Genomic DNA, 137,818 nt, shown 5'->3' on the forward strand with positions numbered 1-137,818 from the left:
AGTGCTGGCACATCTCCTGCTGACCTCCCAGGAACATTGCAGAGCTTAATTAGCTGCTTCCCTAATGGCTCGGAGAGATCTGTCCTTGTCAACAAGTGTGGGCCCACACAGCAAAAATGCAGAGGTCTGGCCATGGCACAGGGGCCTCTCCTGGCTATTTTCCATTGCCACAACCCTGGTTCATCCAGGAGGAATGCTCAGCCCTCCCAGCCACCATCCCCTGGGCTCAGGAACAAAGTGCTCCTCGACTTCTGCATCACTGCACTATGGAGCAACATGTTTATCCTCATCACATCCATCCTGGCCAACACCCACTGTCTTCCACCCTTTCCACCACAGCCTCAGCACCGAGCCAGGGCCCAGGACCCCTGCACAGCTGCTCCTCTCCCTGCCCTGAGCTGTGCTCTGCATCAGCAATCCCCGGGAGATGGGGGCCGGGCCGTGCAGCACAGCAGCTGTGCCCCGCTCCCAGGGGACAGCATCCATCAACCACCGGCACATTCACCCCTCTCCTGACCCGGGGATGGCCATTCCAGGCCGGGCCCGAGCCCAGGCAACCCGGCTGTCAGCTCAAGAGTTGGCTGGGAGGGTGGAGGGAGGCAGGGGGAGAGTGGCATGCAGCAGGGAAGCAGAGGAGCCAGGCACGGTCTGGATGGAAGGTGCTCAGGATCAGCTCAGGGTACCCACAGACATGGTGGGTGATTTCAAGGTGTGCCTCTGTTCCTCTGTGGGCAAATTTATAAATCATGAGTCAAAAAGGCATTTGATTCATTTAAACAGAAAGGACGTGATCAGGACTGTGAGACTTCAGAGAAGATCAAAGGTTTAAAAACGGTCCCCAGGAGAAACGAGAATTATTTAGGCAGGAAATAATGAGATGAAATTAAGAAGGTATTTAGGCTGCACATGAGGAAGAAAAAAGGAAGCGAAGCAAAGCCCCTCTGCCCCGCACATTGCTGCACGGGTGGCAGGGGCTTCCTGGGGGCAGCCAGAGATCAGGAGCATCCCACCAGCACCCCCCTGCCTGGCAGGAGAGGCAGGATGTGAGCCCCTGCCCTGGCTGGGCATCACCCACCCACCTGAGCACATCCAGAGATGCCCCAGTCACCAACAGCACCGACACCAATTCCCCACGAAACTGCCACCACGGGGTGGATCTGGGCCTCCAGAGGGAAGGAAACCTCTCATCTTCCCCTGGCAAGGAATATTCTGCACCAGAGCCTTTCCACTCCACATCCTTCCCTGCGTTTGCAGGAATCCACGCCATGCTCTGAAAGGGGCTGTCCCCATGGGGGATGGTTGGGATGAGGGACTCGTGTTAGAGCCAGCCTGAGAAACAACAAAAGGCGGGAGGGGGAAGGGAGAGAAGGGCAGAAAATAGAGAACAAAGTGCCTGCGGGCGGTTTAAAGGCTCCTTCGAGTTCCTGCTTCCAAGGACATCATCTCCCCCACGGAGAATGTCTCGCAAAGCCCCTGTCCCCTCGGGCGGGACATGCCCAGCTCCTCCCGCTCGGCCGCAGCCCGCCCTTGCAGGATGGCAACCCGCAGCACTCACAGCTTGCTCCGTCTCTCACCACCCTCCCTTTGAGCCACGAACAAAGACGGAGCTGCGCGGCAGAACGGCCGGACCAGCTGGGTAGGGTTTAAGCATCGTGGCCCATATGTGCTGAAATACCCAGACATATTGGGGTTGTGTTTAAAGGAACAGTCCCAGCTTTCACGCTGAAAGCCGGCGCTTTTCCAAGGCGAGCGTGAAGTTTTTTACCTTGGGCCTTTTGCAAAAAGGTGGGGTGTGGTTCTAGCAAAATCTCAAAAAGACATAATATTTAAAGCTAGAGGACTAGAAGCTCGGTTTTCAAATACTTAATATCTGACAAAGAAGGTTTTGTCCATATTCCTAGCTAAGGCCAGAGCAGGGAGAGCAACTGGAGAAAGCATCTCATTATTTTATCAGCCTGTGTACAAAGCATCTTCACTACACAGTGACTGAAGCACAGCATGGATTGGAGATGAGAGCTTGCCTTGGACTGACCATGGACAACTTCCCTGGATCTCCATGCCTTGAAAGCCAGAACCCCAGTTTGGGTTAGGAAAATGGCTTTCTTGTCAGCCCCTTTCTCTGAGGAAGTTAACATGAAAGCTGCAGCTACACTTGATTAATTCCAGGCATTTGGTAACTGGAGACAAATCTCAGCAGTGCAAAGGGAACTTACACTCCCTCCCAAATGTGTGAATCAAGCCACCACTTCAGTGCAAGCTGTGTTTTTTGTGTAACAAACTACATTTCCTTTGTGCAAGGTGTAGTGTTAGACACAGGTACAAAAGAAGCATGAATGATAATGCAACAACAATCTGAGACAGCCTGGGAAACCCCAACACAGGGTGACCTGGGAATGAACAGAAAAACAAAAGGTGTGCAGGACTGCTGTATTTCCAGGTGTGGATACTAAACACACCAGTTTGAAAAGATAAAAGAATGGATATCACATACCTCAGAGGAAAAGCAGCAGCATTTTGGACTGAAAAAAGAGGAAGAGGCCCAGGTGCCCAGGCTGGGTGCTGTGCCAGGCTGCCATCCCTGAGGGAGCTCCCTGTCCCACAGGGAAGCACCCAGCAGACCCTATGCAGCTTTCTCTCCTCAGGTGGTGTTCCTGTGTGCTTAGGGAATCTCCTCAGGCACCTGAGAGAGTCCTGTGACAACATCAAACAGCTGTTTATTTGTAAAGAGGTTCAATTTAATGAGCCAGGGTTATGATACAACACTTAAGGGACACAGAAAGCAAACAACCATTCTCCCTGACAGACAGCAGCCACCACCCAGCCATGCTCTCCCAGATTTAGGACATGCTCTTTGTGTCCCCAGGTAGCATTTCTAGGGCTAAGCACAGGGTAGGTAACACAGGCTGTGCCAGGGCAGGAGCTCAGCCTGCCTAGGCTCTCCCTGGACAGAATGTATCACTCCTTCCTTAGGGATACACTTTCCATACATGGTTGGGATAGCTGTTTTCAGAGATCAGTGCCACCTTCTCTGTATTAATGTACAGTGGGCCAACTGAGGCACAGTGAGGCTGAAGGGACTTGCCTGACATCAGCCTGCACATGACAGAACCAAAGTGATCCCGACTCTGCTGTCCCCTTGGCCTGGCAAGGATCCCTGAGGATTAGATCTCTCCTCTGGACACCTAACAGGGCACAACCCACTGCAGAATAACACAGATTGCAAAGCAAGTCACCAACCCTCATACTACAGCAGAGCTGTGTGTGTGGATGCTTTCTAGTACCCCCTTAGGAGATCTCCCTTTTAAAATTGCACCTGAAGACTTCCATTAAAATTGCCATGCAGGTCCTTGAGGTGTGGGTGGCACACCATGTACCAGCCACTCTGGAATGGCACCCATTCCTTAAAACACCCCAGAGTGAGGATCAACAAACAGCTGCTCCAAGGAGCTCAGTCTTCTGAGCAGGCCCTTCTGTGCAATGTCTGCAAAGAAACAAGGACATCCAAGGCTCAGCCCAAGGTTCCTCAGGTCAGGAATGTACTGCTAAAAGACAAAACAGGAATCTTCTTCAATTCCTGCAGCTTTCAAGTATCTACTCATATCTTCATTGAATGCAGAAGAGCCACAAATTAATACAAATGGCTTTCTTCGACAGGAATTCACTATTGTCTTCATCAAGTCCTCATTGAGATGACCAGTGTACGTGTTTTCCTGGTAGCTCCAAGGAAGTTTTTCCAGCGAAGTTTCCTGGAAAGGTAAAAGGTTTGCTGTGTGTGACACTAAAAAAGACAACATTCCCTAGAGCTCAATCTCTCTCCTCCCCTCAGAGTGGGGCACAGGATGATTTTCACCTTTGTGACACCATGTGGGTGACACTGACCCTTCTGTGAGCTGCATTCCTCTTCCCAAGCCCAGATGAAATACTTCCCTGCCATTTACTCTGAGGGGACTGAACAAAACCAGAGTGTAACTATCACAAATAAATGCTGCAGAAATTTTTCCACTGAGAACCATCTCCCAGGGCACCTTTCCTATTCCCAAATCCCAAGTCTATTTCTCTCCACTGCCTCTCCCATTCCCAAGCCTCTTTCAGTCCCATCTCCCTTGACCAAAACTGAAAGAAGGCAGCTCTGCTCCAAAGCCAGCTCTGATCCCATGAGAAGTGCCAGCTCCTGTGGTGCTGGATCCAGCAGGGACTCCCCTGCTGCAATTAATCAGGAGCAGAAGGTGCTCAGATGTGGTGGTGACAGGCAGCACAATGAAATACAGACAGATACATAATCCCAAGAGGGAGGATGCACGAGCCAGCCTTGGACTACCACAGACCTGCTAAGAGAGGAGGAAAAAGGGAGAGAGGAGGGGCAGACAGTGTTGACAGGGGTCAGGTGGGCTGCGTGCCCTTCGCTGATTGAATTTCAAGACCTCCTCATGCTCTTGAGGCAGCAGTCAGAGAGTTTAAACACCCTGAAAAGGGTATTTAAGCCATGTCACCAGAGACAATTATGGTTATGCTCCCACAGAGCAGCTGAGGGGGTGCCCAAGTCACCAGCACTTTTCCCTCTACCAAATCTCATCCTGCCGAGGCCACGTGTGGAACAGAATGTATGAGGCAGTTCCACTGTGAGAGATACAAGAAATGATTCATCTGAGGAACTAAAAATGCAATGGGATTCATTCCCTTAGCATGAATAATTCTTTCTATATCCTCCCAGCAATGAATCCTTATTTCTGATGGAAATAATTTTTAACCACCAAATCCATGCAGAACACAGGCAACTTTGGGACCAAATGGAAATGAAAAAGACTGTTCAAAATGTAAGACCACTGAGAGGTATGCCCTCATCCCATGCATGTGGCAGAAAAGTAATTTTACAGAGAGGGAGACAACTTTTAGAAGTTTAAAAATGGGTCAGCAAGGAAAAATAACTGCTGGGAAGTTGGTGCTAGCACACCAGAGGAGAGCTCTAGCCACGAGCCAAGAATGGAAGATAAGGACAGATTAAGGCACTGGTATCAGGAAGAAAGAAACAGCTTATTTGCTGTTTAGGTGCAACAACAACTGTCTGAAATGGGGAGGAATAAACAACAGTGACTATGAAACAGCAGGTCCATGCCAACAGAACAGGGAGCAGAGAAGAACAGTGATGGCCACTTCCCCAAAATTCTCCAGATGAGTAGCAGTGAGTACATGCAGCAGATTTAAGAACAGCAGCTACTGGATCATAAATTAGGCTGGATGACTGGGAAAGAATTAAGATCATGCTTATGGAAAAGTGGAGGAGGCAGAGGCTCATCCAGCACACAGAACCCTGACACAAACATGCTTCATATCCATTTAATTACCTGGCTTAGGACATAAAATATTCTAATATTCCAGTACCGAGCCAAATCCTGCAGAAGAGGTTTTAAATAAATTTTGTCAAAGGTAGGGAAGCAGCCAACAAGAGTTACAAAGGTTTCATCCTCTTCATCATCTGTTATGGACTGGAGGATGGGAATCATTGGTGCAAGGCCAGTGCCAGAGGCCAGCATGAGGAGCTCTCCATGCTAAGAACAAAACAGAGAATTTGGAGTGAGCTGTGGTGGCTAGCAATGGGTGTGCTCATGGTCAGTTCCTCTTGCTGCCACCCTGGTAAAGAATCTCTTGAGAAACAACATACCAGAAGGTCATGAACTGGTAAATTCAGATCCCAAAATGTATTTTTCTGCAAAGGATTACAGATAGCACTTAAAGAGTTTACATATCAAATCTAACAAAACTGGATTTTTCCCAAATATAATAATTTATCCTAACTTTAGCCTTGATTTCAATTATTCATGTTTCAGTTTCAATTCTGCAGTACGCTTTGCTGACCCACTGTGGGCTTTCTTCCACTGGAAATGCTCCCTGGGTTCCTCTTGGTTGTTGCAAAGTAAAATCCTGAATGTCCTCTGGAGGGAATGAGTGTGTCAGGAAGCAGGACACAATTGCTCTGCATAGAGCTTGGCCACTCAGATGTTAGTTATTTTTGTTGGGGGAAACAAATAAAAAACAACAAAAACAAATTCACAAAAAAAAAAAACCAAAAGACTTTGGAATCTTAATGACCAGTGTTTCAAATTTGCTCCTCATTTGAAAGGTCAGAATTAAGTGACTGAGTTAGTGTGTGTGAGAAGCCTCCCCCTGAAACCAGATCTGCCTTTCCCTGCAGCCAGCCTGGTATTGGCAGGTGGGATCAGCGTTTGGGGAGCGACCTGACACCTCAACAGCCCAGGGAATACCCGGGAGAGGAGAGGATTAGCACCTCCCCTCCACCCCTACTCACTCACAACACAGAGATGGGGGTCAAATCAGGCAAAAACCCATCCACACTCATTGCTGGTGCAAAGAAAGCTCCCTTTGTTAGGCACATCAGGAACTCTAATGAAAGTGATGAACACAGAGCCTTGCTAATATTCTCCTGTCTCCCATCCACCTCCTCTTCCCTGTTAAATATTCTGCATTTCAAGAAAGTGCTCCGACTGACTGCTAATGCTGTCACACTGTACAGTAACCCAGGAACTCTCTAAAATAATCATGAAAACAGTAATCAAATTGATGTCTTCCCTTCAGAGTATTGAACAAAGCTTGCTGCCACAGGCTGAAGCATCCTATGGCTCTCAGGAACTAACCTTGTTAGGCTGATATGGGAACCCTCCAAACGGCCCACGCCAAAAGACCACGTCTCCTCTTTTCCATGTTTTTATGTATTGTGACATTAGCCCAGCTTCATAGCACTAATAAAAAACATTGCACAAAAGAAAAGAATAATTATACTCCGTTGGAAAGTTTCCCAGCTTCAAGTCGATTATAAAGTTATCTACATTTAAACGAAAAGGGGACAAAAAACCATTTTGTGTATTTAAAAAAGAAAGAATGATCTGTTTGAAAAATAACTCAAAGTTATACCCAAAACAAAGACATTTAAATTAAATCATATTGGAACCACTCCAGCTTGACTATAATGTAAACACAACCCCCCTCTGACGCAGCCTGAATTTCCAAAACTGGAGAAAGCTTATCAGAGTTCTTGCTTACAAAGCACACAGAGAAGAGTGTCTTGAATGCAAAGCACAGTGCAGGCCTTCAAGTGTTCTCCAAATCTCAGGGTATGGGGGTCTGGAAATGCCCTCTGGGTACTGTTAGTTATACAAACACTGCATAGCTCTTGCTTTGTTTCAGTCTCTCAGATGCTGCACTGATACAATTAGTGACCCAAAGTCGAGCTTCTCATTTGTAAAACTCTTTGTTTTCAGACCAGATCATCTGGATGCTGAGGGATGCCTCCACAGTTCCAAAAGAATATGTTAATGTTGGCCCAATGGAAGAAAAACACGGGCAAAAAACCTGCCTCACTTTCCACCAGGCACAAACAACATTATCCAGGCTTTGCCTGCAGGAATGCTGCTCTCATTCAAGACTGAGGAGAAGGGCTCAGTGCTTACTGGAAACTCAGAAGGGATGAGAAGCTGGAAAATGAAGGGCTTGTCCCAGCAGTCATGTTGCCATCCATGCCCTAAATGTGTGACCACTGGATGTTTTCAGAGGGAAATGTGAGCAAAAGAGCATCCACAGTCTGGGATGTGGCTGGAGAACCAGGAGTGGCCCAAGGAGCAGGAGCTGAAAAGCCCAAAGCTGCAGCACACAGTGGGTCTCACAAGGATAAGCCTGGGGAAGAGCAACACAAGCAGGGGTCAGAAGATGGGATGTGACACAAGCCCACACAAAAGAAGTGTATTTGGGGGTATTTCCTGCACAGGCATTGGAGAGAAGCCTGGCTCCACACCCCAGTGCCTTGGCTGGCCACCAAGCTGCACTGCAGGCAAACAAAATTGGTGAACCACAAAGCAGCTCAGAAAAAGGCAGTGAGGGAGCCCGTGCTTGTGCTTGCAAGCAGTGTTAGCTAAGAAAGAACACAGATGCTCCTCCCCTCCCAGCCTCTCTCTGAAACCTGAAATATTAACAAGTATTAGCACCAGTTGTTACATTCAAAAGGTAAATCACACACATGTCCAGGCTCTGAGTTATTGTCAGAATTGTTTTATGTTCAGAGGGCTCTGGGCAGGTGCTAAGTCTGGTGCAAAGAGTGTGCACTTGCTTCAGAGAAGCAAATTTTATACCTCCCTTCTTCAAACACATCCAGAAACCCAAGGCAAGAGAACAGAAAAGTTCACTTACTGCCTATTCCCAAAGGACAGGGGTAATGGAAACTAAAACAATCCTTCTTTCACCAAAATTATTTAAAAAAAATTGAAGTGAAAAGTGATTGAGTGGGTTTAAAATGAGTTTTTCTAAATAAAAAGGAAAAAAAAAAATCTCCTGGGGGAAAAACTTCCACACCCCATTTTACATGGAGAGAAACCCTAACATTATAAAATCACTCAAAAAGAGGGTTATGCTCTGTAAATGGCAACTCCCTCACTCTTAACTGTAGTATCACAAATGCAATGCCATAATAACAGGAGACAGAAGGGTTTGAACAGTGCTTGGATTGCATAGTAATAATAATATACTACTTCCCAAAATTGCCTCAATAGTGTGAAATATACCACAACCTACAGAGTGAGTTATAAAAATGGCTGCTTTACACTGGGTGTTACCAACCTCTTTTGTCACTGCCAAAGAATAACTATAGCTCCTTTTGGGATGAAAGGTTCTATATAAAGGAAAGGTATCATTACAATCATTACTATTATTATTGAAATGCAAAACCTGTGAGTAATGAGCTGCTATACATGAAATTTCAGTCATCCTGTGAATGTATCCTATTAATGCAACTCAAATGCAACGTTTCTCTCCCCTACCACACACCAATTGCCACAAGAATGGGGAAATGACCCTCCCACAGGTGTCCTAGAGAAGCTGTTCACTTTTCTAAAGAGCAGGGTTTGTGTTAGAACATACAATGCATAACAGACCCCAGAAACATGAAATCCTGCAAGACAGGCAGAGAACAAGTGGCCCTTCTCTGCAAGCCACCTGGGATACCCAGCACTCTGAATTTCACACCTGTACTGAAGTCTGTGTCTGCCCTGAGGAGTCCCTAGCGACATATGGATGCAGTATTGGAAAAATGTTCAAGTCAGTGTTTGCCACACAAAATAATCATTTATGAGCACCCTGAAGATTTACATGAGACAGATTTGTAGCCAAATCTCCTATAAAATCCTTTTGAACTCAACCAGCATTTTGTGGTTGACTCCATAAAGGTGAGGACATTTTTCCAAAATGGGCTCTGCCACCATGTCCACCTCAGGAGATGCAGCCTGTGCCTATGGGACACCTGTGTCCCCTGTGGGCCACAAAGCCCCTCTCAGACTGCAGCTCCAGAGCCCTGTCTGCACACCAGGGGCAGCTGCCCACTGACAGAGGGGTGTCCTTCAAGTAAAATACAGAGGGGAGGATAAGGGCAAACACTTCCCAAAATCAGTGGTTCAGCTAGGTTGACAAATGGGTGTGATTTCAAAGGCAGCCTGAAAAGGCAAAATGAAAGGAGAGAAGTGGAATGGACACATCTTTCCATCCCAGGGGCTCCCCCAGGTGATCCCAGGGCTTCTGCTGCAGAGCACTTGTGTGTCAACTTATTCTGCTTTCAGTTTTGTGGCAAAAACTGCAATTTCTATCAGCAAAGCAAAAACGCTTCAAAACAACAGAGAAACAGTCCATGAGGGATTTGAGAGAGACTCACTTGAAACACTGACAGCATGCTTGGTTCCTAAAGAAAACACCTTATACTCTCATCCATATTGTCCAGGCTTACTTACTTTAATTAGAACTTCAAAGTAACCTTCTGCATTCCTGGGGCTAATTGGAGTATAGGCTCTCTGGACCTCCAAACCATCCACCACTCCTCTGAAGAGAAGAGAAACAGGAAACCCCTGTGACTTGGGTCATTTGGGGGGCTCCTGCAGCTCTCTGGGAGACAGGTCCTCTACCCAGTGGCCCAGCCTGTGCACAGATGCAAAACATTTCCCTTCCAGAGGCAGAAATCTGGGGGGAACAGAATGGCTAACGGCACCTTTTGTTTCCCAGTGTGGCCTCAGCTGTACCACATCCAGCTCCTGGACACACCCCTGAAAGGGATTTTGTAAGAACATGCAGGAGTGGCAAAGGGGAGAGAAAACACTTAAGTTTGCTGTTCCTTTTAGGCTGGGGTCACTTTCTGCATCCAGTCAGCATCTGGTAATCAAATAACAAAAGCCAAGGCACAGCCTTGACCTCGGGCCTTGTCAACACAGACTGTATTTTCCTGTAAGCCTTCCCTTTCCATGGAATTACCCACCCTGCTCTTTGCTACTGACCATGGGGACTGACTAAAGTGACCAGACCTTTTTGTGTGCAGTGTGATGAGCCAGGGCTGGAGGGAGAAGTGTGTGCTGTCAGCAGAGCCAGCTGCACACACCAGCCCTGAACGTACCAGGGACGTCAACAGATGCACATCAATGGCATCCTAACAGGACTTCCTCTGTCTGGCAATGATCACCACAGATGGCTGAGAGACAGAAACTTTCCCCAAGTGGCCCCTTTCTGGCAAGCAGCAAACTACATAGGAGGGTTGTTTTGCTAGAAACCAGTCAGGCAGTGCTTGGGTACTGGGGTGCTCAGTTACCCCAAGATACAGGGCCTAAAATACCCAGCTCTGGGGCAAGTGCAGCTCATTGTCTTCATTCCAACAGGCTGGAGTAAATAATCTGTTGTAACAGCTATTCTTTTAGATCTTTCTTTCTGCAAATGTATTTTCTTAATCACACCTAGTTCTTTCTGAGCCACCAACGCAGGGATAATGCTGAAGCAAACCACAGCTTTTACCATAGAATTAGTAGAGGCAGAGAGCTCACGAGCTCTTTCATCTGTGTCATTGTGGAGGTACAGAAATCATGATTTGCCTGCTATGAAGCCTTTGTCTATTGACAAAACCCTACGTGTTAGGTTACATAATGCAGACTGTTTAACTAGCACAGAGAACAATACCTTAACACGATATGTTGTCCTAAACTCAAGCGCAGGCTGCTATTTCCCGGTAATTCAAATTTGTACTGGTAGGTGTCCTCTGTCAGCTGCTCCACCGAGCTCACGCTGAATGCAGTGAATGTATCTGGATTCAGCTCTGAATTATTGCTCTGCAAGAACAACAATAAATAATTACTTGGTTAGATGGTGTCTTTTATTATTTCATTTCTTCTCTGGAAGCAAACGTGCGTGCTCATTTAGTGCCAGAGATACTCAGGACGTATATTAAACACTGAGGCCCGGCGCAAATTCCAGCTCTCTGCTGATTCATTATCATGTTCTGCAGCGTGCACTTTGGGATCTTGCATTTCTCCCCACCACCACCTTTTGAAATTACTTTTTTTTTACACCTTACAGCAAGGTCATCCTATTATGACTCACTGCGATCATTTTCTCGTGTCTGGAAATAAACAGAAATAATTCTGCTAAAAGAGCCAAGCGCTGCTTTGGGGGCAACTTTGCAACCTGCTGATGGCCACAGTGAACAGAAAATATTGTCAGTTGTTTCAGCTGATCTTTTTTGCTTGACCCAGCATAGTTAATCTAATGTAAAAGGGCACTGACAGGCTTTAAAATTACACTCTGAAGACAACTGCTCCACCACACACAACACAGTGTTTTCTCACCATCAAAATACAAGTCTAAAAATCAGGCAGAGATGAGAAATGTGAGGAAAACAAAGCTTCTCCGAGGAAACTCGGAGAGGAGAAGCTGCAGAGCCAGAGCTGTAATGCGACACCAGGGAGAACTCTACACTTGGAAAATCACATTACAGCAGGGAGAGAGTGGCCAAGGGGGAGGGAGAAGGCTGAGTTTGGGGAATTGCATTTACAGCCCTCTCTTAAGGCACCACTTGAATTTATCCCTGCATCCCTCACCCACCACCACCACCACCCCACACTCGAACGAGTACGATCAAAGCACATGCTCCAGGATGCCATGAAGAGAAATCGACCTGCTCCTTCTTTCCCATGAGAAGGCTTTTGTCTTGCGTTGCTTTGGCTCTCTCCCACTGTGCAAGCTCCTTCTCGTACACATCGTAGATGCAGGGCTTGCAGCCGCTGCCGCAGCACTGGGCTGGAGAAGGTTCCTGGGGCCTCAGAGCCAGCCAGTCCTCCTCGCTGGCACCCTCCTTGTCACTCATTGCCTGCAAAACACAAGCCCTGCATCACACCCAGCACGATGAAAAGCAGCTGGGTGTTTTCAGCTCATCAGCCGGGTGTTTTCAGAGGACCGAAAAATCTCTCTTGAGCATCTTGTGTGTATGTGTTAAACTGAAAACCTGGAGCTGATCTGTGTCTGCACACCCCATTTTTGTTTGAGCGCTCAATGCCTCTGCACAAACGCCAATCCTCACAGCCCAGAGCAGAGCCTGAGCCCAGCCTCGGGCCCTCCTCCCCAGACAGGCTGCCCAGGCAATGCTACACCCTTTAATCCCGCTCGTTCCGCCGTGCTGATTTCCTACAATAGAGCCGCTTGGTCACCCGGAGCAGAAACATCTTAAAAATCTGCTGCTTGGCCCAGGAGAAAGGGTGACAAACCCAACCGGCAGGACAATGGGTAACAAACCCAGGCACCAGATGCGGCCTGAGCTCTGCGCGGCTTTGGAACGGGGGAGGGCGGCGAGCTGAGAGCAGCGCTCAGAGCCAAGAGACTTGAGGCAAACAGGGCAAAGTCTCAGGCAAACAACCACTGTGGTTATGGGCTTTGAATATACAGGTAGGGGAGGCCAACAAGCACGGGATTTTATCGCTTGCTCCTGGTCTTCCCAATTAGTTTCACCCATTGAACACTCCTCAGATCAAAACCACGCTGCGGACGTTGCGGGGCCCCTTCACCCTCACACATGGGCTGAGTGAATGCTGCTCACAGCGCGCTCGTGTCCGCATCCCTTGGACACAAAGCGGGCCACAGGAAATTGTGAAGCCACGGGTGACGAAGCGGAGGAAGTGAACACTTAGCGCTTCCAGCAGTTTCACTGTCAAGGTCAATTAATTAACTAACCTTCACCCCTGTAACAGAAACACGCTCATTTCAAGGAGGGGGGTTGGGAACGGAACAGAGAACCAAAGGCGACTGGCCCGGCTTCCCACCTCTCTGTCCGGGGACCCGAGGCACTCACGGGCTATGAACGGAGGGTAACCCCCATGGCCGGGGGTGAGGCCGAGACTCGGGCTGCGCGGATTTACAGAGTTTCGAGCACTCACGGTGCGCGCCCAGGGGCTCGGACAGGCCGGCCCGGGGCAGAGCGGACCCAGCCCCGGGACACCCGAGCTGGCCTCGCCGGGTCCCGCCCAGGGACGGTCTCTGAAGTGCCCCCCCCCCCCCTCCCCCGCCCCACAGATGAGGAGGCGCCTCTCCCCGCCCACCTCCCCACTCACCAACCCAGCGCCTGCCCTCACCCGCCAGGCAATTTGCCGACCCTCCCTTACCGCGGGGCGCGCCTGCCCGCCATTGGCCGCCGCCGCCGTCAGTCACCGCGGGTGACGGTGGGGCACGAGCCCTCCCCAAGATGGCGGCGGGCGGGCGCTGAGGCGGCCGCGGGAGGAGGAGGAGGAGGATGGCGGCGATGGCGGCGGGGCCGAAGGCGCTGAGGCGGGCGGGGGTGGCGGCTGCGGCGGTGACGACGCGGAGCCTCACCCGCGGCATCGTCACCCGCGCGGGGCGGCCCCGCCACCGCGCGCCGCTTCCACGCACGCCCTGGACCGTGCGCGGGCCGCCGCAGGAGGTGCTGGCGGAGATGGCGGAGCCGCGGCCGGTGCGGGAGCAGGTGGAGCTGGACACTGTCACGTATGCGGAGCGGCTGCACTACGTGCCCGGCCTGGCCCGGCCGCGCTTCCCGCCCTGGGAGCGCGGCTGGCGCGACCCCTGGCACTCGCCGGGGCCGCGCTGCGAGGAGATGCCGCTGTACAAGGAGCGCGGGTGCTACATCTGCCATCAGGGTGTCCGCATGCTGGAAGGTACCACACGCCCCGCGCTGTCCCTGCCCAGGCACTCGCCCTGCTCCTCCTGCCAAGTGTTCTCCTCGCACAGAGTGTAAAACAAGCACGGGCTGTGGGGAGCCTGCCCAGCCCCATGAGCTGCCAGGCAGCCTCTGTCACATAGGGAATGGCTTGGGTTGGAAGGGGGCCTGGAGCATCACCAGTGTCCCCTGTGATAGATAGATTGTGCTGGGTTGTGTTTCCAGGAGTCCGGCAGGCGCAGTGGCTCACCAAGACGAAGCTCGTGGAAGGTTTGCCCCCAGCCGTGCAGGCCCTCATGGATAACCCGGCTCTTGGGCTCCAGGAGCTGGAGGAGAGGGCGAAGCACATGGTGTCCCATGCTCGGCTCTGGGACACGGCAGAGGCTGCTCCCAGGAGGGAACGATATTGGTGAGTCCTCAGCTGTAGGGGAGGTTTAAACTTTACAGAGACAATTCATACTGAGCTCTTCTGTGGGAAGAGGGTCTGTGTGCAAGACCATCAGATTGTCAAACACAAAAAGCAACAACCAAAGCAACAAATAAAACCCAATTCTGAATATTGGCAGTAGCACTGACATAAATACTACGCTAGATCAAAGCTTCTTTCAGGCCAATGTCTCTCTGTTTCAACTCAAGATCTACTAGCTGATGCAGAGTATCAGTTTTTAAAATAATTGTAAGCATTACCTCTGCCAACTTGAAACAGGCCTGGTGTGTGTGATACCAATCTGCAATCTCTGTTAACTGTTTGGGAGTGCTATGCCATTGTATGTTTTACATACAGTAATTTTACAGCATTTGTGCCCCAGAAGCGTCTGCCTGCTATTATGATCTCATTTTTATGTAACTGTTTCTTTTCTTGTTTTACAGCCCAGTGCTGTTTGAAAACCTGATACATATATGCCGGTTAATGTCTGGGAAGTATCCTGCTCTGAGTAAAAGGATGTTGGCGAGAAACTGCAGGATAGCAGCAATGTGGGAAAGAGGTCAGTTGCCACTATGGTGGAAGCATTTAGCTCAGTAAGATAAGAGGGGTAGCAAAGCTCCTGGCTTTCAGGCTGAGGATTTGGAAGAAATTAAACAATTTCTGGAACTGGGTAATTCTTTGTGGTTTAAATAGCGCTGTTGGCATTGTTGGCATGGGCAGCCTTGGATGATGGCAGGATGCTGTGCCTGAGGAGATTATTAGGTGTTAATCAGTATTGACAAGATGGTGGGAGAAGGGAACCAGTCTCTTAGACCTGATTGTTTATTTTCTTGTGTCCTAAATCAGTGCTGTTGTTTTTCTAAGGATGTTTAGTTAAGAACTTAGCCCTAGCAACTAATGTTGGCATTTTAGAAGAACCCACAGCTGAGCTACTATTTAGGATGGGTTTGGAGGTGAGGGGGAGAGAGTGAGCCTTGCAGAACAGACTGGCCAAAGGAAATGTACATCTTTCCCTGGTGTTCTTTCACCAGTGTTTGACTGTGGCCTAATTCCCCTCCCCAGAATCCATCCTCCTTCAGGTCCGTGGCCTGAGTGGGATACTCATGAACTCTATGAGCCCAATAGCACCAGTAGCCTCCAAGGAGGAGATAGTGGCCACCAAAGAGCACGTTCTGGAGACCTTCTATCCCATTGCGCCCACCATCGACCTTCAGGAGGTGAATGTGTACAAAGAGCTCAATGATACAGGTCAGTGCTGAAGAGAATTATCTGTGTTTGGGGCTCCTTGTTCTCCTGGGGCAGCTGAGAGTAGGGAGTGTGTGGGAATGAGGGGACAGCTTTGCAGTGCAAGTGGTGTAGACCCGTGGTGGGTGAGTGCATTGTTGCCTAAGCAGGACTGAGGACAAGAACTCAAACCCCAACAAACAACTTGAGCAGTTCCTGAAGATAATGGGAGAAAACCTTGGCTGCCTGGCGTCTTCCTGAGCGGTTTCTGACATGAGTATGTGCCCTTCAGGTTTCAGAGATGGTTATCCCTACTCTCACCCTCACACCCTGTTCTTCCTGGAGTCTGCCAACGTTCGCACCGACAGGTTCAGACCAGAGCAGCTCCGTGCTAAAATGCTGATGTTCGCTTTTGGCAACGCGCTGGCCAAGGCCAGGACGCTCCACGGGGTACGTATGGGAGCCTGCTGCTCTGCTGGGCCTCTCTTCTCCCCCGCTGCTGCAGCCCCTCAGAGCCCCTTACTTGTGTAATTTTTTACACCCCCTTGTGTGATTTTCACATCCAAGCTTCCCAGTCCAGAGGTGAAAACCCAACCTTCAGAAATCCACTGATGAGCAATGTTTGTGATGCAGTGGGGTGGTATGGGCAGGAACCAGGGAATAGGTTCAGCTGTAAAACTCTAACCCATCCCACAGCTCAGTATGTAAATTGACAGTTTGTTGCTGGCTGAAGGAGGAATTTTAATTAAACTACAAAATCTACATTCAAAACTTGTTTGACTAGAGTAATTTTCTGGGCAAGGTAACAATATATTTATTAAAATCTTGGCTTTAAACCAGCCCAAAGATGCAGAATCAGCAAGTACTCCTACAATTTCTGTTGTAACTAGCTTTTGAAACATTCTCCCCCACATGCCCCTTCTTTTCCTAGAATGATCCCAAGGTTTTGGAGCAGCCGATAGTGGTGCAAAGCATTGGCACAGATGGACAGCTCTTCCAGTTCATGGTGTTCCAGTTAAATACAACAGACCTTGTCTCTAATGATGGTGTAAAAAACCTGGTCTGGATTGACTCTGATCAGAACCTGTATGAAAGAGCCCAGTGTGTCCCAGAAGTCAAGAAGGGAATTGTTACGGTAAGGAGAACTTGGGAAATGGTGTTGGAAATGCTGCCCTTCCACCACAGCTGGGGGTCTGGGGCTGGCACAGAGCTGCAGCAGGTTTTAAACTAGCTGGAGGGACCCTCAGGGGACATTGGCCTCATTTTTACCTCAGCAGGTGTTTCTCAGGAGACCAGTGCCTGAGTGTTTGTGGTGCTGATGTGTGACATGCCAAGCTTAACGTGAACTCCTACATACAGATACTCCCAGCTGAAATCCACCATCCCATAATGTGCGTGTTCAAAGCCAGCTCTGAGGAAGGGAGCTCTCACAAGCAGCCTCTCTGGGGAGTAAATAGAGCACAGAGCTGCCAGTACTGGTTATACTGGGAGGGCATCTCACTCACAGGCAAAGGGGTTCTGCCCTCTGAGATTGACACCAGTGGAAGTGCCCCCACCCAAACCCTTCTGGGGAGGGAGAGCACAATTTGGAAGCTGCCATGCCTGAAAGTCTTATTCAAGCCTGTTTAAAGCCGTTGTTTGTCTACATTAATCACTTCACTGCAAACTGAGCATCCGTGTCTTTCTCTCTGCAGAAGCCCGCTGGAATTTCTGGCTTTCAGCCAGACACATTCAAGAAGTTTCTGGCACTGTATCTGCATGGAACTGTGTGAAATTCAGCTCAAATGAAAATACTTCACCAACTGTACCTGCTGCTTCTCTTTGCCAGAACCGTCGTATAATTAAAGAAAGGTGGATTAATTTACTTTAAAAAATAAATTATATTGTTACAGAAAGTAAAATTTCTTTTTTTAAACTAAATAGTGCATGGAGAAACTCTTTCATTTTAGGGGCTCACCCCTCTGGATGTGGGTTAGAGAAGTCGTCAGATGCATCCTCCAGCACTCTTCCTCCATTGCCTGGGAAGAACATAAGCCAGTCATTATTCCTGTGCGCAGGCTCTGCTCTCAGTGTGCTTCTGCACAGAGCCAGACTCAAACCCATTCCCAAGGTTGCTTTGAGTCCCTCTGAATGCAGAAGAGACTTACAAAGCTTCAAGGGGAAAGCCTGAGCCACGAGGCTTTTTCATTCTGCCTGGCTTTGACTTTGTTTTACTCCTGGCTGCCGTGGGATGCGTCGTGCTGCCCTGTGCTTAGTTCCCAAAGCACTTAATCGGAGGGATTGCTTTGTTGGATCTGTAGAACCACAGTCCTTTTATCCCCCCAATCCTGGATGAAGAGACCTGTGCATTTGGGGAAAGTGGTGTAGAATGTAGCAGGAAACTTTGGTGCCTGTAGCTAGTATTTGCTGCTAAAAATACAAAGGAAGAATTTCTTCCTGCCACACAGAGTTAACTGAGCAGGAAGCATATTCTTTTTAACATGGGGGGATTAGTGTGGGTTTTGTAAAATGAAAGCTAAATTAGCTGCAGCCAAATGTAGAATGTTTTGCAGTTCTGGTACCCTCCAGCACATGGGAAGGGAGAGGACAGCCTGCGCTATTTTAAGGTGTGGAAGAGCACATTTCCAAGAAATTCATCTCACTTCAGTGCCTTGTGTCAGAGGCTGGTCTGTGCTTTGTGGTCCCTGGCCATCTGGATGAGCACCCCAGTTTGTGTTCCAGCCCCAGTCCATCAGGCAGCTCCACTCTGCAGGTTTTGGGAGCGTTCACCAGTCACATTTGAGGTCAACAATTGCCCCCCGTAAATTGGGATGCAATGGCTGCAGGCTAAATTAACAAATCCCTCCACAGTTAGCAGAAGTGCTTGAAAGAGAAAAAACCCTCATATAAGCATTGCATTGCTCTGCATCATCTTAATCCTGCCTGCTCCAGGGATGCCTCATTCGGCCCATCGGAGTGAATCTGTTCAGGTCTGTGGTTTGCAGCCAGGTGTTTGGGAATACATCCTAACAGAGCTGTGCTCTGTGCAGCCTGTCACACGCAGTGGGTGTTTCTTTCTCGGGCTGCTGCTCCCTCCTGCTGTGTCACACGGACCCTGCCTGACATCCCCTCGCTCTTCCAGCTTCGGGTCATTACCCGTCCCAGGGAGGAAGCCCTGTAGGGCAGCCAGCTGCCCCTTAGCATTCCTGAGGAGAGAATTTCCCCCAGGAAGCCTGCTGGAAGAGCAGCTGTGGTGGAGAGGGGTTGTGTGGAGGTGAAACACCTCATGTGCTTCTGCTAGATGTGGGAATTTGTGAGGATGGTCTGTCTGGAAGAGGCAGAGTCCCTTCAGCTGCTTTTACCTCTCAACAAAGACATCTCTGTCAGGGCAGGCAGTTGAAGGGGAGAGACTGAGGGAAGCTGGAACCCTGCTGTGTCCAAGCTGAGCTGAGACAAAGCACAAGCACAGGGAGGGATGGACGAAGGCAAAGCAAAGGCAGTTTTGAAAAATAGCGGAAGCAGCGAGACATGGGATGGTCAGCAGGAAAACAAGGCTTTGGGGGTTGTGTGAGGCATCAGGAAACCACTGGAGGTGAGGGGATCATACACAGGGGTGTGAGGCCATGTCCCTGCTGTGCTGAGGCACAGCCACTCTCCCCTGAGGCCAGGGGAAGTGGTACTGGAGTGGTGCTGGAAGGAGCAGCTGATCCTTGTGCAGGGAATGCTCCTCTGGGGGCTGATCCTTGTGCAGGGAATGCTGAGGGCCTGGAGGGGAGAGTGAAGCTCCCAGCTTGGCACGGATGCTCAGGTTGGCCCCTCGTGGTCCTTGCACCAGGCAGCCCCTGCCACCTGTCCCTGGTGTCCTGCTGCACTTCCCAAGCACTCTGTGCCCAGCTCAGCTCTCCCAGTTCCTCCAGCATGGCCTGCTGGAATGGGCCCAGCCGAGGGAGGTGGGCTGGGGAGCCCAACAATGGGTCACAGGAGCACATCTGGGTTGGCATCAATAACTTATAAAGGCTCTCAGCAGACGAGTGGCGTTACCTCAGCACGGACCAGGGCCAGGCATTAACTTTTCATGAACGGCAGCCAGGGAAGCAGAACATGCAAGAATGGGGTGGCAGGAGCCCGGGATGAGGAGGCAGAGGAGCCTGGCTGCCCGCAGGAGAGCTCTGCAGGGCCCAGAGGAGCCTGGCTGCCCACAGGAGAGCTCTCCACCACTCCACACTCCCTTGCCCTGAACCGCTCCCACTGCAGAATCCAGCTCCACAGGCTGCACACATCGTGCCAACAAGTACACACCGTGCTCAGCCTGGAGCCCCTGGTTGTTCTGATCCTCCTCCTGCATTTAATTTAATGAAAACTAATGGGGGAGACAATTATCCCTGAGGCTGGGCTCAGGAGACGTTTCGAGGAGGGAACTTGGCAGTTTCATGGTGATATTTAATAATACCAGCCTGTAACCCTTAAGAACCATCAGGAAGGACTTTTCTATGCCCCACAATAAAAACACAACGGGCAGCAGTGCAGGAGCCTGCTGCTCTGGGCAGCCAAGCAGGGCCTGGGAGGGCAGGATTTCCCCATCAGCCTCAACCCCTCAGGGGTTGTGAAACCAAGGGATGGACAATGCTCACACTCTGCTTTCTGCAAAGGACAGGGGGATGTGATTGCCTGGACCAAAGGCCTAAAACTTGCCAATCCTTCCCCCAGCCTCTGATTCAGCCCATTGGGGAACCAGGTTGTGTTGCCTGGGTTTGTCCATCCCCAGTAGCTCCTGGAGCTGTTTGTTCCTGGGTCTGTGCACCCACCCAGCACCACAGCTCTTGCCCAAGGAGGGGCACTGACCCCACTTCAAGCTCAATATTTATATATTATTATTTTTATTTAAGAACAGCACTCGTGTATTCCCCTCCTTTCGTAATTACCTCCCAGCAGTGCAAAAGGGAAGTGGCAGCATGCAGCTCCTGGCCCAGGGAGCTGCTGCAGGGCAGGGCAGCCTCCATCACCACGCTGGCATCCCAACTCCCCCAGCCTCTAACGAGCAAAGCCTGGGGAGCAGTGTGCCAAAATCCCCCTTTTAGCCCCTAAAAAACCCCTTTCTTTCTGCAGCCTGGTGGGCTGGGTGTGGGGAGGGCAAGCATCCAGCCAGAACATCCTCAGCCCGGTGCAGACAACACTGACCATTTTCTAGGCTAAATTTTCAAAATGCTTTAAAAAAAAACAATTCCAAGAAAAAAGAGGCATCACTAAACCTCACCCAGGTCCTGAACTGCATCCTGAATCCCATTGGGATTTTGAATTCCCAGGCTCAGCCAGCCCTCCTAAAATGCCATCTCAGCTCTGCATCACCTCTGCTCCTGCACCCCAAATCTGGGGTTTGGTCCTTGATAAAGGCTGGAAAAAAAATCCCAACTCCCACCCTGGGTCTGGCAGCAAACACCAGGAACAAACTGCAGAGCACCGAAATCAAATGTTTATGTTGATATTTATTACAGCAGGGGGAGGGGGGAGAAGGAGGGGGAACCGTTTCATTCAAAAAACCATCCCATACCAATGAAGACAATAATTTAGCTATTCATTTTAAAATACATTAAAACCGCTCCTTTCATTTCCTCACATCAGAACAGAAAAATTAAAATTAAAAAAAAAGAAAGTAGGAAAAAACCCCCCACACCTGAACAAGATGTAAAGTGGAAAAGGTAAAAATTTGACCCCTTGGGGAGCCCCTGGGTATGCAATGCAACAAATCTGCATTAATTGGAAAATATTAACCTGACTGTAACTATGAGACTGACACCCTCAGACCCCCCCATCCCACCCACCCCTCCCTCCCTCCTGACTTTCTACAGGTAAAGCAGAATGAAAATGCCTAGGAAAAAGAAGGCAAACATTAAAAAAAAATATTATTCGTATTACACACTAAAAAAAAAGTTGTTTTGTCATCTCATGTCTTGCAGTCAGAATAATAAAAACAAGCCAAATGTCCCCCAAAAACATTTCAATGAAGGGGTGCGGAAAAAAGACATCCCTTTAATAAAACATTATCAACAAATATCGTACACAAACTACAATGTATAATAATTATTTTTTTTTTTCCCCTCTCGGTAATTTTCGAACCAGACTACAAGGTAAGAAAAAACACTGAAACAAGATACAATGCTTTCAATAATCCGCACAAAGGTCAAATCCAAGGGAGAGAAGAATATTTTACAGAATATGATATACATGGAGCAGAAATGGGAGCTGGAGAAAAAACCAAGACCAAACTACAGGGTAGTGTCATGTACAGAGATCCCAACCCGCCGCCTTGGCTCGTCCCTTCCTCTCCCACCAGAAGGAAGGGCCTTCGATGCTTGCCATTAATTTTTATTTTCTTATTACAGAGCGAGCCTACAGAATAGCAAGGTTACATTTTAACAACAAGAATTCCTTAAAAAATATCTCCATCCAGTTCCAAATCATAGATAAGTGAAATCCTGACAAGAGCACATCTCTAAAGAAAAGAAATCCCCCCGCAAAATACCCCCAAAGCAAATAAAACCCCCAGAAAATCCCAAAGTTAGCTGGAGATCACAGTTTCAAAGTCCCAGGTCAGATTAACCCTTTTTTTTCTTTTTTTTTTCTGGTGGATTTAAAAAAAAAAAAGTTATTTTTAAAAAAATCTATTTTTGCAGTGAACCAGCTGAAGGATTCTGGGGAAGGGAGGGACAAGAGATTTCTTCTTGTACTCAGAGGAGGGGGAAAGACTAACACAGTGCATGCCACAGTCACAGAGAGCAAGATCACGATTCATTGGAGGATGTGATCCTGGAAGGGGTCACCTGTTATATTAACAAGTTTATAACGAGGTGCTGGAGTCTCTTCCCCAAAGCAGATCTTGTTAACTGGAGGAGGAAGCGTTGTGCTGCAAACGAACCAAAAAAAAAAAAAAACCCCAAAAAATACACGGGAAAAAAAACCCCCAAAACCAAAAGGAAAAAAAAAAAAGAAAAAAAAAAAAAAGAAAAACAGGCCTTCTGAACGAAAACCACCATTGTAAACTGTCCAGTTTATTTAAAAAAATGACTACAACAGAGACAACATGATTTCATATCTAGACTAGCTTCCTGGTGTCGCACGGCACAAACATACAACAGGTTCGGTTTCTGTCTTTATTTAAAAGAACAAAGCAAAGAGATCGGAGTTGGGTGCTAGAGGCTTCCGTTTGTTTCCAAAAAGAAGTGTCATGTACATATATAAACCCTTCTGCACAAAGAAGGGTCTTGTCATGTCTTGAAATATTTTAAGTTTTGTCCTTCATGTTTTATGGAATAAAAAGTTCAGCCTTTTTATTGCATGAAACTAAACCTGGGGTTTTGGCCCCCGCCACGCGTGTCCCTGCCCATACACCTAGCTTCTTCTTCTTCTTCTTCTTGCATAATTCGTTGAGATCCTCCGAACGGCAGCTGACTCTCTTGATCCTGGAGAGGAGGAGGGGGAGGGAAATCACACACTCATCGTCATGCTGGGGGAATACTGCAAGAGAGACAGAGCCACAGTGAGAAACCAGGCGGGTCACAGCCCCGGACAGCCAAGGGAGGGATGCAAAAGGAGGCTGGTGACAACTGCACAGCAACCTAATTGGATCTAATAAACCAGGAAGAGAGGATATGCTGGAGACTCCAATTTATCAGGGCTCTAATCTGAGCTGTAACTTGCTTTTCCGGGAAGAAAATCAGCAGAACAGTATGGGGCGAGATGCAATTTGAAACAAATAATTAACATGCACATGTGTATATGCTGCTAATACAGGGAGAACAGGAGGCATGTCTGCAGCCACCCACGGAGCCTCCAATGGGCCAGAGCAGCACAGCCACCCCTGCAGCAGCTCCTCTCCACCTGTGCACCCATCCCACCACAGACCCCAAAATTCCACCCACTGCCTCATCTCCCCCTGCCCACCCTTCTGTCCTGCAGCAGCTCCCACACGGCACAACCCAAGCCCAAAAGGGTTTGGTGCCAAGCCCACCCACCCCAGTGCTGGGGCACCTGGGGACTGGCCCCCCATTCCCATGCAGGCACTCACTCACTCACTCACTCACTCACTCACTCACTCACTCACTCACTCACTCACTCACTCACTCACTCACTCACTCACTCACTCACATTGTCATTTTGGAAGGAATGGAGAAAGTTGCCTCCCAGCTCCCCGTCGTCTCTTGGAGTGCCCGGGGGATTGCTAATGCCACTTATGTTGTTTGGAGAATTCTGTGGGAAATGGAGAGGAGGTGGTGAGCAGGTCCCCACAACCCCCCAAAACGCCACAGGGGCAGGACAATGCCGTGGTCACATTCCCTGTGTCCCCATCCATCGGGGTCACAGCAGCACCCCAGTGCTGAGGGAAGGACAGAGCCCACACACCCGCCCTGCAACCAACCCCACTTACTTTCGGAAGTCCATCTATGTCTCCTGACCCTGCAGAGAGGGGAGAGAAAGGAGAAGAGCCTTACTGGGCCTGCAGCCACAGCCCTGTGCCCCCCACAACCCCGCTGCCTTCCACCCAAAGGCTCTGCTTTGAGCACGGGTGCCAGCTGGGGGCTGAGCCCAGGATGGCAACAGGCACACAGGACACTCTGCCAGTGTCCCCAGGGGATGGGTGGAGGACACCAAGGCTCACCTAATGATCCGTTCATGTGATGGGGCTCCATCCCGCCCATGCCGCCCATGGGGCCGTCAGAGCCGGGGCCCATCGGGAACTGCGCAAGGAAAAGGGGACAAACCCAGAATCAGACACAGAACGACCCCAAGCAGCTGCCACGGTGGCTCCTGGGGACTGTCCCTGCCCCAGCCATCCCTCTGCAGCAGGGCAAGGAGGGAGGTATGGCAGAATCACTGAACTGCTGAGGCTGCAGAAGTCCTTTGAACACCGAGTCCAACAGTCAACTCAGCACCCACTAAACCACACCCTGAAGTGCCAGAGCCACACATTCCTTGGACACTTCCAGGGATAGTGACTCCACCACTGCCCTGGGCAGCACATTCCAATGCTTGGCAACCCCTTCAATGACAAAAAGTTTCTAATATCCAATCTAAACATTCCCTGGCACAATGGGGCTTTATCACCCTCCCAGGCTGTGGGGCTCACTGTCGTCTGGGTTCACCTACAAAATTTGGACCCAGAGCTGCAGCACAGCATTCCAACCAGAATTCCACAGGATTTAAGGTTGCCCACAACCCACAAAACCCAGCACCTTGGCCGGAGCAGCAGGACTGCTGCTCTCTTAATAAGCATAAAAAATTAACAAAGTCGCCCAAGAGTTAATCGCTTTTTGATGGTTTGTTTTATTTCTGTTTTGTAACAAATGGCTGAAATCAATTAAACTGCTTTACTCTCAACTGATGAAGTTAATTATGATTTGTTATGGTATCTGATATGTAAATTATTAGAAAGCAGACTTACATTCGATCGACTGCCTGCAGGCGGTACTGGATTAATCATTGTGTAGATGTTGTCACTTGAATTTGTTGAATCTGTGGAACAGTGAAGCCCAGTAAGTTGGGTGATTAATTCATTTCTTAATTAAAACAAACTCATGCCACTTGAACTCATTCTTTTGTATTTTATCACCCAAAATTCCCTCTAACTACCACCATTTTCTGGTTAATTTGTATTTAATGAAGATCCACAAAGTTTTTAATCACAGAAATTCAACTGTGAAAAAGAATTCAACTCCTGGCTGGGAAGGGTAGGGTGGTAATTCCTCACCTTCCTGAGCCCCCCAGCAACCAAATCCACAGGGGCCTGTAGGAACATCCCCAAATGCAATCCCAAAGTCAAGAAGCCCATGCTACTCACTTGCCAGAAAGCCAAAAGCCACAAAAATTGGTCATTACCAACAGGGCAGGGATGGCCCTGGACAGAGAGGGGTCTCAGAGGGCTCGTACCTGCAGGGCTGGGCATGATGGGTGTCCCTGGAGGGCCACCGCCGCCGGGGGGACCCTGTGGAAACAAAGCTGGGGTCAGATGTGCAAACATGAGCACTGCCCACCTTCGCATGTCTTCAAACACCTTCCCCAACTCCCAACCCCAAACCCAGCCCAGCCACCTCCCATGGCACTGACTCCCCCCAGACCACAAGAACTCCTGACAACAGGACAGACAGCAGGGGCAGGAGAGGAGGACTCACCACGTATGTACCAGGCGATGAAGAAGAGTATGGGATCTGCAGGGACAAGAGGGACAGGTTCAGCCATGGGCTGGATCCCATCAGGGCACAGCCTGGCCAGGATGGGAGTCCCAGCAGCCTAAGCAAGAGGCTGGGGAACCTCTCCTCTCATTAGCAGGGCTCAGCTAATGGGGAATGATCCCATTTGCAGGACGTTTCCCAGCCAGCCCAAGATACTCACTGAGTTAGCACTGCTGGGGTTCGGCCACGGTCGGCCAGCGCCCGGCCCCCTGGGGACAAAATTAAACAGGGGAAAAAATAAACCTTGTGCTTTTCTGCAGACACTCCCGAGCCCGTGGTGAAACCTCCCAGAGTGGGGATTGCCTTACATGTTAATTCCAGGCATGCCAGGACCTAGGGAGTTGGGTGGAGGTCTCATGCCGCTGCCGTAGTTCTGCAACGATAACCAAGGGTCAGTCTACCATAACGGGCAGGACACCAGAGACAAGAGAAAGGGGGAAAAAAGCCAATAAACAAACAAAAAAACAAGCGGGTCTGTGTGCAAAAATGAGCTTTAAAAAAAAATTAATGACGATGAACATAAGAAGCAATTGTGTTTATAAAAGAACCCCAGGCAGCTGAATATGGATGGGAGCCAGGCTGAGCCCCAAAGTTCCCCCTCCCTGCTCTCTGTGGAGGGAAAACATCCCCCTCCCAGCTCTGTGCACAGCCCCCAGCGCCAGCAACAGCCTTTTGGATTTTTCCCTTTGTGCAGGAGAAAACAGGGGCAGGAGGAGGAGAAAAGGCACCACTCGGAAGGTTCCTGCTGCAGTGTAAGGATGAGGAAGGGCTGCATGAGCTCCCCCCGAGATGGAGCACTCCTTGCTCCCTGGATGACTGCTGGAGTAGGGAACACCAAGCCAGGCTTGTTGTTTTTCTGTTGCTCCCCAGCTCTCTGCTCCATCCCCTGGAGCAGGCGAGGGCAGGCAGCCCCCTGGGCCCCCTCTCCTGCCTTATTCCTCCCTGGCTTAGCCTCCAGCTGGGACTGGGAGCCTCAGATCTGCATCCCTCATCTCCCAAAACCAGCTCCAGTACAAAGCCAAGCCCAAGGCAGTGGAGGAAGAGGAATCCCCCGAATGCTGCGCTCCATTTGGTCTGTGCTGTGCTCCGTGTGCCCTCCAGGCGACGTGCAGCCAGATTTAGGTCGCGTTGCCACTCTTCCCCTCCCACCTCCCTTCTCTTCTGTAATGCATCTTTTTGGACTGTGTTTCTGCCATTTAAAGAAAAAACTGCTACAGCAGGAGGAGGGATGGCTGGCCACTTCCTACACCACAGCCCCTTGGAGTGCCTCAAACTTGATTTTAAGTACAATACTTAGTATTGCCAATTTTTACCTGGATTTACCAGTGCACGGTGCACTGCTGAGGGCATCACCAAAGTTTGTTTTGAAGAGGCAGAAAAGGGTTTTCCCCAAACAAATTACCAGCAAGTCCCTAATTGATAGAAATTTCAGCCATTTACACTGAATAGCAGCATCAAGCCCCTTGTTTAAAAAAAAAAAAAAAAAAAAGGGCTCAGCGTTTTTAATTGGAGCTGAAAGGCCTGAAAACGAAGCCAGCTGAAAGATGCTCAGGGAGGGTGAGGAGGGAACGCAGCTGTGCCGGGAGACCTGGGCAAGGCACCACCAAAACCCAGAGAGCTAAAAACCCTCCTCATATTGGTGCTGGCAAACCCTGTCCTGGCTTCTGCAGAGCTACAAATGGGATTTCTAAAGGGAAAAAGGCAGCGGCAATCAGCTGAAAGGGATGATTCATCACTGCTGTGTAATAAGGAGCTGCTGTCAGGACTCCAGGATGTCCTGGCTGGATGTTCTGAAGCCCTCTGGAATGGTCTGAGAAGGATTTAGGAAGGTCCCAATGCAAAGCTTAAAGGAAAACAAGCCCAGGGCACACAAGGTGCGAGGGGCTGCGGGGTCTGGGTCGGTATTTTTGGTGGCTGCCTGCGCAGACGCCGATTCCTGGATGGCTGCAGGCAGGCAGCGCCTGCGGGTGCCAGATTGGGAAGCCCAGCGCTTCTCCAGGGAAAGGCTGCCTCTCAAAAAACCTCTCCCTAATGTACATACACAGGGAATGGAGGAGTCAAAAATAAAGCTCTGAACATTTCACAACTCCTGCCGGCTCCCGGAGCCGCCGCCATCCCACGCGGCGCTCGGCGCGCGCTCCGCGCTTCCAAGTTTCGCGGCGAGCTCTGCAAGTGGGAAGCAGCCTCCCCCGGGCAAGCCGCCGCCGCTCGCCTTGGCGCAGGCCACCCTTGCAAATGCCTTTGTTTTTTTTTTTTCCTTTTGGGTGTAATCCTCCAGGAAAGGAGGATTTCAAGCACCGCAGCAGCGCTTTGGGAGGGCTTGCCTGTGAAACGATGCTCGCGCAGGTTTTTTTGTGCCCTGCCCGAGGATGGATTCAGGTGCCCGTGGACGTGGCTGAGCACCCCTGAGCAGCATCCTCAGGTTGGTGCTAAAGACATGACACAACTCCCTCTTTACACAACATTCACTTATCTCAACAGTCTCCAGGGGAAAAACAAAACAAAACTCCAGCGCGCCCGCTCCTCTCCTGACAGACTCTGATCCTCGCGCTACAAACTCCACGTAGGCGACGATGCAGAGAGGATAAACCTCCAACCAAAATATGGTAATCTGGTTTTGAAGTCTCGTAGAAGGAACAAACAGGAGTGAGTCAACAACAAGCCACTCCATGAAGTGAATCAACGGAACGACAGCATATATTAACCCAGATCTCCTTAATTTCAAGTTTACTCCCCTTTCCTGAAATATGGAGCTCAAGCAAGCAGCAAGAAGGGCAGGTGGAGAGGAACCTCGCAGGGGAAAGCCTTATTCCCTTTGCTAAAGGGATCTTTGCCATTTCTTTTTATTTATTAATTTCAAATGCAAGCCTCCCTCCCCTTTCCTGCAGTTAGGGTTGTAACTGTTTCCCAAGCAGGCAGTGTAATGCACTCAAAGGCTGCTCCAGCTCGGAGCTAAGTGCCATCCCCTCTGACAGAAGGGCAGGAGGGAGGCTCTAATACCCTTAATGAGCTCTGAAGACCTCACTCCTGTTAAAAGGAGGGATTTCCAGATGCAAGACTAATGTAAAACACATTAACACTAATGGGGGGACAGGGTGTGGGGGGGAACTCCGAGCCCCACGAGGCTGTTCCCATGGTTTGTGGGATGTGCTCTGGCTCCGGGCTTACCTGCGGACCGGGACCCATGGGGCCCATCCCTCGCGGAGGATTCATCCTTTGCATGGGGCCGCCCATGTTGGGGTGCCCTGGTGGGAGGAAAGCAGGGGTGTTACACGGCACCACAGCCACTCTGGGTCCTGAATTAACAGCTAATTAGGAGCACCGGCGCTTCACCCTGCTCTGCTGGGTTTACCTTGCTGTCGCGTGGGATCCATCGAATTGGGCAGCAATGGCTGTGTACCGGGAACAGCACCCGGGGGCTGTGAAAGCAAGGAAGCAAGGTTAAAAAATAAATCCTGCATTCCCCTGCATCCTGCTGCATCCCGCTGCATCCCATATCCCACTGCATCCTCCTGCATCCCACATCCCACTGCTACAGCCTCCAGGTCTTTGCCTCCCTCATCCTTCTGCAAACCCTCTCGAAACCCCAAACAAGGCGTTTCCCCCTCCCCTCATCCCAAATGCTACTGTATTTAGGAAAGCAGGGGAAAACCCAAGCTGAGCAGGACAGAGGTGTCAAATCCAGCAGGGAAAGGTGACCAACAGCATGGCACCCTGGTGACACACAGCACCAGGGCCAAACCAGGCAGTGATTCACTGGCTGCGGCAGGGAGATGCTCCATGTGCAGCAGAGCAAGGCCCCCTCCCCAAACTCACCTTAGACTCAGGCAATGCTGCTATTTAAGCTTCAAAGGCTACTCCAAACAGATAAAGGGGAAGAAAAATGCAGATATTGTCTGCCTGAGGGAAGCAAGCTGTAAACAGCTTTGCTATGCTGGATGCCAACATTGAGAATCCCCGTGCTGGAGCACAGCACAGGCCCTGGGTGCAACGGCTGTGCCGAGGCATAATCAGCCCAATCCCAAGTTTTTTGCAGGCTGGAAGCTGGCAGCAGGAGGAAGATAAACCAGGAGGGTTGCAGAGGTGGATATTTACACTTCTGCTGCCTGACCTTCCTGCTTGCCTATTTATTCCTCTTGTCCCTCAGGATGTGACCATAACCTCACTGAGCTCTGCCTAGGTACAAACATGTGTTTGTTATGTGGTGTCTGGGGGAAAAAAATTAAATCTTTCTAATTAACTTTACCCACTCCTGGATGCTCAATCCTGCTGTGGGAACAGCCTCCTCAAACCAGTCCCCCCTGCCTCTCCTGCCTGCCCAGCTCACTGTGCTCACCAGCAGCAGAGCCTGGGATAAGCCAAGAACCACTGCAGGATGGGGTCCTGTTAAAACTGACCCATGAGGAGGTGCAGTGAATTAATACCTCATTAGATCATCCATCACTGCCCTGGGTGGAAGACTCTTCCAGCCATGGGGGTCCTCCATTAGCCCCTTCTGGGCTTTTCTCAGCTACATCTCAGCATCAGTTAGCAAATTCTAAAGATTCAAGTCTCAAATCCAGCAAGCACAAACCCAGAGCAAGCTGGTACATCCTACTTCCTGACTGTCCTGCTCTTTCTGTTAATTAGACCTACAGAAGAACCATGCTGATAGCCAAAAAAAAAACAAGCTCCCAAGATAATTTTTGAACAGACACCTTTGCTGCTCAAAGGAATTGCAGGTTTCCTTTAATTTCCCTTTAGTGACAAATTTGGTCATTACTCCATGGATCTGCATGGCATCATTGGGAAGGAGAGGAATTCCTTAACCAAAGGCCACGCATGCACCCAGGCAGGGCGTGGGGTGGAAGCCTCCATCCACAAGGCCAGAAACAAACTGCCCTTGTATAAGCTGGGATAAGAGGATAAACCCAACCCAAAAAATTCAGCAGTGACCTGCCCCGCGTGACCCCGCCGCTGATCTAAACACTCGGTCAGCCCAGCAGCAGGATTATCTCCATCACTTTAATTTTCTGCGATTGCAGGGAAAATCCAGCCAGGCAGCGAGCATGCAGCATGGCACAGCCCTGCTGGGAACACCATGGCTGGAAAGCAGCAGCACATTCCCCCTGGATGGGCCCAAACATCACAATAAAATTAAACCATCATCGTTAAGTGACACCTGGTGATCCGGCACTAAGAAAAAAAAGGGTGACCAAGGAGGGGATGCTTGCCACCCAAACCCAAGGAGCATCTGTAGGACACCTGGCCCTCATCCCCCTTCCCAAATAACAGCTACCCCTGGGAAATTCAGAATCCTGGGAGTGCAGTACCTGGTTGCCCATCCTGATGGGGGGCCGGGGACCTCCGGCGTAGCGCGGCGACATGAACGGCTGTGGGGACACAAAAGGGGGTCAGGGCTGAGCCCTGGGGAGGCAGCACGCTCCCCACACACTCTGGTTAGCCTGTACACACTGCTTTTGGTTTTTTTTATTTTATTTTTTAATTTATTTTTTTTAAAGGAGACATCCTTTTTAAAAAAGTGATGTTTCAAAAGGGAAAAAAAAAAAGAAAGGTGTCTGGAGTCTGTTTTTTAGACATTTTTCTCTGTAGGTTTATTGTTTGAGAGCGTGTTTGACATTGGCAATACTAGGTGAGGCTGTTAAAATTAGTGCATGGGAAACCCTGAGTGTTAGATAATGTTCAAGATTAAATATATAGAGATATATTAAAAAAAAAAAGTGGCAAATAAGCACATACAGACACGCACACACAAAAAAACCCAGTGCTAAGTACTGAAGAAAAAAAAAAGAAGAAAGGCTTAACATTACTTCTTTTTACAACTGCTGCTACTAACAGAAGCTTAAAAATCCACATCAAGTTAAATTTCTTAGGCTACCTCGGGAAGGTAAAACAGTCTGATACCCACGACTGACTTCTCAGTCCATTGACAACTGCATATCCAAAAACCACCAAAAAAAAAAAAAAAAAGGAAAAAAAGAAAGAATTAAAAAAAAAAAAAAAAAAGAAAAAAAAGGAAAAAAACCAACATTTTGCTTTGGAGCTGGGGTGCCCAGGGGGATGCTCCCTGGGGAGCGGGTACCCGCTGCCCAGCATGCTTCCAGAGGGGGAAAAAAGGAGTAAATCGAGCGCACGTCCCGGTTCACAGCCCTACCCATCACTAGTGTCTTTACCTGACTGTGGGGTCCCATCATGCTGTTAGGATTGTGGGGTGGAGGCTGTGCGTGTGGCGAGGGCTGTGACCCAGGCGGTCCCTGTGAGGTCAGACAGTAGAAGGAGGTTATAGATTAGCACATGAAAGCGCAGAAAGAGCTAAAAAAAGGATTCACAGGTGGACCTGTTCAGTCAGGGAGTCAGTTCTCCCGGTTTTAAGTAAATTTTTTATCCTTTTTTTTTTTAAATTGAGTTTCTATTCATTTGCAGCTGAACAATGAGTAATGATATATGCAAAAAAAAAATATATTAAAAATCAGAACATCTGTCAAAATACAGTGGCCACATTGAGAGTAAACGGTCCAGTGGTTCAACCAAGTCTGCAATGATAAACACACAGGGAAACACTTTTCAGGGGTGTGCAATGAGGGAAAAAAATATGCAGGAGAGGACCAGAGAGGTTGGAGGGAAAAAGAGAAAAACTACCCCCAAACCAAAAAAAAAAAAAAAAAAAAAAAAGAAAAAAAAAAAAAGAAAAAAAAACTAAAAAAAATTTTAAAATAAAAATTATTTTTTTCCTCTCTCATCCCAAAGGCTGGAAACACCTCTGGGTTTGTGCTTTGACCGTGGTTCACTGGAGGTGCTGGAGTGAGCAGAGAGGATGAGGAGCACATCCCAGCTCACACCTGGGCAGTGTTTGGGTGGCACAGCCGGGGCTGCACCGCCACGCTGAAGGGATGCAACATCCTTCCTCGAGGTGCATTCCCTAAGGATGCCAGTGAAATGGCTTGCGAGCAAAGAAAGGATGTCTGGGGGAAAAAAGGAGAGATTAGTTGGTGCAGGTTTAAGACTGCAATGCAGCAGTCGCTGACATTTTGGGCTTGAACGCCCACTTTAATTTTTTTTTTTTTTTTTTTAAATTTCCCTTAAAAGCACAAAACGAAAATTTGCTTGGAAAAACCGCGAGCTCGGTGCAAGAAACATACCGGTGCGTGTTAACGTGAGGAAAAAGGGGAAAAAAAAGACAAAAAAAAAAAAAAAAAAGGAAAAAAAGCATTTTTTGAGTCCAAGGAGGTGTAATTGGTAGAGAAAGCAGAGGAGCTCTGTCAGTAGGTGATGGGAAGCGACGGCAGCTCCAGGACCGGCGCCGGAGCAGATGTTCTCTACCTGCCTCGTTACTAATTTCAACAAGTGTTCGCCTTCTAGCTGCTGCCAGCAATGGCATGGTTTGTTACCATGAGCAATTTTCTTAATTAACAGACATTAATTAGCCATTTAGCAATTTTGCAAGCATTTGTTTAGCAGCTTTCCTAAACATGAATACCACTGTGATAATGGTACTGATTAGAGGGTCCCCTAATTAACAGTACAGGGAAGGAAAATTGAAATCACATAAATTAAAAAGGGAGGGGAAGTTAATGAAGGCAGGACATATTTGCACCTGCAAATCTTTTGTACAGCGGAAACTTGAGTGCAATGTAAATAAAGTAAGAGGGTGGGTTTTTTTCTTCTTTTTTTTTTTTAATTTTTTTTTATTTGAATGGTTCAGTCGTGAGATGGAGCCAAGCAGATTTAAACCAACAGCCTCCTGCCAGCTCCTCTGCTCCAGCCGCTGAAATCCCACCACTTACACCACCATTTATCTTCCAGGTGCCAAAAGGAACCAGCCCCTGCCCAGCCTCATCTGGACGAGGTCACAGCACCTCAAGACAGCCCTCCCCACTGCCTTCTCCATCCATGTCCCACCAGAGAGGAGAAGACAAACCTCTGAGGTCCAACTGCAGCATCAACCTCCTTTAGCAGAAGTCCTCTCCAGGCATGGAAGTTGACTTATTTTTGCTTCTGAGCTGCTAACTCTGTCTGTGAATGCAAAGTGCAGCAGGGGCAGCAGACACCTCCCACCATCCCCCAGTAAGGTCTGGCCACCCCCAAAGCCCTGCCTACATATCTCAGCTGCAGGATTTGGGGTAGGGGAGATCAGAAGAGGTGAATGAGTGATGAAATCAAGTGGAAGGTAAAAACCAGGGCTGGCAGAGGCCAAACCTCAATGCAAGAGCCAGTGTCCTCCATGATGCCTGCCCTGTGCTGCAGGAGGGGGTCATTGCTGTCCAGGTACTGATGTCCTTCCCCCCGTATCCCACAGCAGGTGAGGGTGTGGGGTGAACAGGTACCAAACACACAGGGGACACGGCCACCTGAAGGCACCTTGGCTGGGCCTGAAGGTAATGCTTGGGGTCTGCATTTCGAGCTGGAGATCAAACACTGTTTGACTATTGGAGAAAAAGCATCTGTGGGACACGGCAGCATTTCCACCAGAGAAAAATCCCCTGTGGCAGCTGGACCCAGAGAACATTAACTGTTTGTGCTGCTGAGTGCATTCTCTGTAGTGAGCTCCTGCCCCAACACCAAGGCTGCTCCCGGGATGCTCCAGGCTCGGCGCCGCAGCATCCCAGCCCTTGCATTATCCCATGTGGTACCGCTCCCAGAGCACACTTCTGCATAAGGTGACGCCCAGCTTGTGCAAACGTTTTGGCAGGCAGGGAGGAGCTGAAAGCTGCTTTTTTATTTCTCCTTCTTTTCTTGCTTTTTCTATGCGGCAGCATCCAAAATGTTCGCTCCGAGCTGTGGCCGCCGCGGCCCCCTCGGCAGGGCTGCCCTGCTCTGCCAGAAAGGCAGTCAGTCCCTCTGCATGCTGTTATCTCCATAAATACTTGCAGATGTTTCAGGGCTGGGACCCGTGCAGGGCTGGGAACGCCTGCTGGAGTGGTTGGGTTTTTGCACAGGATTGCCTCGCTGCACAGGGAGCAGCAGATGATCCCCATGGATCACGGCGCTTGGGACAAGTGTTTTGCAGAGACAACATGTGGGCTCCAACCAACAGAACATCCCTTTTTCCTTAAAAAACCCGTGTGTTTAGCAGTTATTAAGTACTCCTGTTAAAGGAGGAGGCTGAACACATGCTGTCCTGCTTCCTCCACATCCCTCCATCCATCCCTGCGGCACAGCTCCTTCTGACACACCATGCTGGGGGAGCAGGACCTGTTCTGCAGCTGCTTCACTCTCATCTCCAGCACTCTCCCCAGCCACAGAAACCCCATCATCTCTCAAGTTTTTCCTTTTTCTCCCCAAAACTGGACACTCTTTGTGTGGGGTTATTCTTCATCTTCCTGTAGCTGCCTCAAAAAACCCCAAAAAAGAACCTCAACAGCTAAAATGGCGTTAGAGGAAACTGTTTCCAACAGCTGTCAGTGCCCCAACCTCCTCTCTGCTTCGTTTCTTTCTCCCTTCTGCACTCCAGGGACTTTAAAAGCCCAACCTGGTCCGTCGGACAGACGAAGTTTGCTGCCACAGCTGCTTCCTACAGGGAGTTTCCAGGAGATCAGGTTATTTCCACTCTGTCTTTCATGAGCTCGACTCCTCAAACTTCTTGTAAAATATTAAAGATGGAAAATGGCACGAGCGATCATAGCTCTGTGTGTGTCAATTTATGTTTCCAGCGTAATTCACCACAAATGGATCATGTTTTATGGGCTACATACTTTCAGCTAATGGGGGAGTTTTGCTATTTAAAAACATTTTCAAGCACCTCTGGGGGTGGCAGAACAAGGCAGGATGGTACGAGAAGGCAAAGCATCACTGCCACGAGACACCGATGGTTTTGAGTTAGCAATAGGGAGGCATCTTGTGTTTAAAATACCTGCCCCTGCCTGCCAGTTTTGACATTAGAAAACACTAAAATAAATTAGATGGGTATTAATTAAAGCCATGCCTGGGTTTATTGGAGAGGAGATTTATTTCTACTGAAGGAGAGAGATGTTTTGCAAGTTGACGAGGGAAAAAAAAGAGAGCTTTCTCTGAAGGAGGCTTTAGGAGAGATGCTCCGGTTGCCCTCAAAGAGAAAGACCCCGGTTGACTTCCAGCCTGTGCTGCTGGGTGAGGACCTTCCCGAGACAAGTGAGGCCAGGAGAGGTTAGACAAGGCAAGGCAAGGCAAAGCAAGGCAAGGCAAAGCACGGCGAGGTTAGGCAAGGCAAGGCAAGGCAGCAAGGCAAGGCGAGGCGAGGCGGGCCAAGCTCCCCCCGCAGACACAGAAAGGCAGCCGTGGGCAGGAGCTCTGCCTCGCCTGCAGCTGGGGCTCCCAACTGCACAAGCCTGGTTTTAAGGAATATGTTTAACACAAGCTCTTCAGGAAACAAACCCGTGTCAGCCAGAGCCAAGAACAGTCACCTCCATCTGGCTGGAGCACCCGAGAGAAAGTTGACTGCAAATCCCACCATATGCTCCAGACGCTCGGTACAAAAGCCTCGGGCATCCTACTAAACTTCCAGAAAAAAAACTTTCTCTGATGCTTGCTTTTCCTTTCCTCCACTTTGTAGGCTACCTTCCCTCAAACCCTGCCTGGTGCAGGCTGGTACCAAGTTCTATCCCAGGATTTTGGGAAGAGCAGCCTGGTTTTATGGAAGTGGCTGGCCAGAGCTGGCGGCACCCGACGAGCAGTGGGAAATCCCACTGAGACATCAGGACAGCAGGGGGAAAATGGTGGCAGCCAAGGAGGGAGCAGGACAACATGGACCCTTCCTATTGTCCCTGGCTTCACCATCCTCATGCCACAGGCTACCTCACCCAGAGGGGGAAGTCTCCAGGACGTGGGGAGGAGAGCTGGGGAGGGCAGGGGATGTGTGGGGGGAGCCTCCCGGGCTCTGTAGCCCCCGTGCTCCCCAGCTCCCGAGGTCTGCCTGCATTAGGGGGCAGTGTGGGAACACGGAGCAGCCGTGCTTTGTTTTGGTGCATCTCGGCGCCGAGCTGCTGATGCATAGCTAACGCAGCGCCGACATTGATTTATGGTCAACTTTCCATTTCATCAGCGCGGGGTACAGGCACTCTGCCTGGGGACAGCAGCCATGCCTGGGGGGGCTGCTGACTCGGCCTCCCCCCCGGTTGTTTAGTGGTGTAAAGGTGTGGCATTAATTGCTTTCAATTTTTTGCTTTCCTTCCTGTATTTCCCTGGCATCCCCCCATCCCTCTTGCGAGGGATCTGCATCCCGGCATCAATCCAGCTTTCAAAACAAAAGCAGGAACGCCTCTGATGACCTTTAGGAGGATGAGCAGAGGGTTTGTTTGCTCATCTACACGGGACAAAGAGAGAGATTTAAATAAAAGCATCTACCCGTGCTGGCTGTCAATCCAGCCAACCTTTTGTGCGGAGCGCAGCCAATGCTGTGCTGTTGGCTGGCACCATGAAATGCCCCAGCAACCCAGGAGTGCCATGGGCCTGCCTCTCCCATCATTCTGGGAGATTCTGCAGGCTGCACTTCCCTTGGCCCCTGACCTGAAGGGCACTGCTGAGCCCTGGCACTGGGAAGGGAATCTCACTGCAAGGCAGTGGTTATGGATGGGGCTGCAGCCCGGAGTCCTCCTTGCTTCTCCCTTTCCTGGAGCACTCCTTCTCCTCCAAGCTCACTCACTTGTGTTTGGGCTGCAGAGTCGCAGGAATAGTCCATATCAATGTTTTCCCTTTGCCTGTGGTGGACATCTTCACATGCAGGGCTGGGGGGGGGGGGGTTCATGCATTGCAAAGTTTCTGCTACCTGAGCTTTGCTGGTGACTCATTCCTCAGCTCCCTGTGTGACTCCCCACCATGCCTGGACATGATCAGGCTCTCTAAATCCTCTCAAAAACTATCTGCCCACGCCATGCCTGCTGCCCTTGGGGATATCCCCTGCAGGTCCCTGGTGCAGAAGAGCAAGATGCTGAAAACCCTTGAGCCCTCTCCTGGCATGAGGATGGCACTGGCTGAGGTGGCACCACCTCCCTCACTCCCAAGGCTGGCATACCAAGGGTTGGGGAGAAGTCCTTTCTATCTTCTGTGACCTTTTTGTTTTTGCCCTCTGAATTTAGGCACTTTAATCTCCTACAGATAGGAAATTACCCCCAAGCTGTGACTGGCTCGACACTGAGCCTCCAGCCCATCTCTGCAAGAACTGCTCTCCAGCATCTCTGAAGCTGGAATGAGCCCCAGCACCCTCAATAAATCAGACAGCCTTTCATGGAGGCGATGTTCAGACTGTGTTAAAAGGTGGGATTTTTCTTCTGCTTTCCATCCCAAGGGCTGGGAGGAGAAACCAGATGTTGGAGGGCTTTCAGGAAAGGCAGGCTCTTGAGATGTCACATGTGAGCCATATGCACCAGCACCCTTCCTCTCTTCCCTCTGGCAGTGCTGGGGATGGGCAGCATAACCTGTCCTGGTGTTATTACATTGTCTGGGGTTTCAGGATCCACTCCTGCTTCTGAGCCACCCCCTACCCAAGTGGTTCCTGTGCCAGCTGCACGGGAGGCAGGGAGCTAAGATGGGCTGTTTGCTCCTGAATCAGACCCTCAGTGCAAAAGTGCTACAGGAGGGCAGAGAGGAAAGAAGGGGGGACAGCTTGGAGGCTGTCAACAGGAAGAGTCGAGACGGCAGCACGAACAGTAAAAGTCTGGAGAGATGTGACTCCTCTCCCTCACCATTCCCACTCTGGGAAAGCCAACCCATCCTCTCAACGCCTTGCCCTAAATTCCTGCCAGTTTTGCAGCCCTCGCAGCTCGGCGTGAAGCACAAGCCCCAGAGGACAGTCAGCTTCACCGCGGGGCGAGATCAGGACGTTTTGGAGAGACATTTGTTGGAAGCAGCAGCTTGGCACTGGGATTGCTGGCAGCAGCTCTGACCTGCGAGATCGCATCTCCGCCGTTGGCTTCACCCCCGGCCCCGAGCGCTGCTGCAAGGCTCGCCTGTTTTAGGGTTCCCCACCAATATCAGATATTCTTACTTTGTCAGAAGCATGTTCAGGAAATGGGATCTCTCTTTCTCTCTCTCTCAAAAAAAAAAAAAAAAAAAAAAAAAAAAAAAAAAAAAAAAAAAGACGGGACCCTCCTTCCCCCTTCCCACACAAATGTAATCGCTGATATCGGGCTCAGATATCGCCACAATAAATCACAAGCTCCTTATCGAGCTCGCCTGTCTACTGCCCGAGAAGTTCTCCCATATACAAATCACAAGTCCAGATTAAAAAAAGCCCAGCTTGCCAAAACAAATATTCCTTTCAACTCTTATCCCATTTTTTACACGAACAAGTGTTTCATCCTCAAGCAGGAGGGTTTTAAAGCACCGAAAGCTTATGTTGCTGCAAACCAGTGCAGCTCACTCTGGGCAAAGAGATTCCTTGAGGAAAAACCCTCAAGGTTCAAGCTTTGAAAACTCCTTTTCTTTGTGCTTGGTGATATCCTGTCTGTCAGCACCACTCCAAACATGTTACCCCCTCCTCTGCCAGAGCTTGTTGTGGGATAAGGAAGGAGCGAGGGGACTTTGGGGACTTTGCTGGGTATTTGCTTACAAGGTGCCTCCACGGCATTCAGGGATTTGGCTGGAGCCCACTCCCGCCTGCAGCCGCAGCCAGGGTTTGTTAATGCATTCAGTGATTGCATTTGGAAAAAATCAAGTGGTTAACCAGAGGAGGGGGAAAAAGTTTCAGGAATCAAAATCCAGAATGTTTTCAATTACACACGTCTGTTAGGACTGGAGAACAAATACAATCCCAACCCAAACACAAACCAAGCAGCTTTGGAAAAAAAACATTGGTTGTAAATACACAGTAACCTCTTCGAGCAAGAAAGGAATTTGCTTTAAGGCCACAAAAGATAGAAAGCAAACGTGGAAGGACAACACAAGTTATTCCTAGACAGGTCAGCTGTGCAGGCATGCTGCTTCCCTAGCATCCTCTTGGGGGAAAAAAACCAACAAAACACAGGCAGGACAGCGCTGACACCCAGAGCAAAAGCAAACACGTGCGTGGTTGGAGGGGAGGGAGCAGCAGGAGGAGGCACAGCCTACCTGGAAGAACCCGGGCGGGATGGGGCCCCCGGGCATCCCGTCATTCGGGGGAATGTTTCCAAGCACGGGACTCGGGGCAGCAGCTGCGCTCTGCGGGGAACAAAACCAGGGCAAACATGGTCAGAGTTATGACAAAAGCACGTTAGAAATGCCACCTCTCCTGCCACATCCCACTGAGTCCATCTGCCTGGTGTCCCCAGAGCCTTGAGCAGGATGCTGGCAGCTGGAGGGACACCGGCCTCTGTGACTCACCCACCGAGGAGATGGCCACACAGAACCTGGAGATGATTCTGGGGTTTGTTTGTTCATTTACCCAGGCACTGAGTCTTGTTAATCCACCAAGTGTAATTTTAGGCAGAAGCTGTTTGAAAGCTTTAAAATGCTTCTCCTCCCACCTCCCCACCATGCTTGCTGGTTTAGCCCTGTCCTTTGAAAATTATGCTTCCCTGACCTCACCAGCAATTCAAGGCTTTATTATTAATTTCCAAATTCATTGCATTCAACCTGTGGATTCACATTCCCCCTCGTGCCTCCCTAGAATGAGTCACCAGCCCCAAAAAGGAGGGACAGGGACAGACATGGGGTAACTGGACACCCCACTCACTCCTCTCAGCATCCCTATTTGCATTTATTCACTTCTGGGAAAGCATCAGTGTGATAGGAAGCTCCTACTCTGAAGGAAAATATAAGAAAAAGATCTTTCTCTAAAAGCCACTGCTGGTGACACATTCCTGTCAGAAAGGAGCAGTACCTGTGCTATCCAAGTGCATCCCAGTTTGCCCAACACCAAGTGACCCCATTCCAGTCACAGGGCAGTTACAAAGGCACCCCAGTGGTGTTAATTGGATTTGGACCACTGAACTACTCCCTCCACCAATTTTTATGAGCAATGTACCCACCTAAAACCATAGTGGGAAAACTTTCCACTGAGGAAATCCAATGAGGAGATGGGGTACATGTGAGCCTGCTCGGGCTTGGTTTCACCCAACAAACCCCACGTCCCAGCTGCAGCCGAGCCAGCCCTGGCTCCAATGCAGCAACAACCACAAGATGTGAGCACAGGGGGAAGCCAGGCTGTCAGGGCAGCCTGCAAAATTAAGGATTATCACTAAGGACTAAGGATTGCCAAGATGGGATCCCCATGTTTGGTTGGCAATCCTGCTACTCCTGACCAGAAAGCCTTGCAGAGGCAGGGGAGCACCAGACTAATCATTGCCTGGTGCCTTCCCAGGGCATCCCTCGTGCCCCTCACCATCCTCTTCAGCAGGAGCTGGCGTGCAGGATGTGGGATGAAGGCCAGGACCACGCCAGATGAGGGGTTGGTTTTCCTACCCCAGCATCTCAGAGCTGCAAGTGTCACAGACAACAGTGGAGGCTGATTCCCCAGTAAGAGCCTCCCTTCATGAAATAACCAATTCCCCCTGAGGCTACAGGGTCCTGCACCCCCAGGAACACCCCACGCCACACTCCCTCCCCTGCCCCTGAACAAGGCATCCTGAACAGCCTTCCCCCCACCAGCAGCAAAGGCCAGATCTGAGTGTTTTTACAGTTAATAAAAAAAAAAGTCCTGGCAGGAAAAATAAGCCTGCCCATTCCAGGCTCTTTTTATACATCAGACGGCAGCAAAAATAGATGGGAGAGGGAGTGAACCCACTTCTCCCCCTCCCTCCATCCCCCCAAGTGGGTCAGCTATAAAAGTAAAACCAAATCTTAATCCAAGGCCATGAACATATTGCAGTTTCTCTGCAAAGCAGATGACGGTTCTTAATGCAAAAATATATAAGACTGAGCCCCAAACTGCAGCGAGCCCATTTGGAATTTCCTTTATTAAACCCTCTATCACGCAAAACGCTTCTCTCCCAAGGCGGCAAGCGCTGCAATAAAGCTGCCAAGGTGATATTTTATGGTTTCAAGAGATTTCCAGCACACCATAATCCTTTGCTTGGGGAATCTCCCAAAGCGAAATGGATCCCAAAGTGGTGGGAAGTGAGGAGGAACGTGGATTTGGGGATCTGGGGGGAAAAGGACGCTGCTCTTCTCCTCCCCTCTGCAACAGGGAGCAGAGGGAGAAGCGAAGAGAAGCCAAAGAAAATCTTGAAGCAAATGCCCATTTTTCCACAAAACCACAGAGTATTTTTCCGTGTTAAACACCCTGAAACCTCACCTATGCCTTCGCGGCGTAAACGGGGATTTAAAGTTCCTCGCACATGTGGCGCTTGGCAGAACTTGGTAATTAAAAACCCGCAAGTACCCTGAGCATATTGTAGGATGAGAGCCAAATTGGTCAGCCCTTGATGAATGATTTACAAGGCTGCGAAGTGACATTTTATTTCTTTTTTTATTCCCCTCCCCATCACCGCTGCTAAGGTAAACACTGAGGCACCTTTAGCCCTGGTGAAGCGATGGGAGCGCAGCTGTGGCTGGAGCAGCTCTGTAAAGCACTTGGGCATGCCAGAAATGAAAGAAAAAAAGGCAAAAAAAGACAGCAGGAACAACTCTTCCAAACCTCAAGGGTGAGCATCCAAACCCTAAGGGTCAGCGTACAAACCCAAGGGCTTTCCAGCACCCATTTCCAGGGCTTTTTTGGCCACACAGCTCCTCCCACGTGGTTTATTTTCAACATTTTGTTCCAGAAACTCTTTTTAGGGACTCTTGGTTGCAGTTTGCTTTCCAAAGCTCTTTCCTTAGGTGAACATCTAAAACCCATCGAACCTCCCTGGTGAAGGTACAGACAATGTGCAGTTGCCATGGAAGCTGGCAGAAAATGGGCATGGAACTGCTGTGCCACCACATCCAAGCTGGAACTGAACTACATGCACATCAGCCACACAAAGGTCACCATTGGCACGTGACACTCTGAATTTCCTTCCACTGAAACACACGGAAACCACTGCCAGAAATGAGCCAGGACATCTCTGGCAATGCTGGCAGGCCAGCTTATTTACCTTTTATAAGACGGCAAATTTTTCCCATGTTGGAAATCAATATATATATGCGTTCCTGGGGCGCACATGCATAGCTATATACACAAACACACATATGTATTTTTAATTCCCTGCCACACACGTCAGTATTTTTCCCTCTTTTTTTGGTGGAAGCCAGTGGAATGATGACAATCTGGATCACCGTGTTTCGCTTCCAAAGCAAAGCTCTCAGTTAACACACCGGCCTGGTACGCCAGCAGATGCCGTCTAAGCCTTTAAATCGCACACTAATTGCACTAATTGAGCTAACAGTCTCTGTTTCGTCTCCCTACCCTGAGTCAACCAGCATCTTCTGGTACTGCTGTAGAGATCCAAGCTGTTGACTGTAGTGTTATTTTGTCAGCCATTAAACGATTCATCAGAGTCATTAATTGATTTATTACCGCTGCCTGCGAGTATAGCTTTGCAAATAAAGAAGGATGGAGGTCGGGAGGCAATGGAAATCGGACAAAACAGCACAGCCAGGAGCTGGGCACTTGAATTATCAATAGGAGCCCACTTGCGCAGGACCACTGGCATCAGGTTATGGAAAACAGGGAAAAAAAGAGAAGATGTGCTGTCTCTGGCTGTGCTACAAAGCTGGTTGGGGTCTTCAGCTACAATCTACGCAGGATGTAAAAGGGCTATTAAAACCATCTTGTTTTCTTAACCTAATCCTCCAGGAGAAACCAGGTTATTCAGCTGTATTAACTGAGCTGAAGAGCAGCAGGCAAGAAGCAGCGGCGTGGCTGCCCCACAGCCGCTGGCGCATCCCCGCCACACTTTGATGTCACCCCAATCTGCTTTCCCAGGCCGGGAGCATGGCTCACCTCCGCTGTCCCCCAGCCCTGGGAGGAGCTGCGGTCCAGTGCTTTTATTTATTTACTTTCTTTACAGCAGGGCTGAGGTCTGTGCTGGGCGTTTGCAGCGCGCAGGGCGCGGCGAGCCGTTTCCTGCCCCCCGCCCTGCGCACTAGGCCTCAGCGCGGCCGGGAGGCACCAGCGAGGGCCCAACGGGGTTTGGGGGCTCAGTTATGAAACCAGAGCAGGTGGGGTGAAATCACCCTCACAGCCAGAACCTGTTTGCCCCCAGCTCCTAGGTAACTGGGTAATAAAAGGCAGCACCCTACGAGAGGGGGTTTGGGAAGCCAGGGAGATTTCTGGATGTGCTGCTGCAAGGGATTCTTCCTCATCATCCCCCCAGTTTGTGGACTTTGAAGAGCAGCCTGAAGGTGGGCTAAGGCACTGCACCCCTTCCTGCAAGGCTCTCAGTGTCACCATTATGACAGCCAAGACCCAGCTCACCACCACCCAAACCTGCCAAGCTTCACCAACACCAGCAGTGGTTCCTATGAACCATCTATGAAAAACAGGTTCCAACTGGTGGTAGTAACTCTGCCATTAAATGCAAACTGGTGTCCTCACCACACACTCCAGGAGAGCAGCTTGCCCTAGCATCCCATGCTGGCTTTCACCAAACACTTATTTTTAATAAAAATAACATGCCAAGAGTGGTGCAAGGGAGAAGAGAGGATGCTCCATTTGTGAGAAGCACCACCAGCACTGGCTGCTTGGCCAGGCACTGCCCACATCAACCCAGAAGTGAGATGGGGAAAGCAAAAGTATCTTCATGGCACAGACCTAAAACCAAACTAAGGATGGCTGGGTATTTCCTTTTTGAGCTCCAGCTGTTTTTGCCCTCTCTCCTCTCCAGAAGAGTGGACCAGAGGATTTTGGCTGCACCTCACACCTTGCAGCCACTGTGGGAGCAGCACAAGGCTTGAGGGCAGCTGCCTCTGGTAGGAGCACGTGGGGGTGCTCGGGCCATGCTGGTGATCTGGTATCTATCTGTCTCCTTTGATTTTATTTTTTTGCCTAGAGCACAGGCTTTGGAGCCTAAAGAAGAAACCAGCGTGCGGGTCAGGACTTAAGCAGGCTGCGTAAACAGGTAATACGGAATTTAATTGGACTCCAGTTAAGCCTTTTCATCTCGTTAAAGCTGCCTTCATCTTATATAGCCAGGTTTTAAATTTAATAATAGAACCCTCCCACACCTCAGAGTAACCCGATTAACGCCAGGGAGGACGACACGCCGCCCGCTTCCTCTGGACCCAGCCCTCAGATCCTGTCCCCCATCAGTCCCCTCCACAGGGACTGTGTTCTGTCAACGTGCACCAAAATAAATACAACACCAGCCTGCTGCAGGTTCTGAGAGTGAGACTGCCAGCCCATGTGCCAGCAGCGGGCACCCACTGTGGCACCCACCTCAACACCATGGTGCCTGCAGAGCCTCTCAGGTGGGCTCAGCGTTTTTGGGACACATTGTGCTCACCAGTTAGGGTATGCCAGAGTCCATCCTGCTTTCTCCACCTGGCTGGATGCTCCAGAAGACAAAACAAACCAGCTTTGGTTTATTTTAGGGTAAGAGAAGGTAAAAGAACGCTGGGTTGAAGCTTTGTGTGTTCCCAAGATATAAAAAAACCCCAAAACAGATTAAATGGGGCTCATAGCAGTATCACCAAACCACCCAAAAGCCATTGCTGTGCTCCCATAGGACACCACGCTGTGCACACAAGTTCAGCTTAATTATACTTCTACAACAGCACAAGCTTTTTGTGCTTATTTTAAATCCATCACCTGTGAGCTGCCTGGCACACAAAGCTCCAGCACACACCCTGGTCAGCAGCAGCCACGCTCAGCAACTTTTCCCCTCTCCTTTATGGAGAAAGAAACAACCCCCAGCCCCATATTTTCCTTGAGCCTTTAAAAAAACCCTAAATCATTAAAAAAAAGGCACAACAGTTGAATGGTGTCTCAAGCTAATACGTTTTTTTTTGTTGGTTTTCTTTTTCCCCTCCCTTGTAAAGGATAATCTGAGACAGCAGCTCCGGCCATGAAACAATAGGATTTTAATCTCTTAAGTCGGCGTCCCCCTTATCCCCGGGAAGGAAACCCCTTCAGTCATTTACAAGTTTGTAAATAAGGCTCTTGGTAGCATCTCGCGGACATCTGCTCCGCCAGCCCGCCAGCGTTCCTGCTAACATTTACAAACATCCTTCCACAAACACCCAGCGTGCTCTGCTGAGCTGGCTTTCTCTAAATATATCCCAAGGAAATAACTTGGCAGGGCTGCAAAAATTTCACAGCGACCGAATTAAAGGGGGGGTGGAGAGCAGGGGAACGGGGGGATAAGCTCGGGAGGTGTAAAATAGAATAAATGCAATTAGGTTTTGCACACGCGTGTGCACGGGGAGGTTTGCAAAGGGAAACTTGTGGGAAGTGAGGCTGGGCTTGCTGGAAGTGCTTCTCCTGACTCAGGAAGGGCTTTGCAGCACTTCAGGGCTTCACACCATGTGGATGGGTGTAGAGAGTCACCCCAATCCTGGTATTTAGGGATGCTTTGCCATGGAGTGGGCCCTATCCCTGGCTTGGAGGGAAGGTGAAGCTGATGGTCCCACTGCCAGCATCTTCCCTGCACAAGATCCAAGTCCAGCTACACCTTAAAACCAGTGTATGAGAACCAGTGTATGAGCCCTCCCCACTGCCAAACAGCTTAAATGGGTCCCGTGCAATTAGCACCCTGGAAAATGCTGTAAATACACAGGTATTAATTACTATCAATTCTCCTCTAGTAATTCCAGCAACAGACAGGCCAGGCTCTTTTCCAGCAATCAATACCATCCATTTCAGGGTCTACCTGCCAAAAAAGTTATATAAAATAATTATATAAAATTTTCATTAGATAATGCAATTGCTTAGGACTATTAATCTACTGCTCATCTATCAGTGTGGGAAGCTCAGCTCTGTGAGGGCCACCCAGCAGCTCCTTGCACCAACAACCTGCATTCCCTTCTTCACTCAGTGGTTCCACCCAAATGTGCTCCTGGTGTACCCACACAAGATTTTATGGAAAGCCCACAGATTAATTTCAGATTTAAAAAAAAATCACAGTCCCTAAACCAAAAGGGAAGTGTTCCCAGCAAGCAAAGCTGCTGGGAGAGGTAATTTCCTGGAGATCACTATGAAGATGTGATGGTTTCAAGTTCCACAGCTCTTCACTCCCAGTGATGTCCCTTGCTCCATGCTGCAGTTTCTGGGGTGTAACTGTGTGGGATTGCATGACTGGATGCTCAGTGCCATGTGCACCAGCTCACCCTCCATCCTTCCCTTAAGCATCACAGCTAAAATCAAGTCCTCTCTGACTTGGTTTTACCAGCCTTTGAAAAGGCTGGATTAAGGAAAATACTGCCTACCCTCTCAAAAACTAGTAATGATGTGGTGATGAGGTGCAGGGAGGCTGCTGGTGTTGGCAGCTGGACTTCTGCTTCCCAGTGCCTGCTGCTCTCTGCTCCTCTGCCTTCCTCCAGATTGAAACTGCCACGTGCATTTTGGAAGGAGTTGTAAGAAAAGCTAGATTTAAATTGGTAATCCAATTCAAGAAGGAAAAATAATAATAACTCGTGACTTTAGAATAATGCCACGCCACTGCACCACGTGCATTTGAAGGAAACTAGTTTTAACTTGTCCAAAGGATTTACTGACAACTAATGAGGATATTGCCAATCCCAGTGGCAAAACATCCCAAAGGCATCCAGAGCCTGGCAGCGATTTCGCCATTAAAGATGGGTGCAGAATACAAATATATTTTTCAATTTTTTTTTTTTTTTTTTAGTTTTTGCCACCTTGTGTTTCAGCCAGTCGATCTCATAACTTGCTCTTTGCAATCAAAAATGACACAAAACAAGCTGTGAGTTTGCATGGGGAGTCAGTGATGTCTGGTACCTAAACCTCATCCGAATCCAGGGAAGAGGGTCAGACCCCCTTTCCCTGCAACTGCCTTTGCAGTGCAGCAGGAAACACCGTGACCTCCCAGGAAAAACCATCCTTTTCCATTGTCTGGGCAGCTGGATGCAGTGGGATGGAGCACTGACAGCCCAGCACAGCATCCAGCACTTCCCACCCCCAATCCAACCAGAGAAGACCAGGCCCTGGCTTCACCCCACGGGAAAACATCCCAGTTTTCTCCATCCTCTCCCGCCGCAGGGGAAGAGAGGAGAGAATTAATGCAAATACTCCCATTCTTGTCGTGCACTTGAATGCCAAAATATCCCATTTGCTTAAGCCTATTTTACTGCGAGCAGCTGCCCCGGCATTATTCCCCGACACCAAAGGCAAAAGGGCAAAAGAAGTTGGTCCGGAGCAGGTGAACACCATCTGCCTGTCCCTGACAAGGAGCTCGTGGCCACCATCTTCATGTGCTCACACAAAGCCAGCCTGAGCCCTGCGAGAGGTGACGGCGGCGCTGCCCCGGCAGAGCCGTAACCTTTCGTGGGTTCTGTGCACCCACAGAGGCAGCCAAGCATCCAGCCCCGCTCACACTGGCCCCTGATGGATTTGCCTGCTGATCTGTGAAGTTTTACCACAGCCAGCCCTTAAAAAAAAAGAAATAATTTTAAAAATAAGAAAAGAAAAAAAAAAGGAAAAAATTCCTTTCTCTAACAAAGCGGCAGGTTAACAAAAAAGAAATCAGTGTTGGCTCTGTTGATGTTTGATGGTGCTTTGTGGCGCCTTCTCTGCACAGCATCTTCCATGAAAAATGCTGCTGGAGGAGTGGAAATGCCTTAAACTGAGGTGGAGGTGGCAGCTGAACTTAACCCAGGGCTGCGACTGGCTGCACAGGGACAAAGTCCAGCACATCCTATAAACCCTGGCGAGGAGGATGGGAGGAAGGCAGTGGACTTTGCACGGGAGCAGCCAGACCTGGGGCAGCCCTTCAGAGCCCTGAATCCACTGGGATGGATGGACTCAGAGCACATCTGAGCACTGCTGTGCTCACTAACGATGCCTGTGGGCTTTTCTCCTTTTCACTATCCAAATAAAACCCACCCTCTAGGACCCACCCTCCTGGGAGCACTGCCATGACTAACCAACCCTCCATGTTTCTGCACCCTTGATTCATCCCAAGAAGCCAGTAAAGGGTTTAGACATCCTTTGTGAGGCTGCAGTTGTACTCCAAGAGCCAATCCAGTTCTCAAGGAGCCATTGCTGGGACAGCAACACTGGAGCACCACGAGGAAAGCTGCTGGCAAACCCCAATCCCAAGCAAGATGGGTTTTGTGACTGAGTGATGATGGAGAAAAGCCATCATGCCTTGATTGGCGTGATTCCCACCATTTCCAGGGTGATGACTGAAAAATGGTGAAAATATTCTGCCCTCCATGCAGACCTTGTCACCGACACCCTGCCTTAGGAAAGGAGCCATGAAACATCTTGCATCCTGGCATCCCTGCAGTGTTTTGCTGTGCAGCAATGGATCCCTGAAGTGTTTCCCTGCCCAGTTTGGAGCTGCACAACACCACCCTGCATCCCCACATCCCACAGCAGTGGGGGTGACCCTCCCCAAGCAGTGCATGGCCACCAACAAGGTCACAACACACGCAGCTTCCCAAGTGCTGTGTCCTGGGCTCATCCATCCCTGGGCAGCACGGACTGAGCACCACTGATACTCTTTCCAGGCAAGCTGAAAGCTTGAGCAAGCAGCTCAGGCTGGAAATCAAGCACCAGGCAAGGTGCAGGATGTGGGTGTGAGGCGGTGGCAGGAGGAAAATCCCAATCCCAGCTTTCCTCAGCACCTGCCAGCCCAGGATCCCATGGCACAGCTTCACCCCGGCAGCACCGAGACCCAGCTGTGCCTCCAGGGGCACAGACAAACCCAGAGCAGCGCTAATCGTCCCCAGAAATCATCTCTGTGCATCTGCCAGGGGTCAGAGATGAGGATTTTTGGGGAGGGGGGATTGCAGCAACTTTCCCCTCCTCTCCACTCATTTAATCCCCCAGGCTAATCCCTTCCAGCCATATGGAGCCCTCACATCCCAAACCTGCTCCAAGGCTGCCCCTTCGCACCCTCTGTGCCCCTGGGGGTAATGCTTTGGACCTCAAAAGTGCTGTATGGGTGGGGAAAGGGTGTGATTCCACCTCCAGACTCCTGAGAGATTCCCCAGCCACTCTACACACACGGTTTCTCAAGAAAATTCACATTGAAACACTCAAAATCCAGGCAAGCACAGCCCCATGTCTGGTGCTGCCTCCCCCTTTTCAACAGCAGGGTTTATTGCAGTTATTTGTAGGTGCTGCCCCCCAAAAATAGTGTTTCCCAGGTTTGATAATTGCTCAAGGCATATCAAAATTAATAGAGCAGCTAGAGCAAAGGACAGGAGGAGTAAATCTGACGTAAGCCACAGTGTAATTCAGCGTTGTTCCCAAGAACTGGTGGCTTTCTCCACTGCCAAAAAAAGCCAGGGGCTAAGCTAGCTTGGAGGGGGTGCAGATCTCCCCTGGCAGGCTGGGATTTCTTGGGAGGGGGAGGGTGAACAGAAAGAGGCATTTTAACCATTTCAGCATGTTCTGGAGGAGGAGAGGCACACATCCATGGGGTAAGAGGGAATTCACCAGACCACCTCCCTTCCTGCTCCTCTGCCTCTCCCTGCCTTAACCTGGGGATTGGGAACACTGCTCCAAAGTGGCCTCCTGTTTTATTTACCTTAACACCAGCTCCCTGCATTGCTTTGGTGTTGCTGGCACTGGTGATCCAGGCACAGCTGAGCTGCAGGACTTCCCCATGGAAAAGTCCTCCTGGGGTTGCACAACTGACAAGGTGCACATTGGGATAGGGGAGGATTTCTGATAAAAACACAGGTTTAAAAAAAAAAATAAATCACTGTTTTCTGCACAGAGCGGTTTTGTTAGATGCAACTCCAAACCACATCGCCCTTAAAGCTTGCAAAACATTAATTATTTCTCTTCTACGAGCAGCTCTCCCTGTCAAAACACAGTGGTTAATACAAACCCCCCATTTATGAACTGGGAGCTTTTTGAAGCCAGCTCTGGAGGGACCCTATAAAACCAGCGTGCAAACCCCTGCCCCCTGACCCAGCAATAAACTGGTACGTGAGGCAGGAAAACTTAAAGTCTGGAGAGCAAGGGGGAAAAAAAAAGGAAAAAAAAAAAAGAGCCCCAGGCTTTGAGACAGCAGAGAGGGGGAGGGAGCGATGTGAGAGAGCTGAGCATCACTGCAAGGTCTTGTTTAGACTGGCAGTGCTGGGAAACACCTGGCCACAGAGGCAGAGAGTGGAGCTCAGGGGATGGACCGGGATGGGGAGTGCAGGCAGCACAGGCACGGTGGTCACGGCCACAAATTGCTGGTGGAGACTTCCTGATAGGCTTTTTCTCTTTTGTCTTATATCCACCATTTGATATCCATAGGAGAGAACAGCTCCTTCGCTCCCCACAGTCAGAGCTGCTCTTGCACCACCCTGACACAAACCCAGGCATGACACTGGTGGCACAGCCCTGCCAGCACCCTCCTCTCCACGGTGACATTCCTACCAGCTTGTGATGCTCACCATCCTCAGTCCCCAAAGCTGAGCATCCCAATGCTTTCCAGCTCTGAGAGCTGCTGCAGCCTCACCTCCCTGAGAGCAAAACCCCCTAAACCCCACAGCGAGCTACAGGCAGACCCCGAGCTCCCCAAAAAGCAGAGGATATCCCACAGTATTCCAGTAAATTTTTCTAGGTCTTTGTAAAGGCTGGAGAGAACCCCCAGCCCTGCCCACCCCGCAGATTCCCAAGCACTGCTGAAGCTCCAGGGCTATTTGGAGTTCCTCCCTGCCCTCATCCCACTGGGACACAGCACCCACCACAGCAGCCCCCAGCACCCACCAGGCTTTCCATGGGATGCAGCCTCTCCTGGGAAAACCCTTCCCAGCTGCAGCACGGAGCTGACAGGAGGGACGAGGGGCCTTTGTGCAGGCAGCACCCTGCTAAGCCGCACAAAGCTGGGAGCAGGGGGGTTCAAAGGCTCCTGGGGCAGGGAAGGGGCCCCTCCACGTTCCCCCCTCCCCGGGCACCGGCTTTTGTATGGCCTTGGCCGGATTGTTAACTCCCCTGCCGGAGCTGCTGGGGCCTCCTCCGCCTGCAATCCCTGCGGATTTTACCTCCGGGCAAGAGCAAGGGGGGGAGAAAAAGGGGGGGCAGCCCAGCGCCTTAAAAGAGCCTGGTAAAAACAACAGACTGCAGTTGGGGGATAGATACACGATGGCTTTAAAAAAGCACACCGCCGAGGAGAGTTTGATGGCTCTGCCAAAAGGAAAGAAGTGTCTTCCCACTTGCAAACAAGAGTTAATTATAGAAAAAAAAAGGCCCAGGAAAGTGTTAAAACCATCTGTGCCACGAGGAAGAGGCTGGAGCCGGGCGGGTGAAGGCAGCAGCGCTGACAGCTGCTGTGTACAGGCAGCCTGGACTGTTCCCCCGGTGCTGCCATCCTCCTGCCCTGGCACCCTCGCTGTGACATCCTCCCACCCTGCCATCCTTGCCCTGCCATCCCTGTCATGCCATCCTCCTGCCCTGCCATTCCTGCTGTGCCATCCCTGCCACACTATCCTTGCTGTGCCATCCTTGCCCTGCCATTCCTGCTGTGCCATCCTGCCTACCCTAACACGTACTGGGGGTCCCAGGCAGGATCCCCCCCAGCAGCCTCCTCCCTGCACAGGGCAGGAGCTTCAGGCTCATCAGGAAAAGGCACCACCCACCCCCAGAAGTAGCCTGGATGGCACAGAAGGGATGCACAGCGCAGCCTTGCCAGGAGACCTGCTCTAAACACGTCCCACTGAAGCATCACACTGGTACACTCCAGTAAGCACCCATTTTTACCCCACATCCTACAGAAACGTGGCCCAAGTGATGCTGCCAAATGCCCTGCAGTGCCTCCACCATCCCCTGGGCAGGGCTGAGGGTGGACATGGCCCCTGCCGTGGGAAGGACGGGATGCACAGGAGGCCAGGCCAGCCCGCAGGGCTGCGCACAGCGCCTGACCCCGCAGCCGGATCCCAACCGCTTCACAAATATTTACCTAGCTGGTTTTTAAACAAACCCCAAATGCCAGAGAGTTTAAAGTCCATGTCCTAAACAGCTCCTGTCTTGCTCCTGCCTGCCCTCGGGTCCCCAGCTGCCTGCCCAGGGAGCCTCCAAGCCTGCCCCGACCCCTGGGTTTAAGGAAACTGCAGGCAGCAGGCTCCTGCCGGGCTGGAGGCAACTCCTGACACTTCTGCCTCTGATTTTATTAGGGACATGCAGGCTGGATGATGCCTGAACACGCAACCAGTGCAGTTCAGAGGAGCCCTCATGTTGAGGAGCTTCCATATAGATTCAGAAAATAATTAGCCATAATTAAGGGCTTCTGGTTTATGGCTCCAACAATTGTTTAAACAGAAGAGCCCTGTTAAATGGAAGAGTCCAAATTAAGCTCAGGGCTCACCAATTAATATTTCTTTACCCTGCTATGGTTTAGTTTTAAACTTCTGCTCAGAGAGCAGCCTGGGCTGCTCAGATCAGGGCTGCCACTCCTGTAAGCAGGCAAAGGAGCTGCGTGGTTGGGCTCAGCCCCAAAACCACTTTGTTTTGAAGCAAAAACCTGTTGAGGGTAAGAGAAGGGAAGAAGGAAAGGAAGGATAAAACTGATGGGAACTGGAGAACACGACAGTGGATGAAGAGCAAGAAGGTGCTGCCAGTTTGTAGATGGCTCTGAGACGTGACATGGCACCAATGCCCATGGCACAGACGGATCAGCTGCAATCTTGGCTCACCAAATCCGAGTTTTTGAGGCAGTTTCAGGCTCTTCTGTGTAACAACTACCCACCAGGCCAGCCCCCGCCCCACCTGCGGCGCTCCCTCCCTATGGACAACATATGGCACGTCTCACCTCATTAGAGACATAACTAGCAGAAATAATAAGCAAGTCTTTACACAAAATCTGAACTAGTGCACTAAACAGGCTCTTCAGCCCTGAGGTTTTTGGTGTGTCCCACCAAACCCTGCTCCAAAATCCAGCTGTGCATCCTGTAGCCTGCTCGTCCTCCACGCCACCAGCCCGGGCAATATCAACTGGGCAAAGCAGAGTTAAATGTGGAGATCAATATTCATATCAAGGCAGCTTCTGAGAGGTTTCAGTTGGTTAAGCAGCCTTGAGATTTTGGCTGTGGAAGGCAGTGCTGCTGACGTGGCCGTAGGTGCACTCCGGGGTCATCCATACAATTGCCATCTCCGGAGGAAGTTGCTGACGAGAGGGAATCATGGAATCATTTATGGCAGAAAAGTCCTCTAAGAACATCGAGTCCAAACGTTCCCCCAGGACTGCCAAGCCCACCACTAAACCACGTCCCCAAGGGCCACACCTACACAGCTTTTCAATCCCTCCAGGGATGGTGACTCCATCACCGCCCAGGGCAGCCTGTTCCAATGCTTTGTGACAAGCTTTTCAGTGAAGAAATTTTTCCTAATATCCAATCTAAGCCTCCTCTGGTGCAACTTGAGGTCATTTCCTCTCATCCTGCCTGCTACAGCTGCTGGGATAGGATGTAGGAACCCCTCATAGGTGGAAACCTGCAGGCAGCTCCACAATACATACAGTAAAACTTTACTTTTTTCCACTTTTTAATTAACACCAGCCCTCTGCCACCGTCTACCACAAAGGACCACACTGTGATGCAATCCCACCAAGCTGGACCAGGTAAAGGACAAGAAAAGTGGAGCCCATACAATGGCCTGCTAGCAGTTTTGTCCCCAGCATGATGGGGACATCACATGAGGATGCTGGCCCTCAGCCTGGACAGCTTTTCTCTAAGGCAGGTCCAGAAGCCACACCAGGGCCACCAAGGAAAGGCCAGATGATGCTGCAAATCATCCACTGTTTTCTTTGAGGAAAAACATGTTTTCCCCTGTGTCTGCTTCCTCCAGCAGAAAAAACTTTAGAGACTCCTAGGAGCAAAACCCCAGTGCTCCTCTGCCACCCAAAAGGGCATCCTCACAGACGTGTGAGGCACAATCCAGGAGCACTGCTGGCCTCTGCCAGCTGCAGGGTTTTTCCCAGTATGATCGAGGAGCACCGTGGGAAGCACGCAGGGAAAACAGCCATATCATAAACCAACTCACCTTCATGACCTGAACGTTTTAAGACGTAGCAGGAGCCTTTGTACTGTGGCCATAACTGCAATATATCAGTTAGCCATCGCCTCCACCAAGATCTAGTGCTCCAGATCTCACAGCAAATGCTGACTTAAAGACCCATATCAAATACATTATGATACCACTGTTTCCCGTTACCCACGCTGATGATTCAATTAATTTAAAAACAGCAGAGAAATTTAATTTCACCATTAACCCTGCAATCCCCAGCAAATGCCAGTTGGGAAGGCAGCAGCCACCTGCCCAAGTTTGGATGGGCAAGAGGGGTAGAAACAAAGTGAAGGGGCAAAAGATGAGGAAATAGAGATGTGAGAAGCAAAATGGGGCAAAGCAGGTTCTTTTCTAAACCCTTTGATGGGGTAGAAATTAGAGGAAAGTTTGCAGGAGGGACGGGGAATAGATGAGGGGCTGCAGAGCAGCATCTGCAAAGGGTTTTGTTGAGAACAGGCTCTTGCAAGAACAGCACCACTCAAACTCACAGGGTCCAACTCCAAAGACAAATGCCAGGCAGAGCACAAAACACACGGGCAGACACCCTCCGACAGGGCAGCCCCCAGAGCCTGCCCAGGATCCATCAGCAGGGCCAAGGGTTAACAAGAACCATCAAATGGAGCGCAATCTGCTCTTCCACAGGGCTGAAAGGTCGCCCTTTCCAGATCTGCAGGGACGGTGTGCACGCAGGCTCGGGCCCCAGGTCAAGTGGGGTTCACCCAGGCCTTCAGCAGGCCCGGCTCCCCACAGAGGAACAGCACAGAAGGGACACGGCCGCCCCACGAGCCTCCCTCCCCGACACGTGGCCGGAGAAGAATAGTTAGCCCAAGCAGAGCTCTCCCATCTGCTTTTGTTTTCCACTCTTCAGTCCTGGGCTCTGCTAAAGCCCCTGAAGTCACCGGGCATCTGTTCTCCTCCACCCATCGCAATCTGCCAGCCAGGGCCGCTCTGACAGCCATCCATCACGCCGTAATACGCTGACCACGAGACCCAGTGGGACATCATTTTCAAGTCAAATGCTGCAGTTAGCATAAAATAAAGCATCGCCCCGGTTTGTTTTTTTTCTTTCTTTCTTTCCCCCTTGCCGACGATCCCGCAGCTGCAGCAAGGGACTGGGTATGCAACAAAAGTGAAGGGGGGGGGGGGGGAAAAGGCGCAGGAAAATGGCAATTCTACTCTTCTGAGTCATAACAATTATGACGTTGTGATAAGAAACGTTTTCTATGAATTTTTAAGTACCAGTAATCCTGTTTTGCAATTGTCCCCCGGGAACAAGGCGACAGATTGAACGGGGCTGACAGTTATTTCCATCCTGACGAACGCGGCTCCGACGCGCCGTCTCCTCCCTCCAAACTTCCCGGCCCGGCGCTCAGCCCACTGCTCCAGCTTGTTTGGTTAGAGCTGGCTCGGCCACTGGTGTGACTGAGGACATCCCCAAACAGCCTCTGAAACCACCCCACTGGCTCCAAGCCCCAAGCATAAACTCTTCTGTGCACCCATAGAACACACAAAGGGAGGAGATGCACCTTTTCCCTTTTCTCCCTGGACACACAGCCATGCCCTCCAGAAACCTTCAGCTGTGAGCTATGAGGTGAGTTCAGCATCTTGGTTCCTCCTATCCTGTCACAGCAAACACCCTTGGAAGTCCAGGAAAGATGGGGATCAACAGGGAGAGCGCTGCTCGATGTTTTGCTACTTGAGATTCCAAAATTTTTACCACCACGCTAAAACTCTGCAGATTTATCTCACTGGTACGGGAGAGAAGGCGGCAGGAAACACCTTTTTGTTCAAGTCTTTCAGACTGGGAACAAAACCAGCTCCTTTTACCTCTTTTGTAAAATGAGCACCGTCATCAGAATCAGTGCCGAGGAGCGAATTTGTTTTGCAGAGGATCAAATAAATAATGGATGACGAAGGAAAGCTGCCACGGCGAGACTGCTCGGGAGATGCTCTGCTCTGGCAGCCTTTCCCGAAATGCTCCTAAACACATCCTCACACTGGCTCCAGCTCCAGCAGTGCTCCCCAAATCCAGGTACCAAGGGGTGCTCTGGCCAAAGGGATGCTCTCCAAGACATCAGTGGCTCGTGGCTGTTGTCTATGGCAACCCATACCAACGATGGGAATGTGCTTGAATTGCTGCCAGGCAAGGACAGAGATGTGGGATGTGCTCCTGCAAACCCAGGGCATTGAGTGGGCCCTGGTGTCCAGCAGCCTGGCACAGAGCAGCTTCCCTACAGGAAAACCCAGTCTGCTGTCCTGTGTTGGCCATTCTCAGCCCTTCATTGAGTCTCAATCCTTTAAAAAATCTGCTGTTTTTTTTTTTTTTTTTTTTTTTCTAAAAAGGAAATAGTAAGTTTCTGCTTCTGTGCAAGCAGCCACCCCATGCCTCTGCCACCTCCGCCCTGGAATGGCTCTGTGCCACCACACCAGAGCCCAGCAAGCATGGGCGCCATGCCACATGCCCACCTACAAGGGAAGCCTGGCCCTTCAGTGCTCTATAGCCAGGAGACATTAAAATCAGCCTGTCAATTTACATGCAAATTTATTTTAGATGCGACAGAGGGCTTACAAAAGAAGGTGTACTAGATGCTGTTTGCTTCTGCTGAGGCTGCTGTGGTTTGGCTCCCAAAGGTACTGGATGGGTGAGCTTGAGGGGCAGGCGCTGGGATGCAGAGGCTTCCACCTCTGGATCAGTGTCTGGCTCAAACCCAGCTCCCCAAGCTCCAAAACCCCTCAGTGTGAGGGCAGTGAGGGCAGTGCAAGCTGCTGGTGGTGGAGCAGTACAAGCACAGCAGCGTGCCCACCACCACCACCCCTCTGCCTGGCAATCCCTCCTTGCTAAGATTCCCCCACATCCTTTGTCTTGTGCTTTGTTTGCCTTCCCTGAGCCTGGGGAAGCCTTCCTCCTGTCCTCCTCCTCCTCCTCCCCTCCTCCCTGTCCCCAGCAGCTCCCCGGGGCGGTTTCTCAGAAAGCGCAACCGTTTCTGCACAAAGTTTGGCACTCTGGGCCAATGGCAGGAGCTGCTTTAATCAACTCAAATGCCATTTTCTGCAGATAAGTCTCCCACTCTCGGCAGCCAAGAAAAAGCCAGTCGGACAGCAGCAAGGGAAAAAAAAAATAAAAACCCCAACACAACCCCCCCCCAAGAGAGGCTGCAAAGTCACCGCACAGGCTCGCAGGGTGATTATTTATAGCCCTTCCCTCTGCAAAAGCCAAAAATAATTGTTCCAGCCCAATTAATGAATTTCTGAACGCTGGGCTCAGGGGTAGCCACCGAAGTGCAGCACTTTGAGCTACTTGCAGTGTGTTGGGCTCTAGAATAATGTATTTAAGAAGGGAGAAAACTTATTGTGCAGAAGCAACTGCAGACAGAGCAGAGAGGAGTGAGAACATGAAAGCAGCAACCCTGCAGACCCCAAGGTCAGTGGGGAAGGAGGGGGAGGAGGTGCTCCAGGTACCAGAACAGAGATTCCCCTGCAGGCTGTGGTGCAGACCATGGTGTGGCCCTGCAGCCCATGGAGCTCCACGGTGGAGCTGAGATTCTCCTACAGCCAATGGAGCTCCATGGTGGAGCTGAGACCCCCCTGCAGCCCACGGAGCTCCATGGTAGAGCCGAGACCCCCCTGCAGCCCACGGAGCTCCATGGTGGAGCCGAGACCCTCCTACAGCCCATGGAGCTCCATGGTGGAGCTGAGATTCTCCTACAGCCCATGGAGCTCCATGGTGGAGCTGAGATTCTCCTACAGCCCATGGAGCTCCATGGTGGAGCTGAGATTCTCCTACAGCCCATGGAGCTCCATGGTGGAGCTGAGATCCTCCTGCAGCCCACGGAGCTCCATGGTGGAGCCAAGACACCCCTGCAGCCCATGGAGCTCCATAGTGGAGCCAAGACACCCCTGCAGCCCATGGAGCTCCACGGTGGACCTGAGACCCTCCTGCAGCCCATGGAGCTCCATGGTGGAGCTGAGATCCTCCTGCAGCCCACGGAGCTCCATGGTGGAGCTGAGACATCCCTGCAGCCCATGGAGCTCCATGGTGGAGCTGAGACACCCCTGCAGCCCATGGAGCTCCACAGTGGAGCTGAGACCCCCCTGCAGCCCATGGAGCTCCATGGTGGAGCTGAGACACCCCTGCAGCCCATGGAGCTCCATGGTGGAGCTGAGACACCCCTGCAGCCCATGGGGAACCCCACACTGGAGCAGGGGGATGCCCAAAGCAGGCTGTGACCCCATGGAAGGGACCCACAATAGAGCAGATTGGGAAGAACTGCAGCCTGGGAGAAGGACCCATGTTGGAGAATTTTGTGGAGGACTCTCTGGTGGAACAAACCCCACATTGGAGCAAGGGAAGAGTGGGAGGAGTCCTCTCCTGAGGAGGAAGGAGCAGCAGAGACAACTGTGATGAACTGACCACAGCCCCCATTCCCTGTCCCCTGGAGCTGTTGGTGGAAAGGAGGGAGAGAAAACCAGGAGTGAAGTTGGGCCCAGAAAGAAGGGCAGGGTAGGGGGAAGCCTTTTAAGATTTAGTTTGCATTTCTCATTATCGTTTTCTGATTTGATTGGCAATAAATAAATTAATTTTTACTCAAGTTGAGTCAGTTTTGCCTGTGGGTGATGTTCCCCTGTCCTTATCCGATCCATGAGCCTTTCATGGTATTTCCTCTCTCCTGTCCAGCTGAGGAGTGACAGAGTGGCTTTGGGGGGCACCTGGCCCCCAGGTGGGGTCAGCCCAGCCCCTGCAAGTGGTCCCTGGTGAGGTGGGAGGGCTGAAGGCTGTGGGCAGCTCTGCAGAGCCAGCACAGTGTGGGCATGGCAGCGTTTCATGGATGGCTGGTGAGGAGGATGTGTCTTCCCAACTCATCTCCATGGGGCTGAACTGGGGCTCCCAAGGGGTTCCCCAACAAAGGGCTGAGCTCTAACAAGGTTTAACTCCAGCCACTGCTGAACCCTAGAAACCCTGTGAAGGTCTGACCATGCTCATCAGCTGGGAACAAGTGCGGGAAAACACTGAGCTGGGATCCTTCCCCCCTGCCCCAAACCCAGCAAGACCAAAAGCCTTCTGCAGTCCCCTCCTCAGACATTTCTACCCTCCCTCAGCTTCCCATTTCTCCCCACAAGCCCTCTGGTTTTGTTTGGAGAGTGTTATCCCTTCTCCACAAGCTCAACCCACTCCCACCACCACTGCCTTTTCTGTCAGCAGGAGAAGAGGAGCAATTGCATTTGCATGGGAAGGGAGGGGGGGAAAGCACCAGGCATCTTCCCCAGGTTCTGCAAGCAAACCTCTAATACAAAAAAAAAAATATTGCATTGTCCTGGTTGTGTCTGGGATAGAGTTAATTTTGTTCCTAGTAGCTGGTACAGTGCTGTGTTATGGATTCAGTATGAGAACAACGCTGATAACACACTGGTGTTTTTGCTGTTGCTAAGTAGTGCTTACTCCAAGTCAAGGACTTTGCAGCTTCCCATGTTGTGCCAGTGAGGAGGTGCACGAGAAACCACGAGGGAGAATGGCCAGGAGAGCTGACACAAACTGGCCAAAGGGTTACTCCATGCCACAGAATGTCATATCCAGTGTATAAACTGGGAAAATTTGGCCAGGAAGCGTGGGGACAGGCTAGGCATTAGCCAGTAGGTGGTGAGGAATTATATAGGTAACATCAGTTACCTGTTTTTATATTTTAATTCTCTCTATCATGTCCCTTTTCATTCCTATTATTGTACTTTATTTCAATTAATAAACTACTCTTATCAAAATCCATGGGTTTTACTTTCCCCTCCTGCCCCCCATCCCACTGGGGCAGAGGTATGAGCAAGATATATGGTACTTAATGTGGTTTAATCTCAATCAGCAAATCATACATACATACATACATACATACATACATATATATATATATATATATATATATATATATATACACACCCCCTATATATGGCATATGTGACAAACATCCACAGACCAGAACTGCTGCTGGTGGAGCCAAGCCAAGGGGTAGGTCAGGGCTCCACAGTTGCTGTCCCTGCAGTCAAAACTGATCTCCCAGATTGGGTATCACACACCCTGGGAATATTCATCTCTTGGCTACCCCCTGGACAAGCCAACCACCCACACCCCAGCATGAGCCCCAGACACAGCTGCTGAGGACAGGGCTGCCTTTTGAGGGAGGAAACCTGGGTTCACTCTGCATCCCATTTCTGCTGGCTTGACCCACTGGGGAGACTCAAAAAAATACCAGTTTTGTAAAAATTGGTAAAGCAGAGAGAAACCCAACTGCTCTGGTGGCTCCAGCTGAAGAGCCAGCAGAGGAACTTGTGTGGGAACCCACACTAGAGATGCTCCCATAGCAAGCCCACAAATAGACACATTTCTTTCTTTTTAGAGACAGCATATACTTTTTCCTTATTGGGGAAGGAGCTTTCCTTTGGTATCCCCCTTGGGAGGAGCAGATGTGTCCTGCTGAGCTGCTCTCATGACAGCAAACCCCCGAGGTCCCCGTGAGACGTGCCCTAGGCCACAGAGCACCCCGTGCCAGCAGGTGCTCCCAGCCCAGTTAGTCAGACTGACTTTCTGTTACTCTGCTCATTCTTACCCACCTTGGATTCATTCATACACTAGTCCTAAGGGAAGGAGGAGGATAAGTGAGGAGTTTCAGGTCAGGGTGGAGGTAGGAGACTGTGGTTGGGTGGCTCATGGTAGCGGGAAGAGTAGGGCGATTTCTAAGTCGAACAGGATGGCTACTAGGAAGAAGCAGATTGAGAAGGGGAGTCAAGCAGATCCTAGAGGGTTGAATCCACATTCATATGGGGACAGTTTTTTTTTCTGATTCCTAAACCCACCAAAACCTGCCATTCCCTTCCACACAACTCATCCCACCCCACAAGCACCGCCACACCTCTGGATGACCCACAGAGGGAGAGGCGCACATCCTACACCCACGGGACAGCTCCGAGCAGCACGGGCTGGGGCTCACACCCACCAGCGTGGGCTCCAAGCTGACCTGGAGGAGCCCAGCAGGGAGGAATTGGGGGCAGGGGGACCCTATCTTCACTGGTGCCCCCCCTTTCCCGCGAGGCTGCGCCGGCTCCAGGCGCTGCCGCGATCCAAGCGGAGCAGATGGCACGCGCAACACTTACGGCTTCGCTTTCCAGCCGCCATCGCAGAGCTGCTTCTCAGCAGGGCAGAGGCGGGGGGGAGACGGCTTTTTTTTATTTTTTTTTTAAATATATTTTCCCTGGGAATTTTTGATTTCTTTTTAAAAACCCCATGTATAATCCTGTGCTGGAGCCCCGGTAGCGGAGGGACGGCGCGTGCTGGCTGATTGGCAGCCTGTCCGTCTGTCCGTGCCTGGGGACCCGGCTGACCGCCCGAAATCCCCGCCGAGAGGGACAAATCCTGGAAAGCCTCACAAAGCAGAGATATGGGGGAAAAAAAGGGATGAAGTGATCAAAAAAAGGGCTTTCTAGGGATTCTGCTGGCTCGCCTGGATTTCCTCCCTTTGCCTCCCTCCAGCCTTTGCCTCTGCCATCCCAGTCCTGAGTGGAGAAGACCCAGAGGGAAAGCAGAGCTGTTTGAGCTCCCTGGGACATTGGTCCTCCTGTCTCCATCAGATAACATGGAGCAAGGGAGATGCTGTCCCACCCAGGGTGATGACAGGCTCTGGGGCCATTTGCCAGCTTGGGGTCCAGTGTCACTACATGCCACAGTCCTCTCATCCTACTCCAATGGCTCCAACCAGGTTTTCTACTTCCCAGTGGAAGCCAACACCTCAATCGAGGCTGGGAAACCATAAATCTGGGCATCGCAGACACCAGATTGCTTTCAGCAGCCGCGCTCTGCACAGAGCTCGGCGATAAGTAACAAAAAGTCTGCGCTTTGCACCACTGATTTCTTGTCTGGGGATGCATAAAACCTGGAGATGACAGATCAGCACCTCGATCCAAGAGCATCCCCGCCCTCGCTCTGCCGGGGAGGCGGGTAAACAAAGGCGGCTCTCCCCGGCGTCCGTCCGCAGGCAGCTGCCATCGACGCCGCCGTGGAGAGTGGGAGGGGGAAAAAACAAAAGAGGTCTGCACGCTGGGATCTGCGGGAATGGGATGCCCCCGGCGCTATCCCGGCCCTTTTATTCCACGGGTACCCCCAGGGAGCTTGGCCCCAGCCCTTTGGACACTTCCTTGCCCAGCCATCGTGGCTGGGTGCCAAGGGCAGAGCCACACTCCATAACCACTCAGCATCCAGCAAGGGGGAAAACATCCCAGGTTTGGGCACAGAGAGTGGCTTGGCCATCCTGGCCAAGAGCTCAATGATGATTTGGACCAGGATGCAACAGTTCTGTGCCGACACTGCGCACTGCTGGGTGTGACCAACATCCACTCAAATCCCGTGCGGGACTGCACGGGCAGAAGTTTGAGCCCCCATCCAGTGGTGCACAGAGATGTAGTGAGGCCAAATCAGGCAGGGAAGATCTGGGATGCAGTTTCTTAATTTAGGTGGCACCGGCAAGGACGAGTGGGTGATCACCAATGCTTTGCACGGGATGGTGACTACAGCAAAGGGAAAGGGACAGCGCTGGGAAATGCCAACTTGAGGATGTTTCCAAGAAACAAAAATTAGAAGGCTGTACACTGACATGCTCAGGTCTTGGTCTATCCATCCGTGGGTATGTGCCGGTTGTGCTCCTTGGCCCAGTGAGCCCAGAGGAGCCCAAAGCAGCTGGAATAATGCTGCCACACTCCTCCAAAGCCCACAAACCTTCCCCAAAGCCCCGGTTGGATGCTGAATCTCAACTCCATCACCTTTTCCACCCACTGTACTGTTCATGCCCCATCTGTTTGTTACTAGAGCCACAGGGTTTGGAAGTACCAACGAGCACACCTTTAGCTCTGGGGCCACACGGATTATTTCATCTGGGTCCACCACAGCAAATCCTTTGAAAGGAGGAAAGGCAAGGCAGGAAACCATCTTTACAATCCTAAAGTTGAATAATTATCACCTGGGCTGCGGGAAGCCCTCTCCCCCTTTCTGGGCAGGAGCTCCCAGGACCCAGCAGTGCCCAGGGAGGGGACGGTGCCGCCGGCCCCTCCAGGCTTTGCCAAGGAATGCCGGGGGCGGCAGCGGGGGGAGCAGTGGCGGTGGCGGCGCTGGGAAGGGAACCAGCTGGAGAGCCGCAGCCTCATGAAATAATGAAATGCCAAACCAACCCCTGCATCTTCCACAGTCTCTCAGGTCACCTACCAGATTAGGAGGCCTGTTGCTAAGGCAACCATATCTTGCAAGTGCTAGCTGAACTTCCCCATCGGTTTTAACCCTTTAAGGAGCAAAAAAAAAAAAAAAAAACCAAACCACCAACCAAACCAAAAACCTCCCTAAGAAATATGTATAAAAATAAAACGAAGGGGTAATGCCGATGATGCAACCCACAGGAGACCAGCAGAGGCCAAGGGGGGGCAGCTGGGAAGGGGAAGCAAAGGGAAGGCACCCCAGCAGCCACCTCCCGCACGGTGCACGCCGCGCTGGCTCCCTTCCAGGCAGCTAATAAAATTATTCGGCATCCGCACACACACACACAAGACCCAGCAAACTTTTGATGCGCCTGGCACGGCAGCAGGGGAGTAAAAAAATAATAATAATAAAAAAAAAGCCCCTCCCCAAAAGGCAACAAAAAGTCAGGTTCTGCATATGAAATGGGGGCAAACAAAGCAAAAATGGAACTTTTTTCTCTTTGTAATTTTTTTTTTCCTCCGGTGGCCTCGCAGACGCCGGGCAAGGCCTGATGGCTCGGCGAGCAGCCGGCAGCCCGGCGCCGCACAGGAGGGGACAGATGGCCGGCGCAGCCACGGCGCACGCAGGCGATGGGCACCCGTGGCCACCTCACCAGCCCTGCCGCAATCCATGGCCAGCAGCATCCACAACAGGGATGCACGACTCGTGTGCTCCGTGGCCATAAAACGGAATAATAAAAACAGCCCCTCCTACGTGCGAGGATCATGTCCCAGTGGGGTGATGGGGATCACAGTTCCCTCCTCTGGGAGAATAAAACCCCACTCAGACTGCACACCAGGCAGGGAGCCCTAAATCTTGCAGCCTGCTGGGTTAACAGGGAGGCCTGCGAGCAATAAGGGGGGAAAAAATAAAAAAAAAAAAAAACGGAGCGAGGCAACGCACAGGCAGCACAAGGGAGGAGGAAAAAAAAAAAAAAAAAAAGGAGGGAGAGGAGAAAGAGGCATGGAAAGGAGGAGAAAATGTGGAGCGGCATAAATCAGGCGAGGGGGGAGCGGGGAACACAGCAGCAGCAGCAGCAGCACGTGCTGCGTTCCAGGCGCGCAGGCAGCGCGCGCGGACGGCTCCTGAGCACCGGGATGAGCACCGGGGAGCAGCCAGCCCCGTGCCCCTCAGAAAGGGGCCCCCAGACCCTCCTGCTGCTGGTTGGATGTGGGGTGTTGGCTCTGCTGGCCAGCACACAGCCATTTCCATGTTAGCCTCTGTGGGAAAGAAAAAGCTTCTGGTGCTGGTTTTGATGGCAAAAATTAGAAGGGTTTCTGCACCCTTCTTCCCACTCTCAGGTCAGGCTGGGGACAGCAGCTGTCCTCATTTGAATCCCCCTCAAACGAGAGCAGCAAAATGGAAACTCGCTCCCGAAAGTCTTCCCACCAGCCTGCTCCAAATTCATTACAAAGAGAGGGGCAAGGCTCAGTGCAAGCCCAGCTTTGCTCTCACCGAGGGGCTGCAGTGAGATGGGCTCACACCATGCTAAGTGGCTGCTGGTGTTGCTGCCCGGCTGTGATCCTGCCCTCTGACCTCACCTCCATGCCAGCACCCCTGCACCCTGCCAACCAGCTGACAGCAGAAACTTAATTAGCCACGTCCATCAACCCCAAACATCTGTAAGCAGCAATATTTACAACCAGAAATAAAGAGGAGTGACCTTCGCGGCGTTGAAAGACAGTTGGGTTCTTGTATTACAACAGTGGGGACAGGCAAAATTCATTATCTCTAATAGCCATCCTTATAACCAGATTAAACACAAAGGCAGCAATTCCATATTCCCTGACTCGCCACCGTCCCCATCCCGAGCTGAGGGGAGCTCACACAAACCCCATGGCTGCGTGTTCAGCTGATGTTTATGCATGTGGCCACCTCCATCCCTCCTACCCTGAAAAGACAACACACCCTGGCTCATCCCACTCCACGGGCTGGGATGAGCCAGGGTGACATCCAGCTGGGGTCACACCTCTCCTGGTGCTCCTCCAGGCAGCTCCAAGGAGATGCTCAGCTCCCCTGTGAACCCTCTGGAGGCACCAGGGGTAAGGTCCCTGCTACACCAGGAATGCTGTGCTGGAGATGTCTGCTCACAGGATGCAAGCAAAAAGCACTCAGTCTCCAGAGCACAACCAAACAGAGCCCAACCCTCCAGAAACCACCATTGCCAAGTCCCCCATGCTCAGACATCCCCAGCACGAGGAGTTTTGTCCTGAAGATGCAGCCAAGGCTTTCACCTCTGGCTGTGAGATCCTCGTGGTGCCAATCACCAGCCAGGGAGCCAGAGCCTGTTATTTTCATCAGAGGATGTTCTCTGTGGGGACCTTCAGCTGCCAGCCAGGAGAAACAAGCCACTGGAGAAAACCTAAGCCTCCTAATGGCTTTTCCTCCAGCAGCAGCAGTGTGAGGGAGGGCAGCTCCTTCTCCAGAAGATGAGCACCAGCGGGGCCAGCTGCTTTCTCCAGTGCTCAGCAGCAACAAGTCAAACTGCTTGGAAAACACTTAAGGTTGGGGGGGAGAAGCTTCAAATGGACCAGGCGGGCGACGCACCGCGCTGGAGCAACGGTAAAAGTTAAAATTAATTAGCTGGCAGGATGACAAAGAAGCCATTGTGCAGCACGGTGGAGCAATCCAAGTACAAAGGCTTTATATAAGTCATGTTGAAAACTCCTTGATGACTGCAGGTAAGGACAGACAAGCTGTCAGGACGTGCCACAACACCCTGAAGGGCTCTGGGACAAGCCAAGTAAATCTGCTTTTAACGATGCAATGAGCCCTGGGAGCCTCAGCCTGGGCCTTCTCTCCAGCTGAGACTGGCAAAGGTGTGAAGCACCTGGGTGTTATTGGTGCTGTAATACCCAGGATAAAACAAAACCATCTGTTTTGGGGTTTCTACAGAAAACTGCATTTGAGCTGGGCTAAAGGGACCCATATGCAACGTGAAGCAGCGTTTGCTTCCTTGTGAGCTCCCCACCTCCATCCCCAACCCCATCCCACAAAGCACATCCCTGCCAAAAGTCCCCCCTGATGAGAACAAGCATTCCAAAGCGTGGCTGTCCCTGCCCCAAACCAGACCCCAAGAGGGTCTCATAGAACCAGAGCCACCTCCTGGTTCACAGCTTGCACAGAAAGACCCCAAAGTGTTTCCAGCACCAACAGGCAGAGCCAGGTTGGTTCTGTTCCCCAGGGAGGAGCAGGCACTCCCCCAGAGCCACAGGCACGGCGGAGAGGGGCTGAAGCTGTGATGGAAAGTCACTCCAAGCTGCCACCAGCCATGACCCCCCCCTACCATTCTGCTGGCAGATGGGCAGAGGGAGGCTGGGTGTGATTTACACCCCATCAGCTGGTGTGTGCTCCGGCAGAAAGGAGCCAAGGGGGAGAAAAGCACCTCTCCCACCTTGCTGTGAACAAGGAGGTTCACAGGATCCTGTGGGGGTTCAAGCAGCTTCTGCACTAGAGGCTGCCTCACCCCATGGGGCTTCCCCCAAAAAACAGGGTGAGCACCCAGCGAGGGCTGGGCAGAGCAGGAGGGCAAGCAGGAGGATGCTCTGCCGGGCTGGGCAGAGGAGCCAAGTGTGATGCAGCACCCTTATCTGCCCACCCCAAACCAGGCAGCTTCGAGGAAGCGCCCTGCCCCCTTCCTCAGCGTGCCCTGCCTTTTTTTTCACTTAAAAAAAAAAAAAAAAAGGCAGAAAACACAACCCCAAACAACCAACCCGGAGGCTGAGTTAAAAACACACTGCCTGGGGCAGGAAGCAGCCACCTGCCTGGGGACACAGCTGGGCAATGCCAGCTACCCATGGGGTGACAAAGGGGCATTTCCCACCTTACAGTTACTAGAAATGGGTAAATAAGCAAAGCCAAGGCCTGGGACACCCTCACAGCAAGGCTGCTCTGGAAGGAAGGAGATGCCAGCCAGCCACTTGCCATGGTGGGCACGGGGCAGCGCTGGACCCAGGGATGATGCCAGCTGTGTGGGTGGGAGCTGGGGCAGAAGGAAATCCATGTCAGGTAGGAGGGACTGGCCGTGGGCTGTTTTACCTGCTGGGAATGCCAAGGGATGCCAGCACCCCAGCTGTGCTGGGCAGGTCATGCTCACCAGCAAGCCAGAGCTGCCGCAGTGCATCCCCCCTGCTTCAGTTTGTAGCCAAAAAATTCCAATTATAGGTGCGAGCTCAGCCTTGAGAGATTGTAAAAAAAAAAAAAAAAAAAAAAGCCAGCCCAAATCCAGGGAAAATGGGAAGGAATGCCCCCCCACTCCAGACCCTGTTTGAGGCAGGCAGGAGGGGTGGTGAGAGCTCATTTTCACTACAGAAAGCTGCCGCACCCCAGGAGGAGAGGCACCAGATCAAATGTTCAAGGGTTGATGCAGAAACATTAAGGAAAAAAAAAATTAAAAAGAAAATGTTAGCTCAAGACACAGCCAGAGGTCTTCCTTTGGACTTTATCTTAAGGCAGCAGGCGCAGCCTCACACACGGACAGACAGACAGACAGACCAACCGACCCCCACAGGCTCCCACCCAGCCTGGGGAGCACAGAGGTGCAAATCACCTTGCTGAAAAGCACCGGTGGTGGTGGCAAAGGCCATGGAGGAGGAAGAGGAGGGCACAGGATGGCCGGGCACAAAGCACTGCTCTGTCCCACCGCTCCAAAACACACAGGCACACGCCCCTCTGCCTTTATCCTCATGTACATCTCAACAGTGCATATTCCACGGATGTAAATGCATATGTATACATTTGTCTTCTGCTTAATTTTGATACTAACAGTCACCGTGCATGCCACGTTAAGCTCGGGCAGCAGAATGAGCGTTTCTCCTCTTATCAAAGAAAAAACATATATTCATTAAATGCACAAATTCAACACAAAAGAAAAAAGCTGGTTTTACCATACAGAGCTGTGCCCCCATCCAAACCCAAATTTTACCCACGCCACCCAGGTGCCCCTCTTGCCCTGACTGGCACAGGAGACTGGTGTCACTGCTCTGGGGATGAGAGGAGGTGGCAGTGGGTGGGCAGTGGGATTCCATCACACACAGGCAGCAGCACCCAGAAGTTATCCCTTATTTTGGAAATCTCCCATTGACTGCGCAGCTGTAGCTTTGAACTCAGCTCCTGACACTTGTGGCCACGACCAGGAGTTTTGAGAGACCAAAACAAAAAAAAAAAAAACAAACCCTAAACCCCAAACCAAGGCAGAGGTGAGGTATTTGTTTACTTGCAGAGGCATTTTTGCTGCCTGCCAGCCTGGAGGAAAGCACTGTTTGTGCTCTGTTGGGACCCCAGCCCTGGGTGACCCCCAGGGATCTGCAGGGTGAAGATTTGGAGGGAGAAGATTCTGGGAAATAAGGAGGAATGTGTCCGTGGGCTGAGGAGAAGCCTCAGCAGAAGTCAGGGAGCCTCTCTGAGTGGGATGCTGGCAAGGCAGGAGTGTGATGCTCATGGGGATCCAGCCCATGCTGTGTCCTGTGGGCAGATCCCAGCATTAATCAGGCTGGGCACAGGGCAGATCCCAGCTCCAGCCAGGCTGGGCACAAGGCACAGGGCACATCCCAGTGACAGCCAGGCTGGGCACATCCCAGCGCCAGCCAGGCTGGGCACAAGGCACAGGGCAGATCCCAGCGCCAGCCAGGCTGGACACAAGGCACAGGGCACATCCCAGCGCCAGCCAGGCTGGACACAAGGCACAGGGCACATCCCAGCGCCAGCCAGGCTGGACACAAGGCACAGGGCACATCCCAGTGCCAGCCAGGCTGGACACAAGGCTCAGGGCACATCCCAGCTCCAGCCAGGCTGGGCACCAGGCACAGGGCAGGTCCCAGCACACAAGGCGCTCCGGGTGCTGCATCTCTGCCATCCCCTCTGTTCCCAAGGAAAACCAGGAACCAACGTGGCTGCAGCAGCTCCCCCCGGGGCACCCCCACCAGGGAGGGCTCTGCACAGCCGGGTGCCATTCCCGGTGCCATTCCCGGTGCCATTCCAGCGGTGCCAGCTCTGCTGCAGGGGTGTGAGCGGCAAGAGAGGAGCAGCAGCCAGAGCCCTCCGCCCGCTCCCCAGGACCAGCCCCTGGCAGCTGTTTCCAATAGAACCAGGGACAGCTTTACAAGAGAAAAATCGGGAACAAAAGGCAGGAGAAAATCCAAGTTTCCAAGGTAAGGAAGGAAATGATCAGGAGCACAGGAAAGTCCCACTCGTACCCAACAGACGGCGTCCTGACCTAACACCTCCCCACGGCCGGACAGCAGCGCCCGCGCTGGGCTTCCCGGCACGGCACGGCACGGCCCGGCCCCTCTCGCCCTTTGTTCCTGCCCAGGGACCCCCGCGGGCGGCCGGGGAGGGCAGGGCCGGAGCTTTGTGCTCCGCCGGAGCCCAGCAGCATCTGCCGGGGGCAGCGCTCCCCCCGCGGCTCCCCGCGCCGGCCGCACCGCGCTCGCCCACGTGGCCGCCGGGGCAGACAATGGGATGGGGATGGCGATGGCGATGGGGATGGCGCTGGGGCTGCCGCGCTCGCCACCGCGGCAAGGCCTTCCTCCTCCTCCTCCTCCTCCTCCTCCCCGCTGCGGGCTCGGCCTGCCGCTGGGAGCCGGCCCCTCGCAAGCACTGGGGGGAGGGGGGGTTAAAAAGATACTATAAAAAAAAAAAAAACAACCCACAACCAAAACAAAAAAACAAACAAAAAAACCCCAAAAACAACCAAAACTAAAAAACAGGGAGAAGAAAAAACGCTCGAGTCTGGCTCGCTGCTGCACTCATGCAAGGCGAGGGCACGCGGACCCGCACACACTGAGATGGGCAACAGGGCAGCACCCCCATGGGCAGCACCCAGCCCTGGCACAAACCCCCACTTGCCTTCCCATCCTCTAGCAAGACTGGAGAAATCCTCCCTCTCCTCCCATCCCGCTCCCGGCTTTTTTGGAGAACCCCCTCCCGGAGCGGAGCCAGAGGAACTTTGCGTGTTCGCACCATTTGTTGATATAAAACCCATCCCCTGCCTTACTTTTGCACAGGCACTCGGGGTGGGGTGGAGGGGGGGAACGTCTGTTTCTATTTGAAACCGTCAAAATTAGCATTCAGTAATTAAAAATCACACCCTTTCTCTTAATAACCTAACCAGCATGATACAATCAGGTTGTGCCAACTCTTTAATCTAATTGACTAATTACAGATTTTAATTTAGTCAGTTACTGAACAACTGTTGACAATTTGTTTTCATTAGGGACAGAACAGGATAAATATTTAGGCTCCCCAGTCAAAGACTAAGACATAAGCTCTGGGCTCTGACCTCCGGTTTCACAATGGAGCCTTCTCCAAGAGCATCACCCGTGGAAAGGTGCTGCTCTGCAATGCCCTGGTCCTGCTGCTGGGCAGCACGAATTCTGGAAGCCGAGGTTGCTCTGTCACGACAGCCAATGTTGTTTAAAATATTAAACTAATCCACCCTTGCAGGGCGCTCCAGCAAGAGCAGGCTTTAAAGGACACCCAGGCTCACCAGTACCCTTAACCGGGAGGGAAGGCCGAGCCCAGCGCTGCCACGAGAGGGAATATCTGGATTTATTTATTTTTGTTGCCATTTTTTTTTTTTTTTGAAGTGATGTGGAGTTTTGCAGCTGCTCCTGGCAGCCTGCCACTCCTGAAGGAAACTCCTCTCTCCGGTTACCTACCAGGGAACCCTGTCCCTGCAGAGTGGAGCTGGATGGAGCCCAGACGGAGCACGGTCCCACATGGAAACAGGACAGAGCAGTGGTGTGTGCCACCACTGAGCCACATGCCCAGGGCTCAGGCAATGCCTGTGGGGCCACACAAAGCTGTTCCCAAGCCCTGTCCCTGCACTGCACTAAACCTGCCCCACAAACACCTCTTCTTCTACACAACACTGGCTGCACACAACTGGAAAAGCTCTCATGGACCATCACCACCACAGAAGTCATGGATCACTCATGGATCAACACTCTCACAACTGGTCCCACCCTCACAGCCATGGGTGCCTCAAACAAGGCATTACAGCCTCCACTGGTCCTGGAACAAGAAGAGAGCCTGGCATGGGAGGGGAGACAGCCACACAAACCCTTCATGCACGAACAGCATCCCTTCCCAGGGCTCCCACAAGGCCATGTCACCTGGCAGTGCACCATGCCACGAGCTGGCCACACAGACCCTAGGGACCAGCTGGTGCTGTGACAAGGAAATGCTCCCTGCAGCCCAAGAAAACCCAGGCAGTGATGCCTGCCCCACACCTGGATGGGGTGTGACTGGCAGATTCAGCACAGAAGAACCATCCCTGGGACACCCCCAGTCTGTACAGCCAGCAGACCAAAGTTCTTCCAGCCTCTTGGGCTTCACCTTGTTTCCACCAAGCATGGTAACTCCAGCAAGTCTGAATTCTCCATCCATCCCATCCCATCCATCCATCCATCCATCCATCCATCCATCCATCCATCCATCCATCCATCCATCCCCATGAGCTTCAGAACCCCTGAGATCTCTCTAAAGGGAGACTTTTCCATATAAAAAGGAGGAGCCCTGGTTATCCCCAACCAAGACAGGAGCCCCCAACACACCATCTTTTCCCAGACCAACGACTGCACCTCCAGCAGCAACCACCCCCACTGCTGCAGAGCATCTTTCCAGACCCAAGTTGGAAAAAACTGCAGCAGCTTTCCAAAGTTAAAAACAAAAACAAATAAATCAATGCTTTGCGTTAATGGCAAGCTGAAGCCACAGCTCCGCAGATCTTGTGCTGCAAGGAAAACAGTATTTCCAATGCTCCCAAGTGCAGGTCCTCCTCAGGAAGAAATTGGGGGAAACAGAGCTAGGGCATGATGAAGTCAAAGTCTTCATGAGCTAAAGGCTATCCTGAGTTTTCTCTCCTGCACATTGCCATGAGCTGGCTGTGCAGGCAGAGCAATACCACAAAAAAAAAAGTATGTAGCAAACAGTCAACTAGATTTAAGTTCATTTTCTGTAGCTCGAGGCCAAAATCGACTGAAGTGGTTCTGGTGATCAAGTTTTCTGCAATTCCCCTTTCTGTGTATTAGCTCTTTGACAGAAATTCACTGCGGTATTTAAACTGGCAGTCATCACCGCTAACTCAAATTGTATTGGCTTTCACGGCGTTGAAATGCTCAACTGCGAGCAGCCATCGGCCAATTCCCAGATAACGCGGCGGCTGAAATCCCCTGTCATGACCAGAGATCCCCTTGCAAGCCCTGGGAGCGCGCTGGAACGCTGGCCTGCTCGCCACGGGGCTTGGAGGAACACAAATCAATGGCTGAGTTTAGGGGTTGGCGTTTGTGGGGTTGTTAGCTTGGGTAAACTCTCTGGGTACAGGTGGGAGAGGGTGATGAACAGCCCTGCAACAACACAACTTCATAATTGTGTTAACAGATGCACAGACATGCCAGAGATGGAAGGGTAGAGCAGAGCAGCATTCCTCCTGCCTGTGCCAGGTGAATCCCCACTCCTATCGTTCTTCCTCCAACAAGCACCTTTCTACAAAGTCCCAGCAGGTTTTTGTCCCAGCTTGGGAGAAAAACCTTAGGGGAGACTCCACAGTTTTCAAGAGTCGCCTCAAAAAAAAGAGTGGTGGGATTTCTCCTTAGATTCTTAATTTCCTTCCTTGCTTTAATTTCTCACTGAAGATTTAAACACTCAAAACTGGAGGGGGAAATCAGCAGAATTTGTCCTGCTGCTCCTAACAGTTTTCATAGTTATGCTGGAAAATAAAGTGGAAGTGACGCACCATGTAAATCCCACCCTGTTAATGAGGAGAACTGCTCCCCCTTCCCAAAAGATCTGTGTCCCAGGTAAGAACCTCTCCAGGTTTTGGGGAAATGACATGCCAGGCTCCCAAAGCACCCCCTCTTTCTGTCCTCACAGCAGCACAGTATCAGGGTTAACACAAACCATATTCTGGGCAAACACCAAGCAGGACACACGGAGTTTGCCCGTTGCTGGCCAAGTGTAAACACAATGCTCGACAAACCTGGGGCAAGACTTAGACTGGGATATTTTTAACCACAACCACCACATGAAGCAATTCATGACTCACTGATCCAGCCCCATTTGGGGCTCATATCCCATTTTAGCTGCCATGCACTGCTGATGGCTCGCTGGGTTTGCTGTTTGACACTGCCCACCACGCTCACCTGCCCGGGAGCTGGAGAGGAACAAGGCTCTATTCACACTCCCATGGTTATCATTCTGCTCTTTGGTCAATATTTAAGTTTTGGCCAGGTAGGTCCCTGCCCTGTAAAGTACATGCCGTGCCAGGAAAACACCACTCCTCAGAGAGGGACTGCACCCTGAGCATCCGTCAGCAGCCACGCCACGGAGAAGCACAAGCCCTGTCTTGGGGCCAAAACATTGCCTGGGGACACCAACCCAGTGCCACCAAGCCAAAGCACAGGGCAGTGACAATCTCAGGAGTTACCCAAAAGGTAAAGAAAGCACTTGGGGCTCTTAGAAAACTGCGTTACACTGAGAATTAAAAACAATCAGGATTGTGTCTATTTACTGTAAGCTTAAAGCAACGTGTATTAAAGAAGTTTATGCGAATCATCTAATGCACTCAGGCCTATTGTTAGAATTATTACCAAGCTAAAAAAAGATTAATTTCTCTAAATACACTAAATCCTCAGACACGATGAGGAGGCTGCTGCGGATGGAGCATTACCAGGTCTTGCTTGCTAATGTCATCTTCACCTGTGGCTCTGCTGCCCAAAGATCTACCTTTGCCTTGCTCCTGATGAGCCCACTGTCCCATCTGGGCTCCCAAACGCCCCACAATTTGCCCCAAAACATCCAGGAAGCAAGCAAAAGCCAACAATTGCCAGACATGCTGCTGGTTATCAGCTCTGACCCCTGGTTCAGGAGTTCACCATCTTAATCCGACCCAGCGAAAACAAGCAATGCAGACAGTGGCCGCAGGGATGGACAGACAGACAGACAAACTCCACTAGCAAATACCCAGACACACTTCTCCCAGACCCAGCGGGGTGAGAAGAGACAAGAGGCAGCTGAGCAGCCAGCCCAGCCTCTCTGGCACTGCCCGTGCCCCAGGGTGGTTGCTGTGCCCAGTGCCAGCGTGTGAGAGCCGTGGAGGTCCCCGAGACGCTCGCCTGGCACCGCTCGCCAGCAAACCCTCACACATCCCCAGCCAGGCATGTCCAGGCAACCAGAAACTTGGGAAGGGAGCAAAAATGGTTTCCATACCATAGTCTCCCCGGAGCAGACAAAACCAGCTCCTGCTAGGAGGTTTAAAGGCGCTTGACTGGGGTCCAAGCCCGCAGCCAGGTGACTAATCCTTTGATGCACATTCCTCCCAACGCGGCGGATGCAGGACGGGAGCGGGCAGCCCACCCGTCGCCCATGGGGCAGACATGCCATGCACCCATGGCAAGGGGGATCCTTGGGGACACACCTCACACTCAAGCATGCCACCATCCATCCCTGGGTCATGCTGCCATCTCTGCAGAGAGCAACCCAAACCATGGAGAGCCAAGATGAACAATGACCAACCAACCAACCAACCAACGGGGGTCTGCAACCCCAGCTCCAACAAGACAACACCTCCCCCCTGCTGGGATCAAGGGAGGACTCAGGAAACCAAGGGAGCCCCCAGCCTTGCCAAAGGCAGGGAGATATTAACTGGGGCATTCAACAGCGGTTTGGGGAATTCCCCCTTCTCCTCCCCACCAAAATCCAACCCCCGCCCATCCGCAAGGTGCCCTCAGCATCAAACATCTCACCACCACAGTGTCCTCAGCATGAAATATCTTGCCATCGACCCTCTATAAATGCTTTGTCGTCCATTGCTATGCAAAACTTCTTAATTCTACCACTAGCCCGAATGCCTTTAAGTGCTTAAGATAAGTATCTGAGCTCATTTACATAATTGCAACATTATGAAATACTGTTCAGTCAAATCAGAACATTGCTGGTTAAAAAAAAAACCCCATGCTTTTTGCCAGTCGGTTACGTTAGGTTGGCTCTCGGTGCGCCGGAGCTCCCCAACGCCGTAATTACCGCGAGGATTAGAAACTTGTTACTCACGTAGTCATGAAAGGCTTTGGCTTCACTCGAATGTTCACAAGTGTCTCGCCTTTCGGGAGCTGCGCAGTACAGGTCCCAAAACACGCTGCACGGCAGGGAGAGACGGGAGAACAGCAGTTACTCATCGGGGATCGGGCACCCAGGTCAGCGCAGGTGAGCGGCTTCGCTGGGCTGGCACCACAGCTGGATCCAGCTGTGCATCCCAGCTTTACACTACGGGAACCTGACTCAGGAGCGGGGATGCTGGGTGCTTAAGGGAGCAAAAGTAGCCTTCAAGAGGCAGCACTTCCGAGGGATAACCCCCGTGAGAGTTCAGACACTTCTCGCAGCCCCGCAGCCGCCCAGCCCTGCTCCCCTGGGCGCCCCAGCGGCACCGGCACAGCCCGGTGCCTGCGGCCGGCCCGGCAGCTCTCCAGCGGGAACCCTGCCCGCCGCTCCCGCGGGGCCGGGGGTGGCTCCGCCGCGCCTCGACGCCCGCGGGGAGCGGGAGCCGGGGCGGTTCGGGGCTCGCCGCCGCTGCTGACTCACGCCACTACCGGGGCTGCACCCCGCGGGGCCCCGCGCCCCCGGGGGGCTGCTCCCACCCGCCACGGGACACCCCCGCACTTACCACCACCAGGAGTGCAGGAAGCCGGGGGGCTCGCCCAGCGTGATGTTCTTCTCCCACCGGATCTGCGGGCGAGAGGAAGACGGCGGGGGGTGGGTTGGGAGGGGGGGCGGCGCGGGCGGGGGGTGGTCGCGGGTGGGCGTGGGCCCCCACGCGCGGCGACCCCCCGGCGCCGCCGCCGCCCCGCGCAAGATGGAGGGCGGGCGTGCGGCGGCGCACAAAGGGCGCGGGGGGCGGCGGGGCTCACCTCGGACAGGAAGGTCTGCGCAGACTTCTGGGCGCCGACGTGCAGCAGGTACTCGTAGACGTACAGCGCCAGCCTGCAACAGCCGAGCGCCGGGTCGGAGGAGGAAGAGGCGCCCCGCTCCCGCCCCGCACAAAGCCGCCCGCCGCCACCGCCGCCCCGCTCCCCCCGCCGCCGCCGCCGCCGCCGCCGCCGCTCTTACTTCTCCCGCGCCTGCCCGTCCGAGGGCACCGCCGAGCCCTTCCCTTTGGCGAACATGGTCCGCGCCGAGCAGGAGGGGGGCGGCCGCCGAGAGCCGCCGCTGCCGCCGGAGCCGCTGCGCCCGCCGCCGAGGGAGCGCCGGGGGCTGTCAGAGCGCCGGCCGCCGCCGCGCCCCCATCGCCCCGCGCCCGCCGCCGCTCGCTGCGCCCAACGCGCCGCTGGCCGCGCACCCGAACGTGGCCGCGCCGAGCGCCGCCCCCGCCGCCGACGGGCGCCCGCTGCCGCCAATCACCGCCCGGCGGGGGCGGGGCCTCCCCGCGCCACGCCCCGCTCTGGAGGCGGCGGGCGGCCTCCCGCGGCGGGCAGGGAGGGCGGGCGGCGGCGGCGCGCGGTCCTAGAGCGCGCCCGGCTCGGCCCGTGGGCGGCGCCGCTTCCCCAGCGCCGCGCGGCGCGCGGGCCCTTTAAGGCGGCGGGCCGCGGCGCGCAGCGCGCGCTGATTGGCCGGCGCCGCGGAGACCTCGGAAGGGGGGACTTGAAACCGCCCGTCGGGGGGGGCGCGGGGAGCGGCGGTGCGGCCGGGCGGGCGCTGCCGCTCCGCGGCGCCGGGCGGGACGGACCCGGCGGGAGGCAGGCACGGAGAGGAGGAAGGGAGGCGGCCGGGGGCTGGAACGCCGCCTGCTCCTCCGGACCGGCCCCGGCGGGTCCCGCCCGGCGCCGCGCGCCCCAGCCCCGCGCTGCCGGCAGTCACCCCGGGGCCAGGCGCGCCCGGTGCGCGGAGCCCGGGGCCAGCGTGTCCTGGCTGCCAGCTCCGGTCACGGGGCTCGTTCGCTTCGCTGGCCTTAAAAACACGCGGGGAAAGGCACCCCCGCGGCCGGGCGGGAGCTGTGGGGACCCTTCCGCCTCTCTCCGGGGCTCGGGCAGGGCCACGCTGTCCCAGCGCACCTCCAGTTTAAAACTCAGGGCTTTGCCTCCCTGCCCCACCAACATCTGCTTCTGCAGAGCCAAACTAGCCACCAGCGCCGGCCTCGGGTGGCGGCGCCCGTGGGGACAGATGTTGGAGCGGCACAAAAATAAGGGCTTCAAACAGCTCCTTCCCCCTGCCCTGGCCTCACCTCTCCCTCCGAAGTGAGTGGCCGAACAAAACCCGGCGGCTGCGCGCCTGGCCGGGGCTGCGTGCTGATGAGTTAGCCCCGCTAGAACGGGGAGCTGCGCTGGAAGCACGGGGGATGCCGGTGCCAGCGGGGCCGTGCGCTCCGTGCGGGGGCTCGGAGGCTCCGGGCGGCGGCGGGGGAGCCGCGGGGCGGGGGAGGGAGGCAGGGAGGGACTCCCGCGGCGGCAGCGCTGCGGCGCCCGTGGGAATGTTCACGGCCACCGGGACCTGCCCGAGCAGGGCCAAACTCGTTCGCAGGGTAAATTGAGGTTTAAATGGAACTGGGGGGGGGGGGGAGAGAAAAAAAGTCTTGCAATGCGGTAGGTCGAAAAGGATCAAAACTTGCAGGCGTCCAGGATCGTCTCAGCTGAAAAGGAAAAACTGGGGCTTCGCCCAAGTTTTGGGTTTTATGGTGGGGGCCGGGGTGACGGCGGTGATGACAAGGCAGGCATGAGGGGCTCTGCTCCACGCACGCCCCTGCAGCACAGACCAGAGGGACAGGCCAGACAAACCCCAGACTTTGTGTCTCCCGAGCCTCTGCATCCCTCTGCTGCTCTGATGGGTTCAAAAATAACTGGGAGTGTCCCCTGGGACTGAGGCTATGGGATAAATCTGACCCTCCAGCAGCACGTGAGAAGTTCACTAAATATCCCTGGTTAAAAATAATACCGTGATATCCTGTGCCTCCTGCGTGGAGGTGGAAAGCACTAATGCCACTGGAATGATGGGCGCCGTGCCCTCGGCAGCAGAAGGGCCTCTCCGTGCCCAGAATGTTGCCCTGCCCTGCTCCTCTTCTGGAGCTTGTTTTCTTGTAACTCCCATGATTTTCTGGGATAGGTGAGTAGGCAAAACCCAGCCACTTCGTCTCCCCAACACTTTCTTCATGTCCCAAACTACATCTGGAGCAGTTTGGCACATAAAGCAACCCCAGGGAAGTGAGATGGGAGATGGGATCCCTTGCTCTCCAGGTGCCTTCAGCAGTCTGGTTCCAGGTCTCCAGGCAGGAGTGGAGGATGTTTCTGAGATGCTCAGAGGAGAGAGCAGGCCGAGAAGGGACAGGAAACCACCTCAGCTTTCCCTCCTCTTCCTCACACACAGCTGTAGTTCCCAGCTTTTTCTAGAGGAAACAGCCAAGAGCAGTTGATGAGAAACTTCCCAAAGTGCCACCAAAGTAAATTATCAATGTTGCCATCCCAGGGTGGCAGAGCCTGACGTGCCAGGTGCCAGATGCTGGCATGGCAAGGAAGGACGCTCCCAGCCCGTGTGAATTCACCGGGCACCGGCCCTGCCCTCGCATCTCCCCCGACCTGATGATTAGAGCAAATTATAAGCTGGTGCTTTGGACCAACTTAGCTAAAGATCAGAAGGGAGACTAATTTCATATCATCACCACCGCAGAACGCAATTAAGTGGCTCTGCAGAGTTTTGACGCAAGTTGTGACAGGAAATTTGGGAAAAAATAAATTCCCCACACCCAAAGCCAGCAGCTTCACCTAGCCGAGATGCAGGAGGATGTACCAAGGCTACCGAGCGCTCCCAAGGTGTGCAGGGCCACCTGTGGGCTACCTTACTTTGGCCAGACTTTCTCTTCATCAGGAGTTTTTCTTGGGTTGCAGCAATTAAAGCACCAGAAGTCATTAAAAACCCAAAACCATCACCCAGCTGGTTGTTTTAAACACCTGCCCATGGATTCCTCCCAGCTGTCGGGGTGTCTCCCATGCCGGGGCTGCGTTGCATGGCACCCACCTGGTGGGCACCCGACAGATCCTGCTCCACTGAGCCCGAAGGCAGGAGAAGGTGCCTGGTGCTAGGGGGAAAAGGCAGCATCATCCCCTGGGCACAGCAAAGGCAAGGCTCAAATTTACTGCACGCTGCCAGCAGCTCCACTGGGACTGCTGTGGGATCCCCGTGGGCAGGCTCCCAGTGGGCAGGGATGTGCAGCAGGAAGGACAGGTTTGGGAGGGAGTAGCTGTGGGAAGAGTGGCCTCTCCACGTTGCATATTAATGCTCCTTGTGCTTTAATTGCGGTGGGACCTCTCGAGCAGAGCCATTAGCATGCAATGCGGAGGAACATGTATTTTTGGGATGCCTGCCTGGCTCACAGACTCTCAGCTGTGGGGAGGGGTGGGCTGTGGGATGCAGGGAGAGGTGTCTCGTTCCCCCCCCAGCCCAGGGATGCCGCTGGAGTCGCAGCTCCTTCCTCGAGCCCCTGAATCATCCCCGCTGCCATCTGCTGCACCCTCGCTCTTCCCCACAGATGTCCTTCTTCCTTCCCCAGAAGGAGATGAGAACTGAGGACGAGGTGCCAAACACGACTTCAAACAGCATCTAATAAAACACGGGATTAATTTCTTCTGACTGGTGCTCAATGGCTCTGATTAAGCAGAGCAGGATTTAATTAGCTTGTTTGGACTGCCTGGAAGCCCGTGCCAAAGGTGGGGGAGTCTCAGTGGCTGGGTCTCCCCAGGCCCTGACCAAGAGCTCATGCAGGCCTTGAAGAGCAGAGTCCACTGCCTGCCCTGCCAGGATCCTCCTTCAGGATCCTCTGACCACCCTTTCCCAGCCAGGATGGGTGCCTTGGCTGTGCTCAATCCCAGTGACACCCATGGGGCAGGCACAGGAGCAAGGTGGGGTTTGGTGGGGGACACAAGTCGGTGGCCCCACCAAGAAGACACTGTTGTGTCTCATGCTCTGAACCCCATGCCTCTTGGCACAAAGCAAACTTGCCCTGCCACCAAGACCTTGAATTTAAAGTAACCCTGTTCTCTCCCTGATTTACTACCAGTTGCTGGCTCCTCTCCTCTCCCTCCGCCTTGTCTCCTTTAACCCATTTCATTATCTATGCTAGCTTAGGCTTGTCTATGTGGGAACATCACGGTGAAGTTATTGCAAAATAGATGGGCTGTGAATGTAAAGCGTGGCAGCTATTCCCCAGCAGCTCCCAGCGTGGCAGCTCCCATTCCTCACCCGCAGTTCCTGCGCTAACCTCAGCTGCAGGCAGGCACTGCAAAGGAGCCCAGGAGCACCCGTGTGGGACACAGCTCCTGGGCTTTCCCCTGGGAAGGCTGGGAAACCATGCTGCATTCCCATAGCTGGGGTTTGACTCTGTGGGTTCCTGTCATTGCAGAGGAGACAAACAGAGGTAGAAGGCACAAAGGGAGAAAGAGATAAAGCTGAGGAGGACTGCCCTGTCTGAGGAGCACAGGCAACTTGCAAGCCCCAAACTCACGTTTGTGGTTTGACTCCTGAGGAAAGGGGCAAAGGCAGAACCCAAAATGTCAGACCCTGGTTACCCTGACAAGATGTCACCTCTGCTCACCTCCTGCCAGTGCCAGCTGCTCTGGGCGAGTCTGGTTCTCCTCGTTCCCACTCCTTTGCCACTAGCCTGCATCTCCCTGCAAGGGACATTTTGCAATGAAATACCTCTCCCCACGCAAACCAGCATGCAGGAGCTGTGGTCCTGCAGGGTGACAGCCCCAGCCTGGGCTCCCAGCAGTGCTGCTGACATTCCCACGTGGTGCTGTCTGTGTCCGACCCTGCTCCTTCCCTGTGGCTGAGCTCTGGTGGCTGCCATGTGGGGCCAAGCAGGGCATGAAGTGAGGATGCCTCAAGAGGTCACATCTCAGTGCTCCCTGTCAGTCTCCTATGGCAATGGCATAGCAGGGACCGTTCCAGCAGAGCTGTGTGTGCCTGCAGACCCTACAGACGATGGGATGGTGCCCATCTTGGAGTTTTCTCAGCCATCCCACAGGACAGCCTCCAAGCTGTGCCCAACCATTCTCAAGTGAAGGGTGGCAGCCTCTCCAGAGTAGCAGCAGTTTTCAGCTGCCTTGGGAGCCAGGCAGAAGCCCCACCAAGTATCTGCAGTTCAACACCAGTGGTTTCCTCACCCCCCTGCCCTGGGCAAGGAGGGGTTTAGGCAGGGAACAGGCGCCCAGCCAGCATTACAGGATCTAAATCCAGCTCTGCTGGGGCTGGTTTGAGCCTCCTCTCTCTGCTGGGGCAGAGCCTTTGGGTCCTATCTCTCCTGTTCCCTCTCCAGGCTGAGTCCCTTATCTGTCACCTCTTCCATCTGTCTCCGCCTGATATGTGCCGGCAGCAGTGCCCGAGCCAGCCGCCCCCTCCAGTGCCCTGCCACGGGGCCAGAGCCCCTCGGACACAGGGTGACCTTGGGTTTGCCGCAGACCTTCCCCTGCTGCCCCGTGGGTGCTCCCCATCAGGGTGGAGCAGTGCCAGGTGCGTGCATGGAGCTGTAAATCTGCTGCCAGCGCGGTGACAGTTTGGGTACTTATTTTAGCAGCCTTATTTTAGGTAAAAAGCTGCTGCAGGGTGAACTGTGGTCCAACTGGCTCTGCTGCCCACGAGGGTTTCCTCCGGTGCTCCTGGGAGTTTTGTGGGAGGAAGGGGGACCTCAAGGCTATAGGGAAGGCTTTCCAGTCAGCAGCCTGCCATTGGAGCCAGTGTCCTCAGGGACACTCACCTCTGCAACATCCTCCAAGGTTTCAAACTCAGCTCTTGCTGCTTGGAAGGCTTGCTCTGGCTCTGCTCACACACCCAGCCATGCATGGCCACCTTGCTTCCCAGCAGGCAGTGAGGAGACCTGGCTGGTGCTGATCCATCCCCTGCTCTGCAGAATGATGTATGGGGCCATAGACCGCACTCCAAAGGGAGCCCTTTCCTGCTCCCACATGGCACTGAGCACCCCTTTTTCTAACTGAAAAAACCCCAATCCAACCCATTTTATCAAGCTCGTGTTGCACCTTCACTTTGTCCTATGGAAACGCTGTGACTGGCTCTCCCCTCTGGGACCTTCAGGCAGGGAGCCACTTCCCTCCTCCCAGCTTTTACCTTTACTGTTTTCAGCCTGGTGTCTTCCTTCTCCCTCTGAGCACTCACCGCTCATCCAGCCTGCACGACTTGCTGACCCAGCACTCCTGCCTGCTCCTCCATCCGTTTTGCCTCCACACGTAATGCACTTTCATAATCTTCCCCAGGAAGGTCGTGCAGAGCGGGTCATGGTGCTGCACTGGGGCTGTGACCGTGCAGGGCCCGTCCCTGTGCACTGCCTGGGCTCCTGCACCTGGGCCTCCCTCAGCATCCACCCCGCTGCTCGGCCCAGACACCTCCAGGGATGTATTTTTGGAAACCCCAAAATGTCCAGTGAGAGGGCTGCCTGCAGGACAGGTGCTCCCATGTCGTGTCACTGGTGCCAGGGAGTTTTGCACTAAACCAGGCTCAGTACTTAGGCTGCCCACAGCCTCCCCACATCCTGGCCCTGGCTGCTGCCAGATGAGTGAGGAGGGGGCAGGGGCTGGTGACTGCCTGCAACAACAGCCCAGGGGAACAACAGCCCAGATGTGAACCCCAGCCCAGATGTGTACAACAGCCCAGCCCTGCCAATGCCACGAGCTGAGGGAAGCTTTGTGCCAAGACCACTGCCCCAATGCCTCCTTCTGCTCCCAGATTTCTTCTGGGGGTTTGCCATGCCCACAGTGTGCCCATGGCCACTGCCATCATCCCACCCACAGAGAAACACGAGAGCCATTGCACAGACCCTGCCAAAACCTTTCCTATTCTGATCAGCTCACCACAGGGCCTCGTTAGCTTAATGAATGAATTTCAAAGCTGGGCTTTCAGATGACATTTGGGCATACAGCTTTGGGCAAAAGACTTCTGGAGTGCCAGGCTGGAACACAGTCTCCATGTCTCCAAAAAATCCTCATTTTCTGGTTTCTGAGTGAAATAATAACCAAACCAGGAGACTCTCATAAAGGAAATCAGCAAAGACAACTACTTTTATATGTGCGCTTAAGTATTTAGGTCAGTATTTTTAGAATAAATAGCCGTGGGTTGGTTCCTATCTTTTCACTTTCATTTTTCACACTTCAGCTTCATTTTCCTGAATCTGGTTACACTGAAGCAGCAATTGGGTTCTGCAAAGCACTCACACCTACCAGCACGCTGACCTCACTGCCTCCTGCTTCTCCATGGCTCCTCTGGCCTCTCCTTCTCCTCTGAGATATCACCATGGGTAGGAGCTGGTTCTGTCCCCCTCTGCTAGAAAGATTTCCCCACAAGCTGGCGAGGGAAAAAAGAGGAAATGGGCTGCAGTGGGATCAGCTCTGCAAGGGGGTGAGGATCTTTGCTGCTCTGAACCAGGAAAGGGATGCACGTGTGCACTGCCATGGCCCACCATGGATGTGTGTGGCTCCCTGCACGTCCCCAGCCCTGCTCCCAGTGCCATCCAGTCCCTTCCTGCTCCAAAGAGAGCCCCGGCCACGAGCTGGGCGTTGCACCCTGCAGCCTGCTATTAAAAGCAAACCATCTAGAAGAGTCCTTCGGAGTGAAAGCAGCTTTTAAAGGAAACATTGGCAGCCTCCTTTGGCTGCAACAGTGCCTGCTTTGCTAACGGCCTCCAAAATTAGAAGAGGCTCAGAAACTTCAGATGGATGTTACTGCAGCAGAGTGGGGAGGGGGTATGAGGGGGAGGCTCCAGCCTGCTCAGCCTCAGCTGTGCTTCCCCAGGAACCAGGGTGCTGCTCCATAGCTCATGGATACAACATTTTTTATTTTGTGGGGTAGAAGAAAAGATTGGCATGGGAAGGGAGCATGGGGCACAACGCCTGGCCGGCACGGAAATCCCAGGCACGCACGTGCTGCTGGAGGAAGCAGCGATCTCTGCTGTGCTAAACACGCTCGGCAGGAGCCACGGAGATGTGCCAAAGCCTCCTCATGACTTAGCTCCTAATAAACACGCTGCAGATGGGAAACGAGCCCTCGGCTTCCCCCAGCGTGGGTGAGCGGCGAGCTCACCCCGGCCATGCCCCAGCCGTGCGAGCTGGGGGGCACAGGGCACGTCCCTGCTGGCCCTGGGACTGGCTCGGGGCTCCTGGAGCCGGCTCTGGGATCCTGGGACTGGCTCTGGGCTCCTGGAGCCGGCTCTGGGATCCTGGGACTGGCTCTGGGCTCCTGGGACTGTCCCTGGGCTCCTGCCTGCCCTGCACGGCCCCTGGGAGAGCTTTTCCCCAAGCAAAGCCTTCCTCCTGCCCGGCTCAACGGCCGCTTCACCTCCAAGAGTTATTCACAGATAAACTCCATAAATTTGGGGGACAGCCATTTTATCACTCCTGGCAGCTCTGTGCATTGCCTGCCACAAGGTGAAGCCGCGGGAGCTGGGAAGGGATGGGAAAAGCAGCTCCTGGGAGAGCTGGAGCAGTGGGATGCCTGGCCAGGAGCGGCTCTGCTCTGGGACAGCTGGGGCCACGGCTGGACGGATCCTGCCCCGGCTCCTGCTGCCCACCTGGGGTATCTGAGGCTTTGTTAGACACAGGGAGGCTTGAGAGCAGCAAACCTCCTCCTCCTCCTCCTCCTCCTCCTCCTCCCTGCCTCCATGGATGATTTATTTCGACACGCGACTCCATCCTGTTTTGCTGCATCACTCCAGGCGCTTTATTGCTTCTGGCCTGGGCTGGCGACATCCCTGCACCCATCCCTGACTTCCCGGGAGCAGAAAGGAGCCCTCAAAACCCCTGCCACCGGGGCTCATCAGGATGTCAAAATGCTCCTGAGTTTTGGTGGTTAGCTGGCCTTTCCTGACCTCCCAGAGCAGCTTCCCTTCTCCTGGCCCCTTCCTTGAGCTGCTGGTCCATCACTGCCTGGCAGCTTCCACCCAGGGCTCTTTAGGGTGCCCATTGCTGGGAAGAAAGCCTGTGCTTTGTCAGTTCACTGGGAATACTCTGCTGGAACATCACCTGTAAAAAAAAATACATTTTTAAAATTTCCATCCTTAATTGTGCCCTGCACTTACAAAGGTGCAGTAGCTCTAAAGGCTCCGTGAGCCCCCAAAGTGACATGGCCCTTGTTCATAGTGGGTGTCTGAGCAGTGTGCCCTGGCACATGGACACCACTGCCATCCTGGCTGGACAGGCTGCATTCCTGCCTGGAACACTGCACCCCAGCCTGTTGCAGGACTGTCCTCCCACCAGGCACCGCTGCTGGCAGTTTGGATTTTGAACTTTAAATTTGACCAACATATAGGTTGTTTTATTTGCCCATGTTGCTGCCAGCCTGGTATTCCCTTTTCCCACGGGAAAACCAAAACTTCACGATGACTGCTGGAGATGCTAATGTGGAGGACGGGAGAGGGGCTTCCATCCAACACACTCCCTTGCACCCCTCCAATTTCACAGCCTGCCTGGAGTGCCACACAACCACTGAGAGCGGCTGGATTTGGTGCCTAAAATTCCCTTTCTTCTAATAATGCTTTTTTCCCCTCTAAACCTGAGAGAGCAGGAAGAACCCCCTCCTCGTCTGGGCGAGATTTCCACACCTCAGTGGCGGTGGCGAGCGCTCTGCATGGCTCGCATTCAAATGAAGCCGGCGCAGGCAGCGCTGCCGGGGGGGTCTGCCACCCACCCATCCCCACGGCCGCCGAGCCGCTCCTGTTTTTGGGAAGGAGCATTTATTTGCCTGCCGTGGGCTCGGGGTTTCTGCCTCTGGCCGGAGCTGCGGTGTCGGGGTTTCCTGTTTACCCGCGCAGCTGTGCCGGCGGTTGGAGGGAGCTCGGCGTTGGCCAAAACATCCCCGGTGCCAAAACATCACCGGTGCCCTGAGCGGCTCCGGGGTGCAGAACCCCAACCAGCCTTTTGGCTTTTAATGTAGGCAGCGCCAGCGATCCGCTGGTAGAGGCTGCATGCGCATAATTAATTAAATTGCATAATTAATAACACTGCATTATTCATAAAGGCCTGGGGGGCGTCCCCACCATCACCTGAGGGCGAGTGCCACCCTGCCCCGGCAGCCCGGGACGCGGAGGCGAAGCCCCGCGCTGGCGGCACCCGAAGCCCCGCGGCCGCGGGCACGCGTGGGGGCACGGCCGTCCCCCAGGGCAGCGGGAGGGCGGGCATTGGGGCCGTGTCCCGGTCCCGGTTCCTCTCCCGGTCCCGGTCCGGGTCCCTCCCCCCTCAGGCCGGGTCCCCCCCGGGGGCCGCGCGGCGCCGCGCGGGCGGGGCGGGGCGCGGAAGGGGCTTCTTGAAACCGCCGCGCGCTGATTGGCCGAGCCTCGCTCCGCCCCGCCCCCTCCTCCTCACAGCGCCCCCCCCCCCCTTCCCTGCCGCCCTCTCCCCGCGCCGTGGGGGCCCGGGGGTACCGGAGGGCGCCGTCCCCCCGCGGTGCCCGCCCCCGGCCGCGGGGACAGGCGGGGACGGGCGGGGACGGGCGGGGCGGGTCGCGGCTCCGGGCCGGGGCCGGGGCGGCCGCGGCCGCGGGGGGGGCGGGGGGTGCGCGCCGCCGCTCGGAGCAACGGCGCCCCCTGGCGGCCCGCGGCGGCACCGGTACCGCCCGGACCCGCGGGCGTCCCGTGTCCGTGTGTCCCTCCGTGTCCGTGTCCCACCCCGTGTCCTGTGTCCCCCTGTGTCCATGTCCCACCCCGTGTCCGTGTGTCCCACTGTGTCCGTGTCCCACCCCGTGTCCGAGTGTTCCCGAGTGTCCTCCTGTGTCCGTGTGTCCCCGAGTGTCCGCACCGTGTGCTGTGTCCGATATCCCCCCGTGTCCTGTGTGCAAGTGTCCCTCCGTGTCCGTGTGTCCCCCCGGGTCCTGTGTGTTCCCCTGTGTCCGATATCCCCCCTGTGTCCTGTGTCCAAGTGTCCCCCCGTGTCTGAGTGTTCCCTCGTGTCCGTGTGTCCCCCCGTGTCCTGTGTCCATGTGTCCCCCCGTGTTCAGGTGTCCTCCTGTGTCCAAGTGTCCCCCCGTGTCCATGTGTCCTCCGTGTCAGTGTTTCCCCCCATGTCCGTATATCCCCCCATGTCCTGTGTCCGTGGGTCCCCCGGAGGTCCCTGTCTCTGTGTACCCACGGGATCCTATGTCCCTGTGTCCAGGAATGTCCCTGTGTACCCCCGGTGTCCTGTGTCTGTGTAACCCCTCCGGATGTCCAGGTGTTCATGGGCTGTCCTGGGATGGCCATGTCCTCATGTACCCCCTGAGTGCTCCTGTCCCCAGGGATTCCCTGGGACTCTGCCTGCTCTTGCGGACACCTAGAGCTGTTCCTGTCCCCATGGTCCCCCAGTCCCTGCCCACATGGGCCACCAGCACCTCCCAAACCTTCTCCAGAAAGTCCAACTTCCCCCTGGGCTTTTCCTGCTGCCCATCCCACCAGGACTGGACTCTGCATGTGCTGTCCCGTTCACACAAACCCCATTTCTCTGAGCTTTGGTGCCTCAATTAAACCCAAAATCAACCCTGAGCCTGGCTCAGCCCCTGGCACACGGCCTCCCTCATCCTCTCCCTGGCAGGGTGGGCAAGCCAGCCTTGGAATTAAGTAAATACCAATGGAGGAGTTGAAAAATAGGTTACCTTGTAATTGATTTTTTTTTTTTTTTGCCTGCAGCTAAAGAAAAATTAGCCTCCCTGCTATCTTGTGCAGCGTGTCTGAGAACACACTGGGGTGTGTAGTAGCTGAAGGGGTGGCATGACAGCTCCTTGGCCCAGCCTTTCCCACTGCCTCTCTTCTGAGATTGGCTTTTTTTTTTTGGTCCCTTTCCCCAGCAGTCAAACCGCAGGCTCTGCCAGGGAAATCTAAAGCTCTGATAGCTCGGAGGAGCCAAGAACGGGGCTCCTGGCAGAGCCATGCAGCCCTGAGCCTGTGCCAGGAGCCGTGGGAGAGCCCTTCTCTGAGGGAGACCCAGGCTCGTGGGGTGCCTTTCTCACCCCGTGCTGTCACCCTGTGCCACTGCCCCTGTGCCAGCCAGAGCTGGGCAGCACAGCCTGCCAGGATGAGAGGGTGGCACGGGGCAGGGCACCCCAGTGCTGTCCCTGAGCGCTTGGAGGGCTCATCCTCCCTGGTGTCCCTTGCAGCCCCAGCCCAGGCTCTGCTCTCTGCTGGTGCAGAGCTCCTGATGCAGCAGGACGTGAGAGTTTGATTTATGTAGTGCATTAGTGTCACTTTTTCTCCTCTTTTCCATAACCAGCCATTTGTGTGGCAGTGCCTGAGTGCTGCCCTCCCTTCCTCCCATTGGTGTCCAGGTTTTGGGGGGCCTTTTCCAGGGAGAAGAGACCTTCAGCTCACCCACCCCTGCTACATTCTGGGGCTGTGGGGTGATCTCCTCTCAGGGGCTGTGGGTGCAGATTGTCAGAGGCTGTGGGGACCCCATGGCCGGGAGTGGGATTCCTGCAGTTTGGGACACCCTGAAATCCCGTCCAAGCCCCTGTTGTGGTCTCCCCCACAGGATGCCAAACCCCTGAAATCCTGTCCAAGCCCCTGTCATCCTGCCCAAGCCCCTGAAATCCTGACCAAGCCCCTGTTATCCTGCCCAAGCCCCTGTTGTGGTCTCCCCGAGCAGCACAGCAGAGCTGCTCAGTCTGCACTAACCCTGTCCCTAGTGTGGGTCCCACTTCTGGTCTCACAGGGTGCTGGGATTAACTGTGGCTGCATCAGCACCATCTCCAGCATGCCCTAAAAATCTGACAAAACCTACATTTCAACAAAGATCAAGCTCAGCTCATACCACAGCCCCTTTCCCCCACTGCCGAGCCCCTGAGCGCTTCATCCTCCCAACCACTCCAAGAAGCGATAAAACCAATAGGTCACTTGTTTTTTTCCCCCTCTCAGCAGTAATTAATGGTTCAATTAACACTCACGACATCCAATTTCCATTGCTTTGCCCGAGCAGCCTCCTCTTTACCGGGGCCTGGCTGCGAGCTCCCGGTTAAGCGGGGCTGCAAAGGGTGGGAAGGGCGAGCCGGGAGCCGCGGGCTGGGGGCGCCCATCTGGCCCGCGTTTCTCCCGAAGCTGGAAACTTCTCCTCCTCCTCCTCCTCCTCCTCCCGAGCAGCAGCGGCACATCCAACACTGTCCATCCAACGCGTTCCACAGCCTGCTCCGCTTTTGCTCGGGCTTGTTCTCGTCTCTCACAGCCCGGGCGCCATCCGCGCTCACGGCCCGCCCGGTTATCTGCCCCGAACGATTTTCCAGTGTTTTAACACCAATCCCCGAGAAACTTTAGCCGTCCCAAGGAGAATAGCTGCTTGTAACCGGTTGCTAATTACAAGTATGAATGTCAATTAATTCATTTAGCTAATTATCCACTCTGTGAGCATCACGCACCAAAGAACTGTAAAAGACGGGCATATGGTGATGGAGCAGGAGGAGGGAGCCGGAGCCGGCCCGGGCGAAGGGATGCAGGCAGCCCGAGAGCTCGGGAATTACAACATTATGCTAATTGGGCCTGGAAAACAGCAGCCTCTCCTTGCAACTTTTGTTTGCAGGCTCGAGCGTGGGTCAAGCATCTGAAGTGTTTCTGATTGTGCTGTTCCCTCCGACTCTGGCGAGTGGGAAGAATCGTTTTCACAAACCTTTTGATCCTAATCTCTGGCTGCAGAAACAAACAGTCCTAAGGAGGGAGGGAGAGATCCCTGAAGATCTTCCTGGCCAGAGGCCTGCGTGCTAAAGGTGGGGAGATGTTCTGGAGGATGCCTGCTGCCATCTGGTTTGCAGGGCACCTGGGCTGTGGGTAGAAAAACATCCTGGTGAGAAATATCTTGTTTGCTGTACCAAAAGTGAACACTTTAAAGGAAACGTTGTTTTCTGAAAAAACGGAATTTAATCGCATCTGGGTGTGCAAAGCCACCTGCAAGACATGGAAGGGCCTCTCTGCTCCTGCTCTTGGAATGAGGAATGCAGATTTTATCCAAGTAGCTGAGCAGTGAACGCTCAGCGGGGTTAAAGTCCTCAGGCAACAATCTTCTTCCAGAGAGACTCTCCATCACCATAATCGGATCAATCACCTGGTGCAATGCAGAGCCCCCTCCATCCCCCAAAGGCTCCAAACCCCCTCGGGGGATCATCACCCTGAGCTGGGCCCCATCTCCACCCCTGCCCAGCCCTTGCAGAGGTATCCCGGTGTCCCACCTCCCCTCTGCCTGGGACCAGGATTTTGATGAGCATTTTCCACAACCAGTCTAAAATTTAGGTGGCTGAGGCAGGGGCTTTTGCCCTGTTTCAGTGCTTTGTTATTCTTATTTACCAAAAAAAGAGCGGGGCTTTATTTCCCCTTGAAATTGCTCAATTATTTCTCCTGGTGCCTGCCAAGAGCTTTGATCAAACTCTTGTAGGCTGATAACCAAGAGTCACTTGCGAAAGTGTGTAAATCAAATACAAACAGAGCAACACCTCCACTAAACCCAACAGTCATTAAAACCAAACACAAATAGAACAAATAGAACAACAGGTCCACTGGACCCAACAGTCATTAATGCGGTGACACGGCGATTTGCATTTTATTTCCTTGTTAAAAAAAAAAAAAAAAAAAAAAAAAAAAAGACAAAAAGGGAGTTTGTGATAAGACCTGTCAGAGGTAGCTCAAAGGCAGCAGGGCCAGGGAGTGGATTGGATTGGTTTTGGAGAAGTTTGCCGAGGTTTTTCCGGATGGTGAGCTTGGTGTGGGCACCCGCAGCTCCCACTGATATTTTCAGGTAAGCCTAACCGAGTGCCCCTGGCTGGGGAGACGGGGGCAGAAGACGATGATGAGTGGGCTGGGCAGGGGATGCCCCCCCGGGAGCCGCTCCCTGGGGAGGGATGAAGGCCAGCATCATCCCCGCGCTCCGCAGAGCTGCGGCCGGTGCCTCCCGCCGCTCCCGCCGCCAGCCCGGCGCATTCCCGGCCGCGTCCCCCGCCAAGCTCCCGAGCGCCGGCCATTTTCCAGGCGGGCCGCGATCTGCCAAGCGCTACCTTAAGAAAAGTTGCGCGGGGCCACATGCGAGGAAGCGGGCGGGGGTGTGTGCCTGGCCCCGGCCCAGGGCGCCGCGCCAGCCCGGCCTCGACGCCCGCGCCCGCAGGTGTCCGGACGCTTCTCCTGCGAGCCAGCCGTGGCACCGACACCTCCCGCAAATGCTCAGCTTCTTCTGGCTGAGGTGAGCCCTGCGGGGAGCTGGGCACCGTGGGGGTCGGCGGGGAGCGCCGGGGATGGGGGAGCGCAGCTGCTGGAGAGAGTTCTTCATTCCCGGCTTGTCCTGGCACGCATCGGCGCCGGGCGGCTCTTCCGGGGGAAGGATGTGGGGTGGAAGCCCCTGGTGACCCCCTGCTCACCCGGGTGGTGTTTGCCTGCCTTTGGGGTTGGCAGCGAGCCGTGCTGCTGCCCCGTCGCGGTGGGCACCGACGGCTTGTCCATGGGGACGTGGCATCCTCGGGCTGCAGTGGGGACAGCGGGAGAGAACTGGGGACACCAAACCCCGCCCAGGGTTTGGCAGGAGCAGTGCTGGGGGCTTTGGCTTGAATCAGCTTCCTTTCGCTTCAAGTAGGGGCAGATATTTGGGAAGCATGGGCACAGGGCTGCTGGGAATGGTGGCGGTGTGGGGAGGGCAGAGGGACGTGCTGGGGCTGGTGGGTGGCACTGGATGTGGTCGCCACCCCAGCAGCCTCAAATGAGGTGGTCTTGGCCGCGGTGGGGACCACCACATCCCCATGGTGTTCACCTGGGCGTTTCCTACTCCAGTGCTCTCAGCCGTGGTGACCCCCATTGCGGGGACCACACAGTGAAGACCACCAGGGTGTGGACCTTCGCAGCAGCCTGGTCTCCACCGTGGTGGTTCCCAGCTGTGGTGCTCTGAAGGTGCTGGTGTTGATGTTATGGCAGCTCCTCCCTGGGAACGCCGTGGGTGGCAGGGCAAAGCTGCCCGGGCTGGGCGGCGCTCCTGGGTGTCCCCATGCGTGTGAATGTTGGCCCCGGAGGTGTGTGCAGGTGCTCTGGGGTGGCATATGGCTCTGTTCACCCCCTGCACACGAGCCAGACCTTTGTCCCTTTGTCCCCTGGGACACTCCCTGGGGGACTTCGGCCCTGTGCCGGCAAACCAGCGCCAGCCTTCGTGGGAGCCTCATGGGAGCTGCAAAGAGCACTCGGGCAGGGGTATGGATGGGGCTGTGGGCATGGCTGGGCTGGGGGGGCTGCACCCTGTGCTGGAGGTGTCCCTGCTCACACTGAGCGATGCTTTCCCATGGGTGATGGCTGGAAAACCATCAGCCCCTGGTAAGAGGAGTCATCCTGTGTCCCACTCTTGCCTTTGACCCTCGGTTTGCACTTTCCTGGCCCCGTGCCTTGCTTTGCTCCATGTACTCTAAGGAAACATGATGTGTGGTCCCAAAAATACCCATTGCAGTGTGTGCTGGCCTTTCCTCTGGGCTGGCCACCCTCCTGCCCCACACTGCAGGGAGCTGCTGTGTTTCCTCACCGTGCTGTGACCTGGCAGTTCAGTGCCTCTTGTCCCATCCTGAGCAGCAGCTCTCATGCTGGGGACCCTGCTCCATCCTGGTGGGCATGGCGTGATGGGCTGGGCTGTGCTGGGCATCTCCAATGCTGCTGGCATTGTCACTGCTGGCAGGCCGGGTCTCGGCGGATGGACAGCCCTCACTGCCCTATGGAGATGGCAGAATTTCCCAAAGTAGGTCAGGGTAATTTTTTAACGCGTGCAGATTTGCTTGTTACCATGGATATCGCTCAATTATACACCAATAATCCGCCATGAGAACTTCGTTGTCGCCGCTTTCTTCACCACCATCTCCCCCCTTTTTTTTTTTCTTTAAATACTTCCAGGGAGGGGTCGGGTTAAACCAAGGGGCTGGAGTGGGGATAGGAGACAGAGCCAGGTGAGGGAAAATGGGGGTTAGGTATCTGAGAGGTGGCAGTGGATGGTGAGAGAGCTCTGAGGGCAGCTGAGGGTGGCCTTGCTCTGCCCAGACCCCTCCCAAAGCCCAGCACTTGGGATCCCCATTTTCACCCTGGTCTCTCCCTCTCTTCCACTGCCTTGGGGGTGGCTGAAGCAAACCCTGCTGTCAGTGGGCTCAAGGATTTGGGGGAAGAGCTGTTCTCCTGCATCTCTGCCCAGCACCATCCTGGGGAGCTGTGGCACCCACGAGGGTTTGCAGTGGAGGTTTGTGCACAGTGGTGATTTCTGAAGAGGCCAGCACTGAATTTCACAGCAGAAACATTCCCTGGAGCTTGTGGGTGTTTGGGTGCTGTTGGACACCCCTCTGCCAGGGTGTAGGAGAGCTGTGGGGTGCTGTGGGGTCCCTCTCCCCAGTATTTGCAGGGTTGTTGGTGTGTTTGTTTTCCTCTCTGGTTTGCTCTGTGGGCTCCTTACGCCTTCAGCAGCACAGGAAGCGAGCGTGGCAGGAGGCAAGAAAAATATTCTGCTGGAAGGGATATTTTTTTCCTCTAATGCAAACTTTTTTTTTTCTTTTTTTTTGGGTAGAAGTGGGTCACTCGAGGGGTGACAGAGTAAGAGCATCATCGCCTGGGTACTGCATCCCGTTGCCATGGTGACCCGAGGGTTGCATCAGTCAACAGCTTTAAAAATGTGACAGTTGAGTGAGGCTGAAGATTTTAATGAGGACAGACACTGGCTGGCTTGGTTTCCATAACAAATACTCCACAAATGCCCACCAGCTGGGTGGCTCTGGGTCTCGGGGCGCTCCCCTTCCCCGGGCTGGGGCTGCCTGGCCAGCAGCAGGGGGATGATGCAAAGCAGACAGCTCTGAGTGTTTGTCCCCCTCCTGCTAACACAACCCAGGGACAAGGTGACACCGCTGCCGAGGCAGCAGCAGGTTTGGGTTTCCAAGGAATGTCCCTCTGGAGCTGCTGGCTGGGGCTGTGGGTGTAACAGGACCACCCCCAGCCGCTGCCACCGCCCTGTGCCTGCGTTGGGCAGCAAACCCATCCTGTTCAACAGGACAGTAACTCTTGCAGCGGGCTCCTGCAAGGGCGGGTGAGCCATCAGGAAGCTCCCAAACCTCAATAACAAGGCTGGACAGGTCATGGGGCTAGGGAAAAGGTCGTGGGGCTGGGGAAAGCAAAGCCCAGTGCTGCTGGGGCAGGGGTGGGAGGCTGCAAGAGGCTCCTGTTTGTGTCTTGTTTTGTACTGACCACACTGGGCGTACTCTGTGGGATGCCCCAGCTCCTGATGGCATAGGAGGCAAATCTACACCTTCCACTTTTTTAACCCTGTGCCAAAATTCCCAATCCATTGGGAAAAGAGCTGCTACTTCCAGCAGCCTGGTTTTAACAGCATGGGAGAGGGATGTGTGCTGGGAAGCTGGGGGTATGCCAAGGGCCTGGCACTGTTGTGTCTAAAAGCAAACTGTAAATATGAAGCCTCTTCCACTTCTTTTTGGTTTTTTTTTTTTTTTTTTTTTGCTGCAGCTCCCACACTGCCTTTCCTTGCAATGCCACCACAATGTCCAGCTTGGACACAGCCACCCTGCACGTGGCCCTGGAGCCTGCAGGCACCCAAGGACACAGGATGCCCTTGTGGAATGCCAGGGCTTGGCAGGCAGAGGGACTGGAGCAGCACTGCTGGAGCCGGGTGCTTCCTATTTGCTGCCCCCAGTACCACCCATGGCAGCCTCAGCCCTGCCTGCTGCCAAAAATACGCTCCTGGCTGTCTTGTGACTGCAGCAGAGTCCCTGCTCCGGCCAGGGGAGCTTCAAGGCACAGCCCTGTGTCACATGGAGCAACACTGGCACAGCATGGCTGGCTGAGGGGCTGGCCACAGCCCTGCAATGTGTGCTTGGTCCAGCTCCCCGAAACAGCTGGGGCTCTTTCACCTGGGCTGGTGACCCCCGTGGAATGGCAGGCACCTGCCCCAGCTCTGCCCCTCTCCCTGTCAGCTCTGATGGGTGTTGGTGAGGGGTCAGTGGTGTGGGAGGGATGTCAGGATGTGGGGACAGGCTGTGACAACCCGCCACACACTCTGCTGGGACACAGCCACCCCGTCTCTGCCCATCCCGCCGTAACCAGAGCCACTCTGCTCCTTTCCAGGTGCCTCTTAAAAATGGTCAAGGGGAATGTTATAGTCCCTGAAGACATCTTGAGCTTCTGTTGCAATGGCCTCCAGGTACCCTCCGTGCCTTGCAACTAACCCGTGGCTCCCGTTGTGCCACCAGCTACTAACCCAGGCCGTGCCAGGGGATGCCAGGCCTGGCTGCACCCTCTCCCAGCACATTCCCACAGCCAGCAGCTCCTTCCCTGAGACTCGGAGCTGTCACACTCTGGGAGAATGACCGGCGGGATGCTGGGCCAGGCTGTCTGCTCACGCTGCAGCAGGCGGCTTTGGAGCTCTTTGCATTGCTGGCTCGTCCCCCAGAGCCTGCTGCCTTCCCAAAATAGCTCTGTGCTGCTCGAGGAGGCGCTTCTGCTGCTGGGAAGCAGCCCGGGAGGTTCACACAGGGGTGTGGAGGCTTCTGGAGGGGCTCTGGTGGGTCTCAGCGTGGGATGGGGGATCCCACCCTTGCCGTGGGCTCGCTGTGTCCCTGCCCGGGCAGGGTTTGTGCCGTTCCCGTTCCCGGGATGTCGTGTACCAGTAGCTATGGAAACAGAGGTTAGACCCGCTGGAGGAAAATGCTATTCTGAGAGGCAGCGAGCTCAGGGTAGTCGGGAAAGCTTCGTTTTCAGCATGAACCCATCTCTAAAGAATCTGGGTGAAGCAAAGGGCAGGGGAGCTGCTGCTGCAGCGGGACTCCTGCAACAAGTGCTGGGAGCAGGAGCTGCAGCGGGAGCAGAAAGCGGAAGGAAGGGCTCTGACGAAGCCCAGACAGCTCCTCGTGTCTGCTCAGTTACTCACCAGGCTAACTGAGTTCACCCCTTGTGTAACACGGCTCGCTTGACATCTCCCATCAGCTGTTTTCCCTGCCAGCACCACCCCAGCCTCCTCTCTCTGCCACCCTGCTGCTCTGTGCCCTGCAAATGGACAAGGAACATGTTTCACTACCCTAAAAACCCCAAACTGAGGGTGCTCCTCCTCTGCTGCTTGTGCCACATGGCTTCCAGTCCTTCCTTTGGTGCAGGGGGGTGTTGGTGGAAGGTGTGCAGCGCTGTCCAGCCCCAGGAGAGAAAACCCATCCTGTGCTGCAGCACCCTAAAAATGAAGCTGTCAAGGGGAAAAATCCCTTCCGAGAGGAGTGATTAATTTTGGGAGGGTTTTTTCGTGGTTTTTGGGAGGGAGCAGTGGGGTTGGGTGATAAATGGCCTGAAAACCTGGAATAATCCCCTATGGAGATTTTTTTAGAGGGATCTTTTCCCTTTCAGCTGCAGGCACCTTGTCTTTGGCAAGGGCTGGGTGGGTTTGGTGGTGTGCAGGGCTGTGCAGGGCTGGTGTTCTCCCAGCTCTGTGTGGGGAATGTATTCACAGGTTCCTTCAGGGGATTTGCTTCCCCTTGGTGTAAAATGCAGCTTTTGTGCCCCACAGGGCTCGACCTCTGCACCCCGTGCCCGGGAGCCAGGGGAGCAGGAGGAGGCACGGGGGGCCATGGCGAGCACCCCGGCTGCCCGCAACCCCACCGAGGTGCAGATGAGCCAGCTGGTGCAGCCCTGCCACACCAACCACCGCGGGGAGCTCAGCACCGGCCAGCTGCTCAAGTGGATCGACACGGCCGCCTGCCTCTCCGGTAAGCCATGCTCCTCCTCTGGTGGTCCATCCTCTACCCATGGTGAGCCATCCTCTTCCTCCTGTAAGCCATCCTCTCCTCTGGTAAGCCATTCTCTCCCCTGGTGAGCCATCCTCTCCCTTTGGTAAGCCATCCTCTCCTCTGGTAAGCCCTCCTCTACCTCCTGTAAGCCATCCTCTCCCTCCACTAAGCCATCCTCTCCTCTGGTAAGCCATCCTCTCTCTCCTGTAAGTCATTCTCTCCTTCTTGTAAGTCATCCTCTTCTCCTGTAAGCCATCCTCTCCCTTTGGTAAGCCATCCTCTCCCTCTGGAGCCATCCACTCCCCTGGTAAGCCATCCTCTCCCTACTATAAGCCATCCTCTCCTCTGGTAAGCCATCCTCTCCCTTTGGTAAGCCATCCTCTCCCTCCTGTAAGCCATCCTCTCCCTACTATAAGCCATCCTCTCCCTCCTGTATGCCATCCTCTCCTTTGCTAAGCCATCCTCTCCCTCCTGTAAGCCATCCTCTCCTCTGGTAAGCCATCCTCTCCCTCCTGTAAGCCATCCTCTTCCTCCTGTAAGCCATCCTCTCCCTCCTGTAAGCCACCCTATCCCTCTGGAGCCCTCGTGCTGCTGGCTGCCAGGGAAGGCAGCAGGCAGCATGCACAGGAGCAGCTCATCCCTGGCAGCCCAGCACGGTGTGTGCCTCGCAGTGACGCCAGCTGGGGACCCACGTCACGGCGTTCTGCTGAGTAATTAGAGAGCAAAGAGGAGCAGGACAAGGAGGGGAGGAGACGTGCACTGCAGCATGCCTGCTGGCTTGGGGACAGATCAAAATCCTTCCTCTGTAGGGCTGCCCTTTTCCGTGCCTGCTGTGCAGGGCATGGGGAGGGCAGGCTGGGGGCAGCTGAGCAGCAGCCACAGCGGGCTGAGCTCCTCCACTCAGCAGGAAGCAATGGGGCTCACCAGCTTAGCCAAGCACGGGGAGGGGATGACAGGGGAACGGGTGCAGTTCTGCATTTGGATGGGGTTCCCAGAGTGGTTTTGCAGTCTGAGGTCCCTGGAGTCCCAAGGGAAAAGCTGCACACCAGCAGAGCAGCTTTGAAATATTTGCTGTGTACGGGGAGATGGAATCAGCTGCTGGTGCATCTCCACAGCTGCAAGCTCATGGAAGGAAGGCAAACACCAGCACATCCTCCAAAGCTTCAAACATCTGCAAACCCACGCTGCTGCGGGTGGAGAAACCCCAAATCCCACTCTGGTTTGGGATTCAATGGGCTTCAGCAGGGAAAGGGACACTGGCTGGGTGTCACCAGTGTCACCAGCCTGGGACTGTGACAGTGTTCACAGGGGTCTGAGGATGAGGGAAGAGACAAGGATCTGACTCCATGTTTCAGAAGGCTTGATTTATTATTTTATGATATACATTATATTAAAAGTATACTAAAAGAGTAGAAGAAAGGATTTCATCAGAAGGTTAGCTATTAGAATATTAGCTATTAGAATAGAAAAAGAAAGAATGATAACAAAGGTTTGTGGCTCAGACAGAGGGTCTGAGCCAGCTGACTGTGACTGGCCATTAATTAGAAACAACCACGTGAGACCAATCCCAGATGCACCTGTTGCATTCCACAGCAGCAGATAACCATTGGTTACATTTTGTTCCTGAGGCCTCTCAGCTCCTCAGGAGGAAAAATCCTACGGAAAGGATTTTCCATAAAAGATGTCTGCGACGTGGGGCAGAGGATCCCTCGTGCCCCACACACCCTCAGCACGCTGCTGCAGGTTGCTGATGCAGTTTGTTTTTCCTTTCCAGCCGAGAGACACGCCGGCTGCCCGTGCGTCACGGCTTCCATGGACGACATCTATTTTGAGCACACCATTAGGTAAATTCCCAGGCAAACACTGGGGTTCCCCCTCTGCCCTCTGCAACGTGGGCAGGGGCTGGAGCTGGGAGCAGCGTGCCCAGAGGAGGAGGAGAGGTGCAGGGGCAGTGCCAGGCTGGCAGGGCAGCCAGGGATGAGGCTGCAGGGCTGCTGTCTGCTCTGATTTATCCGCTGTCTGCTCGCCTGGGGAGCTCCAGCCGCGCTGGCTTCCCGGTATTTCCCCCAGCGCCAGCTCCTCCCTGGCTTTGTTCAGGAAGCAGCTCTGATTTAGTGCTCTGGAAAGCTGGAATCCTGCAGGCCGTGCCTCTGGAGCGGCTGTGTGGGTGGCAGAGGCACAGAGGGGCTCACCCACCCAGCCCACAGTGCTCCCGGCTTTGTGGGATGTGCCAGGCTGGGCAGTGCCCGCTCAAAATGCCATCCCAGGCTGGTCCTGGCACCCCCTGGGTGCTGCCCCACAGAGCTGTCCCCTCTGATTCATGCAGCCCTTGGGATGTGGTGTTTCAGGGGACAGTGTTTCTCCTGGGCTGAGGGGACAAAAACCCTCCCAGGGTTCCATCCTCATCCTCCATGGGCTCCCAGCACTGTGATCATTCCCACCCAGCATTCCCAAAGCAGGCTCCTCCTTTTGTACCCCCAGCAAGCCCAGGTACTGCCACCCACCTTTACTGGTCTCTCAGAGCCCCCACACCCCCTGTGCCTGTCTGCTCCCACCTGGGTACCATTCCATGGGGCTCCCTGGGGGTTTGCCATGCAGTATAGGATCCGTGCAATATAGGATCCTTGCAATATAGAATCCGTGCAGTATAGGATCCATGCAATATAGGATCCGTGCAATATAGGATCCGTGCAATGTAGGATCCATGCAATATAAGATCCATGCAGTATAGGATCCATGTAGTATAGGATCCATGCAATAGAGGATCCATGCAATATAGGATCCATGCAGTATAGGATCCATGCAGTATAAGATCCGTGCAATATAGGATCCATGCAGTATAGGATCCATGAAATATAGGATCCATGCAGTATGGGATCCATGCAGTATAGGATCCGTGCAATATAGGATCCGTGCAATATAGGATCCATGCAATATAAGATCCATGCAGTATAGGATCCATGTAGTATAGGATCCATGCAGTATAGGATCCGTGCAATATAGGATCCATGAAATATAGGATCCATGCAGTATAGGATCCATGCAGTATAGGATCCGTGCAATATAGGATCCGTGCAATATGGGATCTGTGAAATATAGGATCCATGCTGCCCAGCAGTTCCTGCCTTGCCATATGGGATCCATGCAGTGCAGGATCCATGCAGTTCAGCATCCATGCTGCCCAGCCACTCCCTGCTGTGCAGGCACCAGTGTGGGTACCCAGGGCTGGCACTGGGGTCCCTGGCTGTCAGCTGGTTTGTTTGGCACGGAGAGGTCTGACTCAGTCTTGGGTTTTACTGTCATTCCCAGGAAATGCTGAACTCACACTTTTGTCCTCCCACATGAGGTGCCCGTTTCCCTGGGGCCCAGCTCCATGAGAAATCCACAGTGTGGGGATGTGGTGCAGCAGGAGGTGGCACCCCTGGGGTTGATACCCTGCTGCTGGAGCAACTTTTCCCCATGGGTTTCAGGAGCAGGGAAGAACAGCCTCAAGCCCACTCCACAGCACCACATCAAGCCCTCCAAAGCATTTGTCCCTCCTCAGGGGTGAGCTGGGCACTGCTCCAAGTGGGCAGGGAATTTGTGCTGCTCCTGGCTCGGATCCCACTTGCTGTGGTCCAGCTCAAGGCTCCGAGCAAGGGGCCTGGCAGGGATTTCCTGCAGAGCTGTTGGGAGGTGGAGGAGTTTTGTGTCAGATCTCCTTGCTGGCTGTTTGTGCCTTCTGCTGCCCTTGTGCTGTGGGGGAGAGGCAGGGAGGAGACCCCAAATTATCACTGGCTTAAAGCTCACTGGCTGGGCAGCAGATTGTCCCCGTGCCTGTGCCCTTCTGTGTGGAAGTGCAGCCTCTGGGGAGGATCACATGTGCCCTTGAGTGGGGCTTCGTGTGGCATTTATGGCCTCTACTGTTTGATAAGCCCAGAGAAGATAAAGCACTTTTAGGGCTATAAATAGACCTGTGGGGCTGCCAGCCTGCCTGCCTGGCCCCTTGCCCTTGCATGCCCCTCACCACAAACCCACCCAGAGCATCCATCTGGCTGCTTCCATGGCCTCTAACGCTGTCCCCACGTTTGGTGTCTCTCTTTGCCCAGCCAGCCGTCTGCCAGCCCTGCTGGGCAGCGGGACGGGAGGAGCGCGCTCGGGTACGGACGTGTTTGGCCCTAGAGCAGCCAGCCTAGCACAGTGCTGCCGTGAGTTGGGAGCCCTAACCCCACTGACCAGGCATGGCATGTCAACAGGGGCTGCTCACCTAACCCTGCTAACCCTCTGGCGTGCCAGGGTCCGTGCTGGGGGACGGCCAGAGGCGCCAGCTCCTGCCACTCCTGCTCCAGCCAGAGCCAGCGTGCAGAGTGTGACACTCACAGAGCTCATCTGGAGCCTGAAGGCATGTGTGAGGGCACGGGGTTTGGAGAAGTGGTGGTTACAGGGTTTATTTTTCCACTGAGTTTCCTAGTACTGGCCTCTTTTGGGGAATGAGGAATATTCCTGATTTAAACATGTTATTTGGTGCAGACTGCTGTCGGCGTCACTAAAAAATTTAATTTGCTCATTCCATGGGTGCCAGTCTGGAGTGGCTCAGGCTGCAGGGTCTGTGTGTGTCCTCTGAAGCCTGCTGAAGGCACAGAGGAGAGCAGCTGCCAGCAGATGTTCCATGTCAGAGATGGTGCAAAATGCCCCTGGCTGGCCCTGCCTCCTGCCACCTCCCATTGTCCCACGGTGTCCATTGCTTGTGGGGAGGCCCCGTGGCTGGTCCTGTGTGCAGGACAGTGGATGCAAGGCTGAAGAAGCCGTTTGCTCTGGCAGGAACGTGCATGCCCACATGGGCAGGGGTGCCAAGCGAGCCTCGGGCACCTCTGCCCTCCTCGGGTGTCACCCCAGACCTGGGTCCCACTTGCACACAGCTGCTCAGGGCTCACATCTCACTGCTCTGACACCTCAGGGGTGGCTGTCCCGGTGCCCTGCTGGCCATCTGGCATGTCCCACAGTCCCAGGGAGCCTCACCACAGCGGGCAGTGAGCTGGAATGCCGTGGCACCTCAGAGGGAGATGCTGGGTTGCTGTTGTCCCTCAATAACCCCAGACCCTTTCTCCTCTTCCTGTTTTTCAGCGTCGGGCAAGTTGTCAACATCAAAGCCAAAGTGAACCGAGCCTTTAACTCCAGCATGGAGGTTGGTGTGTGCCTCTACCCCTGTCCCCCTTGCTGTGTGCCCGTCCCCACCAGCCATGTGGCCAAATCCCCAAGTCCTCCCACAATTCCCATCTTCAATCCCACGTGTACATCATTTATGGCTGGCTCTGGCTCTCTCATGGTGGGATGTGGGTTCCTGGTGAGCAGAGACAGCTCTCAGGGGTGCTGTGCCCTCTCCCAGGTGGGCATCCAGGTGAACTATGAGGACCTGTGCAGCGGGAAGCACTGCAGCATCTGCAAGGCGTACGCCACCTTCGTGGCACAGGGCCCCATGGGCAGCAAGGTGAGCAGTGGCTGCTGGTGGGGGCACTCTGTAGCCTGCCTTACACACTGGCAGTGAGGAAATGGCCTCTCTGAGGCTGGGCTGGGCCAGCTTTCCATCATGGCTGTTTCTTCATGGGTCAGTGATGCTCTGTCCCGTGCTTGGGGGATGCATGGTGGGTGGCTCTGGGCCTTGCCTTGGGCATGGAGGGCACCTGCTCTCTGCTGCTCATCCCCCAGCAGAGCTGCACGCTGTCCCATCCCTCTGCAGGTGAGGCTGGAGCCTGTGATCCCACAGACAGAGGAGGAGAAGATCGAGTACAGCATCGCCGCCGAGCGCCGCCGCATGCGCCTGGTGCACAAGGACACCCTCAAGGACCTGCTCACCAGCAGCCCCCAGGAAACCGGTACCGTGCCCTGTTTGCTTCCAAAGTAGCCCTGATGCCCACTGGTGACATCCCACTCCTCAGCAGGGTGCTGGGGTGATCACCACATGGATGTTTGGAATGCCATGGCCATGGTGGGATCAGCCCCACCACCCCAGACTGCCAGGCCTGGAGGTTTGGGGTGCTGATGGAGTGGGAGGGCAGCTGTGGGGAGAGGGACAAGTGTCACTATAGGACATGAAACAACACAACGTGGACTTGCTGCTGTTTCCAAGGAAAAAAAGGGACTTTTTATTTTCTGACTCCAACATTTACAGATTTCCAAAAGTGACAGTGGATTGGAGGGTGAAAGTGCCACCTCTCCAATGACACTGGACAAACCAACAGTCCATCAAATTTATCCTCCATAAAAGAATGCAAAACCAATAAGTTATTTACATAAAGTGTTTACAAGAAAGTTCATTACAAGAATGTCAACATCAGAAGGCTTAGAAAAACTTAAAAAAATCAGGGTGACAGACAGGGGCTGTTGGGGTGCTGGGAGAGGGCTCCCAGTGGCCGTACAGGAGACTGAACCCTGCTGTCCCCCGTGGCAGAGCTGGAGACGCGGGACGGCAGCGGGGCAGTGCCGGCGGAAAGGACGCGCGTGGAGAGCGTGGAGCTGGTGCTGCCTCCCCACGCCAACCACCAGGGCAACACCTTCGGGGGGCAGATCATGGCCTGGATGGAGAACGTGGCCACCATCGCAGCCAGGTGACCTGACAAGGGGGCCAGGGGGACCCAAAATAGACGTTTGCTCCAGCAAAGTGCAGCCATTAACCCAGATGGAGCCAGGACAGGGAGGGGACACCGGCGGCTGGGTCTGGCCACAGGTGGACTGTAGGGATGGTGCCCAGCAACCTTTGCTCTCTGATTATCTCTTGTGTGGCACTGCACAGGGAGTCCCACAGGTGCTGAGGAACCCCAGGGAAAGGTTCACACTCACTGCAGTTCACACTCATTGCAGTTCGCACTCATTGTTCCTTCTCACGCCTGGCTTTGGGATCCAGGGGTGACATTTTTTGGGGTCTCCTTGTCTCTGGCTGGGTTGGGGAAGGTGCCGTGGCATGGGGCCATGGCTGGGGGGTGACACCTGTCCCCACAGCCGTCTGTGCCATGGCTACCCCACGCTGAGGGCCATCGAGATGTTCCACTTCCGGGGCCCGTCGCAAGTTGGGGACCGCCTGGTGCTCAAAGCCATCGTCAACAACGCCTTCAAGAACAGGTGGGTGCCGCTGCTGGGGGTGCCCTTCCCGCCCTCCCCACGGCCCTCTGCTCCCTCTGCTCCCTCATCCCCATTTCCTCCTGGCAGCATGGAGGTGGGGGTGAGCGCCGAGGCCTACGGGCAGGAGATGTCTGTGAGCCGCCGGCACATCAACAGCGCCTTCATGACCTTCGTGGTGCTGGACCAGCAGGGCCAGCCCCGCACGCTGCCCATGGTGGCACCCGAGCCGGGGGTAAGCACGGCAGGGATGGCTTCTCCCCAGCCTGGTGGCACAGGGGAATATCCCACTCAGCCCCCGAGGGCTCTCGGATTCGCGGGAAAACAAATGGAGTTTTGTGGTGGTGGGAATGGAATTGCTCAATAGCAAGTGGATTGAGTTGATTGCTGATGGGTGTAACTGATAAAATAAACCACTTGCCTGAGCAGAGAGGGAGGTGTGTTAGCCATGCAAGGCTTAGCAGAGTATTGCCTGCAAATTCCAGCTCATCTTTTCTATAATTTTGGGGAAGGAGTGTTGAGGTGGTTTTGTACCTTTCAAAGCATCCTAATCCATAATTTGCTGGGATCCAAATATTTAGGGAAATCTGTCACATGAGCGCAGTGGCAAAGCAAACACTCCTGCATCTCAGCTTCTCCTGGGCTGTTCCTTGTCCAGCTCCCTGAGTTTTTGATGCCTTAAAACTAGGATCTCTTACTGTGATGGAGATCATCTCATGGCCAAAGTTGGCCCCCCTGAAACCTCCTCTCACCCACTTTAAAACACCACACCAGCACTTTCTTCAAAATAAGCTGCTTTTTTTGGCTTTTTTTTCCCCAGGAGAGAACATTTGCAGGTGCTAGGGCACACAGTTTTTGTTTCAGAGGCATTGTTCAGGTTTGCAGCCACAACAAGTATTTTCCCTTATGTGCCAGTGCCCATCACTTGATCAGAGCGTGGTGACAATGCTGAAATAAATCACAATTAATCACTGACCATCAGTGCAGTGTGGCCAGAGTGGCAGCTGTCAAGCAAGAGGGCTTCACTTGCCAGCCCTTCCCTGCTGAGTGTTTTTCCCACTCCCAAAAGGGCATGGGGTTTTTTTGTTTTGGTTTTTTTTTTTTTTTAATCCTCCTTTTCCTATTAACTTAATTGCCTTTTCCCATTTATCAGGATGGAGAGAGGAGGTACAGAGAAGCCAGTGCTAGGAAAAAAATTCGGCTGGACCGGTGAGCAGCAAAACGAGTGGGATGTGGGGCTGGAGGAAGGAGGAAAGGGGGGGCTCAGCACTGGGGGGCAGGGACAGTCTGGGGGTGCTTTGTGTCCCCTCACAAGGGAAGCCGTTCCTTTGCTGCAGAAAATACGTCGTCTCCTGCAAGCAGACCGAGGTGCCGCTCTCCGTGCCCTGGGACCAAAGCAACAAGGTAGGATGATCCCCGTGGGAGCTGCTGCCTACTGCTCCTCCTCCTCCTGCTCCCCCTCGTGCCCCTGACGTGCTGCCCCTGCCCCAGGTTTATCTGAGCTACAACAACGTCTCTGCGCTGAAGATGCTCGTGGCCAAAGCGAACTGGGCGCTCGCCAGAGAGAAGGAAAAGGTGCTAAACCCTGTCCCCTCTCCCTGGGCCCCAAAGCAGGGCAATCCCAGTAGGAACAAGTCCCAGCTGTGCCCTGTGCTCCCCAGGTGCGGATGTACACGCTGGAGGAGGACAAGTTCCTGTCCTTCCGCATCGAGATGTCCGTGTGCATCCCGGCCAGCCGAGCCTTCTCCCTGCTCTCCAACCTGCGGCGCCGGCACGAGTGGGACAGCCACTACGTGTGAGTGCTGCAGCCTCCCCAAAAACACACCCCTGTTGGAGCTTAGGTGTCAATTGCAGCCCCAAGATGTCTCTGTTTCGGCCCGTGCATCCAAAGAACGAGTCAGATCTCTTCAGTTTTGGTCTTGAAGTTGTTTATTAATTCTTATCTATAAAATTTTCTTTCTGCCCAGCCAAGATCTGCTCATCAAGGCAGCCACAGGCACTCTGACCGCCCCTGAGGCGGTGTTGTCTTTTTATACCACAAACTATGTGTAACATATTTACAATTACCTTCCAATACCTATCACCTATGTTAGACAGTGCACTTCTACTCTAAACAAATCCCAAAGTGCCAACATCACTACAGAAAATGGAGACCAAGAAGAAGAAGAAGAAGAAAGGCTGGACATGCCCAAGTTCCTCCATCTTGTCCCCATAACCCCCATACCAAAAATCCTAAAACCTACATTTTCACCCTGTGATAATTTTATTATTATACTATTTAAACTTCTATGACTTTCAGGTCCTCATACAAAGCTGGTAACTCGCTCCAGGGGTCATAATCAAATCCCCAGGTGCTCTGGGCTGTGTGCCAGGGTCTCCGAGCCCCCCGGCGGGGACCTTGGCAACTCTGGACACCCGGAGGGATGTACTGAGTTCTGACACACCCCAGGCTTAAGCCTTGGGGTTGAGCATCCCTTTGGGCTTTCCTGACAGACAGTGTGTTGCCTTGTGTCTCGATTTGGAAAGACGGGTGTCTGCTAAGGAAGGCAGGAGCCTCCTGTGAAATGGAGAGTGTAAACCGTCCCCACCCCTCTGAATTGCTGTAAATTTAAAATTAAGGAGCTCTCAGGCAAAAAATATGGGAGCAGGGAATAACAGGTCTTTAATAGGGAAGAAAAGGATAAAATAAACAATGCAGTACACTAGAACAACACTGACAGAGTCAGAACCCAACCTGACACCCTGTGGGTGAGGGTGTTGGCAGCAGTCTGAGGAAGGTGAAGGGAGACAAGCACATCCTACTGATGATCTTTGTCTCGGATTTATCGATCCAGCTTACATACTTTTATAGTAGTGTTAATTAAGCTCATACATATTGCAAAAACCGAGCTCATCATTGGTTACAGATTACATGCCAACCCCTCCTTTGCCAACCCCTCCTTTGTTGCTAATACCTGTGGCTTTCTTGTTGAGGCTAATACTTGTTTTTACATCCTGCTGTTGACTGTTGTTGACTACATTCAAGGACTCCGTGTTTTTCACCGTGTTTTTCTCATTATTTGATCAAGGACGCAGTGTTTTTGTTTTTCTTGTAATCAGAAGGCTGTGAACTTACTGCTTACAGCTGCTTTTTACTGCTTAACCAGCTGTATATGATCATGGCCCTTTTTCCTTCAAGCCACGTCTGCACAAAACTCTCCAACAGCAGTCCAATTGGAAATGTGGCTGCAGCCCTCCTGCAGTGTCAGGGGTGGTTCTGTTGGAGCAGGGATCCTGTAGAGAAGGATGGATTCTTCCTCTGAAGATCCAGTGGAAGAAGAGGCAGCTGCTGTTCCTCTGGGAAAATCAGTGGAGATGCTGTGCTGGTGTTCCAGAATCCCCAGATTATATCTGGGTAGCAATGCTTGGCTCCTCCCTCTGGGCAGAGCATCTCCCAATGGGATGTTATAGTTCTTATCAGCCATGCACTGACATCAAATAGCTGTTATCAGCAGATGTCCCCTCCCGAGGGAGAAGTGATTGTGGAAGAGATAAGGAAAAACTGCCCACATGACAAAAGACAACTGCCATACAGGTGGTAGTAGAGTACATCTTGCCTTGCAGTCTGGAACACCTTGCTTGCTCCTAGAGACCCCTCACACGGTGTGTCCCTGTCCTGGCTCCATCTGGGCTGATGGCTGTGCCTGTTTTGGGTCCCCTCAGATATTTTAGGTCTGCTGGTGGGTTGTAACTGTGTAAGGCCCAGATTCAGGGGCACAGCAGGGTTTCTGTGATCAGTCCCCTCCCCTTCCAGGAGTGCTGAGCTTGTCCAGAAGGTCGATGACGACGACATGATCTACCACGTGGTGAGCCAGAAGCTCAGGAACGAGAACAAGCCGCAGGACTTCGTCATCCTGGCGTCCCGGCGGAAGCCCTGCAGCAAGGGGTGAGTGCCCAGCCCGAGCCTGCTCCCTGCCAGGCAGGCTGTGCCAGCTGACCGGGCTGTGTCGTCCCCAGGGACCCCTACGTGGTGGCCTTTCGCTCGGTGACGCTGCCCACGCACCCCGCCAGGCCCGAGTTCACGCGCGGGGAGACGCTCTGCTCCGGCTTCTGCATCTGGCCGGAGTCACAGGAGATGAGCAAGGTGGGAGATGCTCCCACAGCCCCTGGGGGAGGCTCCTCCCCGCCCTGTGGCCCTGCTGACCTCGCCCTGTGCCCTGCAGGTGGCTTATTACAACCAGGCCATGCCGGGGTACCTGACCTACGTCACCACCAACGTGGCGGGGCTGTCCTCAGACATCTGCTCCACCTTCGAGGCCTGCGAGAAGTTCCTGCTGAAGAACAAGGAGGACCTGATCTCACGGCTGCAGGACTTCTAGAGCCACGGTCCCCTGCTGACAGACGGACGGACAGACAGATGAGGGGACACTTCTGTGGCGGAAGGGAACGTGGGACGGTGGCACCCAGACCCTGCCTCCCTGGGGGCTTTGGTCCCATGGGCTGGGGTTTGGGGGGCATTGCTGTACCACCTCATCCCCTGCACTGATGTGTCACACCTCTTCTTCTTTCTTTTTTATTATTTTATTTAGAAATTTTGTAAGCTGATGTACAGGACGTGGTTTTCTAGTTCACTTAACGCTACTTGAATCTTTGTATGATCCAAAATCTTCCCAAGCCAGATTTTTTTTTTTCAGTGGGACATAACTGGTTCCTTTTGAGGCAGCAAAGGGAGAGAGGGGCCAGTGATGTGGGGTGGCTGCTGTGCCCCTCCCTGGTGTAAGGGTGGCTGGTGGAATATCCCACTCTCCCCAGTGCTGCTCCTTTTCCTGGGCAGGGCTGGCAAACAGCCCCTGCTCCTCCTGGGCTGAAATCCCACCCCATCAGCAGCAATAGGAGTGTTTTGAAAGGACAGACATCCCTATCTGGGCTGAAATCCCACCCCATCAGCAGCAATAGGAGTGTTTGAAAGGACAGACATCCCTGTCTGCTCTGGGTGAGTGCCTGCTCCAGGGGTTTGCTGTGTGGTGAGCCTGGAGCAGCATCCTGCACTCACAGCCCAGCTCACGTGGAGCTGAGGAATTTTGAGGCAGGACTGTGCTGCAGGAAAGGGGTGGTTGATAAGCAGAAGGAGCTCCTGCCCCTCTCCTCCAGTGGCTCCCAGCCCTGGGCTGGCTGTGGCCATAAACCCCCAATCTCTGCTCTATCTCCCATCATAAACATCTCAGCTCAAGGCCTGGCACGGCAACCTCCAAAAGATAAAGGCATCTTAGGCTGAACATGGTACAAAACATTCAATTTTTATAGAGCCCTCTTATCTCCCAAAACTCAGAGCAATCCTGCCTTTTTATCACCGGGACAAGAGCCATCCTTCCTACTCACCGTTAGGAATTGCTGCTGCTTGATTAAAGTGGAGGGCATGATGTATTTGCCTGAACATTAAACTCTAACTGACCTCTCCCTCTCCTCCAGTATTGTGCTTTTTCCTGCTGGGAGGCCCCGGCCAGGCCTGGCTCCAGCCTGGCTGGGTCCCTGGGGGTGCAGCAGTGACCTGGGGGCACGGCAGAGCCTTGTGTGCTTTGTGCTTCTGCAGGAAAACTGCGGCCCTACAGCATCTGCTGGTCCTCGGGGGCATGGCCAGCAGGGCTGGGCAGCTTGGAGCATCCCTGGAGCTCCCATCTCCACTGCCTCATCCCACAGAGAAGGAGGGACCTGCTGGGCACTGTCCCTACAGCCCTTCCCAGAGCCCTTTCTTTGCCCTCCCCATCAGTGCACAGCTCCAGGACCAATTCAGCAATCAATCACCATTTTTCTTAATGCCTTTTAAAAAAAGGGAGTTACCCCCTGCTCTGAGCAACCTTCCAACCTGCATGAAAACACCTCGGAGCTCTCACTGCTAATTCCTGCATGGAGGAAATCCAAAGCATTTGGAGAGGCAGATCTGGGGCCTTGGGAGCAGCAGGGCTCAGAGCCCACCATGGCCTTCCTGCTCAGGATTGATGCAGGGAACAAAGCCCCACCTAAGCACCACGGCTGCCATCCAGGGCTGATGGAGGATGGAAAAATCCCCCCAAAACGCCAAGAAGCTCTTGGAAAAGAAAAGGCCATGAATAAATACAGCTGGGGATTTACAGGCCAGCACTCCAGGTTGGATGTGGGCGCCTTCTCCGGTGTGCTGCCATCATGAGAAGGTTTAAGGTCCTGATTTTATGGGTGCCTAAATAAATACATGGAGCTAATATATCACAATACAGGGCATATTCATCTGCCTTGCAGGAGTGGGATAGAATCAGATGGCAGTGTCTCTCTCAAGGCCAGCCCCGCTGTAATTCATGCCCCGAGGCAGCAGCCGAGGGGAGGAGGAGGAGGAATTCTGCAGGCAGCAATATTGATGGGCTACTCCCAGAAGCTTTGTTTTAATTAATTTTCAGAGCACTCCTTGCAGTGGATCAGGCAGTTCTTTCAAAGCCTCCTGCCTGTGCTCTTGTGCAGGGTCTGGGGCAGGGGGTGAGCCTGGGAGCCCCCTGCTCTTTGAGCCCCCAGGTTTTTTGTTAAACAGTGCAGAAGCAGTTCTGTTTTTAAACAAGGAGACTTCCCCCTGGCCAAGAGGCCTCTGATGGCCATGGCATGGGCAGGTGAATTTGCCCCAGCTTTTCTCTTCCCCTTTTTATTGACTTTGTGCCGGTTCCTGCTGCCAGGGGTCAGAGGGGCGTTGGCTGGACTTTGCCAAAAGTCCACCCCAGGCATGTGGCTCGCAGGTGCTGACGCAGAGCCCTGCCCTGAGATACGAGGGGACTGAAGAGCAGCTCTGCAGCCCAGTCGGGTGTGTGGTGGTGAGGCAGGAACGGGGCTGTGCCAGCTCCAAAGCTTTCCCTGAGTAAGCAGGTTTGGGAACCTGAACTGCATTTGCCCTGCGAGCAGCAAGGTGACAGCAGCAGCCACAGCTCGGTGCCGAATCTGGGCTGACCTGGCTGACATGACGGGACCTGTCCCCATCCAGCACGCCATGGCAAGTGACACGGAGCCCTCCAACGCCATCAAACTGCTGCACCTGCTCGTCCTCTCCACCTCCTGGGGAATGCAGGTCTGGGTGACCTTCGTGGCCGGTAGGTTGGGCTGTGCTGTGCTCTGTCCCGGGGGGTGGCACGGGGAGGGGGCTTTGCCCCAGGACTCACCTGGGTCCTTTGCAGGGTTTGTGATGAGCAGGCACCTCCCTCGCCACACCTTCGGCTCCATCCAGCGCGAGCTCTTCCCCTACTACTTCCACATCAGCTCCACCTGTGCCTTCCTCAGCCTGACCCTGTTTGCCATGTCCCACCCCAGCGAGCAGCTCAGCCAGGAGCACAAGACCCAGGTATGTTCCCCCTTCCCCACACACAGCCCCAGCCCCTTCCTCTGCTCCTCTGTCTGGCTTGCAAACCATGGAGACCCACACACAGTTTAAAGAAGCCCCCAAGCACCCAAACTGCAGCGAGCCAGGGGGCCTGGGGGAGAAATGTAACTCCCCACATGTGGGGTGGCTTTGCTCCCTGCAGACCATCATCTTCCTCGTGTGCATCACCGCCTCGGTGCTGAACACGCAGTGCTTCGGGCGGGCGGCCTCGGAGCTGGTGGCTGAGCTGCAGCGGGTGGAGCAGAGCCACGGGCTGGGGCAGGAGCTGGGGCTGGCAGCCAGGGAGCCCCGCCGGCAGCTCCGCGCCTCCGACCCCGCGTACCGGCGCCTGGCGCGCAGCTTCGCCCTGCACCACGCTCTGTCCTCGCTCTGCAACCTCCTGTGCATCCTGTGCAACGGGCTGAGCCTGCGGCACCTGGCTGCCCAGCTCTCTGCCCTCTGAGGGCGCTGCCAGCTGCTGGCTGCACAGTGCCCAGCCCCTGCTGCCTCGCTGCAAAGCAGCCCCGGCTCTGGGCACCAAACTGCAGCATCCTCGGGTGGAGACTCTCGCTGTGTTGAAATTTAGGAAATGTTTTCTCTAGAGCTGCCTGCAGCCAGCCTCTGTGATGGAAGCAGGGGTGTTTTATGGCTGAACAGCTTTCTAATGCCCCACGTCTAAAGCTACAGTGTGCTTTAGCCATTTTACATTCCTGCGGAAGAGAAAGAAACGAGAGACTGAGAATTACTTCTGATTAAAAGCCAAACACTAATACAGAAGTCCAGAAGACCCTGCCTGTTAATGTAATGGATAAAGGTGTTATGTTGGGGTTCACAATCAGTGTCTGTCATTCTCTGGCATTTCACAAGGTGAGACAAACTGTTGTCCCATTAATTAGGCAGAAGTCAGTCCACTTAAAATAGGCATGTTTGTTTATTCCAGGTTCTGTAGGACATTCAATGAGGTATCAAAAGGGTCAGTCAGACACTGCTCCAAACAAAGAGCTCTGCTGCAGCCTGGCCAGCAGCACAGCCAAGCAGGGACAAAGCAGCAGCAGGAACCTGGCTGCATCCACCCTGCTGCAACAGGCAGGCACCTCCCCAGGCCCCAGCTGCTGAACCCCAGCAGCCACAGCCACCCCCGAGCAGTTCTGTGATGTTCTCAGGTAAGGATGAACATTCCCAGCTGCTCTTACTGCAACCACAGCCAGTGCTTGGCACTGCTTCAGGTTTATTTCAAAACCACATGCAGCCTATCATAGAGGAGACCTTCTGCAAGCCAGCTGGGTTCCCTTTTAAACAAATAATCCCCTCATGTTAGCCCTTCCTTCTCCTGTGCTGCTCCCCTGGAAGCTTCCCTGTGTGCCAAGATTATTTTCCGCCCCTGAAGAGTGCAAGGTATTTTTTTTGAAGCAGAAGTCTGCAGCCTGGAGCTGGGCTAACAAACAGCAGCCTCTTGCACAGGATTCCTCGTTTCTTTCTTGCTCATTACAGCCGATGCACTTTCTTGCTAGAGAAGTATTTCTTAGAGAAAGGAGAACGCTTGGCAAACACCAAAACTGTCGGGGTCCCGGCCTTTACAAAATACCTGCAAAGATCAAAAGGAGTCCTTAGCTTCCATGTAGCTGGCCCAGTGTCCTGCAAAGCAAGTGACTCCTGCCAGCTCCATACAGACTGACCCTCCAAAGGCTGGGGATGAGATTCTGTGCTGATTAGCAGAGCCTCTCGGAGCCAGGGCTAAGCACATCTGAGGAGAAGTGTTTTATGAATCAACTCCTCTCCCAACAGCTTCTTTTAATTAAGGCAGCTGTTATTCTCCCTCTGGAAGGAGGGCTCTTTTGCAGCTGCCCTTATAGCCCGGAATCTGAGGGCCTTTGGGCACTGCTGAGTTTTATGGGGTGACAGAGATCCCGCTCCCACTGCGACAGACCGAGCCCCCCGCGCTGAGCAGCAGCTCCAGCCAGCTATGAGATGCTGCAGCTCAATGGCACAGGCTGCACAGGAACTTTGTGGCTTCACAAACAGCAAATTCTTCTCTCTCAATAGCAGCCCAACTCCTGAAAGGCAGTTTCAGAGCAGAGGAGGGCTGCGTGCTGCGCCGGGGGCTGCTCATGCAGCAGTGTGAACAGCAAGGGCATTGTTAACCTTCAACATGCTCTTTACAGGCTGCTGCCTGTTTTCCTTCTTCTTTTTGGTTTTTTTTTTTTTTTTTTTTTTTTTAAAGTAGTATTGTGTAGATGGGATCTGGAATAGCTCTTCTGTGTTGCTCAGCTCCCTCTCCCATCTCCATTCATGCCTGGAAAGAGTTGTTCATTTTTTTGGGGGGAAAACACATGTAAGTTGCTAAAGCCAGGCACAAAATCCATACCTTCAAGAGGCAGGACTATTAAGTCAGAGAAGAGTTAGGACTATTTAAGAACAAACTGGACTTAAAGCTCATACTTTTTGCCTTTTTTCCCCTGGACTTGGACAGGTAGAGCCTCACCTTTCGTGCTGCAGCACTTGTAGCAATGTGTGCTCTGGGTTCACCTCATACATTTCTTCTCTTTCTTCATCTTCAAAATAGAGCTGGGAAAAAAAACATTGTGAGGGGGGTTAATAAATGCCTAAGGTACATGAAGGAAAGCACTAAGCTGCTGAAAGCCCAGTAACAGCACACCATTATCAGCTGGGGTTTATCAAACCTCTGTAGCTTGACCCGACTGTTGGACGCAAAATTCAGCAAGGCAGAAATTGCTCTGTGTGAATTCCAAGTTTTCCCTGTATAAACCAGCTCAGGCTCTCCTGGCAGTGGCAGCAGGGAGGCAGAATACACAGGCTGTTCCCATGCATTACAGGCAACCAACCCAAATCTAAGGGCTGCATTTCAACAGGTGAAATGCAGCAATGTTATGAGATAAACTGAGTGGGTTCAGAGGTATTTGAACAAAACAGAGTTGATTTAAGAGATTAAAATCCAGCAGTGGTGCCTTAGACTGTAAATACACACAGGATTTAACCTGGAAAAGCACACAGCCACTGTCCTTCTGGACCTGCCTGCTCACTGTACACAGGGCTGTGCTGCTGCTGCCTGGCACAGATGACACTGGGGTGGAAAATGAAAACAAACATTCCTATCCTTCCATGTACAACTTCAGAAAAATTCTGAAAACCTGCTGCGCCAACTCACAACCCTCCTTTGCTAAAGTGTTAATAGAGATATATTATCTAGATCTGATTATGTGCTCAAGTAACTCCACTCAGTTCTGAAAAGAAATTATTCTTAAAATAATGTCTTCATATTTGTATTGAGCAACTCCACGATGCAATTAAAAAACCAGGCCACCTATCAGCTTGATTATTTAAATCTTAATTATTGTTGCAAAGATGGAATCTAAGCAATATCTATAAATACCTTATGTCAAATACAATGTAACTGGAAGACAACTTCCATTTTCATCAGTGAATTCTGTCAGCACATGTAGACAATGTCTGAATTTATAAGTGAGGAGTTTAAGCTCTCTTGCTTCACATCTGTGCAAGGTAAACAGATGCCAACACTTTCATATCCTCAGAGCTGTGCACTTTCTCACTCCAGAAATAAAAAAAAAAAAACCCACAACACAACAACCCTGAAATTGAAGGAAAATCAAACTTCTCACCTCAAGATTGTTGGGAAGGTACTTTTTTTCTAAATCCCAAGGAGGTAACTCAGCAAACATCACCATTAAATGATCAATAAACCTAAAAGCCAAAAAACACTTGGTCAGCTTAGCCAAAGTGCTCAGCTCCAGTAACTTGTACAGTTGCATTTGAATGATGGCAAAAATACATTAGCAAAATAAACAACAGATTTGAAAGTAAGTTTAGATCACCAATAGTTCCTTCCCTTCATACTCACTTTCCCAATAAATCCAAGGCCCTGTAATTCAGGTTATTGGCTTCAAACTTGAGCAGTGTGACATCAAATTATTTTTAATTCACGTTTTCACACTGAAAAAGCTGTCAAATAAACACCCTGCATTTTGTCTAAAATGGATTTTCCTTTGACAGTCCCATGCTTCACCATATCAGAGTGATGAGAATATGTCTGTGTGTCCAAGGTTTCTTTATTTTGCCAAGGTTTCTTTATTTTGCTACTTGAGGAGTGTTGGGAGGCCAGTTTGTCCTAAAAATCCATTTCCACTTCCTTTAGTCACAAAAAAGCACAGCGAACACTACCAATAAAAGTACCACAACATCACCAACCTGCTTGCACTGTTATTTTAAGTCCTAAACTTATTAATAGATCTGAGGAATATGTCTTCCAACAAACAAAAAGTTACAAATTCCAAGTTTGTTTAACACTATAAGGTAAGAAATTGAAGTTAACATCAAGGAGAGTGGAATTCTGAGCTTGCCAGTCTGAAAGGTCTGCAGAACTTCAGATCTGCTGGAGGCCCTGAGGAGAACTTTGGGGTCCCTGCTGGTTATGAGAGGTCCCCTTTGGAAGCTTTTCATAATTTTTGAGTTTAATTTTTTTTTTTTTCTGAGATCTATTTGGAGGGCTTTGAAACAGCACCTTAATGAATCTCTAAAATCGTATCCCTGGTCACTAATTAATTACTGGCCTGAGTAATTGCACTGCAAGCCCCTTCAGTCACCCTGGCTAAATGTGTTTGTCTGCAGCATAAATCCAGGTAAATCACAGGATAATTCAGGTTGGAGAGGACCTCAGGAGGCCATGGAGTGCAGCCTCCTGCTGCAGAGCAGGGTCAGCTGTGTGATCAGACATCAGGGGCTGCTCCAGCATGGCAGTGTTGGATTGCTGCCTGCTCTCACCTGCTCCAACACCTCCTCAGTGCCAGAATGCTGCTGGCAGAGCACTTACCTGGAGCCCTCATGGAAAGCCACAGTGAAATCTGTCTGCTCGTGCTCAGGGTACAGGAAGAGGACAGGCCAGCTCAGGCTGCCATCAGCATCCAGGTGCACCCTGGCCCCTGTGGCACTGCCAGGGTGGAACCCATCCAAGGACATCTCAGCCAGGCCACCTGACACTTCCTCTTCTTCATCTGAAGGCTCAAGAATTAGCTTGATATTTCTTTCCTGGAGGGGATGGAGGGGAAATACCAAAACACAACTAAAAATTCAGCAGTTGTGGTGGGGAGAATAAGAACGAAAAATCAGCAGTCGGTAAAAGGTCAAATGATGTTGTTCTTGTTAATGAGTCAGCTCCAAAGCTTTCCCTCAGTATCAGACTCAGGTGACTGGTCTGATACTTCCCAGTAGAACCCAGGACCTCAGCCAGGCTTCCATGAACAAATGAGGAGAGCTGGGAATCCAGAGGAACCCACATGTGGAGAGAAGAGCCTGAGAACACACATGGAAAGGGATGCATTTAAAATCCTTTCCTCTGGGGCCTGCCAGGCATCACTACAGGGTGCAACTACACACACCAGCTCCTGAGAACATCTGCTCTTTCAGAGAACTGAAGAAAGCCCACTCTTTTCCTTGGAAAAGCAACAGCAGAGGAGATCTGACTGCATGTAAAAGCCCCAAATATTTTAATGCAGTTTAAACATTCACTGAGGAAGGAGAGGATCCAGGACTGATTCTCTCCTGTACCTTATTGAACAGTTATCTTCTATTCTTCCACAGCATTAATGCCTGTGGGCGGCAGAGAAAGCCAGGTTCACTGTGCTGATGTGATGCTGCAGCCAGAGCACTCACACAGCTCAGCCCATCTCCTAACACTGGGGCTGTATTTTGCATTAGTTGTTACCTGAAATACAGACAGCTGGAAGCTGGGGCTGGAGCCATGCAGTCCTGGAGAATCATGATTTTAACTCTTTTTTTTTTTTGCTCTAGCCCTCAAAAGCCAATGTATGAGATCCAACTTTTAGAGAAAAACAAGAGAGCTCTTAAAAAAAACCCCAAACCACACAAAACCAGCCCCTCTCAGCGACTCACCTTTATTGCTGCAAGCAAAACTTCCTTCTGACACTGCTCCTTTTTCTCCATCACCTTTGCTTTCCTGGCATCCCTGTCCTGAGTTTTCTATAGATAAGAAAAGGATGCAGTGAGGTCGCACAGAGCAGGTCAGAGCCCATCAATGCCCACCTCTGCTCTTCCCTGACATTTTCTCCTTCTGGAGAAACCAGTTTGGGTCCCCAGGAAGGTCCCCCCCAGCTCCTTCCCCTGCACATCCCAACACACACAGCCCATGGGAGCACCCCTCCATCCTGCCTGGGGATCCACACTGCACAGAAACCCCTCCAGGGATCCCAAAGGGACAAGCACTGCACATGCCAGGCTGCCTTCATCCTCACCTTCAATTTGTCAGCTTTAGCTCTCATTTCCACAAGCTTTTTCTCTTTTGAGTCTATTTGCAAGCCCTCCTCACACCATGCTATTGCTTCCACGAAATTCTTTAGTTCCATGTGACAGAGAGCTCCTGGAAGGATGAATATTTTAAATTTCCAGTGTTGGAGTCAGTGTACAACTACTGCAAAAGTGGTGATTATAAAGACAACATTAGGTCTGGCACTTCTGTACTAAACATCTCTGTCTTGTGTGGTCATGTTCAACCAGAAATTTCCAGCAGGTCAGTTGAGAAGAAAATTTGAAGTATTTAATCAGTCCTTATATCACCTAGACACAGAAATCAGCAGAATTATGCTAAAAGTGTCTGTTACAAAATTTTATCATTGCAATTAACATTTCAGTATTTGGCTTGTTAGGAAAAATAAAAGGGGGATTTCTATGGAGTGAGTAAAAAGAACAGTATTGTGGAAAACAGGAAAAGTTATCCTGTACTCCACAGTGACTCTGATAGATATAGGAGATGAAGAACAAAAAGACATTTTGATTGAAAATGCAAAGCAAAAGGCAGAGCTCTCTTTTGGGGAGAAACAGCAACAACAAGTGAAGAGATCTCTTCCAGTAACTGCTTTCCCTTTCTGAAATGAACTCTGTCCAGAAACAAAGTATGATGCCCACTCACAGTAATTTCAGCTTTATAAACACAACTATTAAACACTCAAGGAAACAAGGCAACAAGCAGCAACAGCCTGCTTCAGGGCTGGTAACAAGAGCAGCACAATCAGTAAAAATAACATCAGCCAAGCATTTGGAAAGGACTCCTGCTCCATGCAGCAGCACCAGCTTTAACTCTCACCTCTTATGATGGCTTTGAGATGGGTGGGCTTCAGCTTTTTGGCTTGGATGGCATCATTTAGAGCAGAACGGTAGTTCCCTGCAAAGCAAGTAAAAGTGCTCACTTGTATTTAAAATCTATTTAAAACCTCCACTTGTATTTAAAATCCAACCAGACACCAAGGTGACAAAAAGGTTTATGCAGAGACCCTGTAATTCACTGTTCCTACAATCACTGTGAGGTGAGAGGAGAGTAAAAACCAGCAAATTAAGAACAAGAAGTGAAAGGACAGGGATCAATCATACAGGTGAGAGGTAAATAATGTGGTGTGAGCAACACACAGCAGCATTAAAAGGGCCAGAACACCTTCCCTATTGGTAGGATGGTGGTAGCTGTAGGAGAATCACAGAATTATTAAGGTTGGTAAACACCTCCAAGATCACCAAACAATGGTTTAAACTAAATGAGGGTAGACTTATGCTAGATATAAGGAAGAAATTTTTGACAATGAGAGTGGTGAGGCACTGGCAGAAGTTGTCCAGAGAGGTGCTAGGAGCCCCATCCCGCAAACATTCAAGGCCAGGCTGGGCAGGGCTCTGAACAAACTTTAGCTGAAGATGTCACCGCTCCTTGCAGAGGGATTGGACCAGACGGCCTTTAAAGGTCATCCATCAATTCTAACCCAAACTAGTCTATTTCTGAACAGCCTAAAAAACCCAGTGGTTTTGCCTTGTCCTGGAGCCAAGGCTCGAGCAGCAGGTAACAGCTCAAGGAGCAGAGCACAAACCCCGCACACATCCATGTGCTGAAGCGAGCCAGCTCTCCAGGCTTCAAGGCGCCTCCTTCCCACCCATAACCCATCACACAACCAGAACAAACAGAAAGCAAACCCCACCCGGGGAGGAGCAGCATCTCCGGAGCCTGGAGCCGCGTTCCCGGCGGTGTGAAGCCTTACCCAGGTGGAAATGTGCGGCCGCCCGGTTGGTGAGCAGCACCGCGTCCAGCTCCGCGTCCCCGCAGCGCCGCCGCAGCCCCTCCGAGTAGGCGGCCAGCGCTCTCCCGTAGTCCTTCTCTTTGAAGTACTCGTTCCCCTCGTTCTTGTACATGGTGGCCAGCTCTGCGGGGATGCAGGGGGTCAGGCTGGGGCAGGGTTGGGGGTGGCGGCTCACCCGAGCACGGCAGGGCAGGACGCACCTGCGGGGCTCCGCTCCTCGTCGAACAGCAGCGACTGCAGGCAGGCGAGCTCGGGCTGCCGCGCCGCGTCGATCTCGGCCGGGCAGCGCTTCATGAACATGGGGATGGCCTCCAGCTCCTGCGGGCGGACGGACAGACGGACAGGCATGCAGCGCCCCGAGCGCGGCCCCCCGCCCGGCCCCTTGGCCTCACCTGCTCCCACGTGTCGGGGTGCAGCGCTCCCCGGTACCGCGGCGGCGCCGCCGGGGCTCCGGACACGCCGTCCTGCTCGGCCTCCGCCATGCTGCCGCTGCTCCTCCTCCCAGTGCCGCCCGGCCCCGCCTGCCGGGTCAGGCCCGGCCCCGCTCCTTCCCGTCAGCATCAGCACCGGCATCGCACCGGTACCGGCACCGGCATCGCACCGGTACCGGTGTTAGACCCACTCCGGCCTCCCACCGGTACCGGCGTTAGACCCACCCGGCATTCCACCGGTACCTGCATCCCACCGGTACCGGCGTTAGACCCGCCCCGGCATCCCACCGGTACCGGTACCGGCATCAGACCCGCACCGGTATCCCACCGGTACCGGCCCCGGCATCCGACCGACATCGGCATCCGAATCCGACCCGCCCCGGTATCCCACTGCTCTGGCATCCCACCCTCCCCCGCCTCAATCCCGGCCCCGCTCCTTTCGACCAGTCCCGACATCCGACCCGCCCTGGCATCCCACCGGCATCGGCATCAGCCCCAGCCCCACTCCTTTCGACCCACCGTCCCCACCTCGCCCAGCAGGGATATTAGGAAAAAGCTCTTCATCAGAAGGGGTGTGAGGCGTTGGAACAGCTCAGGGAAGTGATGCAGTCGCGTCACCATCCCTGGAGAGGTTTAAGGGGCAGTGGGTATGGCACCTGGGGACACGGGTTAGTGGTGGCCTCGGCAGATCAGGTTAATGGCTGGACTCAATGATCTTAAAGGCCTTTTCCAACATAAATGATTCTGTGATTTTATTACAGTGTTGCTCATGATCTCTAGATCTCAGACCAAGGAGCTGTGGCACAGGGTGAGGTGACCCCTCCAAGCCGCTCCCTGTCCCGTCAGTGCTGCTGGGATGGCACCGAGCCGTTCCTCATAGGAGCCCTGCCACGGCAAACAGAGGAAAGTTGCCTTCCTTTGTCTCTCTTAGAATCCTTCATGCTGAGAACATGGCAGTGAGGGGAGCCCTCCTGTCCCCCTGTGCAGTTTTGTCTGTCCTGTGCTCCTGACAGAGGCCATGGCCAGTCTGTCCCTGCCAGGCAGTGAGGGGACGGCCCTGCCAGTGCTCTCACAGCCACATGAGGCTACAAGTGCTGGAAAAAGCAGCTCCCAGGGACCTGTACCCAGAGGGAGGAACGTCCCCAGCCCTGTGGTGGAATGTGTGCTGATTCCAGCTCAACCTCAGCACCTGGCGCACCTGCAGGACACCGTGGCTGGCTCTGACATGAGCTGGATTTGCCTCTGCTCACCCAGAGCCATCACCAGGGCTGCTCAGATGAACTCACTGCAGCAGACACGATGGATTCAGAGAGGAGCCATTCAAGGCACTTGCACTTCACTCAGCAGCTCTATGACCCCTTCTTTGGTGAGGAACAAAACCTTGCCGGCATTCTGATCCCAAACCTCAAAGAGCGGGGGGTCCTCGCAGACCCTCTTCCCAGCCACCACCACGTAGGGGTAGCCCAGCCTCTGGGCATCCTTCAGCCTCTTGCCGATGGTCAGCTGGCTCCGGTCGTCCAGCACCGCGTCACCGGCGAGCTGGGGCAGCGCCTGGGCCAGCTCATCGTACACCTGCTCCAGCAGCGCCGCTCCCTCCTCCTCCTCCCTGCTGCCCCTCTTGGGGGGGATGAAGCACAGCTGGTAGGGCGCGATGAGGCTGGGCCAGCGGATGCTGTCCTCGCTGGAGAGCACCTCGATGGAGGCCGCCAGGATGCGGGTGACGCCCAGGCCGTAGCAGCCCATTTCCGCCAGCTGCGGCCTGTTCTCGGCCGAGGAGAACACGGCGTTGGCCACCGAGGAGTACTTGGTGCCCAGGTAAAACGTGTGCCCCACCTCGATGCCTTTGGTCTCGCTGAGCTTCTCCCCACACTCGGGGCATGAGGTTTGCTCCGTGTTTAGCGTCTCCACGTTGGCCGCGAAGTGTCCCTGAGGGCAGAGCAGCAGCCTGTCCTCGCCGATGTCCGCCGGCAGCTGGAACTCGTGGGACGTGCTGCCGCCGATGCTGCCCGTGGCCGCCCGCACCTTGACGAAGGGCAGCCCCAGGCGGGTGAAGAGGCGGCAGTAGGCGGCGCACACCTGCTCGTAGGTGCGCCGAGCCGCCTCCTCGGAGCTGTCGAAGGTGTACATGTCCTTCATGTAGAACTCCCGGCTGCGCAGCAGGCCGAAGCGCGGCTTGGGCTCGTCGCGGAACTTCCTGGTGACCTGGTAGAGGCGCAGCGGGAGCTGCTTGTAGGACAGGCCGCTCTGCGAGGCCACCAGCGCCGTCACCAGCTCCTCGTGCGTGGGGCCCAGGCAGTAGCCGTGCTTGTGCCGATCCAGCAGCCGGAACAGCTCCGGCCCCATCTGGTCCCAGCGGCCGCTGGCACGCCACAGCTCCGCCGAGCACAGGCTGGGCAGGTTCAGCTTCTGCCCGCCCACGGCCTGCATCTCCTGGTCCATCAGCTTGATCAGCTTCTCCATGGCGCGCACGGTGGGCGGCAGGTAGCAGTAGCAGCCGGGGCTGGTGGGGTGGATGAGCCCTGCCTGCAGCATCAGCCGCTGGCTGCGGCAGCTGGGCTCCCCGGGCCGGCCCTCCGAGCCCGCCTGGCCGCCCGTGGGCAGCGCCAGCGGCTGGAAGAGCTGCGAGAGCAGCAGGCGCCGGGCCCTGCCCGCGGTGCCGCCATGCCGGGCCCTGGCCCCGCCGTGACGGGCGCCCAGCGCCGGGACTCGGCAGCTCCTCAGCAAGGCCTCCATGGCGGCACGGAGAGGGCTGCGGAGGGACAGGGGACAGAGCGGGGTCAGGGCTGCGGGCACCGGCACACGGGCACCAGAGCTCACACGGACACACACACACCCGAGCGCTCTGCGGGATGCACAGGTCACTACACGGTCACGGGAATCCTGCACGGGCACACCTGGGCACGCACACAGGTATGCACATACAGGTACCCTGGCAACACCCGAGCGCTGTACAGCGCTCACACGGCCCTGCGCGCTTTCCGGGACACACAGGTGCACGGACGCGGCATGGGCACACCCGCATACACACACCTGGCTGCACACGCGGGAGCGAACACCTTCCGGGGAGTACAGGTATGGGGTATGGTACAGGAGGGGATGCCGCGGGGGAACACCTGAGCGCACACTCACACCTGAGCACTGACACACGTGCACACGCACACACCTGTGCACACTCACACACGTGCACACTCGCACACGTGCACACGCACGCCCGCGCGCGCACTTACAGCCGCGGGGGGCGCGCGCCCGGCCCCGCCGGCGCGGCCAATGGGAAGCCCCTCCCTGTCACGTGGGCGGACACGCGCGCGCGCGCGGGGAGAGCTGGGCGGCGCGCGCCGCTCTCTATGGTTCCGGCGGGCGCGGCGGGCGCCCCCTGGCGGGCGGGAGGAGCGGCTGAAGCGTGAGGGGACGGTGGGCGGCATCGGGACAGGGCCCACACAGGAATGGCACCATCAGGATTTGGACTCACACAGGAATGCCACCACCACGATTTGGGCGTCCTTTCCTAATTAGGACGCCTTTCCAAGGCTTGGAAAGCCGAGGAGGTGCTAGTTCTTGGGACAGGCTGCTGCTGTGGAACTCGCTGCCGTCCCGCCGGCTCTGAGGGACAGTGGCCATTTGTCCCTCCTGCCCTTGGTAGATGTGGCGTTCATCACCTCAGAGAGCGCTTTGCCAGCTCCAAACGCCCCCGCTGGTCGTGGGGTGTGAAAAACGCCAATCGCTTGTTTTTAAAAGTTTAAAAGTTTAATGGTAATAAAATGGTTATAAAAATAGCAGTATAATTAGAGTAATAATAATTTGGACAGCTTCGATTAGGACAATACGAGACAATAGAAACAAAGAGTTACGAAAGTCCGGGTACCTTTTCTGGGCAGCTCAAGCCCGAAAAAGAACCCACGTTAACAGAGGATTAACCCTTAAAGACAACAGCCTGTTGCATATTCATACATCTCATCCATGATGCATAAATTCCATTCAAATTCTGTCAGCTTCTTCTCTTAATCCTGACGGTGTCTTCAAACCTGAGCGAGGTGGAAAGAAGTTTGTTTCTTTTGATAATGGAGCAATAAATTCTCTTTCTCTGAAAGATTCAGGTGTCCTGCGGCTGCTATCTGGTGCGAGTCCCTTCTTTAAAAAAAAGTATCTTATACAGCATATTTTAACGTTGTTATAACCTAAATTATATTTAACACACTACTTTAAAAATTAATACAGCAAAACTTTCTAACATAATACATATAATATTCATTTTAATATTTGCGAAAAGCCAATCATAAAAGATGCACTTTTCACAGCAGGGCAATGACCTGCTCTGAGCGCTCAATGCCAAATGTTTTCTGTTTGTCCCTGAGGAGCTGTACTTTGGGAATGGCATCATCCAGGTCAAACTCCAAGCTTGGCCCAGGAGTTCTGTCCAGCAGGAACAGTTCTTGCACAGTGCCTGCCCTCGTGTAACAGTAAAAAATAGTGAACAGAGCCAGGACAGGACAAAAAGGGTCCCTGAAAGTAAAGCAAAGTACTCCACTGGAGTAGGAGACAGCACTTCAAAGAAGAGTTAAATAATCCTTTTTAAATATAGAGAAATAAGAATGAATCCTCATTTTAAAAATGGGATTTGAAGAAATCTTCACAATTCTTTCATAATGTGAAATCCCCATGTTTACAGAGGGCTGGAAATGAGCAAAAGCAAGGAATTAAAGAGCACATCTTTATGCTCCAGGTTATCTAGAAGCATTAAAGTCATTAAAGAGCTGAGCCAGTTCTGCCGGGTGACCCAACACCCCGTGTGCCCAGGGGGACCCGAGGCAGTCCCTCAGCAGCTCCTGCTGGGATCTGGCCCAGGTTTCCTGGCAGCTCCCAGCCCAGCCTGCCCTGGTTCTGTCAGGCAATCACTTCTCCCTCCGTGTTTGTCACCACAATTAGGCACTGCCGTGGCTGTCTGTGAGGCTGGAGACCAGGATGGATCCTGTGGGAAGGGAATTTGCTCACACCTTGGACACCCAGGTGCTGCTGTGTGTCCATGGGGATCTCAGAGCCACTCTGCAAACCCTTTTGTCCATCTCCCCAGGCACTGCGAGATTTTCACCAGGCATTCAGGACAGAGGGGTTGTCTCCATTTCTGTTGCTGGAGCCAGAGAAGTGAAATGCATTTCCATCGGTGACTTATTACCTGCTGTGCTGATCAAAGGGACAAAACCATCTTGGATTGATTCTCTGGGGCAGTGTTTAAACCAGGAGGGTTTAAGGCTGCACAGGAGACGTGGTCTGTGGGGAAAGCTGATCTCTTATTAAATCAGCAGACAGGACTGAGTGCGGGGCTCAGCTCAGGGGTTATGTGCCTGAAAGCCTGTCTGGGCTCCTTATTTTTTCCAGCTGTGCTGGGGGAACCTAATAAAGGTACTGCTGTCCCTGCAGCCTTTCACCAAACTGCTCCCCTGCTGCTTTGCTGGGGCTGATTTATGGCACTGGGGCCACAAGAGTGGCCTGGGAGAGGCGTGCCCTGCACAGGAGGGGCTCAGCTCCTGTCTGGGGCCTCCCTCCTTGCCCCGAGGGATTTCCGGGAGGGAAAACGCTGAGGATGGGGAGAGGATAAATGAGAGACCAAGCAGGCAGCAGCAGCTGGCTTGAATCAGTGCCTGGCACAGCACCAAAGACATCAAGGGGTCAGAGTGAGAGTAGCCACTGGGCTGGTGGAAAATGGTTCTTCCCTTTCCAGCAGCACCCCCAGGCAGCACCAGGGCAGGGCTAGGGAAGAGAAGTCAGGGCAGGTGAGAGGCCAAGTCATTCAGTGGTCAAACCTCTCTCCATCCTGCAGAGGATTTGCAGTTTGGGCTTGGGGTGGGCACAGGCGAGTGGCACATCCCGCCTGCCCATGGACAGGCTCCTACACAACTTGTAGGGTCTGTGACCCCACAGTGCTGGCTCACACTCCTGGCTCACCGATTTGATCCCCTCCAGTGATGTTACTGTAACTGCAGGACAAAGATTTTATGCCCAGTGGATTTGATTTGCCCCTTGGGGAATATAAAATTTCAGCACAGCCCCTGCAGCCTGGCAGCTACCCAAGGTGCAGGGGCTCCCTCTGGGGTAACCCTCGGCTGCTTTCCACAGCTCCCTCTGAGCAGACAACACTTAGGTTTTTCCCTGCTGTTTTCCAGCCCTGCCTGCCCAGGGGAGGAGACATTCCCTGGGGAATGGAGATGCTGGGTGCCTCGGTGATGGTTGCCATGGCAAGGGCTGCCACCATCCCCTTGGGGACCAGAGCTGTCAGCTCTGTGTGGCTGCAGGCAGTCCTGGGGACACGGGCAGCCAGGGCAGAGCTGGATGCGTGGGGGCAGCTGGATTTAGTGGGGTGGCTGTTCTCACCTCCCAGACTGTCTGTGCCCACTGGGAAGCAGCTCCTTGCACAGGATGGTCCAGGACACCCCAGGTCCAGCTGGGAGCAGCCTGGGGTGGAAGCACAGGATGTGCTGAGCAGCCAGCAGGGTTGTGGTATTGTGGGTCCCAGGATGAGGTGAGAGATGAGAATTGACTCCAAGTTCTCAGAAGGCTGATTAGTATATTATATATTAATTATATTATATTATATCATATCATATTATATTATATATTCTAAAACTATACTAAAGAAAAAGACATCAGAAGGCTAAACAAGAATGAATAATAAAAACCCGTGATAGACTCAGAGTCCAACACAGCTGGCTGTGATTGGCCATTAATTAAAAACAATTCACATGCTGGCTAAACAATTCTCCAAATCACATTCCAGAGGAGTAAAATATGGAGAAGCTGAGGCTTGTCATCTTGCCAGGAGAATAAATCCTGGTGAAGGGATTTTTCACAAAATACCCTGGTGAGACAGCAGGGAGCACACGCTGCCCACAGGCAGGTGGGCCTGGCAGGAGCTCAGCAGTGCCCACACTGCCTCTGCCTGCATCCTCAGGCCTTTGCCCTTTTCAAGGGATGCTTGGACAACCCTTCCCATTAGTTTTGCTCTGTTTCACCTGCAAGCAAGCGGATGCACTTCATGGATGAGGGCAGCTGGGTTCGAGTCCTTTTAGGTGCCAGGAGCTCCTTGTATCCTCAAAAAAAGTCATACTCTGCTGCTTAAAAGCCACCTTTTCCTCTAGCAGCATCAGCAGCACATTGCAGAGCCAGAGCAGGTAGGAGCCCTTCCCTCAGTACCTATTCCTGGAGCTGTATTCATCTTGGCAGCTTCCCCATGGAGAACCAGAACAAAGCCTAAAGGGCTCAAAGCAGACAGGGAAGGCTTTAGTCTGAAATAGTCCACCTTGGCTAGGGATGATCAGCAGGAATCCACATGGCTTCTCTCCTTTATCCAGCTGAGTGAGGAACAGGCAGCTTGAAAGAGGTCAAGACATCTTGGTAATTGGTGGGGAACGTTCAGATTACACTTGAGTGGGGAGGTTGTGACACTGCTGCCCTTCTCTGCAGCTGGCAGGAGGGGACTGGTGAGTGAGCTCAAGCCTGCAGGGATCATCAGCTCTTTATGGCCTGCTATGGAGGAGACTTGGGGGTGCTGTGTCCTCCTCCCTGCCCTGCAGTGTGGCTCCCTTTGGTTAAGGTGTGCCCCTGTTGTTGGATCACTTGCTGAGGTGAGTGGCTCTGCTGCTGGCACACTCAGCCTGCTCCTTTCTCAAACTGGGGGAACCTCAGGAGCAGCCAGGAGCCTGCAATTCACAGGATGGGAGCTGGGGAGGCCCAGGAGCAAAGGACAAGAGAGACAAACTGCTGGAATTTCCCTAGGATAGAGAGGGATGACAGAGAGGATTCCCTGTCCTCTCTCTGCCTGGCTGAACACAGAGACTTAAAGGAGGGGTGGCAATGACACTGCAACTGAGCAGTAAGGAACTATTTTCAGCTGGGACTTTAGAGAAATTACACACATGAGAAGAAGGCGCCAGATCCTGCACATGCTCCCAAGGAAGGTGTGATGGCACACACAGCTCACTCTGGGTTAAACACATCCTCCCAAACTCTGCTACCACCCAGTGGAGTTGCACATACCTGTTCTGGGTGGTGCTACAGCACCTGAGTAGCTCCAGGTCCACCACAACTCCACAGAGAAATGGGTCTGAAAAAGGGTTACCATAGCAAAGAATGAAAACCTGGAGGTGTTACCGAGCAGGGAATGAAACCCTGGAGGCAGCGGAGAAATTGAGATGAGCAGAAAATGTCAGTAACAACAAAAGCTGGCCATAAAAATGTAATGGGAACATGTTGTTCTCTTAGAGTTAAGTTTATCTGGTGTTGTACAAGTGTTTAGACCAGACAGGAATAATTAAATCTAGGTGTAATTACACGTTAGTATGGCTGATTAAGTATGCTAATTAATCTGCAATTATCATTTGGTGGGGGGGAGATAATGGAACACAGGTAAAACTGCAGCGATTTAAGGAAATCCTGGCCATTGTTCCCAAGGAGGAGGGCTCCGAAGGGAAATGCCTGAGCAGTGATGTGGGTGAGGGAGGGCACACAGACGCTGCTGGGGCAACAAAGGAGGGTTGTGCAATGCAGCCTGAGCCCAGGCCAGCACGGAAGGGCTTTGGCACCTGAACTGCAGCTTCAGCGGGGCTGGGGCACTTGGCAGGGAAAAGAGCAATGTGCACCCTGGGAGAAGGTGTACAGCTGTGAGCAGGGAGGGGCAGGAGCACCTCCCATGAGCCCACAGAGCTGCATGAGGACGTTTATCGAGGAGACAGAAGAGGTGGGTGTGAAACTCCTCAGGCTGAAGAGTGCACCCAGTCTCGACTCTCACATTTGGCTGCTCATTCAAGGCAGGGATTAGATTTATTAGCATGAAATGAGAAGAATGAAGTAATTACCCATTGTCAATGGGTAGCACCTAAATGCAAAATGGGAGTTTGTCCTCCTCAGACAAAATGTCACGGGGAAAGAAGGAAGTGGTGTGTGTAAAAATCGGGACAATTGGCATCATGAAGCTGTGTGGAGCTAGTGGGGCATAAGTGAAGGGTTAAAGGCTCAGCTATGAGGTATTTCTTTTATTGCAGGTGTGTCTTGGGGAAAAGATAAGTGAAGGTTCACGGACTTCAAAGACATTCCTACAAACACCACCTCCCTCACAATGCCCTGGGTGTCTCACCCAGGCTTTCTCAGTAATCACTGGCCATGTGGAACAACACAAGAAGCAGACAGAAATGATAAACAGCTGCTGAAAAGCAAGCAAGCACTCATTAAAAGACACTCCTTGGAACAGTACGCCGGCCAGAGCTTTATTTTCAACAGCCCATACAACCAAAAACCAAGAGCAACAGCAATGGTGTGTGTGCATGTGTGTGACTGATACAGTGCAGTACCCCATCACAGCATACAAAATTTGCCAATAAATTAAGGTGTGAAAAAACAAACACAGTGCATACCTAAAGATCATCAGTACATAAGTGGAACACAGCCTAAGTAGAAGTATTTGCATATCCTCTAGCTGTTTTAACATTGCCCTTTCAAAGCTAACCAAACCATTCTTGCTCTGTGCAGGCTATACAAGCACTGGGCTAATCGTAGCTTCACCCCAGGGACAGCTCCCTCGTGGGGGCAGGAAGGCAGGTCACACCCTGAGAATCAACACGTGCCTTCCTGTGTACCCCTGGTGCAGCCAGGAGGTGTGGCAGGCACTCCTGGATCACTGACACAGCTCCAGGGCCCAGGCAGCACTGAGGACACTCTGCACTGGCTGTGTCTCCCCATGGAATGCTGCCCCTGTGCAGGATTTGAGGGGGCACCTTACTTATATCACTGAGTTACAGCCCAAGCTTATTCCTGCTACTGCTTTATCATTGGTTTCATCTGGACCTTAAACATCCATCTATCAATAAATAAAATCATTGGTTTAGCACGCATAATAAAATTACACCTCCCACTGGTAACTGTTTGAGAAGTTCTCTGTGTCACTCCCTACACAAACCTCAAGAAAATTATTTTCCATCAGGCTCAGTAAGGTTTCAAGTAACAATTTTCAGTACTGCTTGGACAAGACACAGGCTTGGTTTGGAACCCTGATTCTGGCTACAGGGTGAAAGCATCTCCACACTTCTACACTCAAGTGTATCAAGTCCACGACTGTGCCATTTTCACCTGCGAGCAGCAGAAGAGGGAACTAACAGTACGTGCTGTTATTCTCTCTCCAGGTGACTGAAACAGTCCTTTTACAAAGCCTATCAACCTAACCCAGCTAAAATGAAAAGCAAAAATGTCACTCAAGTCAGAACCAAAGCCTGTGTGTTTCAAGGTTCACATCAACAGTTCTTATCCACAGCCACTTGCTCTAACAAACCTCCTAAAAATGCAGCCTTGACTTCCTTCTCCCAACAGGCCAGGACAGAACAATCTGAGATGAGCCATATCTTCCTCCAACTGAGTACTTATAAGGCACTAAAATTAAGCCACAACCAAACAACCCCAAAAAAACACAAACCCAAAAGAAACCCAACCCAACTGACCCACAAAGAAATTAAAATTTGGCTATATGAAATAGCAGCAATTCTTCTTCAGTGGTCTACAAAGCCAGAATATTGATACTTTGGGGCAAAAAAACCACAAACCAATGCACTGTCGGCCAACTACAAAACACCTAAAAAAAAACCTACATCCATTCGCACTTCATAATCAAAATCAGTACAAATCTGATAGGCACAAGTAAAAAGCATCTTCCTCACACCTCAGTGCTCAGTTTTCCAGCAGAAGCCAGGCCTGGGGAGCTCAGCTGCCCTGCAGGACATGATGAGCAGCCCAGCACCACCATCATGCAGCTGCAGGAGGATGGAGTGGGGATGAGCCACTGCAGAGCTGCTCCAGGACACTGACTGGAGGCAAATGTTCTTAAAAACATGATTAATTAGACAATGTGTTCAGCTTTGGCACCTATTTCTGAGCCCCCCCTCCTGTTTTTCAGAAGTCATGTTAAATATAGCTGGTGTAACTCCAGTGTCTTCATCCATTCCCATTATTTTTCTTCTGCCTGGAAATAGGTGAACTCACCTATGTCACTACATTAGATACAGAGGCTAGCACTTCAGATTTCTTAAAAACAATCACTCTGAGTTTGGAAAACTGGTTTCAAAACATACCAAGAAATACTAAACATAAATGTGTAAAGCAGGAATTCATACCTTTAAACATCAATAAGAATGAGCTTATTTGGAGAGCAATAAAGCTTTTTTTTTTAAAGGATATACTGACTAGCTATAGGTAAATTCCTCTTTCCCTGATTGCTTGGTGAGCTCAGCCAGGCTCAGTGCCTTGCAGCTTTGCAGATTTTGTCATACACTTCTGGAAAGGCATCCTTGCAATTCATCTCCTCCCTCAGCTTGTGGTACAACGAGCCATCAAACATATCCCAGAACTCCTCACGGGTCATGTAACAATCTGCATACAGCATCTGGAAACTGGAGAGAAGGGAAAGAGAAAAGACAGAGATTCAGTGTTAATTGAGCCATAAGATTTGATATAGAATATTAAAAAAAAAATCAGTGCAAGTTATGAAAAACAAATACTTAAAACAAAAACATCAACAATGCTTTTTAAAAACAAGGAAATACAATAGCTCATGTGGATTATGTTGGGACACTCAGCCAATTATGTTGTGTGGATTTAGTAGTTTTTTCTGCCTATTTTCTTAGGATCCATGTAGGTACAGTCACAGAATCTCATATTTGCCTGCATTACAATATCCATTCAAGGCAGATGCAACAATACATTCTTTGACTTTTTTCATTTCTCTGGACATTAAGAACAGAACTAAGAAGGCAAAATGAGACCAGGCCAAGAAGATAAATCCATAGTGCAAACAAAGCATGGTGTAACAAAGGTCCATTTACAAATTAAACCCTTCTTCAGCTGTGGACTCTTCCTCACTCCCACAGTGTGCTCTCTAAGCTGCAGCTACCACCAGAGTACAGCAGCAAAACACAACCTAACATAGAAGCTCTATTGTTTTGTGTGATTATGAAACTGGAAGATTAAGCATTTATCCATTGTTCATTTCCCAGTGACAGGTAGAAAACAGACCAAACTTTGTCAGTAAAGAGCTTTAAATTAAAATCTTAATTTCAAGTTAATGAAAAAAAAGCTTAAAATTAACTTTGGGTTGCTTTGTTCTCTGGCAAATCACTTCTTGCAGCTTGAAGTCATTTGCAGTCCCCAAATCATCTCGAAGCAGCCTTGCCATTATTGCTCAGCCACATGGGACATGATCACTGTTAGACTGAGAAGTAGGTCAGAATAGAAATGGGGATAAATTAGACTGATGGTGTAAAAATACCATGTAGTTGCTTTTTGTTCCTGAGAAACCAGCCTGTGGCTGCTCCTCCACTGACACCGCTCCAGCAAATTCGGCTGGCTCGAGTCCGTGACAGATGGTGGGCACATGCCTCACGCCCACTGTGGTCCTGTGCAACCAGAACCCAGGCAGGGAAAAGGAAGCTCTGGAGCACAAGTTTTGAGGGAGGGAAGAGCCACCAGCACACAGGGACGGACTGACTGCAGGGACAGCCAAGGCTGCCCGCTGGGCAAGGACACCCCGGTGCAAGGACGGGGCCGAGCGGCTCCGCGATGCTGCAAGGACTGCAGGGAGAACAGTCCCAAGGGCAGCTGTCCAAACTTTTGGGATTCCTCAGTGATTCATTCCTTGGAATGAATATTCCAAGGATGTATTTTGTAGCAGCAGACTCTGCTCCCAGAGCAGCCTGGAGCTGAAAGGTGCTCTGAACTCACCCAGCTCCCAACTACACCGCGAGAACTTCAGCCGGTGTGTCCTTTTGTTTGGTTGGTTTTGCAATCAAATAATAAAGTGAAATCATATTTTAAACTCACCAAAATTAGAAATTTAAATTAGTTTTCAATTACTGTGGTTGTTAAATTAATGCAGTATTAAATATTAAAGTTCTGTGGGATAAACAGCTGTAATTAAACCACATGGGTGTGAATTATATGTGACATTATCAGTGTTCTGAGGAGTGGGGTCCTTACCCATGCACACTTCTTACAAACTTTTCCATCTGCCTCATTGAAGCCCTGGCTTCAAACTGTTTGCTTTTGGGCTCTCCATAAGCTCCTATATCCACGTAGAGTTCAGCTTCATTTCCTTTGGGATGGACCATACCAGGATTGTTGGGCAATATGAAAGGACACAACCAAATAGGGTACACCTGCAGGGGCAGGAAAACACTTTATCACTTATTTTTTAACACAATCATTCTTTAAGATCTTTAATAAATGTGGCAAAATAAAGAATTAAGAGAACTTTCTCCCAATCCTAGACTGAAACTTTTGCTTTCAGCTCTTCCTTCTCAGCTGTCCTAGTATTGTTTTTAGCTGCACTTTCTAATGACCATAACATAAATGGATTGAAAATGTCCTCCTAGAATTACATCTCCTCCCCTTAAACATTTGAAATAAAAAGGAAAAAAAAAACCCAAAACACCCACAAATAAACCACCCCTGATCTCAAAGCAACAACTGAATAAACATTCTGAGCAAAAAGAGAAGGAAATGTTTTCTTTTCCAGGTCAGTCCAAAACTGAAATTATCAAAACTGAAATTCTACACTAACTAAAATAAATTCAGAAATAAAAGCAAGAAAGGGAGATTAAGTTCCACAGTTGGTGCTTGGTGAAACCACCAGTCATTTTAGGTGAAGCTCATATTTTAGTAAGTGATAAAATCTTTTAGAAGTGTCAACTTCTACCAAAGCCTGAATCTCTTATTTAATGTTTCTCTTTTTCAGAAAGCTGTGTTTATTTCTGCTGCAGCCTTGCATCATGGACTCACAAAGCACAGCACTCCCCAGGACACAATAATGACCTTTTGCACAAGCAGGATATTATGTCTTAACACCAGCAGTGCCATTGCTTATCACAAACAACCCAAGATTTGCTGAGTCCTAAGGAGATGAGTTCTTACATTAAGGTCAACGTGGAAGGTCTGGATTGATTTTTCAAGGCTCTTTATTGGCACCAGCATGTCCTGCACAACGTGGTGCTGCTCATACAGCTTCCTAATGGCTTCTCCTTGGGTGAGCTTCAGCAGAGAGATTTTTGGGGGGACCATCCAGCCAAACAGGTAGCGGAATACGGGGTTATTGCCAAAAGGAATGATATCCTTCAAAGAGGAGAGAAAAAAAACTCTGACTGAAGAATGTGTAACTGGACCAAAAGAACACTTCAGAGCCCTCAGGGCAATATTAAACCAGATTTCCAATAAATTTAATTGGTGATACTTTGCTGAAGTACTAGAACACAAATTAGCAAATTAGAGGGGCCTGGGCTGCACTTGGCTACAGAGCCTTGCCCCAAGCCTCCTCTGGTTCCCACTGATTAGCAGTTGTATGAATCACAACACACCCAGCCCCAAATAATTTCAAAAAATAAAAAGAGCAACAGGCTATTATCTTGCATCAGCCAAGGGAGGAGTGCAAAAGGAGCTAACTTTACAGAAGTTTTGCAATAGCCAAATTTCTCAATAGCATTTTAAAGCTGTAAAATCTTAATTACCACCCGCACAGCTAACTGCTGTTTACCTTCTGCAGGAGCTGAAAGGATCTGGTACCTCACTCCAGAGATTCAAAATGTAGTAACAGGAATATTTCAGAATGCCAAATCAAGTTTTGTGTAACTACACATGACAATAAACACATTTATGAAATTCTAAGTAATGACCTGATTAGATAATTCCTTTAGGTGGGGCAGTTTTTCAGCCAGAATTTCACATTCATGTTTTTCCCACCATCTGAATTTGGAAATCACTCAGTAGTGATTTAATGCTGAAATACATACTTAAGACCTAAATTCAGAAAAGCACTAAACCAAAAATCAAGAGCTTCTGATACAACACCTTATATGTCAAGAAGTGCCTTTGGATTTGCTGCACTCAAATGCAGGACTTGTAATTTTGCCATAAACTTTGCCTTTTTTTTCTGTCATTAAAGACAGAAGTTGCTGCCAAGGGGAAGAAGGTACATTGTACCTACACTGTGAAGGGGCAGGGTACTTTCCTGCAGATACATTTGAATTTTGGAACTGGTCTTACTTGGAGCTCCCAGAAGATACTGCGAGTGTGTCTGTGGTAATAATGTCTGGAAGGAATGTACTCCACTCCAGTCCTGTCAGCTTTCAAATACTTCTCCACATGCTTAAAGAACCATGGCTTGTAGTAGTTGCCAATTCTGTTTATCTACAAGAAAACAAGAATTCATCAGGTAAGAGCTACACCTTGCCAGACAACAGAGTACATCCCCATATTCCTTTCCTGTGAGGAATCTGTGTTATATCCTCTGGATAAGACTGTCACAAGGCATCTAGGGAGCCTTCACCCCATTTGCAAGGCTCCTTCTTAGCTTCCTTGCCATTAAGGTTTAAGTAAGGCCTCCACTGACAAGCTATTTAAGAGCTCACAAATGTGACAGAACTGAATTCCTAAAATGCCAATCTCTAACCCCATCATTAATCCAAAATCTCACATGGCAGAGAGGAAACACCCAGGTGGAGGGTTGCATGAACACAGGACCCTCCTGTGCATGCCCTGATGTGTTTTTATTGATATTATCAGCATTAAAAGCTTGCTAGGAAGAGAGTTACTGTGAATAACTGCAGTTCAAAGCAGCATTGTTCAGTCTATGAGAAAAGATCCTTCTCCTCTTCCTCCTCCTCAACAATGAAATCAGTGGGTCATTTCTCACCAATAAAAGAGATTTAGAGAACACATTCTGTCATAGTAGGAATTAAAATACTCTGATGGACTGATCCACATTTTAATCCTATGTTAAGAGATTGTTCCAATTCTATAATGGTTTTATCCTAGTACAGCTTCAGTTAGACCCTGGGAGTATTTTTTTTTTGTGAGTAACTTCCCTTTAGTTACCTTGCTTTGCTCAGCTTCATCAGTCAGGACTCCTGTCATGATGACTGCTTCATCCAAGGAATACATAAGTCCTTCCACAAAACTATTCTCCTTTTTCTTAGACTCTTCAGTGAACTTCTCACAAATCTTCTGCAGTCCTCTCACTGGCTCATAATGTATTTTGACATATTTCTTGGCAGGAACCATTTTTATTTCTGCTGCAACCAGGAAACCCAGAGTACCACAAGACCAAGGCACTGCATAAAATAGGTCTGAGTTTTCAGTCTGCAAAAAGTATGTATGTCATACTAAATCATATATCCACACCAATAACTGTCAATGACATTGTAAATGATAGCAAAGTAACATTTTGTCTTACTGGTGAACATCTCACAAGGCTTCCATCAGCAAGAACAAGTTCATAGGCCACACAGGTGTGCTGAAAAAGTCCATAGATATGGGATGAAGACTCAATGCCAGTTCCCATGATCAGGCCACCTTATCAAGAGAGCACACAACAAATCAAATGAAACACACTCCAAAATGTGGGTGATTTATGAGAGCAACCTCCACTTTATAAGTTCTTTTAAGAGTATTTAAAAAAAAAGAGTGCTTATAACATAAATACCACAAAGAACATAAAGGCTCAACAGACTATTTCTAGAACCTTTAAAACAACACAATTAAAAAACCCTAATGGAAGTGCAGCAAAATGAGTGAGTCTCTTGTCATCAGCACTCCTTACCTACTGTGAGGTCATCAAGCTCTGGCACCACAGGAATGGTCCAGCCCATGGGATTCAGGTATGCAGTCAGCTGGCCCATGGACACCAAAGGCTCCACACGAACAACCTAAAAAGGAAAAAAAACCAAAAAAACAAACAAAACCCACTCCTAAGTTCTCAACAAATATAAATTAAAGAGTTCAGCATTAATGATGCCAAAACACGGCTAACTGGATACACCTCCATCTGTTATCAGAACTCAGAGACTCACTTTCCTAAGAGAGCTGCTAAAAATAGTGGGAACTGTTTAGTGATTCCTCCTCTGCCTCAACATCTTGTTGCTCAGTGCCCAAACCCATAAATCAATCTGGTCTTTTAGACTTCAGCACATAAAAGCCAAGCAATTCCATATGCTGGGTTTTTCAGATGGAACGATCCAAGCCCACATTGCAAA

The 137,818-nt window shown here is 52.5% G+C and overlaps 8 protein-coding genes across 12 annotated transcripts in view; 3 read left to right on the top strand and 5 right to left on the bottom strand.

Annotated features, from left to right (window-relative positions):
* Positions 1-2,694: 2,694 nt before the first annotated feature.
* Positions 2,695-13,262, bottom strand: LOC134423273 (NADH-cytochrome b5 reductase-like). Of its 2 annotated transcripts, none has more exons than XM_063166150.1 (7): positions 13,151-13,262; positions 11,984-12,175; positions 10,990-11,138; positions 9,783-9,870; positions 6,651-6,755; positions 5,343-5,546; positions 2,695-3,746 (listed from the first exon to the last, which is right to left on the bottom strand). In XM_063166150.1, exons 2-7 carry the CDS (start codon positions 12,170-12,172, stop codon positions 3,543-3,545), a joined length of 939 nt encoding a protein of 312 aa, XP_063022220.1. In that variant the 5' UTR covers positions 12,173-12,175; positions 13,151-13,262; the 3' UTR covers positions 2,695-3,542. The 2 variants fall into 2 exon arrangements, with proteins under 2 accessions (XP_063022220.1, XP_063022221.1); XM_063166151.1 differs by having other exon boundaries at positions 13,033-13,152.
* A 335-nt stretch (positions 13,263-13,597) lies between these two features.
* Positions 13,598-17,561, top strand: MRPL37 (mitochondrial ribosomal protein L37). Its single transcript, XM_063166152.1, has 7 exons — positions 13,598-13,988; positions 14,216-14,399; positions 14,861-14,976; positions 15,480-15,665; positions 15,934-16,091; positions 16,573-16,776; positions 17,336-17,561. Exons 1-7 carry the CDS (start codon positions 13,598-13,600, stop codon positions 17,411-17,413), a joined length of 1,317 nt encoding a protein of 438 aa, XP_063022222.1. The 3' UTR covers positions 17,414-17,561.
* Positions 17,562-21,967: 4,406 nt separating this feature from the next.
* On the bottom strand, positions 21,968-77,310 carry SSBP3 (single stranded DNA binding protein 3). Of its 3 annotated transcripts, XM_063166154.1 has the most exons (18): positions 77,194-77,310; positions 76,995-77,067; positions 76,751-76,812; positions 76,141-76,225; positions 39,863-39,952; positions 32,017-32,097; positions 31,156-31,215; positions 29,196-29,262; positions 29,012-29,088; positions 26,152-26,216; positions 26,004-26,052; positions 25,784-25,819; positions 25,542-25,596; positions 25,057-25,127; positions 24,274-24,352; positions 24,043-24,071; positions 23,763-23,864; positions 21,968-23,132 (listed from the first exon to the last, which is right to left on the bottom strand). In XM_063166154.1, the coding sequence occupies exons 1-18, from the start codon at positions 77,247-77,249 to the stop codon at positions 23,103-23,105; spliced, it is 1,167 nt and encodes a 388-aa protein (XP_063022224.1). In that variant the 5' UTR covers positions 77,250-77,310; the 3' UTR covers positions 21,968-23,102. The 3 variants fall into 3 exon arrangements, with proteins under 3 accessions (XP_063022224.1, XP_063022225.1, XP_063022226.1); XM_063166155.1 differs by lacking the exon at positions 32,017-32,097 and having other exon boundaries at positions 77,194-77,281; XM_063166156.1 differs by lacking the exons at positions 31,156-31,215; positions 32,017-32,097 and having other exon boundaries at positions 77,194-77,281.
* Positions 77,311-91,878: 14,568 nt separating this feature from the next.
* ACOT11 (acyl-CoA thioesterase 11) lies at positions 91,879-110,319 on the top strand. Of its 2 annotated transcripts, XM_063166157.1 has the most exons (18): positions 91,879-92,246; positions 96,146-96,221; positions 97,572-97,770; positions 99,566-99,635; positions 101,880-101,930; positions 102,895-102,955; positions 103,157-103,258; positions 103,508-103,643; positions 104,219-104,375; positions 104,767-104,886; positions 104,974-105,118; positions 106,037-106,092; positions 106,221-106,287; positions 106,375-106,458; positions 106,545-106,678; positions 108,677-108,808; positions 108,880-109,006; positions 109,086-110,319. In XM_063166157.1, the coding sequence occupies exons 1-18, from the start codon at positions 91,912-91,914 to the stop codon at positions 109,239-109,241; spliced, it is 2,208 nt and encodes a 735-aa protein (XP_063022227.1). In that variant the 5' UTR covers positions 91,879-91,911; the 3' UTR covers positions 109,242-110,319. The 2 variants fall into 2 exon arrangements, with proteins under 2 accessions (XP_063022227.1, XP_063022228.1); XM_063166158.1 differs by lacking the exon at positions 101,880-101,930.
* A 109-nt stretch (positions 110,320-110,428) lies between these two features.
* TMEM205 (transmembrane protein 205) lies at positions 110,429-113,066 on the top strand. The gene is made up of 3 exons (XM_063166160.1): positions 110,429-111,965; positions 112,050-112,213; positions 112,395-113,066. Exons 1-3 carry the CDS (start codon positions 111,836-111,838, stop codon positions 112,692-112,694), a joined length of 594 nt encoding a protein of 197 aa, XP_063022230.1. The 5' UTR covers positions 110,429-111,835; the 3' UTR covers positions 112,695-113,066.
* A 75-nt stretch (positions 113,067-113,141) lies between these two features.
* On the bottom strand, positions 113,142-120,839 carry TTC4 (tetratricopeptide repeat domain 4). The gene is made up of 10 exons (XM_063166159.1): positions 120,729-120,839; positions 120,537-120,654; positions 120,298-120,459; positions 119,364-119,441; positions 118,516-118,640; positions 118,157-118,243; positions 117,078-117,292; positions 115,870-115,951; positions 114,714-114,796; positions 113,142-113,816 (listed from the first exon to the last, which is right to left on the bottom strand). Exons 1-10 carry the CDS (start codon positions 120,816-120,818, stop codon positions 113,717-113,719), a joined length of 1,140 nt encoding a protein of 379 aa, XP_063022229.1. The 5' UTR covers positions 120,819-120,839; the 3' UTR covers positions 113,142-113,716.
* A 653-nt stretch (positions 120,840-121,492) lies between these two features.
* Positions 121,493-123,973, bottom strand: PARS2 (prolyl-tRNA synthetase 2, mitochondrial). The gene has a single exon (XM_063166162.1). It carries the CDS (start codon positions 123,498-123,500, stop codon positions 122,088-122,090), a length of 1,413 nt encoding a protein of 470 aa, XP_063022232.1. The 5' UTR covers positions 123,501-123,973; the 3' UTR covers positions 121,493-122,087.
* Positions 123,974-129,996: 6,023 nt separating this feature from the next.
* The window catches only part of DHCR24 (24-dehydrocholesterol reductase), a 9,494-nt gene continuing 1,672 nt past the window's right edge, over positions 129,997-137,818 (bottom strand). The window contains exons 3-9 of the mRNA XM_063166161.1: positions 137,386-137,491; positions 137,020-137,138; positions 136,662-136,925; positions 135,831-135,974; positions 134,706-134,903; positions 133,773-133,951; positions 129,997-132,190 (exon numbers count right to left, since the gene is read on the bottom strand). Coding sequence (XP_063022231.1) covers positions 132,037-132,190; positions 133,773-133,951; positions 134,706-134,903; positions 135,831-135,974; positions 136,662-136,925; positions 137,020-137,138; positions 137,386-137,491 — 1,164 coding nt within the window. The 3' untranslated portion in view covers positions 129,997-132,036. The remainder of the gene's footprint in view (positions 132,191-133,772; positions 133,952-134,705; positions 134,904-135,830; positions 135,975-136,661; positions 136,926-137,019; positions 137,139-137,385; positions 137,492-137,818) is intronic.

Source organism: Melospiza melodia, chromosome 11 (assembly GCF_035770615.1).
Source record: "Melospiza melodia melodia isolate bMelMel2 chromosome 11, bMelMel2.pri, whole genome shotgun sequence".
Classification (NCBI taxonomy): domain Eukaryota; kingdom Metazoa; phylum Chordata; class Aves; order Passeriformes; family Passerellidae; genus Melospiza; species Melospiza melodia.

Bases quoted from the DNA above. Each gene is read 5' to 3' on its own strand.
- LOC134423273 (XM_063166150.1), bottom strand. From the start codon at position 12,172: ATGAGTGACAAGGAGGGTGCCAGCGAGGAGGACTGGCTGGCTCTGAGG. The intron at 11,139-11,983 runs GTCGATTTCTCT...TTGTTCTTGCAG, and splicing joins TCATGGGAAAGAAGGAGCAG to AGCAATAATTCAGAGCTGAA. The intron at 5,547-6,650 runs GTTAGTTCCTGA...TTTTGTTCTTAG, and splicing joins TCCCATATCAGCCTAACAAG to CATGGAGAGCTCCTCATGCT.
- MRPL37 (XM_063166152.1), top strand. From the start codon at position 13,598: ATGGCGGCGGGGCCGAAGGCGCTGAGGCGGGCGGGGGTGGCGGCTGCG. The intron at 14,400-14,860 runs GTGAGTCCTCAG...CTTGTTTTACAG, and splicing joins CCCAGGAGGGAACGATATTG to CCCAGTGCTGTTTGAAAACC. The intron at 14,977-15,479 runs GTCAGTTGCCAC...TCCCCTCCCCAG, and splicing joins AGCAGCAATGTGGGAAAGAG to AATCCATCCTCCTTCAGGTC.
- SSBP3 (XM_063166154.1), bottom strand. From the start codon at position 77,249: ATGTTCGCCAAAGGGAAGGGCTCGGCGGTGCCCTCGGACGGGCAGGCG. The intron at 76,813-76,994 runs GTGAGCCCCGCC...TCTCGCCCGCAG, and splicing joins CGCAGACCTTCCTGTCCGAG to ATCCGGTGGGAGAAGAACAT. The intron at 29,263-31,155 runs GTACTGCACTCC...TTGCTTTCACAG, and splicing joins CCATCAGGATGGGCAACCAG to CCCCCGGGTGCTGTTCCCGG.
- ACOT11 (XM_063166157.1), top strand. From the start codon at position 91,912: ATGAAGGCCAGCATCATCCCCGCGCTCCGCAGAGCTGCGGCCGGTGCC. The intron at 103,259-103,507 runs GTGAGCAGTGGC...ATCCCTCTGCAG, and splicing joins AGGGCCCCATGGGCAGCAAG to GTGAGGCTGGAGCCTGTGAT. The intron at 103,644-104,218 runs GTACCGTGCCCT...CCCCCGTGGCAG, and splicing joins CAGCAGCCCCCAGGAAACCG to AGCTGGAGACGCGGGACGGC.
- TMEM205 (XM_063166160.1), top strand. From the start codon at position 111,836: ATGACGGGACCTGTCCCCATCCAGCACGCCATGGCAAGTGACACGGAG. The intron at 111,966-112,049 runs GTAGGTTGGGCT...GGTCCTTTGCAG, and splicing joins CTGGGTGACCTTCGTGGCCG to GGTTTGTGATGAGCAGGCAC. The intron at 112,214-112,394 runs GTATGTTCCCCC...TGCTCCCTGCAG, and splicing joins GCCAGGAGCACAAGACCCAG to ACCATCATCTTCCTCGTGTG.
- TTC4 (XM_063166159.1), bottom strand. From the start codon at position 120,818: ATGGCGGAGGCCGAGCAGGACGGCGTGTCCGGAGCCCCGGCGGCGCCG. The intron at 119,442-120,297 runs GTAAGGCTTCAC...CTTGCTTTGCAG, and splicing joins GGCCGCACATTTCCACCTGG to GGAACTACCGTTCTGCTCTA. The intron at 117,293-118,156 runs GTGAGTCGCTGA...CATCCCCTCCAG, and splicing joins TTTTGCTTGCAGCAATAAAG to GAAAGAAATATCAAGCTAAT.
- PARS2 (XM_063166162.1), bottom strand. From the start codon at position 123,500: ATGGAGGCCTTGCTGAGGAGCTGCCGAGTCCCGGCGCTGGGCGCCCGT.